Source organism: Empidonax traillii, unplaced genomic scaffold (assembly GCF_003031625.1).
Source record: "Empidonax traillii isolate 1590-97213 ecotype Southwest subspecies unplaced genomic scaffold, ASM303162v1 scaffold160:size908849, whole genome shotgun sequence".
NCBI lineage: Eukaryota > Metazoa > Chordata > Aves > Passeriformes > Tyrannidae > Empidonax > Empidonax traillii.
This window is the reverse complement of record NW_020955353.1, coordinates 332,404-474,739: the sequence shown is the minus strand read 5'-3', so window position 1 is coordinate 474,739 and position 142,336 is coordinate 332,404. Positions and strand designations below refer to the sequence as shown.

Genomic DNA, 142,336 nt, shown 5'->3' with positions numbered 1-142,336 from the left:
AGGGGGATCTTCCTGAACTGTTACTTTAACTGCTCAACTTGCCTTTTCCACTGTGATAGTCAGCAGATGAAGCCCTTCACATTTAAGTGTAATAGTGCCAGAGAGACCAACTGCTCCTAAGAGTTACAACCTATAAATGTCGCTTCTGTGTCAGAATGAGAATGTGCCACTGAAGATGCTGAAGTCTGCAGAGGGTTTGCTTGACAATTCATGCAGGCCATTAAACTTACTCCTCCCCTCATCCCCCCAGCATTGTGTACTCTGGGATTTCTTGCTTGCTTTCACAGCTTTCTGAGCAGTTCTTCCAAAGCTGGCAGCAACTGAGCAATTTATCCCTGGGACAGAGTGTAGTGCACAGCATTTGTTCCAGTTGCTCTTCTCTTCACCTGTCATGGCCAATGAGAGCTCTGGGACAGAATGCCTGTACTTGCCTGCATCAGGTGTGGGTATCCTTACCCAGAGCAGAGGGAAAACTGAGATGGACATCAGGTGATGGATGCCAGGGTGTGACAGGGAGGTGTTGCAGGGGGTATCATGTAGAAGTTTAGATGATACCCTCAGGCACACGGTGTGACTCTCGGGGATGTCCTGGGCAGGGATAAGAGCTGGGCTCGCTGATCCTGGTTGGTCCCTTCCAACTCAGCACATTCTGTGAGTCTGTGAGAAGCCAGAGGCAGCACAGGGGCTGAGGGTGGGGTGAGTGATGGGCCCTCACTGCAGAGCAGGCTGGGCAGGGCTGTGCAGGCAGGCAGGACCACACAGACATTGCAGGAGGAGGGTGGCAGAACCCCTGCACTGAATGGAGGCAGATCACATCAGCAGCTGCCTTCTGGATAGGGAAAGGGAATAGGACAGAGGAATGCTGAGAGGCTGATGGAATGGGCTAACTCCACTTGGGGTGTTATTTGCTTCAGATCAGTTTGAAATCTGGAGGAACAAGCCTAGGACAGCCCCAGCCTGTGAGGAGTCAGACACAGCCATTCCCATTCCCATTCCCATTCCCATTCCCATTCCCATTCCCATTCCCATTCCCATTCCCACCCCATCCCAGCCTGGGGTCCCCACAGCCCTTCCCACTGTGGCTCTCCCCCATCCCCATCACTGCAGGCTGGCATCAGCCTCTCCCACCTCCATCCCCTCTGGAGTGGGGTGGCTCCAGTCCCACCAGCACACAGGGAGGAGGCAGTAGCTGATTCTGCAGCCACTTGACCGGAGCCGCTGGTTGAATCCCCCGAAACGGGGAGGGGAAGAGCTAAGCATCCTTTTGAGCCCGCCACCTGGGACTGCAGGCACTTCCACTAATGCACAGTGAACAGCTAAATCATACATTATTGATTTGTCAGACGTATTTGCATATAAATAAGCATGATCATTCATACAAACCTTAATGTTGTTGTTCTCCCTTTAGTGTTGTGATCACAGATGAATGACTCTAGTTAGACACAATTCAGGAAAGCTTGTACCACTGCAGCAAAGTAAGCTGCTGATTTAAAACTACATTTATTGGAGCATGTAAGTGTGACAGTCTATTGGTGAATTTGGGGATAATTAGTCTAAAAGACAAGATAAATGAATCCTGAAAGTGGTATTGTGATGAAGAAATGATCCCTCCATGCTAGTAAAGCTTTGATGCCAGAAATATTGTAAATGATAATTAACTGGGAAACACAGAGGAATTATATTTCAATTGTGTTTTCAAAAGGACTTAGAATTTTACAGGCAAATTGATTCGGTTCTCCCCCTCCCCCAGCCCTGTGATTATGAAAGATTGTCTAATTTACAACATGAACTATGAAGCATATGACAAATCGCTGCCTTGCTTTTATGCATCTTGTTTGTACATTTTTCCCTGGTAGATATCTGCTTATTGTTTTTAAGCAAACCAAGACATGTATTTTTCAATTAGTCTTTCCCTAGGCCTAATCTAGACAGATCTGCAGGCCAGCACAACACACTGACCCATGAAAATTATATCTGCTGTATTAATTCATTAAGCATTGCAGGATCAAGCTGTAAGATCTCGCTCCCTGATAACATCGGCAGCGTTAGCCGGGTTAGTCTGCATCCCTCCCCTGAAAAGAAAATATTATAGATTGTGCAATGCAGGGGAAACATTGCTTGCTAACACTTCATTTTAATTGTCCTAAATTAGAGCTGAAGACTTACAAAACTGTGCGTGACAGCCAATGAATACTAAATGAATTCCTCGGGATCGGGGCTGTGACAGTGAATAACCAGGGCTCGGTGACAGCGGCTGCATCCTCGGTGCCCCTGCAGGGAGCACCCTGCCCCTCGCTGTGCCCTGCCCCAGCTGCAGCTCCAAGGGTGGCACCTGCACTGCTCAGGGTGAGGGAATGGGGCAGGAGCACGGAGAAGGGGATCAAACAGGGTGCTCCAGGTGAATTTTAGGAGCAGGGCACAACCACCACCCGCTGAGCTCTGGAATGTGCTGCCTGGACTCCATGGGAGCAGGGATGCAGCTTAAGCCACATCCTGCTACTTGTTCCAGGACATCCCAGCACTGCTGCTATTCAATCCTGCCTTCCTGCTGGCATTATCAGGCCTAAGGTGGACTGAAAACCACCCATTGTCACCCATAACTGATGCATCAAGCTCAGCACGTGCACTCTGATCCATCCCAGAGCCTACAAGTGTCCCACGATGGTTTGGACTGGCAGGGTCTTCTGTCTGTGCTCCAGGGAAGGGTGTCCCTGGTGAACACAGAAAGGGGTTGTTAAAGGAGGAAAAAAAGGAAACAGCTTCATCTGCAAGGAGCTTGCACCTTGTGTTCCTCTGGTGGGACTCACCATCACTCACACAAGCTTCAGTGAGTTAAAACTGCCACAGAAGGGGCAAAAGGGGGTTTTTTATTACTATGGAGAGGCTTTACATGGTATTGTCTTCTTTATCAGAGGATCTTAATTTTTGGGTGGATATTCAATGGAAGAAGTTACAAAGGACAACGACTCTGCTAAGTTGCCTCTCAAACCACTGGAGCTGTGTCAGGGAAGGGAACAGAAAGGCATGAAGACCACCCTGCCAGGGAGCACCTGGGGACACGATGGCTGATACCAAACCATCCCCAGGTTCCTACCAACAAGAAAGAGGAAAACACTGTAATAAAGAATTTCTGCTAATTGGATGTTCAAAGAAACACACGGAGAACCAGGGGAATGATTCATTCAGCATTGCTTCATCAATGCTGTTCGTTCCCAAGGGATGCCAAATTCTTCTTCCTCTGGTCAAGGTTCCCATATTTTTTTGCACAGACACAGTGCTTGTGAAAGAGGAGGAAATATTTCTGAGTCAAGGAAAGATTTCCAAGGAGCCCAGAAATTTGCAAAAGGTCTCAAGCTAATAGCATTTGCATAATTTAAAAGGGGTGCTCCACTGCATGGGGATCCTGTCCCAGCATAAGCAGAAGGGTGCTCAGCCTCACTGCCCCTCTGGGCTCTGCAGGGGATGAAACCTGGCAGGTCAGCTCTTGTTCTTGCCTCCAGCTTTCTGCCCCGCTCCCTAAATAATGTTCCTGTCCTCAGAAGGGAACATATTCCTGGCACTGACTCCAACACACCTTCAGCAGCACCTTCCACTTCCCATTCCCAGTGAAGCTGCAGAGGCTGGGAAACAAGTGTCTGATGCTTGGAAGTTGAGCAGGATAAACACCAAGGGGCAACAGCTTCTTAACCTCTCTGCAGCAAAGCTTCCTGAGCCAGCACATTTTGGTCAGTGTTTCCAAGCAATTCTGAAGTCTTGGAACAAAAACCTGGGGTTTGTATGAAAAATTGTCTGGATCGTACAGGAACCCTGGGGAAGGAGTGCTAGACAGGAGACAAGGACAGCTGGGAAAATGGAGGGACAAGGGGTAATCTTCCTCTGAAAACTAGATTGCAGGAGCAGGGCCCCTGTCCTTGCTGATGTGCTTTTGGGAAATGCAGCTCGTCCTGGAAAGTAAAAGCCAAGCCTGTGCAGGGAGCCTCTCTGGTGTGCAGCCTCCACCCCCGTTCAGGCTGTTTGCAAACTCTCTCTATGCTTATCATCATGTAATTGAAATAATGTGTATTGACAGAGACTTGAAAACAACTGCTCAATTTTCCTGAAAATTCAATTAAACTTCGTTTATTCTGGGGATCGATCCAATTAAAAGGGGGGAAATTTCAGATGGTCCGAGCCTTACAATCCATCTTAACACACCATGTCTATCACCGTGATGTAATAATTCCCCCAATCAATGCTTTAAAAGCATTTAGCAGTCTTGATAATGAACTTTTGTCAAAATAGCCTTACAAAGCAATAAATGAGAGCAGATTAATATGTAGTCATAAAGCTATGAATGGTTTAACGCTTTGAAAGGTTTGCTTCATAAATTAGACTCCTTTATTTATTTTTTTTTATCACAATCTCTCTCCCTCTGATACTATTGCCCAAGGTTTTGGTGGGCAAGAAGGACATGGGCCTCTGGGGTGAACCCTTGTTAAGAGGGAAATGGATGGATATGAGCTCAGGGTGTCATATCCTGGGCTGTTTTATCGACTTCACAGACAACCCCCTTGGCCACCACTGGCAAAACCAGAGGAGCTGTGATTAAACTTCTCACAGCAGTGACTTTCACATCTTGAACAAAGGGATCTCTGTCCCAACTTCCAACAAGGCTGATCCCCACCCACTGAACCACCTTAGGACCACCATAACTGTATGAGGGTCCTTCCACCCCCCCGTGCACTGAGGACACTGAGCCCCACTCTGACACTGTGAGGGGCTCTGCAATGGCTCTCAGTTGTGGCTCTTCTTTAGGAAATGGCCAGTTTAAATGTTTGCCTTCCCTGGTACTGATTGAAGATATTAAACCATCTTCCTAATGCCACTGGAGCTTCGGGCTGCCCCCAGCAACTTCCATCCTGCTTTATAACATCTGTGGATGCCACGCCTTTTGATCCTCAGCTAGAACTGGGTCTTGAGTAGTTTTCTGCTTCTTGCACATAACTGTGCTTAGGAGAGTCACCCATCTTCCCCACTGCCCTGTCAGTGGGCTGTTCACAGGGAGGTGTTCTAAAATGTCTGGTACTCACTCGAAGAATCAAGATTAGCAAAGATTCAGCTTAGAAGTGGGAACCTGAGAAGGGTACATTACTGCTGGAGCCAGGAGCAGGGAAAATGCTGCTTTTTCAAAGAAGGGCATGAGGTCCTGGTTTAGAAATGCAGATTTCTATTTTAATATTAATTTTAAGTCCTCTGGCTAAAATTCTCTCCTGGTAAAGTCTAATAGAGAGCAACCTGTGTGCAAGACGCCACTGCTGGAGAGGGCAGATGGTTTCAAATAATCATTTTTGTTCTTCTCCAGTGCCACGAAAAGTTGCTTGCAGTGTGTGTGTGGTGTTGGAGGGTGGCATCTCACAGAGGACAGCTTTGCCCATTCCTCCTTGGGCTCTTTTAGCACATTGTTAATGCACTGGGCAAGCTGCCAACTTCTGGAGAGGAACCCACGAGTCACAGACCTTCAGCTGCACTGGCAGCTTCACCACGCTGGGCTTTACCGTCCTCTGGAGTTGCTAAGACAGTGTAAGGAGAACTGGCCCCCAGGACCTTCACCAAATTCCAACAGCATCCCACAGCTGAAAAGCCTCCAATCTGTGTGAGCAGCTGATCTGCAGTTCAGGGATGCTGCGGCCACCCAGAGCACAAAGGGCAGTTCCCCACCTCCCATGAAAGGTGGGCTCCTTCTCTGCAGGAGCCCAGCAGCCCTTCAGCAGCTCAGAGCAGCAGGCTGATATTATTGAAGACACCAAATGGAGGGAGAAAAACCTTTGCACTGAGTGGGAACTGCAGGGAGAGTGGAGCCCAATTGCACCTCTCCAGTGCTGTCAGTCAAACAGGTTCCATTCCATGACATTAATCCTCGGGACTTGCTAGTTCCTGCACACTGGATGTACACTGAATCCATACACTGCTGATTTACAGACATTTTGCCAGGGCTCAATAACTGTAAAGCACCAGCACTGCATGAAAAATGTTATCTGCAGAAAACCTTTTAGCTCAGCAGAGATGGTAGTAAGTGGCAGCGTTCCCTTTTTGCAAACTTTCAGTGGAAACATTTCATTTGCATATGATATTAATTGCAGAAGGAGCAGGCATGCTCCCTGCCATCTAATCCACACGGGCTTTCATGTGCTGTGTTCCTGGAGGGAAAAGAGCCAGGATGAACGGTGTAAGGGCAGCAATCTGCAGCAATCCCTCAGCAATCTGCAGAGGAGCTGACCTGCTCCAATTGTTGCTTTTCGAAATGATACAATGCTAATTGCACCCTGTGCCCCGCTTTTTGGCTCACTTTGGATGGCAGTTTTTCTTTCTGGATCAGAAAAACGCGTCTTTTCCTCAGCATGACCTGGAGTCACACAGGTACTTTGCAGAACAGTTCCTGAGTACATGCCCAAAATTAATGGGGGGATGTCATAAAGCAGGGAAGATCGTGGCACAGATACGTGGTCTGCTGACCTGGATGGGTCTGAAAAAAGTCCTGCTGTGCCCTTGCTATGTAGAGGATTGACATTAATGAGTTGTTTTGTAATTTTTTCTGATCACCCAAACCTATAGCCAGGCCCTTCATGCAGGAAAAGCTAAAAGATAAATGTCTCCCAATTTTCCTGCCGACCAAGGCAGCCACTTTTCCCCAGGCTTGTGTTCTCTCCAGCCTGGGCACGCCCCGTGTCATCCCCTCAGGACCTGTTTCACAGAATCCCAGAACATTCTGGTGGCTTGGCATTTTCGGGGTGGATAAGGGGGGACTAAAGCATGTTTCAGAAGTAATCTTTTCCTCAGCATTTGGTCCCTCGTGTGTCTTTGGCTGGTCCTTTGAAATATCCAAGCAGAAGAGAAGGAAAGAGAAAAAGAATCCTACTGAATCCCAGATAAACATATGTAAAGAAAATAGTTCCAGGTAGAATCATTACAGGTTAAACTGAAACTTATTTCTTGTGTCACCAAAAAGTATTAAAATACCTACCCTTCTTGCCTCCCCATCTCAAAAAAAATAAAAAAATTTTAAAAAAAAAAAGGGAAAAAAGAAAAAAAAGAGATCATTTTGATACTAAAGGTATTGCAGCAGCTTTAAGGGACTCACAGATCAAACATCATTTGGAAAATTTCAAAGGGTTGTTTCAACAGTATCACTTTCTACCATTCCCCACTCCACATCCCTTCTTCTTATATTTTGGTTCCTGATGAAGTTTCAGCTGCTCCTGAAGTCAGTCCTTGTGTTCTTGGCTATCAAAGAGCATTGCAACATCAACGTCAGAGTTAAACTAAAAAAAAAAAAAAAAAAAAGCTCTAAAAAAAAGCATCCCTTTTCCTTTGGAGATCAGAAAGTCAAATAAAAAGGATGCTGATTTGCGGAATAAAGGGTGGGATTCCCTGCTGAGACGATAGGAATCTTTTGACTTAACTGAGTTAAGATTTGAATACATTTGGCCCAGACAAGGGGAGAAAAAAAATCCATTAGTTTTGAGAAAAGCCTCACACAGTTTCAAAAGGAAATATGTTAATACAAAAATATTTTTTTTTTGAAAGAGGGGAAAAAAAAAAGATTTGTATGTGTGTTTTGGAGGCCAGGAGTTTAATGCTATCAGCCAGAAGCAAAGAGAGAAATTAAATTACATGACTAGCATGAAGTCTTGTCTCCTGCTGCCAGGACACGGGTGAGGGAACAGGGGAGTCCTCGGCAGCCCTGCTGGATCTGGGATCTGTGGCCACTGGAAAAGCTCTCGGGCCACCACGGCCATCCCTGGGGCACTGCTTGGCCTCCCCAGGGAACACTGAGCCCTGGGAGCCTCCCCCAGCCCTGCCTCAGCTCCCCCCTCTCTGCAGGGACCCCAGAGCTGTTCTCTGCTCTACCTTAGCCCTGACCCTGAGCCCAGTGGGAGCTGAGTCCCTCCCAGCACACCAACCCGATTTACCCCACGCTGATGCCACACTGCCCGTCCTTCAGAGCCCCCTGGCAGAAAGAGACCCCAGCTCAGTGCCATGGGGCTTCATGAATCCAAATTTGCTGCTGGTCCAGGCACTTGTCCCTCTGAGCAGGGCAGAGGGCAGTGGATTTGCTACTCCAAGGGGAGCTCTGCATCCCAGAGCTCTGCTGCCACTGCTGCCCAGGGCAGGGCAGGACACCCCCACGGCCATCAGGCTCTCCTGGCTCCAGGAAAAGGCATTTTTCTGCTCTGCATCTGCCCAGGAGAGCAGATGATAACTCATACTGGTTGTGGCTTCCAAGAGCTTGAAGAGTCCCCTGTTACTCAGCAGCCTGGGAAGGGCATGGCATGTGTGCCATGTCCCTTTGTCCCTGCAGAGCTTTCCTGTCCTCCACGCCTGAGCGATGCTGAGACGTGTGAGGACTCACCCCAAAATAATCCCAGCAGCGTGAGATTGCCCTTCCTAATGAGGCCCCAGGAAGAGCTGGGGGCTGGGGAAAGGTTCAGTCCAGCCATGGAGTGGCTGCAGGCTCTAATGTGGGGTTGTTAGAAGAGCAGCTCAGTATTAAATCCTTTTGATGGTTCTCCTGCTGAGAGAAGAGATGATATCTCATCATTAATGGAGTTGAATTAATATAAATTAGCCCAACAGCTCCTCGCCGCTTCCGCTCAGGCAGAGAAAAGGGGTTTATTGGGGAGGCAAAAGCAACGATCCCTTTCACCTCACATTCACTCCACCATCCATAAAGATGCTGCTGACCTCGCAGTCTCATCCCTCCTCCTCCCCTCCCCTGGCAGGACCGAGGAGATGTAAAATAAAATGATTATGTGACATGCCAGGAACGTGGGGACTGTCCACAGCACAGACCTCTGGTGACCTTTACACGAGTGACAGGTGACCTCTGTAAATCAGCCCTGGGGAGGGCTGGGGCTGTCAGGAGGGCTGGAGCCACCACACACCCTGCTCAGCAGCATCACCAGCTGCAGGGCTGTGACTTATGGGCAGCTCAGGCTGGGGAAGAGGGGACACCTCTCTGGAGGGCCAGGCTGGGCTCTGGGGGCTATTTCATTTCCTCCCTGCCGTGTCTCCTCCTCCTCCTTCCATCTGGACTGGGAGCTTCATCCTCTTACACCCTCACACACAGGCAGGAGCAGCCCTGAGTACTTTCTGCAGCTCTGTCCAGATTTACAGGTTCCCAGCCTGTGTGACCAGCAACGAGCTCCAGAGAAACAGCCGTGAGCTGAGGGCAAGGGAACTGCCAAAATCCCGGGAAACAAAGACTACAAAATTATTGCTGCAAAGTTTTAAAGGCGAGAAGGGTTATTTCTTTACTGAGTGGGTGATAATTATTTAAGAGCAAACCTAAACCTTGCAGAGTGTTTCAGCAAGAGCTGGGAGGTGGCAGAGTGTGTGTGCAGCGGGGGAATGGATCCATATGTCAGGGCATACACCTGATTCATTTTTTAAAGCTATAAAAGGCAGACAGGACAGACGATGTATATTATATTATGCACTTTTAAAAGCTACATTAAAAGAACATCATTAAGGTTGCAGAGCCAAGCACTCAGACAGGAGCTGTGTCATGCCCAAGGCTGCCTGCCTGGCTTGATTTGAATCCCTCCAGCCTATAAATGTGTGACACAGACTAAGAATATGTGTCCAGGTGTTTTCTCCTTCTCCTCATGCTGGACATGGGATGGATGACTCGTGCCATCTTGGAGCTTTTCCTGTCCTGTATTGTCTTACTGTTGTAGCCATGGGCTTGTTCAACCTCAGCCTGGCAGCAGCACCTACAATCCCAGCTGGTTTGTGCTACTCTGCTCCTTCACCAGGAGCTCCCACCATGAGCAGTGTCACCACCTGCCCTGCCAGCCCAGGCCTGGGGCCAAGGTCCCCTCAGAGAGCCACACACCACCCCTCACAGCCTCCAGAGGCAGGGATACAAATTCCTGCTGGTACCACAGCCCGGTGCAAACCCACCCGCGGGGTGCCAGAGGAGGGAGCGTGCTGTCCCTGCCTGGCTTGAAGAAGCAGAAGAGAGAGAGAGAATTCAAATAAACTAATTTCTTGTTCTAAGACCTTTTCTCCCCTTTGCAGCTGCTTCTGATCCAAAGGCAGAACCTTATCTCCCTGTAGCACGGATCCAGCAAACAACTGCCTTGTTGTGATGCGCAGAGTGGGAGGCATCTGAGGCAGCTACACAGAGCCAGCCCTGAGCAGGAGCCACGTTCCCTGACAATTTCTGACCAGCTTTTTTTTTATTATTATTCCCCCTCTCTCTTCCCCCTGGAGCCTGCAGCTGGCTGGTTTGCCCCCCAATGAGGCGCAGCCCCACGGTCCGTGGGGGCAGCAGAGGAAGGAGCCTCATCCTTCACTCTGCCAAAGCTCCTCTCATCCCATGCCATGCACGGCAAACAGCCTATTCCAGCCCTGATCCCATCAGGCAGGAGCAGAGGCTCTATTACCCCATCACTGGCCTCAGTTCAGGCAGCGTTGGGGAAGGGGGAAGATGTCGAGGATATAATCCATCCCAAAAACCTGATGCTAATCAAAGATGCTGACAGCTGGAGTCCTTCCCTAGCAGCTCAGATATCCAGATCTCTAGCATTATAAGGTGTCTCTAAGGTGTCAGATTATCATCATCTTTAAAATTTTTAACATGCTTGTATTGAAGTTTCACTTGGAGGCAGGAAACTGCTGGTTTAAAACAGAGGCAAACAGTATTGTCAGCCCCAGATGTTCAAAGCAGAGTCTGAGCCTCTCCATAGCCACTTTTTTCTCTTCAGTTTTTCAGTCTGAGTTTTTGTTTACTATCTATAATGTCCTACAAAACCTATTGCAGTTCTCTGAGCAAATGGAGTACTTTTGTTTCAAATGGGAGGGGAAAAAGAGCCTCGACAAATACAGGAATATTGCTGAGATTTTGCAGGCATGTGCAAGGCCTCACAAGAATGTTTGGAGGAAAGAATAAGTTAATGCTGGAGAAGTATGAACCTAAATGAGAAGTTCAGAGAAATTCAACATGATTTTATGCTGCAGTAAGAAGGAGAGGAAATGTGTTAAAATCTGGATGGATTCCAGGGCTGAGAATAGAGGGAGTTTGTTGTCCATGGAGGAGGGAACTGGGCTCTCAAGCTGGCCCTGCAGTGCAAGGCACAGACTGAATGGGAGCAATTCCCATCAGTGAAAAGCAGGAATGAAAGTCACCTTATGGAGCATTTCAAACCTCATTAGTCACTGCTGTTCAAGAAGAGCAGCTGAAGCTGGGACACGAGCAGAGAAGTTTGCTGGGATGCTGAGGGCCATCAGGAACTTTTCTAGGCCAGCGTGAAGAGGTTTGATTTGCTTAACTGGGATTAAAAAAAAAAAGAGACTGAGCAGTGTTAAGAACAGCCCAGGATCTATCTGCCCAGACAGGAGAAGGATTAATTCAGTTGAAGGGGAAACCTGGCAAAGATCAACTCCATAGGAACTGGACAGGAATACATGTGGAGCTGGCCTCCAGCCAGTGCAGAAGGAATACTTCTGAGGACCTTTCAGACATAAGTAGTGGAAGAGAGTAAACATGATGCTTACACTCAGTTTGGAGCCAAAGACCCTGTAATGCTGGTGCTCAGGCAGAGCATCAGCCCCTGTGGGACCAGCAGTGCTGCAGATCACAGCGCTGGATGGAAGATCCTGGGATCTGCCAACACATGCTCTGGGAATGCCACGGGATTCCAGCTCTCCACGCCTGCTGAAGTGGGAAGCTCTCACCAGCAGGCACCTGAGCAGATCCTCCTGAGGATCCTCCTGTTCCCTGGCACAAGAGGCCTTCAGGGAATTAAACTGGAGGTGGTCACCACCATGTCCACAAACAGCATTGTCAAGCTCCCAGAACTGACAAGCTGGTGATGCTGAGGCAGGAGATGGGAGGCTCTTGTCTCCCCTAAGGGAAGGGAGCGTTTACTTGAGTTCATATATTCCAGGTACCTTGACAAAACTGTTGGTGTTCCTGCCAGAATCACACAGCTACCACAAATATCTTTCATGCCACACAAAATTCCTTCCAAATGCTCCAGGTCTGCAGAGTGTGGGGAGACAGGGAGAGGAGATGGAGACAGTCATTGCTCCATCCCACTCCTCCACGCTGCAGAAGCAGGAGTTTGCTCTCCAACTGGAATGTGGCTGCTTAATAGGGCCACAGAAGCGAAGAGGCTGCATCTGTAATGTTTCTGTCAAAGCAAATGAGGTCATTAACAGACGAGTTCAGTGATGGAATTGTCTCTTGTAGTATTTATTATATGGTCCTTTTCCTGACACCTCCCACTGAGAGAATATTAAATATTTAATGCACACCAAGGCTCTGCTCATTTTTCATTCCCACTTCAGCATTTCAAGTTGGCTCCAATCTGCTGCTAGCTATAAAGTCGACTGGACAATGGACCATAATGAATTAACTCTTTGGAAGCCACAGTAGCATTTACAGGACTGCCAAAAGACTGGGTGCTTTATCATCTCTGACTCATGCATGTGCTCTAGAATTCAATCCTCAATTCATTAAAACAAAGTAGAGGGAGGAGGGTGAAGGTGGAGAATTTGGGAAATAGGTTTCAGGAACCATACATAAATAAATAATGAAGGGGGAGATGGAAATGTTAGCCTGTCAAGGTGACAGGGTTTATTTACTCATTATTTCTGGAGCTGCTATCTCCAAAAATGAAGTTTGTTCCTTTGCAGCATGACAGTCTTCAAAATGCTGAATGAACCACTGATCCTGGGGTAAAGTGGAGAGCAAGACCTTTGAGAAACAGCTCACAGCCCTGGCCATTACAAATCTAGGAGGCATCCCCAAGAAAAGCAGAGCAGGATGTTTCCCACAGTCTGGTGGTTGCTGCCCATACGGCCAAGCAAGGACAAAGTTGGTCCTGCCTGGTAGCTGAACTCTCCCAGGATGTCCATAGCTTTAAATGTTAACCTGAGTGTCCAGACTTCTAATTCTGCCTCCAAAGATCCTTGTCATAACATTTAGTTAGGTGGTGCTTCAAGAGGAGAAGGCCTAAGGACACGCTCCTCTGTGAAGCTTTTGCTAGATAGTTTTGGAATTTACTGAACCTACAGAACTTCTTATCACCACCCTTTTGCCCAAAAAGGGAAAGTCTAAGTACAAAATTATACAAATGTGATGTCTACAGGCTGCTGGAGTGTGGAAGGGACCATCCAGGTGGCATCTGTCGGGGTTTTACCTGACAGATGAGGCTTTAGCATTTTGATTCCCTGCCAGATGAAGGTATTTACAAGCAATATTTTTCCAGGGCAATTACTGCCTTTATTTACTGCTCCTTTTCCATCTTCCTACAGCATCAGCAGATCTGCAGAAACTCTCATGCCTGTGGTACCAGGACCACACTGAGCAGAGAGGGACACAAAATTACAGCCAGACTGTTTTCACCCACGAGGCAGAAATTTCAAGGAAAACTAACTGTCATACATTTTTCCTTGAAAAAAAAAAGACCCCCTGGCAAATGACTGCTGGTTTCAGACTTACAAGCTCCCATTTGCTTATCTGGTTAACACTATCTGGCACTTTTACTGAGACACCAGGAAATCTGATTCCCACTCGTGGTGCAAAAGCAACCTGTATGCGCTTGACCTTTCTAATGTTTTGTAATTTGATTGGGTGGCTATTCCCATATTTCCTTGTCACCAGCCCCGGTAATGTGAGAGGCAGAAGTGGAAAAGACAGCCAGTAAAAACACAAGCAAGCACCAGTGGGAATTGTTTGAAGCCCTGGGATGCCAAAAGTACTCAAAGGTGCATCCTCCCTGAGAGCTCGTCCAGCTCAGCCCTGTGGCCGCACTGACCTTTCCGTGTCACCCCCGTTTCATTCCAGGTTCAGAGCCTCAGTTCAGGCTGGATCTCTCTGAGCTTTTAGAAGTGTGATTTTGAATCCTTTTTTTAGTGTTTGCTCTGCCCAGTGTGAGCAGAGTCACCCCAATACAACCCTGTGTCTCCCCATCTATTTAACGGGAGCAGTGACAAGGAGAGAGTACAACTTTGTATGTACCTGAGGTCACAAATGACAGGTTCATAGGAGAGCAAAGTAAATTGAGAAAGTTTGTTTCTAAACTTTCTTGTGAGCGCTTTCTGTTCTCAGCCTCCCAAAACACAAATTCCCTGTGCTGAATAAATCAGTCCTCCACAATTAACATTCTTTGAGTTCCTGCACCAGGAATCCCAGTGAAATGCCGCACATTTTCTCATAAGCCCTTGTGCCACACAGGCATTTCACTTCTTACAGGGCTCTGGGTGGGTGTTCAGCAGCATCTCCTGCTGCCCCTGACCAAGGAAGGACACAGCCAGTTGTTCACTCTGAGCAGTGTGAACTCAGAAACAAAAGCCCCACTTGTTTTTGTTTCCTTTCAACAAACCCATCCCCACAGATCGATTCCAGCCCAGTAAATAAGCCCGGAGTAGCTGTAGCAGTTGGCATTTTCAAATATTCATCTTTTCAGATGATGCCTTTTTCTCCCCCAGCCCCTTAGCAGAGAGCTTTGCTCTTCCCTGTACCCAGATTGTCTGCCATAGACACTCAGGTTTTGACTTAAAATATCTTCTTTTCACTCCACTGGTTGTATACAGAGAGACAACACCACAGAACCCCCCCCAAATTAGTGTCTGTTAGGGCAGCCATTCAGTTTATTTATTTATGTGCATTTGGCCATTTCTTTTTCCAGTCATTCATAACGTGCAGTGATCTGAACGTGGGCAACTGAAAATGTCTCCTAAATGGAGCTCGTGGAGCAGCTGCTGGGAGTCCAGTGCCTTTCACCCAGTGCTTAGAGTGAAAGAAAGCTCCTCATCTTATGGAAACAGGATGAGAGAGCTGGTATTGTTCAGCCTGGAGGCTCCAGGGAGATGTAGAGCCCCTTCCAGTGCCTAAAGGGGCTCCAAGGCCAGGTTGGAGCAACCTGGGCTGGTGGAAGGTGTCCCTGCCCATGGCAGGGGGTGGAACAAGACGATATTAAGGTCCCTTCCAACCCAAACCATTCTATGACTCTATGGAAAATAACTATTTTCCTTTTCTTCATTTCACCCCAAAACAGCCTTTAGATCAGTCCTGCCAGTGACTGGCAGGGAGGGAGGTGACCTGTTCCCATTCAGATCTGCAGTACATCTTTTCCCCACTCTTTCCCCAACTCCTTTTTTGCCTTTTCTTTCCTCTCTGGCTCTTGAGCACCGATGCAAGGATTTCAGGCAACATCAACCCTGATGTAAGTCCATTTGATTTACTGCAGCTGGAGGCTGCTCCTCACCTGCCATCACACTGAGTGGCAGATGCTCTGAAGGTCCTGTTCCTGCCTCGACAAACCTCAGGTTAAAACACAGAGAGCAGAGACCTTTAGACACAAGAGTGAGTCACAAGGGAGGGAGAATCCGGAAAGCTCCCCTTGAACTGAAGGAGTAGGGACACCAGGCACATTTACCAAGGACTGGATCACAGTAAATAGCTTTGGAGCTGAGAAAATTCTGCTGCATCAGGATGGTGAGAGGTGTTGCTACTCTAGGGGGACCTTTTGGACATCCCATCAGGTTATGTCCCATCACAGGAGTCCTGTAGCAGGTCCATGCTCTGGTTTCTCAGAATCCTAAAGCACTTCATGGAAAGGTGGCAAAGTACAGGACTTATCACATGTGATAAAGTGATTTGTGGCTGCTGAGGAGCCCTTGCAGAACTTGTGGGCTGTGGCTGAAACCTTTGATCAGCTGTATTACTTCTCAGAAAAGAGGGACTGGTGCAGAGGGGGGGAAGGTGGCAGGTCCTGCACTCCCAGCCCCACGGGTCCACTTTGGCCTTGTCTGAGTCAGACCCCAGTTGTGATGGCTGTAAAAGAGTGATAAAACTATTTACTGCAGGATGCTTGAATATGGAAAGTGTCAAGGATCACCCTGATTAACGACAAGGTGATATCAGAGGGGATATCACTGCAGATGATAAAGCAGGTTTTTCCATGTGGGTTCACTGGAGTTACAAACTGCATCTTGGCCAGAGTGTTTTTCGATTTTTTGTGAATGAAAGTGCAATCTGAGCTACTGAATTTCATTGAGCAGGTGCTCAGCCATTGCTGCATTGAAATAGAGCAAAAATATGAGGACATCAGATGTGGCAGGAGGCTGTGCAGGGGTTTGCACACCTAATCCCCCTGATTCCCCCTAGGGCCAGAGAACATCTTCCAGTGACTGAGAGATGAAGTTTTGGGAAACCAGGCAACTAGCTTAGCCTGGCCCAGCAAAGGGAGGGTGGGTATGAGATGGGAGTAAAGTCAAGCAGCATTTACAAAGATCAGCTGTGGTCCAGATGCAAAGCAAGGGGGGTGTTTCTGCTGGGAGCCCAGGCTGGCACTGGCTGCAGTGCAGCTCAGTGGGCCACTTTCTCTGTCAAGATTTGCAGACCTGCTCCCTCCAGCCCCAGTGAGATGGGATGTTGGAACTGACCTTGCCTTGGCTTCCCTGCTGTTTTCACTGTGCAGGCAGAACACCACTGGGGAGGTGCAGCAGCATTTTGCATCCTCTCCACTGAGGACACACAAAGTGTTTTACAATTTCCCTCACCCAGACTCAAACTGGGACTTGTCAGAGGGGACATGGGAGCAGTACTTGGCCAAAGCTGGCAGGAAACCACTGAACACTCCAAATACACAGACCCACGCAGAGCATGAGCCCATAAGGGCAAGGCTTACAGGAAGAAGCAGTGCCTTTTATAAATCAAACTGATATTATTGGAGAAAACTTCCAGGAGTGCAACTGCTTCCTTTGTGCTGGGAGCAGAGAATGGGAGGCTTTGGGCAGTGGAATCAAACCTCATGCTCAGGGCAGGATTGGGCCCCTGAGGACCCTGCTGTGCCCTGAACTGGCTGTGATGCTGTTTCATCCTTTGCCCCCCGGGGATCCCAGTAACTAAGGGAACCATTTTGTTTTGCAGATTGAGAGGGGAATCAAATAGTTGAACCCTTAATAAACATGCAAACACAACTGGTTGTCTTTGATGATTTGTTAGCTTGGCCCTGAGCCAGGAGACCTGGGGATTGCAGTCCAAGTTCCTAGAGCTCCACAGATGACATGCAGAGCAGCAGATCAGAGCTGGAATGAGTGAAGCTTGTTATCAGTTGGAGAGGTGGCCAGTGGTTTTTCCAGGTGGAATCTTCCTAAAATATCTCCTGCCCAGTTCCAATCTGGCAATCTTGGCTGAACTCGAGTCACCTACTTAATAAAAATTCCATATTCAGTCCATAGAAATGCTTCCAGCACAGTTAGATCAATTTCCTCTAAGTAGCAATAAATGTGTTTTCCTTTAAAAGGCCAACACAAGCACATTATCACAGCCTATAATCCCCATTCTCTCTATTAGCTCAAAGTACATCCCAAAGGCCAAGGGTCACAGCTAAAGACTAATCAGTCTCATTAGCCTGTCTAATTTATCTTAACTAGGGGGACACAAACACACTAAAACTGTTAGGGAGACTTTTTGATCAGGATATGGGAGTCATTCATCAGGGTCCTGCAGCTCCCAGAGACAGGAGGGAGAAACAGCCCAGGGACAAAGCCCTTCTCCAAGGAAGCTCTGCACCAAGATGCACCCTGGCAGCCAGGATGGGGCAGGATGGAACGCTCCTGGAGGCTCCTGCTGTCCTACCAGGACACATCCCAGCAGGATAGGGGCAGAGATATGGAAAAGCACCTCCTTGTTCTCACCCACAGCCCATCCAGCAGCTCAGCGTCCTCCTTGCTCAGGCTCTGCTTTGGCACTGCAGGCACTCCCTGGACCAGGAAAGGGTTTGAGTCCATCTGGTTGAAGTTTAACCTTTCCCTGGCTGTGAGGGCCCTGTCAGCCACCACAGAGACCTGGGAACACGAGCTGCTCCTCCTTCTCCCTCGTGCATCACCCTGTTGATGGCTCCCAGCTCATCCCCTCCCTGCGTCACTGCCAGGCTGATGGAGAAGGGGGATAAAGGACACTGTGCTCAAACGCAGCAGCAAGGAGATTGAAAAGGAAAAACAAAGCAAAAAATGGACTCCTCTGGAAATAGTTCTGTCTCTGGTTATCCACATAACACATCCAGGTGCTTTAGACTCTCCAGCCCAACAACCCAGCTCTGCTCCAGACCCTCACACTCACCATTAGCAGGCAACGGAGATGCCCTCCCAAACACTGCCCAGGATTATTGCCCCTGAGCCTTGTTTCCAGCCCCGAGGCTCTAACCCAGGTTTTCATCCTGAAGGTTCCTGGCTGGGAGGAATTTCAGAATTTGCACTACCTGCACATCTTTGTCGGGTGTTAAGACAAGAAGGTTTTCCCCTAATAAAAGAAGGAAACACAGATTATTTAAAGGGTTTCAATAGCAGGAGGCTGGCCAAGCTCTAAATCAAAGTCACCTCTTGAGATTCTCTGGAGAGAAAGGAAAAGGTTATACCTCGGATCCCCATTTCTGTCTCAGAAAAATGTTCCTCCAGGAAAGTTGCGCTTCCAGTGACAATCAGCCACAGAAAGGAAAGCAGAGCTGCTGCAAACCCTTTTCCTGGTGCACAGCCCTTGTTTGGTACCAACCCCGAGTTTCTGACAGGGAAGGTTTAGGTCAGGGAAGGTTTAGGTCAGGGAAGGTTTAGGTCAGTCTCACTCACACAGCTGAGCTCCCTTGGGAGGGATAAACTCACCCCACAGAGCATGTCCAGGCTGGGCACCTTGTCTAAGCTGATAGCCCCAGTTTCTTCTGCAATCAGGAGAGGAGATGGGCACCTTTAAGAAGGATTCATCCTTTCTGTCTGCATTTTAGGGCAGATGAATCAGTTTGTGGAGATCCTTGCCTTTTTCCCAGGGCAGCCAAGGAAGTCTAGACTGTGAGCTTGGATTAGTCACTTCATTTCTCAGCAGCAAAAACCATTGCACTCTCAACATTTTTCAGACCATAAGGTTGGGGGAGATGAACCCAGGTCTCACTCTCAGAGCCACACAAGCCTTGCTGTACAGTGAGTTATTGGTGAGTTATTTCTTGAGAGCAAGGGTGGGAAATGCCCACTCCTGTTCCCAAGCTCTGCTTCCAGCCACCTCCACATCATTCAAGGCACAGCTCTGGAGTTCGAAATACACAGTCAGGTCCTTGTATTCCACACATGCAGAAACCTGCAGGGACAGATTCCCAGCTGAAGATCCTGTCCCCCAGCTCTCAGGCATATTTATTCCAGTGTTAATCAGAAGGTGGGATGGAAGCACTTGCAATGTCCTGGCAATAAGAAGAAGTGGAGGAGATGGAGGGGAGGGAGGGAAATTCATTTCTGGAGATGATGGAGTGACTCCTTCGAACAAAAAATTACTAATGATTAAAACAATACTTGAGACTGTCCATTTACATTTTAAAGGTGTGTTATCCCAACCAAAGGGGTCCAGTGCTCAGCACCTCTTCCTACTGATTACCATCTAACTTTCCATTTTCATATAACCTTGAAATACAATAAAGTCAATGTATGCACAAGGATTCTCTTTTTCTGATGGCTCAAGTGATTTTTTTTTTCCTTTTTGTCATCCTTTACCTGGAATGTATGTCAAAGCCCCATTCTACACCATATCCTTTCAGAGGAAATGAGGGAAGGCTCTGTGTCCACCCTGCCTGCTTCGTGTATCTGGTTGTCAGAGGTAAATCATGGGGTCATAGAATAGTTTGGGTTGGAAGGGGTGTTTAAGGGTTATCTATTCCAACACACCTGCAGTGAGCACCAGCATCTTCAACCAGACCAGGCTGCTCAGATCCCCATCCAACCTGACTGAATGTGCCCAGGGATGGGGCATCCACCACCTCTCTGGGAAATCTGTTCCCATGTTCCACAAAGCTCACTGCAAACATTTCCTTCCTTATATCCAGTCTATCCTGATATCTTCCACCCCACCTTCTGTTATCCTTATATCTAGTCTATCCTATATCTAGTCTCTATCTGGTTTATCTCCAGTCTAAATCTATTGAGTACAGGAAAACATAAAAGAGATTCCTCTTCCTTTGATTTTATATCTGACTCGGTAGTTGGGAATGTGCAAAGCTCTCAACTCCTTCTCTGAATGAAGATGTTTTCTAGCACTGAATTCCCACAGCAGCGAGTGATGGCTTTACCCTGCCCCCTCCTCCTCCTCCTCACAGCACCCATGCTGTTCTTCCTACAGCAGCACCACAGCATTTCCTGTCTGGAGATCACACTGCCCAGGTATTTTGCAATGCAGATAAACCTTCTTTGCATTATTTCCAGGGGAGAGAGGGAGAATAGAAGATCCCCTTTTGGAAATCGGCTGTTTCTTTTTTCCATGCTGCTTTCCACTCACAAAAACAGTGCATCCTTCCATTCCAGATCTTATACCCCACAAGCTTTTGCTGACTGCATAACCTTCACTAACCTGAAATTCCTGAGTAGTCCCAGGAGCTCAGTGCATCTCAGAATAAAATTTTTGTAATGTCATTTAAGGGTATTCCTAATCCAGAATTATTGAGGAGGCCTGGGTCATGGGAATTGAGTTTGACACTTGACAAATACTTGGCTTTGTGTAAATGGACAGGCCACTGAAATAACTGCCTTTGGATGTCACATGAAGAGAAATTAATTCTTTATTAACTTCCGCAATGATAATCTAATAAACTCATTTGGTCTACTAGTTTCAGCACTTAAAGTGCTCAGTCGATTGGATGCAAATAGATTTTTTCTTCCCCTCTGGAGCGGTGCCTCTGTGGTGTGCAAAGGGACATCAGTGTGGACAGTCAGGCCTGGCACGTTGGGATGTGATGTACACGTCCAAATCCTGCTGCTGCTTGGTGTGAGAGAGACAGGCACAGCAGACAGACCAACAGCAGGGGCTGGAAAAAATACTTTATTAAGAAAGAAAAGGTGTTTCTATTAAAAATTCATATTTTAAACAGATTTGCTTTAACTTGAATTCAGATCCCATTTCTTCCTAATCAGGTATTTAAAAATAACGTATAAGAAACCAATATATTAGCTGTTTCTTTTTAGTGTTGTAGCACAAAAAATTAGTCCCAGCTCTATTAGGACTCTTTGCTGGACACTGTGCAAACACAGAGAAAGCCAGAGCTCCCATCCTAAAATTTTAGTGGTAAATGCTAAAAATAAAAATGGAACTATGCGGACCAAGCAAGCCTCTAATTCTAGAAGCCAAGTGTGTGTGTCCAACAAGAAAATAAAGCTGTAATGAGTGACCTGAGTATCCAATCAACCCAACCATCGCCACTTAGAGGTTGAATTTCAAATGTCAAACCACAGGCTGCTGCAGATGGACCAAGAGCCACGTTCAAAATAAACAAACAAAAAGGCTCTACAACACAGAGCGAAACACGACCCCCCCCTGCTCACGTCAGACCTTCCCTTCAAGAGAAGACTGACACAGCTGATCAGCCCAACTCATTTTCAGGGTCATATTTCCGTGTGCCAAAGTGTCCAAGGGTACTGCTGTGCCCATCAATAAGTTCATACAACCGTGATCCTTCTCACGTCAGTGCAAACTGGAGCCACCAACAAACCTGGCTTTGATCAGAACATCTCCACTGCACCACTGCTGCTCGGCCCACAGCACCACAGCACATCCCCACTGGCAGCACAGCCCCACGAGAGCTGGATTAAACAGCCAAGGCATGTTCCCTGCCAGCAGGCATTTCCTACCCTGCCTGTTGGTGCAGCACATAAAAAATGTTTCGTTTGCAAAAGCCAAATATTTATTAGTATTTGCTAACCGAGTTGCTCCACATCGACATGAAAAATTGTGATGTCTAAGCCTGTCAGTTCCTTGTAAATATATAATTTGCACAGGGATGTATAAATATATGTATGCGTATTTACTTCTGATTAGTGGCAATTATCCTATGAAAGAGATGCTGGAAATAGAGCATGGGTTTTCTAGATTGCCTTAGGCATCAGTGTCCTCTCTGCTGCTCTCTTTTCAGAGGCAGTGTGGGGTGGAGGACTTCTCCAGCTCACTGTGACCTCCTCACTGGCTCCCTCGTGGAGCTTCCAGGGAGGTCAGGTCGTGGTCCATCACCAAAAGGGCTGATCTCTATGAGTCCTTGCATAATTAAAGGAAAAACAGATTCAGAGAAATCCAGAGTGCCCAGATGAGCTTCCAGCTCTGAACCAGCCTCGGCTATGCCTTCAGCTTTCCTTCCTGAATATTTGGGAGTCCTCAGTAAGCAGCTGCCTTTGTTTTGGTTGTCATTCACTGGCCCAGTCTGGTGCCCTGGAGGACTTGAGCCTTGCTGACTACAGAAACGGGATTTTGGCTTCTTCATGGAGAAAAGTCTTCTTGTAAAACCTGCATTAGTGAGTGGCGTGCTGGAGATGCTCCCCAGCCATCCTCCCTGCCCTCTGTCCTCACTCTGGTGTGCAGCTTTGCCTCTCAGTCCCTGGGCTGGTCTCTCACCATTTATTCCTCAGACTTTGGCACTGAACCCAATTAATAAGTGCATACTGAATAGACTCCCAGAATCCCAGGAAATACCCTGGGAGGGATCACCAAAGCTCCTGCAGTCCTTCCCTGTGTGCCAGACAGTCAATTCTGCCTCTGCTATTCTGAGCAGACATTTGTCCAGCCTGACACTAATGCTGCCTCTGTTAATGGTCCAGAGGAATGCCCTGCAGCCCACAGCTCATGCTGGGGCTCTGTCAACACCCAGGAGCCAGTGTGTGCTGCTGCCAGGGTGGGACACCAGTGTGTGTGACGTGCTCCATGCTGTGCTGAGGCCTGTCTCGCTGCAGCCTTCACAGAGAGAAAAGCAGCTGTTCTTTACAGGCCACCCTCTGCTCCCTCCCAGGGCTGGATATAGAAGCAATAAAGAGGTAGACACCATCCCCCTGTTTACAATATATTTTCGTGTGTCTTTGCAGCAGCAGCTGATGGGGAGGGACACCTCAGATGGGAGGTGACAATCTGCTCCTCTCACCCACAGACCTGCTATTGCCACTCTCTGAGAGAGAGATTCTTAACATCCTAACTGTGGATGTTGCATCCTGAGCTCCTCAATACCCCACTGGCAGGTTTGGTGGACTGTCTGGTTTTTTATTTCAGGTTGCAGGAGGTTTTTCCTCTTTCAGAAGGAACAGAATGATGATGTTTCCCTCAGCTGTAGAGTTTGCTGCTTGTCTCTCCTGGATGGACACCTGGTTCCAGGGACCATCTGCTGCTTTTCCCAAAGCTGATGGCAGAAATGTCTCTCCAGCTGAGCAGTAGGTGGGTGTCTCAACTCAGCCTGCAGGTAAAGAGCCAGGACATGGACCAGGCACAACTTTGGGTGCAGTGGCATCTTTGGCTGCTGTGCAACAGCACTGTCATGTCCCTTCCCAGAGAACTGAGGACAGTCAACCCTTCTGGGGAATGAGGGCACGACCACAGGCTCGGGAGACCTTCCAAACCAGGCTGGCCCCTGCTGCCATGCAGATCTGCTGCTTTTGTCCTCCAGGAAAGAGGATTTCAAACAAGGTATTCCAGGCAGGGCATCACTTTTCCGAGCTCAGTTCGTTTTGTGATTCCCTAGGAAGCAGTGTCAGAGCAGGAAATCCTTTTTACCAAGGAAATCAGGGCATGGGTGTAGCAACAGCTCAGGTTAACCTGTGGTGTGCCAGGGACAGTGCAGACTTGCAGCACTGCCATGAAAGCACCATCCACCTCCACGAAAGCAGACTGAGTGACACTCTTACATTTGAAGGGGCATCGTCATCCCACCATCATCCCTGCTGGCTGGACAGTGAGACAAACCTGCTTCATAAGGGAACACTCTGGTTGTCACAAGGACAGGGGAGAGCCAAACTCTTTGGCATTAGTAAAACAAACTGCTTCCTCCAGGCCCAGAGAACACTCGTTCATTGCTGGGTCTTGTTTGCAAGGAACTTTTAAGCAAATGTTGGTAATAACAGGACACAGTGGAAAATGATGGTCCTCACACTTTTCATATTGCATTAGTTCAGATCTTCTTGCAATACCTGCTTCATTTCACCTTTCTCCCACTGATATCTCCTGGAGATTTCAGGACTACCTCCCTACATCTATATTTGGGTATAATTTGAGCGTAATTTGATACGTAATTAGGGTAGAATAGAAGACTGAGTATTTAACTACCCATACATCTCTCCCTAATTTAAATAATTCCTAATATATCTAACTAGTTTGCCTCATCCTGCACTGATGTGTATTGAACTGGGGATAATGAAATAAGAAATGTGAGGGGGAAAAAATGTTATTTCAGAGTCGGAAGATCACCAGTTAATGACATGAACAGCCTGGTGGGAATATCTGTACACTTCATGCCCCTCCTGCTTCCATTCTGTGCAGTCCTAGTCCCTGGTCTGAGGGCTCTCAGAATAGTCCTTAGAACAACTTGTGTTTCTGTGAGCTGTCTCAAGGGGATCAAATGTCCCACAGCTTTAGGACAGGACTTAAACACACAGAGGGTAAGAAATAAGATGGATTTCACTCTCAGATGGATTCAGCCACGTCTTAGACAGTGCATTTAAGAGGGGAAGAAAGTGTCTTTTGCAGTTTTACCTCCCTCTTTCCCTCTCCTATGTCTATAGAGAAACCAGACTACTGGCTTGAAAAAGAAGCCTAAATTTGAGATGGTTAAAGACGAGAGTTCAGCTCTTTGGTGTGTGACTGCACATCCCTGATGGCTCGGGGTGCCAAGCCATGCCACACTTGGGGACATGTTTAGCTGCCAAACAGGGGTGACTGGGTTTTATTCTGGCGAAACAGCACTGCTGGATTTTGTCCTGAAACGTGGGAAATATTTTGGCACATTCCTCTTTTTAACAATAAAAGTTGTTCCACTTGAGCTTCAGCAGGGGCAGGTGCTGATGGATGCACATGCAGGCAAATGTCAGATGTGGCTGCTCATCTGAGATTTCAAAATGTCACTCAACCTTCATTGAGGAAGGGGGAAGAAGAAGGAAATCCTGAAGTTTTGAAGACTAAGAAAAGTTTCATTTTGCTCAGGATGAAAAGTTTTATTCTGCTGTTAGCTGTCTTCTTTCACACAGTGTAAAATATAATCATTTAAGTTGCATGACTTTAGTATGTAAAATAATGAAAATACAGTACAACGTAGCCTAAAAACATCTGGTTATTGAAAAAAAAAAACCATGTCTATGGAAGTTGTTAACCATTCCATTGAAAATTTAAATGAATTCCACTCTTTGCAATGGAATGTTTTAATTTAGATGGATCATTACTCTTAGCAGAAAATTATTTTTTCAGGACATTTTCCATCCACACAAGAGTAAGGCAAAAAGCAGCTCGTGCACAGGATCCCAGCCAGCCTGGGCTCCCACCTGCCTTGAGCTGCTGTGGAACCAGCACCTTTCCCCAGCACAAACCCTGGGAGAAAAGAGTATCTTGGCTGCATATTGTTGGGGTATGCTTTTATGGCTTTTTCCTCAGCACAGTCTCTCCTGTTCCTTCCAAACAATTCTTAGGGCTGCCAACAACGCCTCTCTCTGTGTCCTGCACCCCAGCACTGTGCTCTCCCCTTCCCCCCCACCCTCCACTGCTGCCCACCCACCCTGCACACCCCAAAACATCAGGTCCCCTCTCTGTCCCGCCCGGGAGCATTTCTGCACCAACTGCCGGGCTGCTGAGGCAGCCAGGGTGGCGGGGAGATCCTCCCTGCTCATCTGCAGCATCTCCCGGGGGGCAGCTCCCAGCCGTGTCCCCTTCCAGCGCCGCATTCCCGAGCGGGGCGGGCATCCGGAGAGCCCCCGGCCCGCTGGCTCACACGCTCCCTCCCTCCCCCTGCCCTGTCAGGGCTTCTTTCTGTGCAGAACAGATGGGCACAAGCTGTTTGGGAAGCACCTCCCTTCCCTCCCCCAGCCCCGGGAACGATGCATCACCGGCGCAGGGAGCGGTCCCCTCCCGGCGGTGGCACAGCATCCTTTTCAGAGGGGCAGGTAAAAGTTTAACCAGGCTGTCTTTCAGCGCTGGAGGCAGAGCCGCCTTTCATAGCCGTGATAAATAGCTCCTGTCAAAACTACATGAATGCTCATATTGAAAAGCTCTTCTTTCTTTCTTTTTAACTTTCCCCCCTCGCCAGTCTCACGGCGTCTCTCGGTTGTTAGCCAACATTTAATGCCCGCTTAGTCAAAGGGCACTTCCACTCCTCGTCTCTCTGTCCTGTCCCCTGGGGCTGCTGGGGCTGAGTTGTCACAGAAATACTGATGGTGAATAAAATAAAAAACAACAACAACAACAAAAAAGACAGGGAGGGGAAGTAATCCTTTAATGTTTTTAGGATTTTGATTTCAGTTAGGTCCTTCTACCACTAGTTCCTAACCAAAGCAGTTGTAGGATGGAGGTGGGCAGACAGACAGACATCTTCCAAGGAAGTTTCCAATTGTTATGTTCTAAGTTAATAGACTGGCTATAGTTTGTAATATTTTCCAAAGGTGATAATGAATGCATAGCACAAAACGATCCACTCCACCTCCTCTCCAGCAGCTGAGCAGCAAGGCCAAAGCACGCTGTAGATGTTCCAGGGAGGTAAAGCCTGCACAGCTCTTAACACAGTCCTAAGGTGCTTCCCCCATGGCAGCAGATGCCTTTGCTCCATGGGTGCCCCAGAGCAGGAGCCACAGCTGCTGCAATCAGGGGGGGTGCCTTGGCCATGGAATTGTCCCTGCTTCATCCCGAACTGGGATTGTCTCACCTCACAGGGAGGCAGTAAAGTCCTAGATAAGGAAAGTTGACCTGAACACATCTGCACGTTACAGCCCTGAACTCCCCTTCTCCTGACAACCTCACTGTCAGGGCTGACAGGACACAGGGCAGCTGTCCCCAGCTGTGCTGCTCTCATGCCCACCCCTGGTCAAGGGGTCCGAGGGGATGGTGGCACTCACAGCACACCCTGGGCACTGCATTTCACCTGACCTGGCTGTGGGAAATACCCAAACCCTGGAGTGCTGCTGCCGTTTCAGAACATCTCTCCCTCCTCCGCAGCACCTGCATGGTAAAAGCTACCCACAAATCAGCTCCAGGCTTTCAGCACACATCTCCTAAGGAGAGATTTCAGACCTGTTCCCACACTCCTCTCTAATTCCTTCCTCTCCTGTTTTTCTGTCCCTGCTGATATCTAGCCACCACCCAGCACTCCCAATATATCCTCCAGACTGTAAATATCTGTGCTGCTGCCCTGCTCCAGCAGTCAGTGACAGGAATCTCTGGCACACACACAGCTCCCCTGGATGCATCTTCCCTGTGACAAATATTTCTGCTACAGTCCTCGTAAACAGTCATAGTGTCACTGCCCTTATCACTATCAGCCACCCATGGGGTTCAGCACTATCCACATCTAAATATGTATTTTGGGATATTAATACCATCAAGACACTCTTGTTATCCCAGCTGCTTGCTCATTAACCCTTGTTATACCCATGTGCACAGAGGATATGGGCAGTGAAGACTGCACAGCTCTAACTGTTCCCACTTGTCTGTATTCCCAGATATTTATTACAGCTACATGGGTGAAGAAGCCTGGAATTTGCCCATATGTGCACTCTCATTTTAAGGCCTGCATTTCTTCTGACTGCAGTGGAGTCACTGGAAAATATTTACCCTCTGATGAGGAAAAGAAAAGGGATGTTTAAAGAACAAACTGAGTAATCTCCAGAGGCTCCTGCTGAAGAGCCACATAAGCACAGGCTGATGAAGGTCAGGCCTGATCCTTCCTCCCATCAGCTGCCATCCATTTCCCTGGCTCTGGAAGTGGTCTGCTGACATTTCACAAATCATTTTCTCTCTCTATGCCTCAGTTTCCCCTATCCATCTGCTGGGAAGCTTGCTGACGATCCTCCCTTGGAAAGTGCTTTCCAATCCACCGTCAGGAGCGTTGCAGGGACTAAGTACTCGTGATACAGCTTAGCTGGTGATGTGTGTGCTGGTCCCTGCTTGGGCAGAGCCTCAGAACTCCCTGGGGCCCTTGCACTGCTGCAGTTTGTGAGGGCCAAGCCCAGCAGCTTTGCTGCCATCGCCTCCCCTCCCCTCCATGTACCGCTTCAAATCAGCCACGTTGCACCACAGTTATTAACTGGTTTTGACTGACTTCTTAAGTTAATTATAATTTCACAGTGTAATATCAAGCATGATTAAAACAATTAGGTTTTCCACCCCCTTGCAATGCTTCCCTCCCTTTGCTTTCCCTTCTTCTCCCCCTCCTTCCCCTGCCTCCCTTCACCCTGGAAGTTTTTAGATACGCTTCTGCACCACTGCAACAAATTGTATGGTAGGATCTAAAATTATTACCCTCTTAAATGCATTAAACTGTTCATAAAGCAATTTGCAATGCCAGTTACCAAACTACAGTGAGCCTCCCAGCCTGACACCTCCCAAATGCAGAAGGATTCTTGGCAGCCATACCCTGCTGCAATGCTCTCACTCACCAGAGTCAATGCCTGAAACTTAGGAGAAATCAATGCAATTATAGATATGAAGGTCCAATTACTGCGAAATGTGATCAGTCTTTATCTCTGAGTCCCCTCAAGAAAACCAGGGCGGCCTTTTCTTTTTTTCCCTTGTGAGAGGAGTTGCAATATAATACAAAGTGATCTTTTAACAGAGGACCAAAAGCGAGGGATGCCTGTCAGTCAGCAGGCCAGTTCAGATACTGTTGCCCGGTACTGATTTCCCTTTCAGCCTGGTGAGATTATTGCTGATTTACACCTCGGTGCATCCATTGTGCCTGATGAAATCAGGGCCTGTTGATGCTGCTTTGGGGTTCCCAGCCCAGCACTGTGCACATGGCCACCTCCTGCTCCACTCCAGATTCCTTGGGGCGTTTTGGCTGTTTGGAATTTTGGAAATCGTGGCCGCTCCCCCTGGCACAGCCAGGCTGTGGGTCTGAGAGGTGGGCTCGTGCCTCAGCATGGACAATTGACCTGGCTGCTACAGGGATTGAAACACCTTCCTGGGAGAAAGATCTGCAATCCCTCCTGGGCCAGACTCGATCCTTGTACCTGCCTAGCTGGGCTGATACACCCCTGGAGGGGCCAGCCCCAGAGAATCCTCATTTTCCTGGCACAGACAGGCTGGTTTCAACATCCCCAGTAAGCAGAGAGGATGGTCTGCAGTCATCACGTCTGGGCTAGTGGAGGGTGTCCCTGTCCATGGCAAGGAGCTGGGTGAGCTTTGAGGTCCCTTCCAACCCAAACCATTCTGGAACCCCATGCATGCAAAAAGGGCGGGTTCTGCTCAGTTGTACACAACCCAGTAAGGTGATTTTAACAGAAAAATGATCCCTCCAAAGCATTGGATTCTGTGCACAGGAGATCAGTGAGAGGGACTCTGTGCTTTACCTTTTACCCAACAGAGAAGGGTCCAGGTCACAGCCAGGACATGACTGCAATTATGCAAGTAGAAGTAAGTAACTCTCTGCACTAATAATGAACACAGTCCTTTATCTGTGTTAATTAGAAATAAATTAGAGAGAGAGAAAAAGATACATAAAATAGCTAATGGTTAATTACTGGAACTATATTGAGGAATATATGTATATATAAAGTACAAAATCCATTCCAGATTAACAAAATATTGAGGTTTATTTCTAGAACTGCAGAACAGGAACGTGTTTGCCACCACAGCCCAGTGTGAGGAAGGCCATTTATCACAACCCTCAGAGCACCTTGTTCAAGGATCCCAAAGCACTCAGCAAACACTGATAAATAGGCCCTGATGTATTCCCAAAGGGAACCATTATCATCATAATATAGCAGTGCCAGGCAGCAGCTCACGAGTCCCCTTCTCCATTCCTGCCTGAACAGCTCCAGTGTGATTCCCACTCCTCTTCTGGAGAGCACTCATCCACTCCCCCAAACCTCAAGCCAAAAGCTGTAGGAGCCAGGTTGTCACCAAGGTGTGGGGACAGCAGTGCTACCATAGAGTTGCAGCATCCTTTAGGGTGGAAAAGAACTCTGAGATCATTGAGTTCATCTGGGCTGGCTTCCAGCTGTTCAGCAGAGTTGACACTTAGTCCCTTGAGTCGTGGCCTCTGCCCCCTGATGTCCCCCAGCTCTCAGCACCCAGGCACAGGCAGGCTGCCCAGGACAGCACCAAAAGGAGGAGACAATGGGGGGAAGGTGGTTCCTGGGATGCCACTGCCCTCTCCCTGCTCTGTCATTTGAAGTGAGGGGAAGGTCCCTGGTCCCTGCAGGGGCAGAGCAGGGCTGGTCACAGCGTGGAGCCACTTCCCGGTGTCACACTGGGGTGTGTGTCCCCCTCCAGCTGCCCCACTTCAACAGGGAAGGTTAACTGGGCTCTGTCATCTTTCAAACACAATTCTGGGAAGGGGAGGGGAAGAAGACAGTGTGAAGCTGAGCAGCAGTTTGAAATGTGCTGGTGTAGGGGGGAGGAATCCCCGTGCCCACTGCATCGTGGTGGGGACAGAGGTGGCAGAACACGTGCTTCCTGACACGTGCTGCCTGTCAGCACTCACTGCTGCTGGCCCAGCGCTGCTCCTCACAGCCTAGTCCATGTGAAAAAATTACAGGAATGTTCTCCACACACCAGGACATGGACTTGAGAGGCCTGAGAAAATAAATAATCACAATATATCTGGGGGTGGCTTTATTTTCCTTCCCTATTCTGGACCCAGCTTCACATTTTCAAGGGTCTCCAAGCACAGCAACATCTATTTCCTCCTCCTACCTTTGGTTTTCCCCTTGAATTTCACACGTATTTTCTTTTCTCACCCCACCACAAGAATTACAATACGTAATTTGCTTATCTGGGGGTACAAAAATTGTGTTACTGTACAGACTGGTTTTGCAACACAGAATGAGTGTTGCCTGTTAGGGGTGTGGAGCCAATCCTGCTTTTCACGGCCTGCACTTTCCCTGTACTTGTTTATTCCACATTTTGTGTCCACCCCAGGATGGATCAAACTGTTTAACCTTTAACTGCAAAGTCAGAAGAATGACTCACTTGGAAGCTAAAATGTAAATAAATATATGCATTGCTAAATAAATCAACCACTAATACCCCAATCCAAGGCTGATAAATATCCTGATTTAAATTATACTTAAATAAATGGGGCAAATTATCAGACAGTGGGTTTAAAAGTAATAATTTCAGAGCATAGCTCAACGCAGCAGCAGTCATAATAAGTAAATTGTTTTAATCTTTGATTTTTTTTTTTCACTATATGGAGTGAAATCTTTCCTCCTGCAGCTATTAAGTGAACCCTGGTTTTATCACAAATGCTGCAAAAGGAGACAGAATAGGGTAGATCTGTTGATAAATGAACAAATCTTTTCTTGCTTACATTGACTGAAAAATGCTCCCAAGCTCTTAAACCTTCCAGTACAGCACAGAAAAGTGGGGAACTGGTAAGTGATGCCCCCCTTTGCCAATACTCCTGCCATAACTCTGCGTGCCCATAGGAAAAGTTCATCTCCCATGCAGGTTCCTTCCCCCTCTGGCACTGAATTAGCGGGCACTACCCCCAGCTGCAGCCTCTAAAACCATTAGCAGTTAAGAGAAAATAATCCCTGCAATCTGTGCAGCAGTGAGCATTATGTAGGAAGGAGGAACAGGCAGAGAGGAGCGCGGCCAGAGGACGAGCCTCGGCTCAGGAGTGCCACCTCCCTGCTCTCAGCAATTGTTCCACTGGGCTGGTTATGTGCTGTTCCTCCTGCCTTGTCCTTACAGAACCGTCTCAGCAGGGCCAGCCCTGTCTGCAGGCACTCTCGGGATAGCTCCTGCCATTCCTTGGGGCTCCCTGAAGGAGCAGGCAGTGTTTGCCTCCCCGCTGGACCGAGCCCTCTGAGCCCGGTGTTCCCACACCCCTGCTCGCCCTGCGGTGTGTGAGTCGCATTCCAGCTAAGGAGTCCTTTACATCACCTTCCTAGCTCCATTCCCCCCCTCCCCATGCTGATTGAAAAGCAAATGAAAGACTTTTTCCAACACCAATTTCCTTTCTTCGTGTACCTGCCTGCGCTTATCATTTCTGAAGAATCTTGTCAAAGGAGCAGCAGGTTCCTGAGGTGGTGGTTTGGCCCCCAGATGATGCACTGGGCCATAATTTGTTAAGGGCCGTCTGTTAGAGCAAGTTTGCTCCCCAGTGCTTTGAGCTGAGCACCCTTGAGGGGATGTAATGGAGAGCATCCTCCCCTGCCAGCCCAGCCCACGCTGACCCCAACCCGGGCACGGCTCAGAGGAGCAGGATGTTCTGTAACCCGCCAGGAAAACTCTGACCTTCTCAGATGAGTTATTCAGCTCTCAGTGCTTGTCACACTGGGATTCTCCAGATAGCAGCTCTGGGGCAGTGTGTTCTTCCAGCAATGAAGCTCCTGGGTAAAGCAGTTCCTGTGTTTCAGGCACGTTGTCCTCACCCATCTCACATCCATCCTCCAGACTCTGAGAGATGAGGACTGAAACCAAAAAACCAGAGTCCTACAATGCAGCTTGGATCAGTCATGGAGTCACACCAGTGATAGAAAAGAGGATCTGTAACTCCCCAAAAATTGCAAAGGGAAGGCCAGGTTTCAGGCATGTATTTGAGTTTTAGCAGAGTGGGAGTTCTGGTGCAATCCTGGATCAAAATGCATTCTCAAGAGGAGGCCTAAATAACTCCAGCTGCAGATAAACCCTTCCCCTCACTGCCCTTGTACATGCAGGACGTGATCAAGGCAGCTTCCAAGATTGCAAAAGGGCTTTTGGGATTAAATCCCAAACCACACTGATATTTTTCCCAGTGAGGATACTGAGGGTTGGCATAAGAGTTTTGCTGAGTTTCCACATCCCAAATCTTGCCTTTTCGAGTGCACACGAGCTGATACTGATACCTGACCATGGCAAGAGAGAACCTCCTTCTGGAGATCTTCTGCTTCATCTGCTGCCACCAACCCCTGGAGTGGAGATGATCCTTGAGCAGAGCAACTCCATAGTACACAAATGGGTTTCTTCTTGCCAGCACAGTTAGCTAGAAAGCTTTGCATTCCCTGTTGGTGCTATCTAGATAGAATAGGCTGTGTTGCCTGTGCAATGTTAGCACCTCCCAACCAAAGCTGGTCACCCACACCCTCCCTGAAGTTGAAAATGAAGTTTCCCCACTGTCCTCTCAGCCTCCAAAACTTTGATCACAATCCCAGCAGATGCAAAATATTTGCAGTAAGAGGTGCCAGTGCTGTCAGCTCCCCACAGTAGCTCCCAGTCAAAATGTTTGCACGCACACTTCAGAGCATCATTTATCTTGAGGGATGTCAGCTCTAAAAATGTTAGCGTGTGTCACTGTCAAAGCAAATGCCAGAAATTAGCTTTCTTTCATCTCAAAGAAGAATAATTAACTTTGCAACTGTTTCCAAAAGTGCTAATTAATGGGTTTCACCAACTTGACTTGTCAGGATACATCTTGATTGGAACAACAGCTTGCTCTTCCCCTTGAGGATTATGGCTCTTCTTTTGGACTCTTTTCCTCATCCACCAATTTAGGGAGTTGTGGAAAATGGATGTCATTTATAACACAAAAATAAACACATGAAAAGGGGAAAGCTTCGGGGACAATAACCATTTATTAATTATTGGTATGCTTTATTAGCAATAATGTAAAAACATTCTGTTTAAACTGACTAATCTTTTAAAAAGACGGGATTTTGTTGGCTGTTTAGCTTCCTGAAAAACCAGGAAAGGTCTTCACCTGAGATGAGGATGGCTTGGACTGAGCTGGAGAGAGGATCTCCCTCTCTTGCCATGAAAGTTTCCTTCTGGACCCAAGTCCAGCACAGCCTGGAGATTCACCCTCTCTCCAGTGCCTGAGGCATTTAAATTCCTCCAGCAGTTTACATGATGTGTTGTCTTCTCTCAGCTTTCTGCAGGGCAATAAGTTGCCTGACTTTGGATACTGAGCTCCTTCCCAGTTCCACCATGTCACTGTTTGGATGCATTCCCTCCTCCCACCGGGATGGGATCTGCACTTTAGCTGCCCATGGTGAGAGACACTGGCCTGGAGAACCAGTGAGGGGGCATGGTCAGACTTGATGTAAACAGTCTGATGAACTCTCAGACCCTTACATGTGTTCCTGGAAATATAAAGCAAATCAGGAAATCAAGTGGAAAATCCAGGAGGTTATTATTAAAAATCCACAGCTCCATTACCATTATAATAAACCTCACACCAGAGGTCATTTATGTTCATGGCAATTAGGGAGGAAGGTTATGGTTTGAGAGAAGGGTAGGGCTACTGAAGAAGGGGTTTCCTGAGGAAACCTGTCCCTGACACTGCTGCCTCCATTGGCCATGCCAGGCTGGCACCCTGGAATTGTGCTCACCTGGGATGCAGGGGGCTCCTGCAGACACCCACCCTGCAGCAGCTGCTCCCAGTTCCCCCAGGATGGCAGGTCTGGGGACACCTGAGCCAGTCCCTGACCCTTCCAGGTGGAGGAAGGAGTGGGATGACATATAAAGGAGTTAAGGGAGCACAGAGGGCTGGTTTGCCTTGGGGAGGGGCTGCAGGAAGGACAGATCTTCAGGAGAGGTACAGTGTTTGGGGAATCTGCCCTCTGGAAGGCTGAACTGTGGGAGGGTTGGGTGTCCTCTCTGCTTTCTCTGGGGGGAGGTGGGTTCTCCTCTTGCCTGGAAGGAGAAAAAAGGGAAAAGGTGGGAACATTTGAGTAAGAACCGTGGTCATGTTGGCTGTTTGCTACCCCAGAGACTTGTGCCAGGCTTCTGGGGTCAGAGGAGAGTCCAGGGTTGGGTGCCTTCTGAGATGAGGCTCTGAGGGAGAACTGTGAGGTCTGGCTCAAACAGTGGTCCCTGGATGGGGTTTATGCAGGGCTTGGTGGTGGCAGCTCTTCTAAAATTGCACTGTGACAGTTGGGGGAAGATGACCTGAATTCAGTGAGGAATTGTGGACCTCCTGCATGGGCTGGTGGCCTCTCTAGGTTGGTTTTTGCTGAGCTGTGCCTTATGTTCAAACTCTGGCACTGCAGGGTTAATAAACTGCTGCCTGTAGTTAAAAGAACCTTGGGACATGAGGGTAAAGTGGTTATCTGTGCACACCCAGGAGCAGGTGAGGTGGCTGTGAGACATGTGTTAGTGTTTTAGGTTCCTGACAACTGATGGATTGGTAAATTTTAAGCACATCCATGTTTTTGAGCTGTTTATAATTTCTCTGTTGCTGTGTCTGTAGCCTGAGCAGGGTTTTGCTCAATGTTTTCATGGTAATGAACCCCAGGAAAATTTCAGTCTGGCATTTTTGTTGTGGGGAGCTGGGAGGGGGAGGAAAAACAGCGTCACAAGATGGGACCAGCAACCTGGAGGGGATCCTTTGGAATGGTTAAACCAAGTCTTCCTGACATCTGGTCACAGACCAGCCTGCAAGAGTTAAACCTGAAGCAACTTCACCTTCAGGGATGTCAACATTATTCACTAGATGTTTCTGCTTAATTTGTTTCTATATTTACACTTACGGTAGAGGCTAAAATCCTGTGTTGCTACATGTTTAAGTGGCATCTATTTTTATCCATGGAGGAAGGGAAGAATTTTGACATTTACTGGAAGGTGTGGGGTTGTCATAGCTCTGGAAGAAGAAATATTCTGAAAAAATGCATCTCTTACCCACTTATTGCCACTTTTTGAATTTCACCTGTAGAGCCCAAGCAATCCACTAGATTAAACTTTCCCCTGGTGCTGAATACACAGGAATCTCTACAGAAGTTGGCTGAAACACTAGTAGGAAGAATAGTTGTGTAATTAAAATGAGGTCCAAAAAGTCCTTTACACAGACATCAGTACTGTGTTCAGGTACATGCCAGGATGATTCAGGTGTCAGGGGAAGGACTGGAAATGGCAGAGAGCACTGAGGTCAAAGGAGTCCTTGAAGAAAGCCTGTGGTGGTTTGTAAATGTGGGGGGAGCTTTGACAAGTCCCTGAGGTCCCCACAGTCCATCAAACCTGGGCTGTATCTACAGCTGTCAGTGGTACCTAAAATCCCCAGCACTGGCTCTGGCAAAGGATGTTCTCAAGGGCTTACTGTCCCCAGAAATCCAGGGGAAGGGAGAAGCCCTCAGTGTTCAGAAGGAGGAGGGTGGACAGAAATGGTGCTGCACTGCATCCTTGCCAGGGGAGATGGGACCTGGGGTTTGGGCACATGCTGGGGCTCTCTGCTGTCCTCCAGAGAGGGTGGGTGAGCACGAGGGAGACTGATGAGCAGCTGGGGAAAGAAGGGACTTCTGCCCAGGGAGGACTGGGATAACTGTCTAGCTCTGAGCCAGCAGGATCTGAGTGCAGTGCAGGACTCTCTCGGCAGTGCCAGTCCCCACCTGGGCATGTACATGTTGGTGTGACAGGGCATGGACACCCTGTGCTGCAGGTGGCACAGGCTGTGTGCTGCAAGTCCTTCAGCTCCTCTATCCCATTTTCAGCCCCCCCAGCAAATGGCATGGCAGCAGTGAGGGAGAAATGTGTGCTGTTAGCAGGCAGAGCCTTGGCCTCCCCACCCAGCACTGGCTGGTGAGGGTCCCTGGGCTCCCCTCTGCCTGTCCCCAGCAGTGCTGCCCCTGCCTGTCCCCTCCAGCTCCAGAGCAGGGGACACCAGCCCTGTGGGGTGCACACTCGCTCCTGTGCAGCTGCCAACAGCTGGGCTGGCAGTGTGGGCTGTGCTGAGGGGCTGATATGCAGATGATGGCTTTGTCTCTGTTTACTGGAGTGCATCTGTAACCAGAGTCCTTCCCAGTGCATCTCCCCCTTCCCACCCCCTGCTGACAACCCCTCTGGATTGGGCTCCTCTGCTAAAAATTGGTTGGGAATGAAGGAGGGGGGGTGGGGAGAAACTTTATTAGTGTTATACATTATTTTCCTTCTCTCCCTGCTCCCCCTCCCCTTCCTGCATGATGAATTGCCTGGTAGTGAGATGGTAGCTCCAGCCCAGGCACTCTGCAATCTCCTCCTGGTCCCCTGCACAGACAGATGGGACGGCCCATGTCTTGACCGTGATTGATTAGCTGGAGAAAGCCTGTTGAGTGGAGTTCCATGAAGATTGATGCTTTCTCCTTCTAACAGCATTTCCAAAAAGTTTCTATTACATTTTGATTATGTTTATAGAATCTCACTGGTCTCCAGGAAGATTCAATCTTCTTTTTCCCCCTCTCCCCTCTGTGCAATGTGTGTAACTTCCCTCCTGTGCATATGCTGTTCATCCATCTCTTACCTTTATTCTTTTAGGGGTGCCCCCAGAGGCCTCTTAGGACAGTTCCCTTCCCATGTCCCTGTTGTCCCCCTGCACAGGTACCTCCTTGCTAGTTATTGCCCTCTGACTTGTAGAGGCCACAAAGCAGGAGCTCCTCAGCACGAGCCCTCTGAAAGCTGCAGGGCAGGAGGAAGGAGCATTATCTGTGATAGCTTCTTGTAGGACTGAAAGGTGGGACCACCAAGGTGGTGTCTGGATGAAGAACCTGTTTCCCAGTGCAGGAGGCACATCCCACATGTCTGCTTTGCTCTACCTGGACTTCCTGCAGCTGGAGGGCTCTGCTCAGCTCATATCAACTCAGATGAAAATCCTTGAAAGCTGCAGGACCTTTTGATCCTGGGGGTTTGTGTGTTTGGCTGGGGAGGGGGTCAGAAATGTGAGCTATTTCAAGCTGCCCTCTTGCAGCCAGGTGAAGGGAGAGAGCAGAGCATGTCCCAGTGCTGCCTGGACCTCAGCATCACTGCAGGAGGAGAATTTTGTTTTATGGGGAGGCTCAAGTCCTGACAGTGTGGTCTGGGGTTACCCATCTAGGAAGGCTAATGCATTTTTCCATTAGCCCCATAACATGTAGCTATGTGGTGATTTTTAGGTAACAACTTCACTATAGTGCTGAAAAATGTGCTCACTGCTGCACAGAAGCAAAGACAAAGTTGGTCCCTGACATGAGAGAAATCAGCTTTAAAATGCTGGCCTTCTCCAAAGTGGTAGAAGGGAACACTTTCATTTGGTTCCTAATTGTAGCAAATAATTATGTTCCAAGATCTTATTAAGAAACTGGCTCTTCTGGTCTTTCCCTCTTATTTAATTAAACGGTGGCCTGACCTATTTATTTATTTATTTGGTGGAAGAAGAGTCCCAGGCCACCTTGCCTTCCCTCTGGTGTCTCCTCTAGGAAGCAGAGCCACTTGCCCTGTGCCCCTCAGTGACTGAGCAGGGGCTGCAGGTCCCGAGCCTGGGAACAGCCCCACGAGCAGCCCCGGGGCTGTGCTCCATCCCTGCGTGGGCTGGCACAGCTGCAGCCCCTGTGGGAAGCTGCTTGTGGCTGCCTGTCCATGGGGAGGAGGAGGTGATCTGGTGTTTGCTGTTCTCCCTTCTCTCCTGAGCTGAGAGACTGCGGGTCTGTGCCCCAAAACCTGGGGTTTGTGGCTGAGGTAAATGGGAGCATCTCCCAGGAGTTGTCCAAGGAGGCTGTGACCATCTCTGCTAACAGGGACCCCCTTCCCCAGCTGGCAGAGGGCAGTTCCCTGAGTTTGTCCTGTGCTGAGTGGTAAACACAGAGGGAACACCAAGCCGGGGTGTGGGATAACCTGGGAGAGGGCAGTTGCTCACTGAAGACCTGTGAGGGAGGGAGGGATGAAGGGATGCAAGGAGCTGGTGCTGCCTAAGGCTCTGCCAGCCTTTGTGGCTGCTGAGATGGCAGGAATCACTAGCACAGGTGTTGATTTGTGCCCTGGTGTGCTTCTCAGTGCTGGTTGAGAACCATGGCCTGTGCTCCTCGGGGCACAGGCACAGCCAGCCTGGCTCCTGCAGAGGGGCTGTGGTGCCCCAGCACCAGGGGGAGAGCACAGGGTGTGCAAGGCTTGAGCTGGGCTGTGTCCCTGCCCTGGCTACAGACACACAACCCATCTGTCTGATGGTGGAAACTGCTGGTCACTCTTAGTACAAGCCATGCAAGGATTTCTATTGCAATTTTTTGTGCCCTTTCTCCTCGTGTAAAATCAGGGTGGGCAGGAAGCCCATGATTGGTGTGGGAGACGTGTGTGTGTGTGAATTCCCCCTCCCTGTGGTGCTCTGGGACACAGTCCTCAAACCCCTGAGGTCTCTCCCCTCCATCAGCCTGTCCCTGCCATACCAGGCTATTCTTTAAAATATGGACCCCATTTTTTATTTCTGCATTTATTACAAAGGCAAATTACAGATGAAAGCATCAGCTACACAAACCATTACTCAGAGGAGCATCTTTCCAACTGCTGGACTTGGACTGAACAGCTTGTGGTTAATTTGCTATATAATCACTGCCTGCAACAGGAAAGCAAGTGCTTCAACTGTGCTAATATTATGAAAGGGGAAGTTAACCATAGAGATAAATTCTGAGGAGCTGCAGCTGGGATGAAAGAGGGAAATAAATGTAGCTGGAGTCCAGGCTTCAGGCTTGCAAAAGTGGCTGCTTGGATATTTAAAGGGATAAAAGATAAGAGTTCAGGTTAAACATGTGTTTTTTGAAGTTGCTTTCAGCCTGAATATATTTTCCCAGTGGCAGAGGATCCCTGCAGCTCCCACTGACCTGTGATTCGAGCAGTGCCCTGGGCTGTACCCAGGCATTGCAGAGGAACACCCTGCCTGGCTGCCCCAGTGCTGGGAGGGTTCCTGGGGCAGCTGCTGTTGGGAGGCAGACACAGACCCCACGACACAAAGGAGGGGAGCACATGGCAGTTTGACTGGCAGAGATTTTTACTGGGGGGAGGAGGTTCTTCCCCATCCCTCAGGTCTGTAATGTCTTGCACAGGAGACAGGGTCTGTGTCCCTGGGCTGTTCAGGTGTGTCCCCACTGTGTGGTGCTGTGGAAAGGCATCAGTGGTACCTCCAGGAACAACCTGCAGTAGCTTACAGGTCCACTTACCCCTGGCAGAGGAGATGCTGAGCACTCAGGAGCAGAGCCCTGGCTGAAGGAGCTGCTCTGCCCTGGGGCTGAGGTGTTGTGTGCTCTGTGCCCTCTGCACTGGCTTCTCCAGAGCTGGCTTAACACCCCATGCACGAGACTGAAATAATATTTAGATCTTTCCAAGTGCCCAAACCTCCTTATTCTTTCATTCCTGTGCCTCCAGTGTAATCGCAGTACAACACTCATGCTGTTTTGCAAAGTGCTCCAGGGATTAAAAATGTTCCTGGAGATTATCTCTGGGGCCAAATCTGAAGTGCTGTCTAACTTTTCTCTGCAGGCTGAGAGAGGCAATAGCTCCAGATTAGCAGAGATAGGAGTGGGAGAGTGAATCAGCTCAGGATGGGTGAGCTGGTTCTTATGAAGCAAGAGAGCTCCAGCAACTCTGCAGATTTATGTCCTCTGCAGACACCTTCTCTGATCTGAAATGTTTGTTTCATTGCTTTTTGTTCTTTCCTAGGTCTGGAACTAAATCCTGGGGCTGGGGACAGCGCATGAAGTGTCAGGGCATGATTTGTACATGGGAAAAGTTGGCTGAAGTTACTGCTGGGGGAGCTGAGGGTGCCCTGCAGCAGATCCTGGGGCACAGGGGTGCTGGAGGGGTGCTCAAGCCCCCATTCAGCCCCACCACCAGGAATAAATGATGCTGGCAGTGCAATGTACTTGCAAGAGCCTGCCCTTGCCAGAAATTTGGCTCAGCAGCAGCAGAAGGTGCCACTTAGCTTCCCAGTGCTGGGAATTGGTTCTCATGGGACTTTCAGACCATGAGGGCATGTACCAAAGGCACAATGCTCAGTGTAGGTGGTGTTAGCTAACAGGGCTTTTTGGCTCTTCCAGAGCTGAGTTTGACTCCTGGACCTTCCTAATCTTAGGGAAATATCCCTCAGTCTTTTGGTTTTTTTTTTAAGTTGACCACATTTTGTTCAGTCTTGAGGTGTGAGCATCTCTCTGAAGCTGATGGGTAAAGGCACCTTCATCACCTCCTGGTATTTCCTGTGGGACGGGGGCAGCTCTCAGCTCTAACAACTCCAGAAGTTAATAATTGAGCAGGCAGGATGGAGATGCTGGGGGGGCTGTGTGAGGAACAGCAGGGCCAGAGGCTGTGTGTGGGCAGGGGGTGGGCAGGGGGTGTCTGGACAATGGCGGGACTGTTGCGTCAGTGCTGGCCTTGCAGTTTGGCTGCCCAGACAAAACAGATGAGCCACCAGGCTTTGTGCTCAGCCAGGAGAGGATGCTGGGGGGATATCACAGCGGGGATCACCAAGGCTCAGTCTAGCAGAGACTGTTCTGAGACGTGGTGTGGTGTGTGGTGTTCAGTGGTGTTACCTGCTGGGGTTTGGTTGTGCCAGCTCAGCCTGACACAGCAAAAATCAGAGGGGAAAGGCACTCACAGCTGGGGGTCATCAATGAAGCTCATTTCCCCCTGGTATCACCACTCTTCATGGAGAGAGCAAGAATGGGGTGCATTCTATGATGGGAGCATTCCTAGGATTGCTTATTAGTCTGGTATTCAAACAGCTACAGCTGGAGAGAACAGGGGTTGGACTCACCTCCCTCTGCTCTGACCCAACAGCCTGCTTCCTTCCCTTGCCATGGCTGGAAAATCACCTGGCTGGTGCCCCTCCCTGTGGGCATCTGTGTGCAGGAGGCAGTTGGTGTGCACAGGGGGTGCAGCTTGGCTCGGGGTGTGGGGTGGCTCTGACAAGCAGGAGCAAGAAGCCTGAAGCTGTCTGTTCAGGCAGCTGACTGAGACTTTCCAGGCAGGAGATGGGGATGGGAGAAGCAATGCTCTGAGGAAGCTGCTGGAGCAGCCACGTGTTGGTAACTTCTGCAAAGAGCTACAAGTGAGGAAATTCCCTGTGCAGCCATCAGCAAACCACAGCTTTGCACAGGCTGAGCCCTGGGCAGGGGGAGTGAGGGGAAGGGAAAGAGCTTCTGACAAAGCAAAGCAGCTGAGAGAGCCTGCTGGCAATGCCAGGGCCTCCTGAGCTGTTGGTGTGACCTGGGGAACAGCAGGGTGGTGGTCTGGATTTGCAGTGCTGCTTTTTGGGGTGCAGATCTCCAAACAGCTTCAGAGAACCTTCAGTACAGAGCAAAGATGCTCTGGGCTACCCTTGCACTACCACAACCTGGGGATATCTGCCCTCTTCAGCGTGGGAAGCACGTGCAGAGGCACCCACAACACAGATCTCCTCCTTGCAGTATGAATTAGAAGTGCTGCCAAGCTTAAAGCTCCTGTTCCTTCAGCCCTTGCGGAGCTAAAACCCATCAGAACAACCAGAAAAAGGCTGCAAATGCCATAAAGATTGGGAAAGCCAGGAAGATGGGAAGAGAGGAATCATTTACTCAAAACTAGTTGTTTCTGTAGTCCTATAATGAGCAACTCCCCACGTGACTATCTTGTATATCAAGTTTTTGGTGGCTTTAAGTGTTTGGTTTGCCCTAGCCCCTTAGAGGTACTAATTTGCTTTGTCACCAGGCCTTTGCTGGAAGCAGCTTGATGCTCTAAGGTCACCTGCCAGAAGTGCCTTCCAGGAGGAGAAATGAGGTTTGGGCATGGGCTCTGTCTGTGTGCAGCTCCAAGTACTCAGGTGCTGGCACTGGAATATTCAATGGTGTTCTACTAATAAAAGGGAAAATACAATAAGCCACTGGATAACTTGCTAATATTTCAAAGCAGAAGGAAAGCCCAGTGTTCACAAGGTTCCTCCAACATCTTTTCATGTAAGTGAATTCAAAATCAAACTCCAAAAAAGGGATGGATTAGTCGAGTGTCTGTGTACATACCCACATTCACATGGGGTGATTTCTGAGAGCATTTCAAACCTCCTGGCATTTTTGCATGTAAAAATTGCTTTTCCTGGTGCAGACAAAAGGCAAGGCTTATTCAGGCTATGAACTGCTGAAGCAAAAATCGTGACTATAAATTGAGAAGCTGCTTTTGGTACCTTTGCCCAAAGACTAAATGCTTCAGGGCAAAATCACAATAAGTGATTTAGAGAATAATCAATAACATAAAAATCAACTGGCAAAGAAAAGACCCTGCATCTATAATGTATTGTCTAGATATTATTAAATAATACATCACAAGCAAACTCCTGAGTGATGAATTTGGCAATTTTGCAAAAAGTGGCAATCCCAGGTACTGTCCTTCCTCTGCCCTCCTCCTGGGGATGGGATTAGCACCCCTGTGGGATAAGTCTTTCACATAAATAAGTTTTCCTTGTGGAAAAGGGTTATTAGGTGTGCTGATGCCAAAGGCACAACTTTGAGATGTGACTAAGCTTTCAGGGCCATGCTGGTCTGCAGGACCAAAAAGGATCATTCCAAGTTGTCTCCCAGAAGCTGGTGTAGTGGTTTCCAGCCAGCCAGAGCTCTGCTAAATCAGTCTGGCAGAGAGGGAAAGGCATTTCTAGTCTAGTTATCCACTTCTATCTGCTTACAATCCACCTCTTAAAGTAAAGCCTTTGAACATAAAATTCAGCAGTGTCTTACAATTTTCTGGCTTTGTTTTAAAACTGAGGCAATTTTTTCTAGCCCAGGGATATAACTGATCTTTTACCTTTGGTTGGGCTGTTTGTTAAAGGACAGATAAAACATGCTGTCCATTGATCTGTCCTCACCCTGGACTGCACAGTTAGTGAGGAGGGCAGGATTAACTGTTGGAGAGCAACACTTCCAACCCCAGCCAGTGTCATGTTCTCATCCAGGCACCACACTGCCCTGGCAAAGCACTTCAGCTGCCAGACCTGGCAGCTCTGGCATCCCCTTGAGCTCCAGTCACTGGACTGAAGGTGCCAGCCGTGTCCCCAGGCCCTGCATGTCGAGGAGATGGTGTGTGGGGTGCTGAGGGACTGAGCTGAGGCTGGTGGAGCTCAAACCAGCTCAGCTCCTGAACCACAACGGCCACTTAAGAGGCTTCCAAATGCAATTACCCAAATGCATGGGAGAACTATCCAGAGCCATGTCCATTAAACAAAATGATCCCTTCTGGGCTGCAGAGCTGGAGTCTGGAAGGATTGTTAGCTTTATATTCTATAAGCAGCTTCTGCTTGCCGCTGTTGGAAAAGGGTGTTGGTGAGATGGTAGGTACAAGGCTCTGTAAATTGTCACAAACCACATCCAGCCTTACTCAGAGAAATTATTTCATTCTGGTTTTGAGTGAGCTGCATTAACAGAGTGCAGTTTGGATTTGGTAGGTGCTTGTGTGGTTGAAATCTGGCTGACAAGCTTGCTCAAATTTAACTGCAAGAGCTCTCTGCAGCTCAGCCTCCCTTTCCAGCACACCTGGAGAGGAGTCAGCAAAATGGAGATGCTGGCAGAGGTGGGATGAAAGCCAGGCTGTGTTTAAGGAGAGAAAAATTGCAAATAAAGAGGTGAAGCTACACACCAACTTCCTTTTAACAGAGGAAAGCACATGAGTGTCCTGATGGGCTGTCAGGATCCAGCCACTGCTGTACTATTGAGAAACTCCTGTATCTGCACTTAAGACCAGACATATTTGAAATAACTGTGAAATGTTGCATGATATCATCAGTGTCCTATCTGAATAATGACTGATCACCATTTCAATCATTCCTGCCTCGATATGAAATATCCTGCATATACAGGCAGCAGGAAAAGCCCAAGACCCATTTCAGTTTCTGCACTTGAGGATACCTTGGATACCACAGTACCACCACCTTTTTCATGCTTAAAAACTGTGCAATTCTGTCACCCCTAAATTTTAAGACTTTGCTTTACTGTTCATTTTAGCAGCTTTTTTGCTGCCTTCTTTCAGCTTTCAATTTCTTGCTCTTTCACAGTAGAATCTGAGATCAAAACTAGACTCCATGGGAGTGACAAATCCAGGTGATGGGTAAAGCATGACTCGCCTGCCTCACACGTGTTCCTGCAGAAGGACAACATCAGCAAGAACTCCATGTAGAACTGTCGTTGCAACAGCTCAGGGTGCTCTTTGAAGTCTGAGCAGGCTGCATGCCCAGAGACCATGCATCAATCTGACAGATCCTGCACGTAGAACAGGCCTGACTCTCTCTCCTCAGGGTACTCGTGGAACAGAGGCTGAAGTGCTCCTCAGTGTGGTCACTCTAGCCCCTGCATTGCACAGTCTCATGATTTATGTTGAGGGCCTGGTGTTCAGCTCTGCAATAAATTTGTGGGTAGAGAGGGTAGAGACACAGTGGACACTCTGGGAACTGGTTAAATTTCACTGGTGACAAGTTTTATATCACACCCAGAACTTGACTTAGCTTATAGGAAAGGAATGACAATTGGTGGCTGTAGGGTCAGGACTTGCTAACAAGAGAATTGCTCTCTCCTGAGCTGGGACTATCCTGAAAGCTGCTTCATGTGTGGTCACCTTGGTTTTCTAATATTTCAGAGAGAAAGATGGTTAAGTGGCAGCAGCAGCTGGTGAGGGAGCAGATGGTGCCACCTGCATCATCAGATGTTTTATCACATTCTCTGTTATATCCCACAAAGAGTGGCTGGGAAGTAGAGGAGAGCGTGGGAGCTGGTGTAGGTTGTGAAGGTGTGAAAAATCACAGGTAGCAGCATTGCTTCCCTGCCAGGCTGCTGCTTCACTCAACGCTGGCTTAAGAAAGTGCTTGTGCTGCTGAGAGGGTCTGTGCCCACCTGTGCTTCAGCTGCAGTGCTGCACTGGGGAAGCACAAGGCTTCGGAGCAAGCTGGCTGTCCCTGCTGCCAGCCAGGGCTCAGGATCCACTGCAAACCTCCAGGCAGGTTAAGGTGAGCTGTCTGGATCACAGACAAACCCTCTGCCACAACCAGCCTGGACACCACTTCCTAATCATTTCCCAAAGAAGGTTGAGACCTGTGATAAAATTGGCTAAAGGGTCCAACTTCAGCACGTGTGAGTTCTGAAACCACTGAGAGGCTCCTGATTTTCCTGGGCTGCTACTTGAGGTTTATGAAAACTTAGGAGCTGCACAAGGGCTGAATCTGGGGTACAAAGGAGGCAGAGGGTTTATTTTCCCAGCATCTCACCACACAGTCCCAAAGAGCAAACCAGTCCAAGAGAGCAGGTTTTATTGTCCTTTCTGTGAAGGACCTGTAGCAGAGTTCAGCAGCAGCAATGCTGATTAGAATGAATACCAGAGTGTAACACCCCCCAAGTGATGTGCTCAGGGGGGCAGTGGTTTGCAGGACACACAGGAAGGTGAGCTGATATTGAGGTTTCTTGCAGCAAAACCAGCAGAGCAGTGAGTGCAGCAGCAGGGGTTGCTGCTGGAGACGCTGCCCATGGCAGCTGCCTCTCCTCATCTTCCTCAGCAGCTCTGTCCACCCATTCTCCTGCTGTCCCAGCACTTGCTGAGGGGGGGTAGCAGTGAGATGTGAAGGGGGCTGGTGCTGTGGCAGAGCAGCAGCTCCATGGCAGCTGTTGATGTACCAGTCAGCAGAGCCATTCAGGGCTGCGGGTTAATGTTCCAGCGGGGCAGATGGACGGGCTGGGAGGGCAGCACAGGGGGTGAGCAGGGTGGCACTTGTCAAGCCCGAGAGGAAGAGGAACGTGTGTGGCTACAAAAGGGGAGGAAGCCCATTGTGTCAGAAACAAGATGGAAGGTGCTGCCCGGCGGAGCTGGTTAACCGGTGATTAATTAGAGGCACGCTTTGAATTCTGCACCCAGTTCAGCATTAACAGCGTTTCCCTGGCGTGCAGGGAGTCGTCTTGCTTGGTGGTTTCATTGTCTGGGCTTAGGGGGTTTTCTAAAAAAAAAATCTTCTGGAATTGAGAGAGTATGTGCAAATCTCAGCTTCTGACTGAGGGGAAAGAATAAGGAAAAATCCCGAAAAGCAGAAGAAGATCAGGGGTCTCAGAGATGAACAGGAGAGGAATTGATAATAAGCTTGAGGTGTTGGAGGTAGTGAGGAGAGTCATGGTTTTGAATACTGTACTAGTTGTACTGCATTAGCCTGGGCTCTCTGAGCCCAGCCCAGCCCTGGCAGTGGCTGGGAGGTGTGGGTTGTATTCCAGGCATGTCTGCAGGTCTGTGGCTCTGTATTAGTGTTTATAGGAAGTCAATGAGATGGAACTCAATAGAGAAAAGGAAGACTTAAGAGTCACTGGAAGACAAATGTGAAGGCCTGGCACTCAATAACTTTACTGAATCATATCTTTTGCTGCTGTATGTTTCTGGGTAACAGGAATACAAGAAGGGAGGGCAGACCCGTGTGTTTCAATAGGCTGTTCACCTGCCCCTTTGCAGAGAGGGGATGTTTTATTTCTCCTGATAAAAAGATATCCATCCTCTGCTTGATGTCAAGTCAAGCAGCACCATGAATCAGGAGGAAAGTGCCAGTGGAGATGGAGGCTGGACTGCTGGAGGCAGTGGAGGGAAAGCAGGACACCCCAAATTGTGTGAGCTGTGAGAGCACAGGTGTGTGTTTGTGCACAGCTCCAGCTGGGATGCTGGAGCAGAGGCTAAAGAGTTTAGTCCATCTTGCAGTTGTGGTCCATGGAGCAAAAGGTGTTCTGAATGGCATGAGAGTGTTCTTGGCAGGTACAGACCAGGCAGGGCTTGGGCAGGTTCTGCAGGGCAGGGACAGTGCAGTCTGAGCTTCCATCTGAACCTGAGAAACCTTCCCCACCTCTTCTGTCCTGGGAACAGGGGGATAAGGTGGAGACACATTTTTGGATACTAACACTGTGGATTAAGCAAACACTTCTGAACAACAAAGCACCAAGTCTCTTGGAAGTGAATGATGCAAGGCACGTCAGCAAAGAGGATTTGGGGACATCTGGGTGTCACAGCTGTTTGGGGAGGACAGCAAAGCCCGTGGCTCACTCCCTGGGGATCTGGGCTGCCACGTGCTGAGGGGAGGGTGGATGTCCACTCTTCTCTGCATCCAGCAGCCTTCTCCAACAGAGGATGGGTGAGTGCTCTGGTCTCTTGTAGATGCTCTGAAGAGCAAGAACTCTGTGCTTGGGAAAGCCCAGATTGCAGCACCAATGGAGCACTCTCCCAAAAACTTCCTCCCAGCCGGCTTTGACAGGGACATGGGAAGTTTTGCCACTGAATTGCCAGGCCAGGAAAGCCTTGGCTGGTCTCCCTCCTGCCAGAGGAAGCGTGAGCTGCATCCTTCCTGCTGCAGACTGGCTCTGTGCCAGCTCAGAGCCCTGCCCTGCCTCACAGGCACTGCTGGGCTCAGTCAGGAGGGGATCAGATCAGTCCCTCAGGGAGTGGGGTTTGCTGAATTCTGCCTCTTACACCAGACCTGGTCGTGGTCACACTGCAAGTTGGAATATGGTGAAATTCCAGCTGATGTGACTGAAGCCCTGGGGCAGGAGGACTCATCCCATGCTCCCACAGGGGCTGTAACACCAGCCCCAAGCCCTGGACCTACACCCCAATGGTCCCACGGGACCCTCTCAGTGCACATCCCTGCAAGGTTCTGAGCTGGCACTAATTACAATCTTGCTAATTGCCCCAAGTTCCACTGCCTTGCTGCTTTCCACAGGCAATGTTTGGCCATGGCTTTCTGCTGAAGCAGGGGCTCTGCTTGGAAGCTTGGTAAAATCTGCAGGGAGACACCTGCCAATCTTCATACACAACATCTTTATTTTAATTTATTGGCAGGATTTAGAGAAATTGGCTTCTATGCTGCATCAGTTGGACTTCATTAAAATAATCAGAGAGCTAAGTTAGTGAAAACAAACCTGGCCAGTTGGCAACCTCAGACTTTTGTCAGGACTGATCTATGCTGGAAGACACAGATTTAGTGCATCTACAGTAATAAAGGCCCACGATCCTATGGTTAAAATGTCTTTTTCCCTGCTAGCTGATGCAATTCATTAATTATATGACATTTCCACAATGATTTCTCCAGAAGAAGGCCCTGAATGCCAAGGTTTACATTACATTTTCAATTACAAAGATATCCATATGGTGAGTCTGCAGTATGTACAACTGCTCAACGTGCATCCAAGCCCTGCTGCAGTGCTGGGCTTGGACATGCTGCAGAATCCCTTTCTGGAGAGGGTTTGCTGGCTTCCCACACAGGGTGTGGGGTGGGGATGGCAGTTCGGTGTTTCTTTTAGGCCACCAGACTTTTTTAACAGCCTCTTGAGCAGTGAGGATGAGTTTAAATCAGCCCTGGAGCCCCTCAGAGGCTCCATAACCAGCAGTGATGTGGGATTTTAGGCTAAGACAAAAGGGTATGGAATTCCCAGGCAGGCTCCAAGGAGCTGGTGAAGGGTCAGAGCCCATCTCCTGGTGGCACCAGTGTGTTCCCACTGTGACATCCCTGCAGCAGGCTCAGCCATGCAGGCACCCAGAGGAGGGGCAGAGCTGTGGATGAGGTGCTGCCAGGACACAGAGCTGGGCACAGGAGATGGGTCCTTGTGTTGCAAAGTGCAGTACTGGCCACAATGGCATCTTTTCATATCAGGACTGGTCCTGCCCACACAGGATCAGCTGCTGCTCCAGAAACTGCTTCATTAACCACCAGTATGAAGGGTACAAGTTGTGATTCAGGGACTACAAGGTCTGAAGAAATGTGTTGATTTGGATGGAGCCCTCATTTGCAGTTCTCAGGTGGTTTGCAGCAGTTTGGAACTCAGCCAGCACCACATGACCCCTCCTTGGTCCTCCCCAGCAGCTCCTGCTGCCCCAGACTCTGGTTATACAGGTGGGCCCAGCAAGGAGAGCACAGGTTTTATCTGACAGCACTGGGGTGTACCTGGAAAGTGAGTCCTGGGGTTTTTTTTTCCCAGCTCTGGCCAGGGGACACATCCATGGCTTGTCCCTTGCCTGCCCCAGGGGTAGGACCTCCCTGCAGCTCCAGAGCCAGGAGTCACTGCTGTTTGCACAGCTCACTCTGCTCTGCAGTGCCTGTAACCTTAGAGCAGTAAACCAGTGGCATATATATAGTTGAACAATTATATGTATTGTGACTAAATTTCCCCCTGAAGATCTCATTCACGATGTTGGAGTGAAAGGATCATAAAATGAATTAATAGCTGATTCACTGTATAATTTCCTAGTTCAATATACTTTAGTGTACCAGCTAAATGAGCCATACACAGCATTCAGCTCAGCCAGTTAACAGCTTTATCATTGAGATCTCAGGCTTAGAAATAAAAGCAATTCTTCTGAAGTAATTGCGTCTAATTAAAAGAAACATTTAAAAAGTGTAACCAAAAGGAATTCATTTCAAATGGAAAATTAATGCTGAAAAATAGCCCTGAGCTCTCTTGTCTTTGCTAATAGCTAAGCATTCTCGGAATAATTAAACTGTTTTGAGATGGTGATACCTTCCCCCGTTGGAAATGGCCTGGCACAGAGCAAACCCTCAGCGTGGCATGGCTGGGTAGAGGTGTGGGGTTTGGGTGGGCAGGGCAGGAGGGTTCCCAGCCTGGTGCTGCTTCCATGAAGCAGGGGCTTTGCAGGTTCTCTTGGAAAAGCAGGGTTGCCCAGCCAGAGGAGCTGAAGTCAGCATGGCAGGGGGCTGGGAGGCTCTGCCAGATGCTGGGACTCCCCATAAAAGCAGAGGAATTGACTGAAAATAGCTCTCTTTAAAAGTGTGATTGGGGTTGACTAAGGGATTTTAAGATATTTGTTCACTTCTGCAGCACCCAGTTAGCTGAAAGGTCAGGGTGCATCCCCAGGTGAAGCCTCTTCACTGCTTTTCTGCTGCTTTTCTTCCATGAGCAAAAAGTGCAGCACTTCAACTGTACCCAAAAAGGTGCCACAGCAAACATCCAGCATTAGCATTCCAGGCTGGTGTTTGTGCTGTGGGTGTGCACCAGCCTGGCTGTTCTGACAGAGAGGATCCCAACTCCTAAAGGGGTTCTCACCTGCTCCTCCATCCCTTGCTCCTTTCCCTTTGCTCACTTTTCTTTTTTCCTTGAGATGTGAATGTGAAGGGAGAAAAGAGTTTTGAAAATGAAAATGTCAGTGTTTGTTTTCAGCACTTTTGTTAGTGTTTGATTCTCATACTGGAGCAACTTCCATTGGGAAGCAAAGGCTAAGTGGATTTCTTTAAAGTGTTAAAGAGATCAAACCCAAACACTTCTGACCCAAGTGACTCTTTTTTTGCTGGATAACCAGGACATAAGTGCTTTTGAGACTTGTACTTTATACTAGTTGAGGGAGGGAATTTGTTCTCTCAAAACCCTAGTGGGATGGGAATGTAGTTCCTCGTGCTGCTGCAAGTGGGAAGCTCAGGGAATCTTTGGGGGCTGTTTCTCGTTATTGCCAGTACCAGCTGAATTTGCTTTTATTACGTTATTTGGTAACTATGACAGAACTGGGCATATTTGGTATCTGAGGCTTCTTTAAAATATTCCCCATGTACAATAATGGGGTGTGTAAATGCACATTTGTAGCATTGACCCTACAAAATAACCTTTGTCTCTGCCTTGTTTCCCTTTCCACAACGTTGTGCTGTTTCATGTGTTCCCTTGATGTTCCTCTTCAGATTGCAGAAAACCAAATTTTCTCCCTTTTATTCTGGAGGCAGAGCAGAAGGGCAATGTCTTAAGATAGGACTCTGTGACATGTATTGCCACAATTTTTTTTTTCCTTTTACAAAAAATACTGAGAACATCACAACTTCTCAGAGAATAGGTAAAATTGGTCCCTGGTCTTGGCAGCAGGTCAGTGCAGGCCCCTTCCTGGTTCACTTGCTCAAAATTCTGCCTCTATTTTTTTGTATGATCCAGAAATTTCTTTTTTTTCCCCTTTTTTTTTTTTTTTTTAAATTCCTGAGTGTTTCTAATTGAGCTAACATTATTAGAAGGTTTAAAAAAAAAAAAAAAGAACCTTTCCCAAATTCCCTTTGCGTTTCAGTAGCTCTTTAATATGCAAGGCAGCAAGAGATGAACTGGGTCTAATTACGAGTCCCTGGAGTAGCCAGTCAGAAAATGAATTGATGCCTTTTTCCTTATGAACAATGCATGTACCACAAATTAGAGGCGCCATCACCAGAGATTTAATTACAAAATATCATTACTTTCACACATCATTTCAGATTTGGCCTGATCAAATCAAAGTTGGGGGAGAGAGAGAAGGGGGGGGGCGGGTGAAGGGAAAAACTGCACCACTAGCAGGGTCATTCGTTCAGGGGTACTCGAATGCAGGAGGGAATTGGTGTTATTGAAGCTTCCCAAAAGGCAGTTCTGCAGAGCAGATTCATTTCCTTTTCCAGGGGAGGCTCCAGGCAGTTCAGCTGCCCAGGGAAAACACGGCATGGCCAGGGCTGGGGGGGCTGCCCTGGGAGGTGCTGCCCGAGGACCACGGGCATGTCCAGCCCCAGGGCACGCCTGACCCTGCTTGTGGAGAGGGGCATTTCTTGTCAAGGAGGGGAAATGTGATGAAAAGAGCATTTAGTCTGCTATCACCCGGCTTTAGCTGGGCTTCCTCTGCTCCTGGCAGCAGAAGCTGTGTATGGAAAAATAAGGGATTTAATCCCAAGATGCATCTGAGTGTTCTCCAGGCACACACAGTGTCCATTATCCGGTGTCATTCCTGACAAGCCTCCCCTAAACCAACTGCTGAAGCTGGCTGCTCGTGCCAAAGCACATGATGAATTTTGTCAGGGGGAATGGCTGCCAAGGGAGGCCTGGAAACTCCTTTGCTGGAGCGTTCAGCCCACTGCTGTGGTTTAAAGGTCATGGTGGTTACCAGAGAAAGGGTCTGGTGTGTGCTGGGAGGGGGGGACTGGCTGCTTTTGCTTCCCTGATCTCTATTCAGACAGTTGAGGGCAGTTAAAATGGTCAGTGGTCCCTGTTGGGTGAGTAAATGGAAGTCCTTCTTCAAGTTGAGCATCCCAAGTAAGAGGTCCTCCCTTTTGGTCCATGACCAGTGAAAAGGATAGCACAGTTTTTACCTTGGAGTTTGACTCTTGGCTGCAGGAAGGTCTCTGGGCTCAGTGGTCTCATGACAAAATGGAAAACCTGGTGAGCATTCAGAAGGTGAATGCCTTCAGTACTGGGTACTCACCACTGCAGAAGTGGAAGCGTTAGAAATATCCCAGTAAAATAGCAACAATAAAATGTCTAATGTGTGCCTGAGTGCTGATTTTTGTTAGTGAATGAAGGCTACACCGTCAGAAATATCTTCTTTTTCCATACCAAGGAAAAAGTGAGGCTCTTCTCTGAGTGACAGCTGCCTGGTGCTGATTTAAGGGCTGGCTGTGCAGTAGGGTCACTCACACTGAGCTGATCCATAAAGCCAGTCAGCAGCGATCAGGGGTGCTGGGGAGGGCAGGGCAGGAGGGCTGCTGAGCCCTGGGCTGATTTACAGCCCTGCAGCCAGCCCAGGCTGGGATTATTTCCCGGCTGGACGCACAAGCCCAGCGTTTCAAGAAGGCAAAATGCTCCTCAAAATTTATGAGGAAAATGATGGCTTGTTGAATACATGATGTAGAGAGATGTGGTTTTACATTAACTTAAGAGGCATTTATGGGGCAATATTCATCTTCCCTGTATTATGGCCAGTGTAATATGAGAGGATGGTGTGTCAGGGGATACGAGAGCTGATAGACACACTGTACACACAGGAGAGACCACGAGGAAACAGAAGAAGGCAGGAATAGCCATTCACAGGCTGAATGTGGATTGGGCAGGAGAAGGGGCTATTGTGAGAGTGGGAGATGCCACCCATGTCCTCCACCTGTGGAAGCTGAAGTTGCTCCACCACTCCCATGGAGCCGCCAGCTGAGGACATGATCTAGTGATCACACTCCTGGAGATCCACTCCCCACCAGCTCACTGTGAGAGCTGCTCAGCTTTAGTTCAGTGGACAAGTGAAATCCAGGGCACTGATGTGCCTGGTGCTTCTGGTGGATGTGTTGTACAAGTGGCATCAAGGTTTTCGACCACCATGAGCTGTGAGTGTATGGCCAGGTCACCCAGAGAAAAATGAGTTCTTCCAGTAATATCCTGCCTGAGGGCTGGACCCTGCCACACAAGCACATGTGCTGTGGAAGGTGCAGTGGTCTCACAGAGGAATATCAGAGTCTCCTGGGAGCAGGGCAGAAAGGCACGTTCATCACTGTTGGCTAAATATAGCTGGTACTGGCAGAGCTGGCTCCAGCTGGCACAACACACAGCTCCTTCTGCTGCACATCTGACTCCTCGGAACCTGCAGCGCAGGCCAAGCTCTCAGCTGCTCCAAGTAAGCTTCCCCGTTGTAGTTTGGCAAAATTGTAGCTGAAAGTAATTCCTAAGCACTTTTTTCCCCCCTCTGCATTTAGCTGCAGGCAGGACTTTGCACTAGAAACTGTCTGACTTGGTAACAGAGATCAACCTGCTGTCAGACTGGAGATTAAAGCAGCATCCTGGGTGCAAGCCCTGCCCCTGTGGTGTGTGAGCCCAGGCACCCAGGGAAGGTCTCCTGGTCCCCCTTCCTGTGTCTGAGCAGAGCTGTAGCAGGGCAGGTGAGGTGCTGGTGTGGCCAAGGACGCAGCAGGGGATGCAGAGAAGGCCCTTTCTGTGGCACCAGGGGTGCATGGCTGTGTGTGCCTGCTCCTGCCCACCCCGTGGGGTTGGGTTACTGCTGGGCTCGTGGTCCACGAGGAATCCAGAGGCTGTGGGTCAAGCATCCAGCTGGTGGCTCACATGCAGTTTAACCACTGTGTAAAATAACTGCAGGGGGGTCTTGATGTCTGTGGATATTCTGCCTGGGCATCACGTGCAGGGAGTGGGGGTAAATTCTGGTTCTTTTTCCTTTGGTAAAACACTGAGCAGAGTTGTGAGCCCTGCCTTAAGGAACCAGTGATTAACTTGGCTAATCATCAGGAGACCAAAGAGCTGCTTGTGCAAAGCCAAGGGTCTCACTGCATCTCTGATTCAGCTGCAGTGCTTCCCCCCTGTGCCTGACCTGCCTGTTCCTTGGCAGGAAGGGCTCTTGCTCCCTTATTACCAATTTCCCACCTTATTACAGAACACAGATCAAAGCTTCTAGACTTTGAGTCAACCTGGAGTGATTGTCTGGATGGATGTCAGGACCCGCCTTAATCTGCTCACATCTGCTGCTCCCCAGCCTCTGCCCTTTGAAGATTTAACCAGCCTTTCTTAGTGAGGCTTGTAGCTCTGACACAGCGATGTTATTAGCAAAACTAAAACCAGAAGGTTGTATGGTGGCTGTGTTGCCCTTTTTTTTTTTTTAATATCAGGTGGGAGCAGAGCCTAAAAACCCAAGAGCAATGCAGGGTTAGTCAAAGGCTGAAAGGCTTTGCAGGAGCTGCAGCAGCCAGGCAAGGGCAGATGCCTGAAGAGGTGTCTGGGTGTGAAGGAAAGGTTGCAGAAGCCATGCTGAAGAGGCAGGAGAGCAGGATGATGTATAACACCCATTACATTGGAGAGAAATTAAAAGGATTGATTGATATCAATTATCAGGTACAATTTGTTGCTCCGCAATTGACACGTTAATCACCTCCCTGCTGCATTTCGGCATGGCAAGATTTTTGACCAATTTGAAAGGTTTACAGCAACAATATGATGCTGATTTATCTCTCCTTAATAAAAAAGTGATCAACTGAAACCTGCATCCATCATTCTGTTTATCACTCATGGTGATTTATTAACTAATTATACTTACAGTGGGTCTTTTTCTATAAGTATGGATAACAGAGTGATGCGGTGTCAGTGCAAGCCATAAATAATGCCACAGTACAGTATGTTTAATACTTACTCCCAGGACCAGCCCATAACAAGATGCCTTGATTAAGGTAAGCAGATGGCTTCGTTTGTCAGGAACGGTCCTGGAATTGCACACAGAGGAAACGAGTCCATCTCTCACGTTTCCAGCACTGGGCATCACACAAATGTCTCCACCACGTAACCCAGATCTGGTGAAACGCTCCCAGCTTGGCTGTTTTTATAGGCATTTGCAAGCCCTCACCAGTCCTCGCAGCCCCCTGAGGCTGGACAGCAGCGTGGTGTTCAGTGTCAGGGTCTGCAGGGTAAGCAGCAGCCACAAAAGCAAGAAAAAGGGGCTTCACTGTGGATTTTAGCAGAGGTGGGGAGCTGACAAAAATCAGACCTTCTCCAGCCATCATAAAAGGGAAAGTTTTGGTTGTTTGTTTTTAAGTGACAAGTTATCAGGCCTCTAAATCGGCTTCATCCATCAAAAGTGCCTTTTGCAACACTCGTAGGTTGTGGTAATTGGCTAATGCAGACTCCCAGGATTTCTGCCTTGACAAGGAGATGTGGTCAGTTCCCTTGCCTCGCACCAGAGGACGATGGTGGGGCTCTATTAAACAATTACACCTGGTAATTGTGTAATCTCAAGGAGAAAGCAGAGTCTCAAATGACACATGGGACAGCTCTGGGCTGTCTTGCCAGGCTGTGCAGCTGGGAAGGTCTGTATGATCCCCTCTCCCTCCAGAGAAGGGATGCTGGGAAATGTCACTGAGGTGATGGTGCTGCCAGGGCAGCTTTGCAGTGACTGGACTGGCTGTGTATTTTGGGGTCTTGCCCTCAGAAACCCTGCAGAGCCCCCTTGCATTTTCACATTGGAGAGCCATACAAGACTCCAAGTGTCCAGGGCTCAGTTTCAATGTCATCTGTCTCTTTTTAAAATCAACTGGGAAAGTACTCTGCAAAATTCCAACCTGAAACTCCTTGTTTGGATTCTGCTTGGAAAACAGCTACAAAAAAAAAGGCAGAGACTCCCCAAAGCACCCCAGCTGAACCTGATGCTCCCTGTGCTGAACAGTTACAGGTTCAGCAGGAATTCCTGCTTTCCCCTTTTTCTCTTGCACGTGCTTATTTTTCTGCTGGGCATCAGAGCTGCCCTGACAGCCTGCAGCTCTGCTCTGCCTCACTTCAGGCACAGGCTGTTCCAGTTCTTTGCTTTAGAGAGGATGGGGTGAAGTGCCAATTGCCTCCCACTGCAGGTTGAGGGCACCACAGGACAACCTGGCCAAAGCTGGGGTGCTCTGGGTGCAGGTGGTCCTTCTGTCACTTTGCAGTAGACCCAAATATAATCCAGTTTTCAGCCTTCTGGGCTTGGAATAGAACCATCCTCAACTCCTTCACCCTAATATCTGCTCACCAATACATTTGAAGAGTCCATTCTTTCTTATGATCTTTTACTGAAAATATGATTTATCCTAGCAGGAACAATGTTCCATTACCTTCTAGTAGCTTTTTTCATCTTTATCCATCACTGGCCTAGGTCAGTGAATGTTCTAGGTCTGCACTCCCTTGTCTTTTGGTTTTACGTAGGTATAGATCATATGAGATTTTATTTTTTAGTATTGATTGATCTCTGTAATTAAGAGCCTCGTGTAAATGCAGTATATAATGGCTATTTTCCCATCATGCTGGTACTTTTCTCCCAGCCCTCTTATTGACTTTACTGACTTGTTCAAGTCTCATTGCTCTACTACTCTGAAAATATCAGGTGTAGCACAAATGTCCTTCGGGACAGTATCATCTTCTGTCTCACACTGTCTGTGAGATCTCAAACTAAACCTCTCTTCCCCCAATAACACACCTCTGCTTTGTGCTTCCATCTTGCACTTTGGCACAGAGCAGCAGTGGCTGAGCACCATGCTGGAGTACAGGAGGTCAAACAGTAACACCCTCCTGGATTACAAGAGTGGAGGGAAGTGAGGGGATCTAGGTGTGATTAACACATCAATAACAGGATCCATAACCAAGAGGGAACGCTCAAACCAGCAGCAAGTAATTGTTAAATTATTACACAGTTAACAGTTGTTTAGAAAATTAAAAAAAAACAGTAATGATGAAAAAAAAAATCCCCTTCAGAGAATGCTTTAGCAGGGCTGATGGGCACAGGCACTGCTCTGTGAGCAGGAGTGCAGCTGCAGAGACACCACAAAAATCACCCAGCTCCTCCTGGGGGAGCACACAGTGACAGAACCATAATTTATAGGGGGCAGTCAGTGCTCAGTAATTAGGACATAATTTACACTGAGTGGGTTTTGATGGTGGGAGGAGAGAGGCAGTTTTGTTTGTTCCCCTGTTCCTTTCCTGAGTGTCTGTCCCAGAGCTCAGAGGATGCTCCTGCAGGCAGAGCTGCCCTGACCCAGCATGGCAGGGCTGGGCACATCCCTCCCATCTCCCCCTTAAGGGCACGAGCTCATAATGCCCAGTTTGCAGGTTTTTTCAGATAGAGAGTTCAGTTTTTCCTGCTCTGATCCTCGGCACAGCTCTTTCCCTCTTGATGATTAATCCACACCATCCCTCCTACACCAGAAGCTCCGAGCATCCTCCGAGCCTGTGCTCCAGCCCAGCTCATGCATTGTGACAGCCTGTCCTGGTGGCTTGAGCACATCTGTGCCCTGTGAGGGGCTTGGCACCTCGTACCTGTCATCATCCTCGAGGCCTGGAGCAGGGGGAATTATAATGGATGGGATCTCAGGAGGAAAGGTCTCAGTGTAATACAACAGGAGCTAAAGAAATCTTGGGGTTTTGGGGTAGGTGCCTCCCTGATGTGTAGGAGGAGGGAGATCACCCTGTGGACTTCTCAGTAAATCTGTGCCTAAGCTGTCAGGGGGAGGGAGAACAGGAGGCCAGTATTTATGCTTAAACTTCGAACTAAAGTGTGTCTTTAGAGCTGATGTGTAAACCAGACTAAGGACCTGCAGATCCAAAATGGAGAGGGAAGGGGGATGGTAATCACCCCTTCCTTCCTAAATTAGTCCTTCCCTAATCACAGAATCGTTAAGGTCGGAAAAGACCCCTAAGATCGAGTCCAGACACTAACCCAGCACTGCCAGGTCCGACACTAAATGTGCTTTTTGAACACCTTCAGGGATGCTGATTCCACCACTTCCCTGGGCAGTCTGTTCCACCCGGCCACCCTTTCAGTGTGGAAGTTTTTCTGAACATCCAGTGTAAATGGTGGCAGGGATGGCTTTGCTGCTGCAGTGTCATTCAGCTGTGCCCTGGGGACAGCAGCAGGAGGGTGCTCAGCACCCCGTGTCCCTCTGGTCACATCACCCAGCAGGGTGACAGAGTCCCATGCACAGTGGCAGGATCCATCCCCACCAAAGGCCCCCTGGACCCTGCTGGGGCAGCGGCAAATGAGTTACATCTGATTTCCTCGTGGGGAAGAGGTTTGCAAGGGAAGCAGGAAAAAAATGGCTTGGCTTCATCTTTCTCCCATTTTAGAAAAATTAATTTTTGAGAAACCTCCACAGTTTCGCTATTTCTGGTGCTTAAATCAGGCAGCCTGACAGCCTGTCCAGGGCTATTTATGGGTTCCCTCTCCGGAGCCATCTTCAGAGATCGGGACTCCATCTGCAGACCACGAGTGCCATCTTCTGGGAGCCCGCGGCCGCATCCCACTCTCCTCGGCAGCTGTGCCGTGAATCTCCATTCCACAGGAGGAAGTTTCAGAGCGCTGAGCCTCACCCTTGGGTTCCACCGCTGGGTACCAAAGCATCCCCAGCTCAGGGGCAGCACGGGGCTCCTCGCTGTCCGGGGGGAAACTGAGGCAGAGACACGAACCAAAGCAGCCTCTCTGCACTCCCTCGGATGCACAGAGGGATCTGGGATGTTCAGTGGCCTCTGGAACACCCAAGAGGCTCAGAATCAGCAGGAGCAGTTGCGCCCCAGGCTTGCTCTCAATTTGGGGGTCTTTTCTAGCACGAAGTCATGAACAGGAACCTTCTTTCTCTTTTCTCTGTTGATTTTATATTGAGGAAAAATAATTTTCTCTTGGCACGAAGACTTAACTCCAGAAGTGTGCACTTTAGATACCCCTGGAGTACCACCAACACCTGGACAAATCCCAGTGGAGGGCAAACTGGAATGAAACTGTTTACTTAAAACCAGAACTTTCCTGAGCTGGAGCCCGGGGAGTGAGGCTGCAGACAGAGGGTGGTCAAAGCATCACAGGAAAGGAGGAAGAGGCCATAATGTGGGGACAGTGCCCCTCTTGCAGACTTCACCAAGGCTTTACTTTCTTTTTCTGTAAACCTCACCAGAGCATTTTGCTGGGGTCTGATTTGTGGCAGTGGAAGGGACCAGGTGCCTGTGCCAGGCCTGCCAGAGCCAGCGGGGTTGGTGGCACGGGGGTGCTGCCAGGCTGGCCCAGAGCCCCCCCGTGCCTGTGAGAGCCCAAAGGATGGCCTTTCCAGAGGGTGTGGATCTGCTTGGCTACTGCACAGTGACTCCCATGGTTAAACTCTCCCCTGGTGCCTGGCACTGCTGTGGGGTGAGGGGGTGTCAAAAAATACAGCCCCCGGGCACTGCAGCCCCTCCAGCAGCACAGGCTCAGCCTGGGGGGTGGCTGCAGCCCCCACAGCACGGTGTGTGGGTACCACAGGGCGGTCTGGGCAGTGTTCAGGGCAGGACACAGAACGTCCAGCAGCCCAGGGGCTGTTTTTCCCGGCAGTGCCCAGTGTGTAGAGCCCCGTGCAGGACGGGCAGCACACATGTGTGTGATGATCCGAGCACACACGGCACGGGCGGTGCCACACGAGGGTGCTCCGAGCTCTCTGCTTTCCCCACAGGCCAGCGCTGTCGGGGCTCTCTCTCTGCCTGCTCAGCTGCAGTACAAGCTGGGGGGGATCCCCACACCTTCAAACAGCACCTGCATCCCTTCATTCTGTAACAGGGACAGAGCTCTATTCATCACCTTGCTCCAGGAATGAACCCTGTGGATTCAAAGGAATCTGGGTGAAAACAAGGCTGGAGATGTTCTCTGGAGGTTGTGTGGCTCATCCACCCCTGCAGGATCATCCCTCTGTGCAGGGTGCAGACCAGGTCATTATCCAGCTTGACAGTGAAGTCCCCACAGCACTGCTACTGCCCAGCCCCCCTCGGCATCAGTTCTGCCACTCCACTGGCTTTATCAGTAGGATAAATCTTTGGACTGTGTGGATTCCCCAGGTTGTAGTGTTGGAGTAAGAGGGCAGGCAGCTGACCAGTGAGAGGTGGAGATGGGGAGTGGTGCAGCCCCACACTAAGGATGTTCAGGAGCACCATCCAAAGAATATGTGGGAAATTACAGCCCAGGGTTTGGGTTTTTTTTCTTCGAGTAGAGAGTTTTCCTTGTCAGAGGGTCAGTCAGCACTGAGCTCTGGTACTGAAAGGGGCTGGAGGCAGAAAGCTTGAGCTCCTGCTGCCTCTGATTTAAGCTGTGTTTGACAAATCAAGTGTGTGCAGTCAGAGCTGAGTGGCTCTGCCCTGCACCCAGGCCATTCCAGCCTGAGCTGGGGTGTATTTCAGATGGATGTGTGTGTAATGATGTGGCTCGTGGCTGCAGGGGCTGGGGGATTCCAGCAGTGCTGTAACAGAGCGGGGGCAGTTCGGGCAGACCTTAGGGGAGGGTTTTCAAAGGGAAAAGAAAGAGTCAGGTATTCAGAGCCCCTCGCATCAGATTGCAACAGCTGATTTCATTAAACTCTATTGTGATGAAAACCCATTATTTCTGAGGCTGAACCTCACCCCCTCTCAACACACAGCTCTGTGCTGGGGTGAGGGAGAAGCACGTGAAAAAAATCGTACTGTGCTGTATCTCTGCTGGCTTTTGATCCAGGCAGCTGAACTTCAGGTGGGCTTGGAGTGAAACCAGAATCCCTGTCCTATCTCTGCTGGAGAAAAGGGGAAATGGCATCTCCCCACCTCTGGTGGCCCAAACCCTGCAGGGCCCTCTGCAAAACGGTGACTCCAGGGATGTCTGTGAGTTCAGAGCGAGCTGGTGAGGTTTTCAGAAGAATGATCACCACCAATAACACCATAGGCAGGATTCAGAACAAAGGCTTTTTCTCATGAGTTAGCAGAAGCAATGCTGGCTATTGGCAATTTACGCTTCCCTCGTAAATTACATTTAAGGCTAGGATTCTGTGTCATCAGAAAAGATACATTTTATTTTTCTACAGCATATTTAACACACACTTGAGGAGAATGATGGTGTTGTCAGGAGCTTGGGGTGAGAGGGAGGGCACTTATATTTTTTTTTAACCCAAAGGGGTTTCAGCCTGTGCAGGGCAGTCATGGCAGTCACCAGCTGGCAGATTTAGGGGAGGAAGCAGAGATCAAAGCAGGGGGCAGGGTACACAGAATGTGCAGCAAGAGGCTCCCATGGGAAAGCCGTGGCAGATCTGGCCCCTGGAGATGTTGGGTCCCACATATAGACCCAAAGAGTCCTCTCCATGGTTTCTACACTCTGCTCCCTGCCCAGCCCCTCACCCACCTGTAGTTGGACAGAGCTCCAGAGTTCAGGCCATGTTTGGGTGACCCTGGCTGTATTATCTCACCCTGTCATCCAGGACTCTGGTCCATCCCTGGGGTGTCTCTCTGAGCTCTCCACATCAGTTGTGCAGGAACTGCAGCTTCCATGGGTTTAGGGATTCTTCCTAAAACTTTGATCATCGCCAGGGTGCATCCATCAGAAACTGGGAAGCAATAGGCCAGGCATGTTTAAAAACAAGAGTGCTCTGATGCTGCAATGCTAGCTCAAAATTTGATCACTGGGAATCTGTGCCAACATAGTCCAAGCCTTTTTCTTTCCCAGAGTTTCCAAAGTGACTTGAAAAAGTGAGGAATTCATGGAGTAAAGGATCAAAATATCTGTTTTTTCTCATTCTTCTCATATTTTGTCCTCATGACCCAGTACCTGGCCTATTCTAACCATGAGAGGGATTGGTCCCCATTTATCAGCCCCTCAGCAGATGTAGCCATGAGGCCAAGGTATGGAGCCCTCTGGGATCATTCCTTTTCAGTCCAGACCCTACAGGGAAGCAGCTGGGACAGGCAGTGACATGTGTCAAGGAAAACGGATGCAGGTCACCCTGTGGCTTCCCTGGGACACCTCAAGAAGAAGACAAGCCTTTCCCTTCCTTCCAAGGGGCTGAACTGCCTCCATAGCACTGCTTTCCCACTCTGTGGCAAGGCAGAGTGCAGCCCTGGCTGCAGCCTGAGCCCTGCATCTCCCTTCCCAAAAGAACTTCTGCAAGCTGGATTTGCAGAGATTTGTTGTCATAAACTTTGCCTGCCCGTGCAGCAGGTTAAAGAGCTCTGGAAGAGAAGGAGGGGAGAACTGGCAGATTGGGTCATTTCCATGGGAACGTGGTGGGAAGATTGATATGTGCCCCGAGAGGCGGGTGCGCTCATTAGCATGTTCCAGATCCCTTCCTGCAGCCTTTTTTCTTTTCCCCTGCTGAGGAGGAAGAACTGGAGTGTTTTTGAGGAAGAAAGAATGCGAGTGACTGAAATAAAAGCACCACTCAGATCCCAGCCCTGTGTAGTAGTGGGTCCCTGGTGCCTGTCCCAGCACAGCTGGGAGAGTTCCAGCAGCATCAGATCCTGAGGGAGCCGGGTGGGTTTGCCCAGGAGAGGACAACCCTGCTGGCATGGTGAGACACATGGTACCACCACCACCAGCTGGATGCAGAGCAGTGGTGCTTGGCAAGGCCTGGGGAAGGGGAGTGGACAGAGCAGCTCCTTGTGTGGTGGTCACAACCACCTGGTGCAATGGGTTCTTCTCTGCTTGTGGACCCACCAGCCCTCGTCTTTCCACATCACAGCGCCATCCAGGACAGGGAGATGGGCTCCAGCTCAGTTTGGTGAGCTCAGCACGGATCAGAGCACACCACATCACCTCCATGTGCCTCAGTTTCCTCCTAAAGCCCTGTGCTCCCTGCCCAGCGCTGGGGGCTGCCAAGAGCCCTCACATATGCAAACCATTTCCAGGAGTGACGGTGGGCTGAGACAAACCCTTCAGCCTTGCTGAAGCCAAGAATGAGAGGCCAGATGGTGCATGACCCGATAAAGCCCCCTGTGATCTTCTGTTTGTTATTCTCCTACAAGCACATTGTCCTGGGAAAAAGTCCAAGGGTTCATTTCCAGGACCCAGACTCTTTTCACGTGAAATAACAACTGCACCTACTCTGGCCACACGCGCTGCTCTGCGAGACCCTCTGGCTGCTGCAATAAGGTTTTTGGGTGCAGGGGGGCTGCTGAGATCTCCAAGAAGACCAGACTGTAGCTGCAATTATCCTCCCATCCCGTGTTTGTAGAGCACCTAATGAGAGAGAGTCCCAGCTGTGACAGCCCTCCCATGGGTGTTACTCCAAAATTACTAGCAACAAGAATTTAAAATAGAAACCTCTGCTCTGGGCTATGTAGGAATTAATCACTAATAAATCATAACACTCGGGAGGAACCTTAGTGTTGCAAAGCTGATTTTAAGAGCTTGCCAAAGTGTACACGAGTGCAGAAGAGGATCTGTAACGTGCTCTTCAGGTGAAGAGTGTTTGCTTCCCTCCCACCCCAATTAGTTTCTGTTGAGCAGTGAAATTTGGATGGTTGGTCTCTGCAGGGCAAGATCTCAGTCTCAGTATCCGTGTGTGTAACGTGGCCAGGACTGGAAAAGATCAAGGCACACATTTGCAATAACAATAATAGTAATGTCCCTAGAGCGACATCTCAAATGCAAATGAAAAGAATAAAAATATCAGTTCCTGCTATGACTTTGTTGCTGCTGTAACCAAATCCAAGTGAAGACCTGAAGCCATCCCCTCTCCCTGACTGGCAGCAGAGCTGTGATTCCCTGTTTCCATTCCCAGCCCGAGTGGATGAGGACTCGGCCATGAGCTGATAAACAGGGTGAGGAGCTGGGGCTGAGCAGAGTCCTGTGGTGGCACTTGCCAGATGTTAATCTTGTCTCAGGCATGTAAAGTGAAGGGTGACAGCAGCTCTGTATGGTGTGACTAATAACTAACTCAGCACCCTGAGAGCTCAGCCCAGCCCTGCAGTGAGCCCTGAACCCGCCCTGGCCCGGACTGGGGGCTTTGGTTTCCAGGAGTAATGAATGCACTCCAGCCCTGGGATGGGAAATGCTTTGGAGTGGGCCCAGCAGGGAAGATTTCTTACAGTTTGGATTTCAGTCAGTCCTCACAGTTGCTGCTCCCCTCCACTATCAGATTGCATCCCTTCCCTGCCTGCACTGACTGACACAGCTGCATTACTTTCCCCTCCAAGGCACCACAGGGCTGGTGTTTGGGGTGTGTTGTGGCCCCTGCACAAACGCACGTGGGTATATGCATTTGAATCTGAAATCACAACTCCATTCAGTTTAATTCTTCCAGACAGACACTTTGTGCAGTCTGAGTGTGTCCTTGGAAGAGGTGGGGACTGGGTGCAGTGGTTTGAGCCCACAGCCCCCGGGCTGCCTCCATCCTGCACACAACACAACATCCCCCGTGCACAGCCCCGCTCCCTGGCCCCCTGGAGAGGTTTCTGGAAATTCACAAGCACAACTGCCAACCCATTTATTAATTGTAAAAACAAGCCCTTTGATATTGATCACTCAGGATGACTTTGTCTACCTGTGGGAGACCTTGGCAGCCAGGGAGCACAGGCAGGATTTATGGTCACAGGGTGCATGGGGGTAGCACTTATTCGGGCCATTCTCCCAGCAGCTTTTAAACCAAGACAGAGCTCTTTATCTGAAGACACCTTTTTTGTTCTCTTGTTTATTTTTTTTCCCAACAAGGAGATTGTCTGAGAATGAAACGGATGGATTAAAAAACAAAGAACAAAAAAAGGAACTGAAACTGCGTAGGCTATTTTCAGTGCCCAGGATAAATGAAACATTAAAAAAAGAAAAAAAAAATAGGTTGCAAGTTTTGAAATCTAAAAAAGACCAGTCTGAAACATGAAAATCCAAGCAGGTGCTTTCAGCTGCAAGCACTGACAAGGCAGGCTCTTCTGCTGGCAAGCAGTGGAAGATTTCAGCAGACACACGTGGGACAACACAAACCTGCTCATCTGTGGAGCTCTTTAATTGCCCTAAAAACTCTAATGTGTAGTGCCAGCATGGGATGTGGGTGGGTAGATGGAGGACAGAGGGCAGGATCTGGGAGTTCTGGATGCTCCATCTGGTGGCTGAGCCAGCTTGTGGTGGCATCCCTGGCCAGAAGGAGCTGCTCCAGCGCCGGTGGTGGAGGGGCAGTGGAGACAGCCAGGCTCAGGGGCCTCCCTTGGGCAGCAGCACTAGGACCCAGCAAAGCCCTTCCAGCACAAAGCCCATGCTAATCAGAGACTGGAGGCCCCAGGGGTCATGGAACTGAGGGCTGAGGAGATTTCCAACCCGCTGCACTTGCAATTGGGGCATCTCCTGCCTTTGACGGTGACTGTGACCATCAGCTGCTCCCAGGGCCAGGTCTCCATCCCTGCCTAAGGACAGGGCTGTGAAGGGACAGTCCTGCTGACACTGGTACGTGAAACAGGAATAGACTGAACAAAGAAGGGTAAAAGCACCTTCTCACCCACAGATCTGGGTTCATGCTCAGAGCCAGCAGAGATCCTTCTCTGGCTGAAGCAGAAAAACCCTTCTGGTCTCCTGCTTACAGCAATTTGGTGCTGTTCAGCTGCATTATATCGGACTTACCTGTCAAGCAATTGCAGTGCACAGCCTTCAGCAGTATCACCACCTCCCAGGGTCCCAGGGGTGCTGTGTGGGGCTGGATGTGCTGACAGTACTGATGCTTCCTGCCCCAGTGACCATGCAGACAAGCAAACAGGGCACTGGGGCTTCCAGAGGCTTTGCTGAAGTTTATTAGCTTTTATAACAGTCATGAAAATGATTGGATCTTAGACATGCGCCGGCAATTTGGTACAAAGGGGAAAAAAAAAATGAGGCCAGGCGAGGTGTAAATCAGGAGTGACTCCAGAGCTGCTGGTGCAGGGTGAGCAGAGCAGGGGCTGCAGTCTCTGGGGTTTGTCCTGTGTGCTGCCATAAGGGAGTTTGAACTGTTCCTTGCTGTGAGCCCTCGTGCCAGGCCTGCTCCGGGAGGGACAGGGGAGAGGGGCTGCTGGGGTGTGCTGACCCCAGGCAGGGGCTCTGGGTGCTGCTGGGAGCTGTGGGTGGGCTGAGCCATGCCAGGAGCTGTGCCAGGAGCAGCTGACTGGGAGCTCTCAACCACAAAGCCAGCGGTGCTCTTGCCCCGGCTCCGTCCTTGCACTCACGCTCTCCACGCCAGCGCCGTCCCAACAAAGCAGTCCCTGTTCCCTGCTGCATTCCCAGCTCCTCCCCGAGCCCCATCCCAGCCACTGCTGGATTTATGAATGAGTGCCCTGCCCTGGTGACAGCAGGCCCAGCCAGCCCGGATGGCTCGCTCCAGGGAGGAGGCACAGCGGGATTTCAGTGATGTCAGGAGCAGCACATGACAGGGAGGGCAGAGCTTGGAGTGCACACCCTGTGGAGGGCACGGTGTGTGCCCCTCGCAGCCCCAGCCTGGCCCCACGCCCACTGGCTGGGGACTGTTTGGGATTATAACCTGTGAGCTGCCTGTGCCAGGCTGCCAGCTGGCACCACTGCACGGGAAACAGTCCTGAGGCCTCCTGTCCTGGCACAGCCCCTGCTGGTGCCGCTTCCTTTTGCTACTCTGGGCTGGCAGCTCCAGCCACGGAGGGATTTCCCGGAGAAAGGCATCCCCAGTGATTTCCTGGAGAAAGGCATCCCCAGTGATTTCCTGGAGAAAGGCATCCCCAGTGCAGCACTGGGAGCTCGGGCAGGGCAGTGGGAGCAGCTGCCCATGCCCTTCTGCACAGGTATGCTCAGCCCGCTGTGTTTGCACCGTGAGGTAACACAGCTCAGAGGGAGGGTGGCTGATTTCAACACACCTCGTGCAGAAGGAAGATGTGGGGCCGGCAAAGCACTCGGCAGCATCACACGCTCAAGGCAAACCATGGTAACGTGCCAGTGACAGCCTGTTGGCTTGTCCAACACCTTGTGTGCCCAGGAGCTCTGCCTCTGCTCCTGGCAAAACCCTTCCAGCACCTCTGTGAGCCAGGTCAGGGCTCAGCAGCATCCAGTCATCCAGGCACTGAGCTCTCATATCTCAAACGTTTTCTGCTGGAGTTGATGCCTGGCACCCACAGCCTCCCAGGAGCCAGGATTTCACCCTCTGCTCCCAGGCCACGCTGTTCCCTTTAGCTGAGCTGAAGGTCTCACGACACATGGCACATGAAGGTCTCGTGTGTCCCCTCCCCTCTGCGTGCCTGGCTTGGGACCCTCCCTGGAGCCCTGTGAACCAGAACAAACCTTTCCTGCTGCTTTCCAGTGCCTTTGGATCAGCACTGTGCTAGAGGCTGGCCCAGGGTGTTTGCATTCATTTCTTCTGCACCTTGATTGCTCTAAGTACGATCATCAAAAGCCACTTCCCAGCACTGCAGGGGCTGTGGTCTTTGTGGGCAGCATGAAGGGAAATTGCTGCTCTCTGGCACTTCATGGCTGTGCAGCCCCATCCCCAGCTCTGATCCTTCTGCTGCATCTGGGAGGTCCTGGAAAATGGAAAGGGGGCAGGCAGCGACTGGAGCTGAGGCTCAGCTGGGAGGTGAGGAAGGAGCTGGTCCCACCTGGATGGGTTCTCACTGGTGCCTGGAAGCAGACAGCAGTTGCCATGCATCTCCATCCTCTCCTAAACCTTTTTTCTTTCTTGTATCTCCCCCCCAACTCTCCCTGCAGGCTGCTCCTGACTGCAGCTGCTGCAATGGGCCCACGGGGCCTCTCCCATGTCCCTGGAGGGAAATATGAGCCCCAGTCCATGGCAGCAGGAACTCAGGGACACCCAGAGTTGGACAAAAACCCTTTTGCTGTCTTCCCACACCAGTTCCAGGCTCCAGAGGGACACTTTCCCATGGGCTTCTTGTATCTTATATATATCTTTTAAGGCTGCTTCACATCCTCGTGGTTGGGCTGTGATATGAGCTCTGCTGTGTTTTGCTTTGCCACCAGGCTGCTTTCCTATAAACACCCTGTTTATGTTCACTGTATGGAAAGATATTTAAACCTATATTTCAAACCACCTACTCAGGGCTGGCTAAGCCTCTCTTTATAAGTGCATCTGCACAGCCTTGTGTTATTACCTGGAGTTAATATTCACACATCTCCGTGATGGATTCAGAGGTGCACAATCCTGATAAAGGCCTTAGGAAGTAATCTGTTTTCTGTGTCACAGGCTGCTGCCAGGAGATCTCAGAGCTGCATGGGAGAAACCCTCAGGCATACCAGGAGAGGATCCCTGACGTGAGAGGAGAAGGGCTGCTCCTGCTCCTGGCTGCCTGTGTGTGTGCCCAGAGCAGCTGTACCCCCTTTTCCAAGCAGGCACCAGGGGCTGCTTGCACAGAGCTTCTGCAAGTGATGGAACAGTAGCAAAAAAACAAGCATGCTCATCAGCAGGCCTTGGGTTAAGTTAAATATCCCTTGAGAGAGCTGGTTACCCACATTTCTGTGCTGACTCCACGTCATCTGAGCTCTCTAAAGCTGTGATGATTTATCTCTATAGACACAGATGTTGATGTAGACATAAGTGATACAGACCCAAGACTAGATCTGTTGGACAATCCTGTTGCTAGTTATGGTTTACATGTTCTGCCTTGCTCCATCTTGCCCAGCCAGACCTGGACATGCTTTTGATCAGAGCCTAGAGGTTACCACCATAAAAAGTTTATCCCACCACCTTTTCTTGGCCATCTTGTCACAGGGGGTAACTGCACTTTCCCTTCTCACCGCTTGCCTGCTCCATTCTCTGGCTTCATCCAGAAGAATATCAGTGTTAAAGGAAAAACCTTTTTATTATTATTAATTTAAAGCCAGCAGTTTGTTCCTGTGGCTGAAAGATGTAATTCCCCAGCAGTGCAAGCCCCCCTTAGCATGGAGGAGTGCTCACATAAGGTCTAATCACTGATCTAATTAAACTGATTTGCTACTGTGTTAAATCAGTGCAGCTATATTGAGCAGATCAGGCCGAAGTTTCTATTGCACCTCACCATAAAAAAAAAGGTAATAAAAAGCACCTTCAAGACATCAGTGCTAAGAATTCCAACAGAAAGTTACATTTATTATTTTAAATTCCATCTCATTAATTCTGGGATGGGGAGTTTTGAAGGGGAAATGAAATCCTTGGCATTGACAATATTCATCTGACATTTCATGCAGACCTCTATAGGACATGCAAATATTTATTAATGTTCCAGAAGGGTTTAGGGAGTTTAAAATTCTGAAGCCCATTGAAGATGACAACTCTCTTTTAAAAATAAATAAAGAAAAGGCAAGCCAAAAAGAACCTCATTATTTTAAAAATCAGTTTCATGATAACTTTTATTCATTATTTGAGATTGATTATTGTTTCCCTATGAAGTGTCTTTCATTACTTCCTCCCTGACAAAATTACTTTAAAGCAGTTATTTCCACTTGAGGTTTTGGTGGATTTCCTGATCAAGGGTTCACGCTCTGGCTTTTGTAGCTCTGTTACAATACCAACATTACAAGTTATTTTAGGAAAGATTTATGTTCCAGCAGAAACCATGATAAATAAATTTAAAACCAGCGATAGGGACATTTTTATACAGAGCTATCCAGTGCACAAATTTGATCACTGGACTTTCAGAGCCAGCAGCCTTAGCCTGACAGCGAGCCAGGCTTAGACACAAGCATCCCCCCAAAACCTCTGCAGCCCGGGGTGATGTGCCTGGGGTGACACTGCATCCCACTGTGACATCACATTTGGGTTTGCTCTGCTGGGTGTCCCACGGCAGTCCTGCCCCGAATGAACAGCCCCAAAATGTTCTGCACCCGCCTCTGCCAATGGTTTGCTGCATCCTGGTATTAAGCCAAGGGTTTGCAGCCAGGCTGGACTCAGGCATGGTCTGATGGACTGGCAGGGGGTGTCACAGTCTAACCCACCCCCAGGGAGAGGGTGGCCCTTAAAGACCCAGCCTTAAGCTACTTCTGCTCAGTAAGGGTATTAATCACGCTGATGAGCTTAGATCTGAAAATGCCGCCTCTCCTTTGAATGGCTCTCACCTGATCAGCAGGGGACCCCCCACCTGCATTTCACACCCCACGGCCTGTGCTGGAGGGAGGGGTCTCCTTTGCCAGGTGATGTGTTGAGGCACAGAGACCTGAAGAACAGGATAACCTCCAGCAGACCCTTCTCAGTGTTGGGGGTTTGCAGCTCCAAAAGCAGGGTTGGTCTCTATCTCAACTTTACCGAGTGTCAACTTGCAGAAGAGCACCTATTTTATTTTGTTCTTGTGCCGACAGGGGACCAGGTCTACCAGAGCCTGGGAAGAGCCACAGAAGGGCCACAGAAGAGGCTGTACCTGCCTGGCAGGAATCCTTGGAGTCCCTGCTGGGAGCTAAGGCACCCGGTAAGAGCTGCCAGTGCCAGTATGGCTATCCAAGGGCTGTGCTGAAAGGGGTGCAGGATGAGATCCCCCAGACAGGCTGTTCTCCAAGCAGGGTGCAGCACTGCTGTGGCCATCCCTGCTGGCCCATCCAGGTGGTGTGGAGGCAGCAGGTCCACGAGCACAGGCACCAAGGCCAGCCTGTGCCAGGGCAGGGACTGAGCAGCCCTCCAAGCCCTGAGAGCACAGGGCTTTCCTTCCAGCTGCATGGGGCCACCAAAGCTAATAAAGCCATTAATGGGGCCACATGTCACCTCCTGACTGAGGTGGGAGCAATTCACACCCCGCTCAGGCTCTGCAGTCAATGCACCCGCCTTGGCCTGACCGCCCTCCAGCCAAAGGGCAGTTCCCCACGCTCTGGGGACTCATTTCCACTGAGTTTTCCAGGCTAGGCTGAGCTTAGGCTGTCTGAAAGCCCTCGGGCTGCAGTGGGTTGTGGCAGGGGGCAGGAGTGTGGTGGCAGACTGGCACGTGGGAAGGAAGCCGTGCCAGGAGTCTGTGCTGGATTTTCAGCGCTTGCCACTGACTCGAGCAGAGTTTTCACAGGCTCAGTTTCTGAAGTGCTCTTGGGTTCAGCAGGGACAGTGTCTGGGATCCGTCTGGCCTGGTGCTTGGAGTGACAAGTATCAGAGCTCCCATGGATTTTGGATGGGTTTAGGCTCCTCAGATCTCCTGGAGTTGGGCCCAGCATTCTTCCCGTGGCGCAACTCCAGAAATGGAAACACTCCAAGTGAGCAGTTTCTTTCCCAAAATGGGGATTCTTCTCTCCTTTTGATGGAAAACACTGGAGACAGGGGAAATATTGTTTCATTGTACGGTGAAGGAGACCCATTTATTAACTGTGGGTACCAAATTTAACTCGGGGTATTTTTTTAATAGCAGTTCTGATGTGAAATGTTTGGACCCTTTCCTTGCAATGTCAGGAATCTGCTTCACAGAATTATGTCACTTTGTGAGAAACAGCAACTGAAATCAACTACAGGAGGAAAAAAAAAAAAAGAGAAACCAGATAGGCTAAATTCATGAGAAATTCATAGCAGGGGCACAGATGATACGAAATGGCTCCTTAACTGCATTTGCAACACGTGAATGCTCAGCAAGAGCCATCCTATTGCCTCCTACGCCTGCCACGTTATGCAAGGGTGGCTTTTCTCACGTGCTCCGGGGCTCCCGAGGCACCCACACTGCTGGGAGCCCCAGGATGGGGTAACTCCAAACATTGCTGGCTGCTCTGCACGGGACAATTAGCAGGCCAGGCTGGAGCAAGGTGCTGTTTGTGATTGCTCCCTGCTTTCCCAAGCAGGACAGTCTCTTTTAAATGCTGGGAGCAGGGAGGCAGTGTGGAACAGTGGGATGTGTATCCCTGGCTGTGCTCAGCGTGGTGCAGTGGCCGTGGAGCAGCCACAGACGTTGCAGCAGACGCAGATGGGCTCGTGTGTGTTGGGTGGCTCCACGAGAAAGTGCAGTTTTGTGCTCTTTAGGTCTCGATCCAAATGTTCTTTCCATTATACCACCCATGGCTCCCTTAACCATGGCAAATGAGGACATAATAAAGTCCAAGTGATATCAGCTATTGTTTTCTAACTAATAATTTCCCAGGACTTCAGCAAGCTTCTCCCATCCCAGGTGAAACTCGGTAATTAAGACTGACCTTTGAAAGCTCCCACTTACGAGGGTATCTGCTGGTTCTGCTTAATGTGCTCCCCTGTCCTACATATAAAGCTGTGAATAATTGCTGCAGTTTATTAAAGTGGAAAATAAAGAGCTTTCAAAGCACTGAGATCGTTTAGTCTCAACACATCTGACAGTAGGAATAGGTATGAGTGTTCTGAGCAGGTCGTGCTAATGAAAAATGAGTGGGGAGTCGTGTATCTGACTGTTCCTATTTTGTACCAGTGTCACTTTGTTATGGAGACAGCAGGTTTACAGGATTACACCAGCTGGGAATCCTGCACATCAGGTGGGTCTCTGGCTGTGCAAAGAAATGTGGACTAGTGATGTAAGTATCCAAACCATAGCTCTTACAAATGAGCTGAGACTCAAAAATCATGACAGGCTTTTAGAAATTAGATTTTTGGGTTTAAGTCTGGTTTGTAGCTGGTCCTCTGGTATCTCTTCACTAGCAGAATACCCTTGTTTTATATTCAGATGGGGGGGGTTGTTGGTTTGAGGTTTTTTTCTCCTAAAACATAAGTACTAGAAACTGGCTGCTGTCTCTGACAAAAGTAGATTTTTACAAAATGCTATAAAGGAAAACAAAACAAGTGAACTTGAAGCTGTGGGACTGCTAATAAAATTTAATGAGTTTGCAATGTTGTGTTCTTCCTCCTGCACTCTGAAAGAGGGTCAAAGGCCTGAACTTTTGACACAGTAATCAAAAATATCAAGATACGTGTGTGTTTAATTACCAAATCTGTTTCACTTTCAAACTTGAAATGCATCATATAATGAAGTTAAATATCGAAGAGAATTAACTGGAGGAACGTACAGAGGTAGATGGCTTTGCCTGAGGCTAAAAGCGAGGCAGTGGCTTGGGAAGAGAGCTGGGGGGGACTTGGCTTTGGGTGTAGAGGTTTCCTACCTTGTGCTGGTCTGTGCACCGGAGTGGGAGCTCAGGTTGCAGCCCCGTGTGTAGGATCCCCCCCTGCCACAGCATCCCCCTCCCTCCCAAAACAGCGTGCAGCCCCAATCGCACCAGATAAATCAAATCTCACAATTCACAGGATCGAGAACTGGAGGGGTTTCTCCTGGTTTTATACCCGGACGATTTATGATTTAATTTAAACACGTAGTTTCCAGCCGTTTCTTTGTGCAGGCAATCACCTAGGCTACATTAACCCGCCGGTGATGGACTGCAGTCCTGGGGAACCCAGAGAGAGCCCTCGGCACTCAGGGGTGTGAATTCCCCCATTTATCTCGCTGGGGTGTGCAGGGCCTTGCCAGGGCAGCAGGTCCAAGCACATTAACCTCTTCACTGCCAGCCTGTGCTGCGGACAGGGCTGCTTAGAATCACAGAGTCTCCTGAGTCGGAAGGGACCCACGAGGATCATCGAGTTCAGCTCCTGTGCAGGACAACCCCAGGGTCCCACCATGTGCCTGAGAGCCTTGTCCCAACGCTTCTGGAACTCTGTGAGGCTTGGTGCTGTGACCACTTCCCTGGGTGGTACTGGACCTTCCCCTTCCTTCGGCAGAGCGCCCCGTGTCCCAGGGGATGCCAGCGTGGGAGGGTGGTGGTGCAGGTTATGGGTTTGGAGATCAGAAGGTCTTTCATCACACAACAGGCTCGTTGCAACAGATGGGGCCAGGCAGGTGTTACAGTTTAATGTGCTTTTGAACAAGCTGCGTTTCCCTGCCCCTTTGCTTCCAGCAGCAGAGCAGAGGCTTCCTGCAGGCCCCAGGATAACCCTACGGGAGACTGGAGACAACAGGGATCGCACAGAACGGCCGGCTTTGGGAGGGACCTCTGGAGATCACCCAGTCCAGCCCCCTGCTGAGGCAGGTTCACCTGCAGCAGGTTGCACAGGTTTGTGTCCAGGTGGGTTTTGAGTATCTCCAGAGGCTCTGTGTAGCAGATGGGAATGGATTGCTGGGAGACAGCTCACCCTGAGCTCGGCTGCCTCAGCTGGACCTTTCCTCCCTGGTGTTTGACAGCAATGGCACAAGGTTTTCCTTGTCCCTGATGGACCTGGCACTGCTGCCACAGCAGTGGTCCTTGTTAGCCCCGAGACACCAGAGCAGGCTCCCTGTCCCTGCAGAGCTGTCCCAGACAGCTGTCAGCAGGCTCCTGCAGGCAGCACTGCTCTGAGCTCTCCTGGGCCGCTTCTGGGGGCTCTGTTTTGCCACCAGGCACATTTGCAGATGCCTGTGAGGATGGCAGGGGCTGCCCTCCCTTCCCCTGGGCAGGGCTGGCTGCAGCGTGGTGGGGAGGGTCGTGTCGGGTCCCTTCCTTGTGGCACAGTCACCTGAGCGGGGCTTCTTGGGGACACAGAGATGGGAGGCTTAAAGTGACAATGCTGTTTCAAATAAAGAGCTTACAGGAATTTCCAATGCTGGAGGCGCCAGACCACTTCCAGGCTGTCCCACTACAGGCACAGCCTCTGCATCCCTGGATGGCAGAAAGGAGGGGCTCAGACCCAGAGCAAAGCCCCCTTTCATCTCATTCTTGTGAGCCAGGGGCACACACCTCTTGCTGGTGTCTGAAACAGCCTTTCCATTATGTTTATATTTAAAAATCTAACAGTGACTAAAGCAGTTTGCATAATAAACAGCTCTAGAGCCAGAAATATTTGCCTGCTCTTGGTAAAAAAAGGAAGTCCTCAGATCCTCTTCTGAAGACTGTAAGAAAGTGACAGAGTTTTCCCTTTGCAGGATATAAATATGCAGTGCAAATAGGTGGCTGCTGTCGCTGCTTACATTTTGATGTATCTCTTCAGATAGCCTGGCAGCGCCAGGTTATTTTAGTGTCAAATCAAAGCTCTGGTTGTGTAAAGGAGCTGAGGAAAGGTACAGTCTGTGTTGCAGCAGAGGATGGAAGCTCCAAGAAGACTGGAGGCAGTCCTGTGAGACATGTACCAGCCATGCATACTAAACCTGCCATTTAGCACAACGTGAAGCAAACCCATTTATAAGAGCTGCTGCAGAACAGAAATAAATGTCTCCAGATTTCAGCTGGGGCAGGGGTGTGTTTTTCTACCGGGCTATGTGATTCATTATCACCTTTGCTAAAAGAAAATAAACCTTTCGTTCCTTTCTACCCTCCATTTCCTTGCAAGAGAAAGAAAATTAAAGGCCCTGTTCAGGCCAGAAGGAAAACCTTGCAGGCCGATCTGCTTTTTGAAGCTCTTTTATGCAATGCACCACTGCTGTCCTTGACTTGAAGAAGCCGAGTGAGCCCAAAGCTGCCTGATCTGCATCCCCCCCGAGCATCACCCTGAGCTGGGTGCAGGGCAGGGTCATCTCCTCGTGGTCCCCGTGGGCTCTGTGCTCCCGTCGGGTGCAGGGGCTGTAACGAGGGCTCAGCCACACACGGAACGGACTGATTGGAGGGGTCTGTGGCACAGGTCCCACAGCCTGCACGCTCCTCTCCTGCCCCGGGAGCATCCTGCATCCCCTGGGAACTGCCCATCCGCTGGTGCCTATGGGAGCCTGGAGGAGCGGCCTGAGGGGGAAGCCTGAGGGGGCCTTCCCAGGGGGCCCCGCGGGGTGCGGGCTGTCCCGGGCACGGATCGGGATCGCATCCCGCACATGGATCGGGATCGCATCCCGCACAGCCGCCCCTCCCCCCGCCATGCGGCCCGGGGGCGGGGCCTGAGCGGGGGGCGGGGTCTGCATGCAAATGCAGGGTGACGCATGCGCGGTGCTCGCACAGCGGGGCACGGGCCTTACACAATGCACCGGGCCCGGCGGCGCACGGCGGAGGGGGGCGGGGCCTCACATGTAAATATGGGCCGAGTTCTTCCTCGCCATTGGAGGGCAGAGAGGAAGAGGCGTGGCCGGATATGTAAAACAGCGCGCCGGGGGTGCCGGTGGGAGCGAGCACGCGGGAGGGGCGTGGTCCGTATGCAAATATCGCCGGCTCCGCGGGGGGCGTGGCTCGCATGTAAATCCACGCTCGGCCACTTCCCCCCCTCCCTCCGGCCGGCCCCGCCCCGCCGATATAAAAAGCAGCGCGCCTGCGCAGAGCGGCGAAAGCGGGACTTAGTCTGTTACACAAGCGCGCCGCGCTCCCGGCCCCGCTGCCCCTCTGCCCCCGTGCCCGCCGCTCCGCCCGCTCCCGCCGCCCCCCGGCTCCCGCGCCTCCGGCATGAGCGGCGACCAGCTACACAACGACTCCCAGGTGAGCACCGCCAGCCCGCCCGCGGGGCGCGCTCCCGCGGGACCCCCACGCCGTGCTCGCGTCCCCCCGCGCCGGCCCCGGCCCGGCCCCGGCCCCGGCCCCGGCCCCGGTCCCGGCCGGACACCCCCCTAACCCCGGCGAGGGCGCCGTGCCCTGCCCGGCGTGTCCCTGCGGGCAGCCCTGCCGGCGCGGTGTCCCCGCCGCGGTGGGGGCGGTGGGAGCGCTGTGACCCCTGCCCGGGCGGACACGGGGAGGGGGCGGCTGCTTCGCTCCCCGGGCTCGCTCGCTCCCCTTCGGGGGGTCCCCCCGTGGGCTGTGCGGGCGCCGGGGGAGCGATTCCCCCACCCCCCATCACCTTCCGCATCGCGCCGGGCCGTTCCCGTTTGGCGTTTAATTGCCGTGAAAGCGGGGATGGGGCGGGCGGGGGGCGGCGGGCCCCCATGCCCGCGGGCCGGCCGTGCTGACCGTGTGTCCCTGTGTTGCTCTCCCCGCAGATCGAGGCGGATTTCCGAGCGAACGGTGAGTGCGGCCCCGGCGCGCCCCTCGCAGCAGACATGGCGTCCCAGAGACTAAGTCCCGGCTCCGCGCTCACCGGCCCCATTGTTCCCATCGAGCCGCCCCCCGCGCCCCTTTCCCGCCGGGATCGGGCCCCCCCGGCCCCCGCCGCCCCGAGTGGGGGCACCGCAGGCTCCCGATCCGGGGGCAGCGGCCCTGCCCGGGTCGCCTTTGGGCCCCGATTCCTCCCTGGAAAGTCGCCTTGTCGACGGTCGGGACTTAGTCTCTGCGCCATTTTCTTTTTCTCTCCTCTCTCTGTGGCTTTTCTCTCCTTCTCCTCCTCCCCGAGCAGCCGCCGAGCCGCCTCTGCAGAGGCGCCGGGGCCGCCATCCCCGCCACCAGCCCCTTCCAGCCGAAGGGAAAGCGAAGTTTTTAGCTAAAAAAAAAAAAATAAAAATCCCTCGTCTTTTTTTTTTTTTTTTTTTTTTTTTTTTTACTCCCCGCCTCCCCCCCCCCCCCCACTGCTCCCCGTCTCTGTTCCTTCCAGGGAATCCCTCCCTTCCCCTAAAATGAAGGGTGATTGCAACATGTTGCTCTTTAAAGGAATCTGTTGTATCCGTTTTAAGATCAGCCTTATTCCTTTCTTTGCTGTTTAATTGATGTGACTTCACCTTGTTGGGTGGGGGGTTTTTTAATTATAATGAAAATCCGCTTTAAAAATAAAAAGACACCACAGCATCACTTCAGGGAGTTTACAAGCTAATTTCATTTTACTCAGAAATATTTATGGCACTCCTGTAATTTTATATATGAATTTCATGTGTATATATTTATATATGAATATGTATGCTTCTATGTCTATTTATATTTATATATATACATATGAGATTATCTTTTCTAGTCAGCCTGATGGCTGCTAACTTTTTCTGATTGTTTATTCGTTTTTCTAGGTAGCAAGCTAATTGCAAGCCCCCCTCATCTGATAGGTGTCAAATCGAAGGGCTTAAGCAGGGCGAAGGGGAGTTGAGGACGTACAACCAACCTTTGTGTGTGTGTGTTACTGTCACTGTTTGGGATGTGTAAGGAGCTCTGAGCTGTCCTTTGACTGCTGAGGTGGTGGAGGACAAAAGTGATTGCAAATATCTGCTGGGCTTAGTTACACTGATTTTTAGAATGCTTTTCTGTGTGATGTCCACGTGCCCGGGTGCTGTGTAGGCTACTGCGTGTAAATATTTACAGATCTACATTTGTGAGCACCTTTCTTTCTGTCAGTTCGTTGGAGTGAGACTCTGTGTGTACAGTAGGAGCAGGCAGTAGCAAATAAGCAGTTTCTGAACTTTTATTTCCATTCTGAATCTATAGCAGAGCTCTATGAATAATTCTTAACAGGAAAAAAGGATGCAGTAGATTTCCCAAGAAGTACAGGAGTCACTCTCAAAGCAGCATAAATATAAGCATATAATTGAATACTTGTAGCCTTTCTTATACTTGGAGATACTTTTTTTCTTATTCTGGGATCATCTTTTTTTAGGGAGAAGCTCTCCCTGGTCAGCTTTAGTTGTACAGTGATTTACTTAGGGGAAGTGATGTATATTTGACCTTTCCACTCCAGCTCCCAGTGAACCCTTTAGAGGGATTTTTCTCCTCTGTTGTGACCATGTGCTGTTTTATTCTTCTAAGAGTTTTAGACATACAGCACTTTAAACTCCTGCGGTTTTTATTTCTACCATGTGTTGGAGGAATTCAGTACAGAAATTCAAAGACACCTTGATGGAAAAACTGAATTCCTGGTAAATCAAGCACACCCAACAACTCCATACCAGTGTAGGTATCAGCACCCCTTCCCTCCTGTTGTAATTATTTATGACAGTCACATCATTGGGACTGATCAGAGGCCTAAAACTCGAAATCCTTCTTGGCGCTGAAAGGTGCGAGTGACCCTGTTGGTCTTGTTAAGGGAATAATGCTGAATAGACAGTGTCCACTCTGACCTTGTGACCACCACTGATCTCCCTGAAAATCTGTCACCTCTGCTCCCTCCCAGTCTTGCTCCCTCCTCGCAGGAGTTCTGTGCAGTTGTGTGTTGGGAATTGTCACGGATCCGGGATCAGCGGTTCTCCTTTAGCAGAGCGGGGAGGCTTGAGCTCATATTTTTTTGGTTTGATCCCATTTGGTGGCAAAGATTAGGAGTGGGTGGTAGGAATCTCAAGTACTTTTTGTGTCCCACCTCGATGTTTAGAATTGTACTTTGATTATTGTCAGGCAGCGCTCAACAGTAAAGCCAAAGTGGTCTTTTGGACCTGCTGTACTTTACATTTGGGGAAGGGAAGTTTTTCTGGGGGCTGGTACTGACTCATTCTAAATATTGAGTGTACCAAGAGTAAACATTTTTGTTAATAAGGAATGTTTTATGTGACTCCTGGATAGTGTATCAGTATTAGAGCAGCTTAAGCACTTTGAAGCTTCCTGTTGTTATTAATGTTCCTATCTGGGTCAGTGGACACACCACCTCAGGTTGTGGTCACACAAGTTGTTGCAGCTGCAATAAGGTGGGTGGATCTGCCCGTGGCAGGTCACCACGGAGCACCCTGGTTGTAAGTGGGAGCTTGGATCTGGTTACACGCCCGTTTCATTGATAGCAGGGCAGTGTTAGGTATGAGAGAGGGTGCCAGCAGTAAATATGTGTTCCTGGCTATTTCTTGTCATTAAATAGCCAGATCACTCTAAGCAAGAGTGTCCTGGGCAAATTCCAGCTTGGGTAATTGCATTCTGTGTCAGTATCCAGGTTCTCCCTCCTGTTTGGCCGTAGTGGGTATTTTTTTCTCCTTAGCTGTATTTTTAGTATCCGTACGCATTGCAAAGAATCTTCCCTGTTCGGTCCTAGCAGTGCCTGTTCTCAAACCATCCTGAGAACAATACTGGGCTGAAACAGCGAGCCTTTTCTACAGGTGACATCTTCACAGTCTTCAGTGTTGTAGAAGGGCGGTGGAGTCCAAAGCTGTCAATTCCAAGTGCAGCTTGGACGTTGAAAATGACCCTTTCTCCACAGGTTTGGATTCTGTTGAGTTTCGCCTTTTAAGAGCTTTGTTGTTAAGGTTGGATGTAACAACCTCTTACTACTGAGGACAATGTTGAGACTAAAAGCAATTTATCTTGACTTTCGGCTCTCCCATTGTGTTTGCAGAGCTCAGTAGATAAAAATGACTTTTGTTTGCAAAATAATCAAATTGCATTCCAAAGCTACTAAATTCCACTAACAGCTATTAGTGTCTTGGCTGTTCAGCAGCCTGTGTTCAGAACTTGTGTAGAATCCAGAATTGCTCTGGGTGGAAGCTGAGGACATCACCCCAAGCAGTGCTTTTTGCCTCTGTTTGATTTGACCAGTAATGTTAAAATGCAATTTGAGGTCAGTGTCACTGCAGGAACCATTACAGTGTATTAACAGGAGTCAAGTGTGAATTTGTCCAGTGTCACAGAGGTGGCTTCTGGGGTTCAGACGTGCTTGAAGGAGGGCCTTCTGTAACAGTGACTATTTTTTGGGGGAGGAAAAAGAAGCCTTTGCAGCTGCAGCATCTTATCAGGAACTGGCAGGTGTTTTATGTTGGCCTGAGCACTCATGTGGCACCTCTGTATTTATCAGGGTGACAACACGAAGGGGAACGAACAAGCGGGAAATTAAAATTAAACAACAGGAGTGCCGAACCAAATGCCTTACAAGTTGAGGAATTTCAGCACGTTTTGTGGCTTGCATTAAATTCGTGTTTCACGTGTGCCAGAGCCATGCAGTGAGAGGTGTGGGTGATTTAAATGCTAACAAACCCAAAAGCAGCATAACGGAAAGCGAGCCTCAGGATTTCTCAGTGGTTGGGAAACAGTCTGTTGGGGACCAGATTTGTGCTTCCTTTGCTGGTGCCTTCTGGGTGGGTGGGAGTTTTTTGAAGGAGAGCAGGGCCACTTCTGGCACAGGGCTGTGTGTACCTCAGTGCTGCTGTTAGAGCCCCTGCGCTAAACAAACTGCAGGGCCTGAGGAAGCTCCAGGCGCTGCCTGTGCAGGCACTGCCTGTGCTCGCCGTGTGTCACACGGCAGGGAGAGCTGGCTGAAGTTCCTTGGGAGCACGTCTCACCAGCGCTTTAAATGTCAAGTGCTTGGCAAGGGATCCAAAATACAAAAGGTAGTTGATGGTGTTTAGGTGCAGATTGATATCTCTGCTGAAAATGTCCTTTGCCTTGTTCTGCGGTGCTTGGAGATGTGAATCCTGAAGAATGGAGCTCTTTCCGTTCCTTGCTTTGCTCCAGACTGCAGCTCTGGTGATGAGCCTGCATTGTGGGAAGTGCTGCCCACAGCCCCAGAACAATACTCGGGTAGTTTGAAGTCTGCAACCACTTAGCTTTTTTTTTTTTTTTTATTTTAGAAGTGTTTCACGTCAGACGCCAATCTCTGTAAAATTTCTTAGTTTTGTTTTTTTTGCATTGATTTTCAATGTGTTCACAGTAATCTCTCGCAGGGCTTGTAGGACATAACAGATAATCTTCAGATTGTTACAGGTGAGAGTAAATTGATCGCTTCTCGGAAATGTAAATAAACTTATTGTTGGTAAACTGCTCCAAACTGTCATATGCTACATAAGTTGGTTGCCTCTGTTTTCCCAGCAGAAGCCTCAGAAGGGCTTTGCTAGAGACCTTGAGGTCCGTTGTGTTAATTGTTCTGACACATTCAGCAATCGGGTTAAAACCTGATGGGTGTCTTGTGGGAGTGGGGAGTTGAGTGAGCTTCTGTGAGCTGCGGCCAACTTGTGTTCTTGTTAAAACTCAGCAGAATTACTTAAATGTGCTGGAAGATGTGTTTTGGGGGTTAATGGCCCGTGTGCTTCCTTCTTCTAGCAGGTTTGCTTAAGATGTTTTTCCTTTTGCTACAGTGTTAATCACTCTATTGTTATTAGAGTGTTATCAGGACTATTTTGTTTACTTTGTAAAACACACCGGGAGACCAATGTAAAAGTGTGCTTTTTTTTGCATGGCTTCACATAAATTAGATGCACAGCTCATAAACGTGATTGAGCACAATTCAGATTTAATTTCATTTACAAGTGTGACTTCAGATATTCGTTAGATAGTTCATTGAATTCCAACCTCCTGAAGGTTTCTGCAACTGTCAGCAGAAACTGCAATAATATGTAATTATAGCAAGTACTTAACATCTCATTGACTCAAATTCCTCTGTTAATGATTTCACTGGATTCCTGTTAAAGTAATACCTGCTGAAATAGCACAAGCCACTGCCCTATTAGAGGGAGGCTCCAGGTCAGATTGTTCCTGGTGTTGTAAGTTGCTGTAGTTCTGCTAAAATCAGCGGAGCGCTGACAGTGTATCTTTTTTGTTATGGGACTGCAGGGATGGGCTTTAATGTCACAGTGACTATTTAAGAAAAATACAATTTAACCTAGGAAATCAGTGCAGATTTTTTTTTTTCCTGTGGCCTTTCAAGATTGGACAGTTCTCTTTTGAGTCTGCTTGAGCTGGTTATGCTGATGTAATTTCTCAGTTCCTTGTAAGACATGCAGTCATTCACAAATATTTATTGGCTTATTAAACTGAATTGGCTTTGCAGCTGCCAATTTTATAGAAACTGCCCCACATTTTACAGAGATCCTCACACTCTGAAACATGGGAGCAAAATCTGTGTAGGGTTATGTGTTGTGTCCTGCCTGATCTCCTGCAGAGATCAGTGTTTATCAGCTTGCTCTCCTGGGCCTGTCCCTTCTGACAGAGCAGATGACAGATCTGCCCTGCTGTACCTGCTCCCTGCAGGACTCTCTGTTCGGAGCCAGCATTTCAATAGGGATCATCAAAATGTGGATCAGCCTTGGGTTCCACAATGTTCCTCCTGTTAACACAACAGGAGAAGGCTGTGGCCTTGCTGTCGCTTCAGCAGGGAGTGTGCTGCTGTCCTGGTCTTCTGAAAAAAAAAAGCAGTAGAAAACCAGTTCCAACCCCACTTTGTGGCCGCAGTGGGATTATTCCGTTTAAACCCTATTCCCAGTTACTGCTGTCCCTACTCTGCCATTAACTGCCTGCTCCAGGGAGCTCCCTCCACGTGTGCTCTGGCTTCCACTGTCCATCATTGCTGCACTCTGGAATTCCTGCAGTGTGGAAGTGCTGTTTGTTCTGGGCAGAGCAGAGAGAGCCTTTTCTGCTGCAGGCTCCTGCTATTCCCTAGCTCAGCTGAACACACTGTAGTAGTGGTTTCCCGGTGTGTATGAGACTACAGTATTTTTAGCACAGCATTTGTTCAAAATGTCCTGGCTGACATAAATACTAAATAGTTCCAGTGGATTTAATGAGGTTTATAGTTAGAAATATTTTTGTCTTGAGTGTTTGCTTTTTAAACCAATGCTCTTAGTCAGCTGCAGTGATACCTGCTGGTGTCACAGAGAGAGTTAAGACATTTGGAAGGTGACATGAAAAGAAAGGGTGAAGTTAATTTTGGATTCTTGTGACCTGCAAGGTATAAAGAGTGGTAGAGAATTGCTGCTGGCTTTAGAAATACGAGCATACATGCGTGTTTTCAAGTGGAAATTTGGGTTCTAATTTTGACTTCTGTAGTTGCTCAACTGATGAACGAGCGAGCGCTCCAGACGTGGGAATGACAGAGGAGAATATGGAGCTGCAGGCAGTCCTCCTGGATCCTGTTCTTTTGTAGCACATACTTGTCTCAAAGAAGTCTGAGAATTGTTGGTATTAAAAGTAGGATTTTGTTAAACCTCAGTGTCTGTCAGCAGGAGCAGTGATAGGAAACACGGTTTTGTGGCAGTCCTTGCAACAAACAGTATTCTGGGAGATCCTCCAGCACAACTGGTGGAGATCAGACTTGATGCCTGTGGGGAAGTGGGAGACCTTGGCAATTAGTTCCCTGTTAATAGAGATGGAGTCCTGTAATGAGGAAGGATGAGTAGAAGAGGGACAGTGGTTCAAACAAGAGTTGCCTCACAGATTTGCTGGTGTTATCACAGAGCTCTGGTGATGTTTTCCATCATCTCAGGGGCTGTCTCTCCTAAAGAATAAAATACTCTGCACAGAAAGCTCCTCTTCAAGAGTGGTCGCAGTATAGTTCAGTCTGGACGATTGACTTGCAGTGGCAGCTGCTCTGTTTTGAATGTGCCAGTTTCCAGAGTGAAGGAGTCCCAAGGATGGGCAGCGCGGATCATTCCTTACTCCTTCCTGTCTTGGGAAGCTTTGGAGGCGGGGGCTGGCAAAAGTCTGAAGTGCTTATCTCGATGGGATGGGGGCAGTGCAGGCTCACGGGAGGCACAGCAGGAGAGTTAGTGTAGGTGCTTGTCATTCAGCCCCGGCAGACAATGCCTCCCCGAGAACAACAACCTGTGTCTCCACCTGAAGGACTGAAACCCCTGAAATTCCTTTTTAAGTTTGAAGGCAGTAACTTCTGAAATTGGGATAAGAGCAGGGTAAAGAGGGACAGCATCAGGCTGCTAGGAAATGGTTTTATTAGGAGGCTTCTGTCAGTCTTAGAGAGACAAAAGTTGCTTCCCACAAAGCTTCCGATCGGTAGATCTTTTTGAATTCCTTATCGATATCTTTGACGTGAGTTATTTGTTCACGTTCACCGTCTTGCCATATGCTTTGTGCAGTTGTGAGCTGTGTGGGTGTCCCTGTATGTATTTTTATCTCATACCTTCGTCAGCGAAGGAGCTTTTTAGGGAGTGTTATCAAGACAATGGCTCCCTTCTCTCTCAGTACTGCAGAGTGCTGAGCTTCGTGGTGCCCACTGAAAGGTGAAGGTTTGTCTTGGTGGCTCTGCCCAGCACAGACCATTCCATGTATAGGACAGATGGACATTCATGGAATTCAGTGCTGCAGCAGTGTAATTCTACAGCTGGCTGCATCTTTCCGTGGCTGGGGAGAGACCAATTTCTGTCTGCCTCAGGAGAGCTTGGAGTGTACTTGTAGCTTCCCTACAGTATTTTGATGGGTCTGTGTGACCCATGTTGGGCAGTGTCCATTAAACACACGCTCTGTGCTGGTGTCCTGGTTTCTGCTGGGGTAGAGTTTAGTGTCTTTGTAGTAGCTGGTACAGTGCTGTGTTTTGGAGTTGGGATGAGAATAATGTTGGTAAGACACTGATGTTTTAGTTGTTTAGACAACTAGCTAAGTGCCTGTTGGGTCTCATCAGCTGCACTGTACAGCTGACAGTCTCTTACACACACGGAGTATTCAGCAGATAGTGCAGCTTTATTTGGGGAAGAAACACTCCTAGATTCTCAATGAAGGCATAGTTCTGATCCTTCAAAATGTCCATTTTCCTCCCGTAATGCTATTTTTCATTGATTTTCTAAAAATAAGACCCTGGTGACTTTTGCTACTTGCTGCTCATTTTGTAATCCCAGGCATTGATTTGCACGGTCCTATTAATTTTGGCAGCAAGCATCTAGGATCTCAGTAATGAGTGTTTTGCTGTGCTTGGGAATAAATGATAAGAACAAATGAAACATGAGTTCTCATGTTGAAATGGATAGGGCTGCATACATTTTGTCCTGTCTGAAACCCGCTGCTTGAGCACTGTTTTTATGTGGAATGAGTTTTACCAAGTGCTTTGTGATTTTTGAAGTGTTGTCTTGTCAGCTTGCTGCACCCAGATAACTTTTTAATTTTTTCCTGGCCTTTGTCGCTTGTGCTCTATTGCCTAACACTGCTTCTGACACACAAGAGCATGAACTCGTGTTCTGCAGAAGTTTTTTTCTTTGATTTGTCTCTTCCCTTCCCTACACGTTTCCAATGGAACGGCAGCACGGTGGCTTTTCCTGGGCACGGAGCGTGGAATGGATGACCTGGGTTTCAGGGCCAGGGCAGTGTACTTCAGTTGAACTCTTTATTGATGGCAATGGATTGCTACTCCAGGCTTATTTCAGTCCTTGAACAGAGGCCAGACTCGTCAATACAGCTGCTGCTCTTCCTCGGAGGCTGCACTTTCTTGTTTTGGAGAGGTGGCCTATAAAGACCTTTTAGGAGAGAAGGCTCTTGACTTTTGTGGGGTGTTCCATTTGAACTACACTAAGTGTCTGTTGTAGTTGAGAAACATGTAGTGATCTTCTGACTGAAATGCAGGGATTTCTGCAGTCAGGTAGCACAACTGAAAACTTGTATTTTTGTGGTCTGTAAGCAGAGTTTTGGGAGTGGGGAAGTACAGCTGGTGGCAGGGGACAAGACAGCCTGTTACAGAGCTTTTGGCATGAGGTGGTTTGGAGACCTGATAACCAAGTGGGAGGGCTGTCTTCCTTCCTCTGCTCTGCAGTGGTGGCAAGTGGATGTCCTTTGGGAGATTTGTAGCTGGAAAGTTGGCAATTCCTATTCTAGCTTCTGGTTCTGTGCAGAATCATCTGTAGTGCCTGGCGCTGTGGGGATGAAGGGCTGGATGTGAAGAGAGCCTTTGGAAGCTGAAGGCAGGGAGCACTGGGGACATTCTGTTACTCATGGGTGCTGTGTCTGTGCTTAAGGTCCTTTGTGCTATACATTGTTATCCTGTCCTGAGACTGGACTGTTTAAATAGGCAACACAGTGGGAGAAGAGGGAGTGCTGTGTTCTTCTCGAGCTGGAGAAACCAGAACGTGGTGGGAATGATTTCTTCCAGCACAGAAATAGATACAAAGCTGTCTGGCTAGGACTGAGATTCAGTTCCATCTTGGACATTGCTTCTGATTTTTAATTCCCTCTCCAGCTGAAGGCTGAGGTGCTTAGCAAAGGGCAACACAAAAAAACAGGAGCTTCTGCAGTTCTATCGTATATTGTAATTTTTCCATATATGCAGATCTCATCTCAGGAGCTGAGGTGTTCATTATTTTACAAATACGTATGGTACAATACAAATTACAAATGTTGCATGCTGGGTTTTGCAATTAATGAAATCACTGGATTTGCAGTAGGGAGACAGTGGTTTCCTGGTCTGTGTGCAGGGTTCTGGTATCAGGTACTTCAGCCTCTTGCACCATACCTTGGTATGAGTGTCTCCTAAATGGGCCTGGAGCAAGAGGAAGAGCAAATTATGCCTTCTGCCAGTTTGTGAATGCTGGCAAATGTGTGAGTAAGATCAGTTTTTGGAGAGATAAAATAGCTGGGATGGGCAGGAACTGGTTTAAACTTGCCTTAGGAAGGCACCTTACAAGTTAGACGAGCACTCTCCAGTTTAGTGTAGCCGTTTGGGAAACTGGGAGCTGGAGCCCTTTGGAGATCCATGTGAGGGGATGATTCATTGCAACACCAGCAGCATGTACAAAATGGAGGGATGGAGTAGCACTAGTGACGTACTCTGAGGTTTGTTCTCTAGACTTAATGACCACCAGATGGGGAATAAAAGGCTGCCTGCTTTTCTTTTGAGGACCAGGAATGTCACTGAGGCCGTTAAAATGTGCTGTATCTGTGGCAGTGCTGCTTGTGCACAGCAAAGCCCCTGATATGTGGATCAGGTTAGGTTTCCTTCCTGGCATTTCCCCTCTACTCTTAGCTTTTAGCACAGGTTGGAGCTGAGGATGAGATTCCTTCAGTGTGGTAACAGTGCACCTCAGGGATAAAGAGCTTTCTGCAGTAGAAAAACTGAGGTGCAAGTTGTGTTCCAGGGTAAGTGGCCATATCCAGAGGCAGTAGGTTCATGTGAACTCAAATGCAGTGCAGGAGATGAACTCATAACAACAGTGACCTTGATTAACTTCTGTGGCGTTGCCCAATGCTGTTGTAGGTGTCATTTTCATCCATCTTGTTAGTAAGCAAACACTGGCACAAATCAGAGTCTGGGTGTCAGTGCTGTTAACTCTGATACTTGCAAGTTGTCATCCTGGAGCCGTGTGGGTGTTTGGGCAACTTTGTCTTGCTCCATCAGATCAACATCTCTCCATCTGTCCAGGATACCTTTGGAAGTGAATGTGGAGAACATGCATTTTTTTCAAAAGCCTTTTACACTTTTGCTTTCTAATGTCCTCCTGTCTCCTTCCTACTCCAAAATCAAGAAGGCTCCCAGAAGAGCCAGCATCTTGTCTGAGTCACGTTGTCATAGCTGTGTATGTCACCTGCACTTCATTAGGGAACACAAGTGAGCTGTCCTTGAAATACCTGTTTTTATGAGTCGATACAGTCCTCTAATTGAAAATATGCTGCTCTCTGGAGTTTGGTAGCTGTCATGAACAATGTTTTTCTTTTATCATCAAGTAGGCTTATTCAGCATCACCTGTGTCTAAAGGAAGCTGCTTTCTGGGTTTAGACTGTTCCTTTTATATAAAAGACTGTACCTCTTATATAAAGTCCAGCTTGGCCCTTGGTGCTCTGTGCCTGGCAGCTTTAGTTGTCAGCATGTCAGTCCTGGGAGAGCCCAGCACGGTGGAGTTTTTTTTGCCCCAGTCTGTAGCTTGTCTTGCAGGGGATGGAGGCAGCAGCTAGCAATAAACTGGCTATCCCAGTAATTTAATTCTGGAATTGCATCAACGGGCAAAAGGCAGAAGCAGTTGAATTTGTGAGTCTGTTGTTTTTTGGTGTCCCAAATGAAGGTGTAAAGCTGTTGTTCTTGAAGCACTGCCTTGTGTCTGACACGTTTGCCCCTTCCCTGGTGCCCAGCCCTGTTGTTGAGACTCCTGTGCCCTGATGCATGATACTCACTTGATGGTTCTGCTCTGCCTCGCCGTCAAAGCATGAGCTTGTTGTGTACAGGAGAAAGTGATTTTACTGCTGAACCATAGCCTGAGCTAAAATATTCCTTCTCTGTGCCCGTGGGCCTCTCTTGCAGCCCTCTATTTGCCTCTTTGGGGAATCTGATAGAATTTTCTTTAAAACTGCCAGTGTTGTCTCTGCTCACCAACTGAATCTGGTCAGGGTAAGCTGGTGCTGACAGCAGGGAGAGGAGTTCAGGAGGGGGATTGGATCTCTTAGGATCTCCTGGGAGCTGATCTGTGCTTGGGCTTTGCCCCCCACTCCTCAGTGCACTTGGTGAGGGTGGGAAGGGATGCTGACACCGTGGCCACATTTCGGAGGGATCAGGAGGTTTGCTGAGTCTTTGTGTGCTGAACTTAGTGTGTATTTTTAAATGGTTTCCTTTGTAGGGAATGAAGCTGTGGAGCATTGTTTTGTGAAATAAATCCCCTGTAGCTGTATTTCACAATAACATGAAACAGTGCTCAAAACAGATGGGAACCTCATTTATTAACGGCAGAATTAGTTTGGTTTTAATTTAAGTTTTTGTGTTTTTTCTCTGTTTTTGTAAATACCCCATCCATTCACTCAGGCACAGGAGCCTCATGCTCAGACTCTAATCCAGAATAAGAAACTTGAATCCCAGAGGGAATTTGTTAGTGTGTGATTTTTTTTTTCTAAGATGAGTTTTTATACTGTCTTTTTCTGTATATTAACAGTTTAATCTCGTAAGAACTCTGGATTTAGTCATTGACAATTAGCTCTGTAGGTGGCCAGAGTCAAACAAGCCCTCTCTTTAGTTGTTTTTCCTCAGTACTTGAAAAAGTATTTCAAAAATATTGTAGTATGTGGACTACAAACAAGTAGAATGGTAATTTTTATCATAGTAGCTTCAGAGGCTGGAAAAGTACGTTTTCCCCTGGTTTTCAGTTCTGGAAAGATCTGATGTTGAAGGACTTTCTTCTAAGCATCCGTGGAGCATTTGAAGGCTTAAAACTTCATGCAGATTTGTGTCATTTCTGAGTTTCTCCTGGGTTTGTTATTTCCATGTTCTGAAGTTGGTGTCATTTGGTCAGGAGGTGTCAGTGGCACTTGCTCGGTCCCTCACCCCATAAGCTCTTTCTTAAACCTTAACTGCCTCCTGCCCATCACTCCCAGGTGTCCACGTCCTACACCTGCACTGCTCCACGGTGTGGTGAGTGCTCTGCGAACTGCAGGATGTGATTTCCCAAAGCCTGTCATCCCACTGGGTTTATTTACCTACAGATTTAGATTCAGATCAAATTACCGGAGGAGATTGGTACTCCAAAAAGGCCTCAGACTTAATGTTGTCGAGTGTCTTTGTACACCCAGAGTCAGGTGATGTTTCCTCCCCTGGGTCGCTGCAGTTTTCCCATGTGCTTAATCCAGCCGGAATTACCCTTGTACATCAGACGTGCACGCGGTTCATAAAGCACCTTCTGATGGAACAAATGCTGCACTTGACCTTAACTGCACACTTCTCACTGTAGGGAAGGTAGATTTTTATTTCTTAACATATAATGCTCGGTATTTAGCAAATTATCTCCTTGTTTTGCTTGTCTGTGCTTGTGGCTTTCACTGCAAAAGGAAAATGGCAGTTGCTGTATCAGGGTAGCTGTCTCACTGTGAAGTGCTGGCAGACAGGGTTCCAGGACTTGTCTCAGAGACTGTAGTGACAGAAAGTGTCTTGTTTTATATTTTAATCTCAAGTAACTCATACTCAGTCTCCTGTTGTGAAAACCTATGCTGAACTGTTTCTCTGGTCCTTAGGAAGGAGGCAGACAGGTGTCCTTAGGGAACCAGCTTGAACTTACTCCAGGTTAGTTGGAGACGAAGTATTTAGTGCACCATCATTAGAATAAAAGTATTCCTGTTACAAGCTGTTGCTTAATTTTTCATTTTATTAAACCTCTTTCTCCAGGAGTATCTTGATCTGTCCGTGGGGCTGCTTAGTTTTGGGAAGAGCATTTGAAATAAAGTATATAATTTGCTTTTTTTTCGGAGTAGGTTATTCATATTAACTTTTTCTGGTGGTATTAGGGCTACTCCTCATGTAGTTTTCCTGCTTACAGGCTTTGCTTAGTACTGCCACAATCATAAATGAAAGCTTAAGGCTCTGGGGTTTGACTCTTGGTGCCTTTTTGCGTCTGGTGGGAACAAGGAAAAGGTGACCACAGGAAAAAGAGGGAGTTTTTCCTGGTCTGCTAGGGACTGGAGTACAGGAAGTAAAGTAATTGCTAGTCCAAAAATAACTTTAAAACTTGCAAAACAACGTCATTGAGGTGCATGAAACCCAAGTGCATTTAAGCTGTTGGAGTTACTGCGGTTTCAGGAACTGCTGGGGCTGCTGAGCACTCCTGGGGACGGCTGAACTTGCTCTGAGGAGAGCGAGCCTTGCTCTGCTGGGTACCTGGATGGTGCTTCCACTCCCAGGAGTGGTTTTGTCAGGCACAGGCTTGAATTACTTGGAAGATGAGGATAGGAGGGAACTGCACAGCTGCTGCTCCGGGCTCTTTGTGCAGCAGCAAACTGCTAAATCAGCTGGAGTGGCTGCAGCTTTCAGGGTGGTGTTAGTCCTTCATGTAAAATTGATAATAAATTGTAACAGATGCATTGACTCTAGTGAGAATCGTAATCACTTTTAAAATATTTGTCTCAATGTATATAAAACTGGCAGCCAAGAAACTTAAAATATTTCCTAGCCTCATAGCTGAATCACTCAGGAATAAATGATGAGATCGTAAATAGTCTTAGATGTTCATCTTGTTTCCTTTGCCTGTTTCTGCTGTCAAGTAATCAAGTGGATATAATAAATATTTCTTAATTTTTTTCATTGGAATACCCCGGAAATCAAGCTTTATAACTTGGTTTTCTTACTTTGGGCTGTAATAAAGAGGAATAACAGAGTCTCTGTGGTTGCTTCTGTAGCTCTCATAGTTTAAACATTTAAACATTTTCAACATGTTTCAAACATGTTTCTAACCCTGTCACCAATCAACCTTTTAAAATTATTTAAATAATACTAGGTTTCATGTTCAGAAACTTGAAAAGTAGAGAATGTGATTGTGTTGCAGTAGCTGTAAAGCAGAACCTCTGATATGATGGGAGTCATTAGTTAAGCACTTGGAGTTTGAAGTGCAGTGATAAATGAACTTTGATGACACTCTGCACTGGCAGCTTATTTCCTTTGGTTCAAACAGCTCTTTAGTGACTGGGGTAGGGAGGACATTTGAGAGCTGAAAAGGGAAAGCTGTTTTCACACATAGTCATTTCTGCATAGGTAAAGAAAGGAGTATTCTTAAAATGGAGGAACGAGGTAACCAGAAGCAATTGATTCAGTTCCATTTTTAAGGACTATGCTTGATTTCTTTTAATAGACTTTAGATGTGAAATAAAATGTTACCTTTTACTATTAGATGTGAAATAAAATGTTATAAAACATAAATGTTTTCTCCCCTTCACGTCACATTCAAGGCAGATTTGATTTCTGTGTGAGGTGGAATCTGGAAATGTTGGCTCTGCATTCCATCCAAAGATTCCAGCCACTAGTTTAAAAAACAAACAAACAAAACCCAAACCCACACAAACAAACAGAACCCGGCAAAGAGCCTCACCAAACTGGTAATATATTGCATGGAGTTTTTTAATTGGAAAAACTAGGAGGGTATTGTGCATAAAAAGGTAACCACAGCCTTTTATCCTCAGTCAATAGGTTACATTTTGTATTCAGGTAGCTATTGGTATGATTTAACAGTTGCCAGCTAGTGAGATTTGACCTGGATTTAACAAAATAAACAGATTACAGCTGCATGAAGAGATTAAAATCAGTGACTGGAAGTAACATTTTGTGTCTGCTGGTGTAAATTGAAGACTTCCAGTGGAATTTAGTGCACTGTAGCTAGGAGCTGTACTTACTAAAGTATTGCAATCGTAGTCTTATTTTAAAGCTACTGTGTCCTACCCTACTGTGCTGATGCTTCTTTCTAGTCCTCTTTCCCTTCATTTCAGAAGACTCACGAGTACGGTTGTAAGTGCAAAAATCTCGACTGTCCTTAAACATTTCCCTTGTGTTTTAGCTGGATTCTTCTCCTCTGCTACCTGTGGTAATGTCCCCTTCAGGCAGGGGAATTGCATCTGGTGAGGAGGTGCTTGCAGACACTGCTGGGATGGGCCTGTTGTGGGTGAGCGATCCCTTAACTCACCCACAGTGGGGGCAGAGGTGAAATCGGGCTGTATCCATCCAGTGCAGCCCTATACTTGAAAGAAATGACTGTAATTAGGAAGAAAAAATAAACAAACAAAACCCAACCAAAAACCCAGCTGGGATCAGTGTGGGAGTTGCTCCTACCGTGAGGAACCAGCTTGAGTGTGTTTAAAAACAGGTGCTTGGTCTTCTGAAACAAACTTTTTCTAGGACTTTGTCCATGATTACCCCATAAGTTCAACTTAATAGGAATGGTATTAAACAGGGAGTAGGAGAATTGTCTGACTTCAGCGTGTAAAGCTTGGCAGAGGTGATTTAAAGCTTCTACCAACCACTTTTTTGTGTTGCAGCTTCAGTTTACACTCTAAACCCACTGCAGAGGCCCTTGTTCCCAAGGGTACTGCCTCTTAAGTCTTTCCTCCCTGCAACAAGCAGGAGACCAGCTCTGGCCAAAGCCACACCATGGTGTCGAGGGATGGTTAATAAAAGGCTTTGAGCAAATGCCATTAGAGCCTCTCCCCCGAGGCCGCTGAGCACCACTCCCATGTGTCTGAAGTGTGTGATCCTGGCTGCTGACAGAGGCTGGGCATCCACTGCTGCAAGACAGGCACTTCAGTGCAACTGCCTCTTTTTTGATCTGGGATGAAATTTTTGCTTGGGGGGGGAGCCCTTGTGGGTCAAACCCAGGACAGTCAAACACAACAGCCCTGTCCTCGTGTGGTGTTGGTGTGAATACAGGCTCCATGTGAGCCTCTGCTGGCTCATCATTCTTGTGCTGAGGAATTGTTGGGATTTCGGGTAGTCGCTACAAAAACCTTCTTTTCGGTGAATCCAAGAGCAGTGGTGGTTTACACAGCCAGCAAGGGAGAATGTTTTTATAGTTGACATCATCGCAGTGTAATTACTCCTGACAGCACAGCAGTTTTCCTGTTTAGCGCAGGTTTTAAAATCATTAAAACTTAAAATCTCACGCCCCAAAATATCAACCTATTTTTTAACATGGCTACAGTTTCTCTCATCCTCCCTAAGGACTAAGAATTACGGTTGTTTGCCCCTATTTTCTGCTGGTTCACCTTGTAAGTTTGCATTCAGTAATCAGCTGTTGACTGTACATCACAAACTGTGCTGTTTGCACCTCTCTAGTCTAATGATGGCATAAAGAGCATTTGGAGGCGGAAGGAGCTTGTGCTGGGGGCACTGACTCAGTCTGGGGATGGAGAACGGAACATGAAGTTCTCTGCAGTGTGAAGTTGTGACAGATTGCACCAAAGGATTCTCTTTGCTCTTGACCCACTGTGCTGAAGTAACTCTTCAGAGCTGTTCCTGGGGCAGATCTCAGGGAGGTGACTCAGCCACCTGCCTGTGCTGGTGATGCAGCCCCTGCACGGCTCGCTTGAGAGCTGGGCTTGATTGCTGTGCTGCAGCTGAGCACAGGCTGAGCTTCTCAGAGCCCAGGAGCAACCAAGGAGCTGAGGGGTCTCTGGTGAACATTCACTTGGTGCTCCAGTCCACCCTGGCTTGCACATCCTTCGTGAGAGGGGATTGATGAAGAGCAGTGTGTTGTCCCCAAAATTCTGGGGCCCGTCTGTTAGCCAGAAGGAAAAGGATTCCTGCAGACCAGAAAAGGAAGGGTTAAGTGAACCATTTTACTTTAGATAACGATGAAGTAAAGGATAGGTTATCTCCTGCAGTCCCAAGTCTAAACAGGGCTGTAAATGCCGGGCTTGCCCTGTTTGCCTTCTGCCCTGGTTCCCCAGAGGTGAGCACCCCTGGTTCTTTCTGCTGGGCGACTCGTGGGTGACCCTGAGCAGTTCTTTCTGTCTCTGTCTCCAGCACATACACCCCTCAATGCAGTGGGTACATCCCTCCCTTTGTCTCTTCCCGGGAAAAGGTTTTGTGTGACAGCACCGCGTGACAGTTTCTGTGCTAAGCCGTGGATCTGTGCTAAAGGTTGGTTTCTTTCTAACTCTGAAAATAGGATTAGTCCCCCTTGCATTATCTATTTGAATGCCCTAAAGTTTTACCTTCTTTCATAATTTTAAACTAGTTTTGCACCCCTGGATGCCAGACTGGTTTGTGAACCATTGTCCAGCCTTCCCAGCGAGTCTGTCCGTCCTGCCGTGCTGGCTGTTTGCAATAGGGAAGAAATGGGTGAGAATTTGGAAAAGCCTGAGGTGAGATGGTGGAGTAGAAGTTTTTTTTAGTATTAGTAGATCTAAAATCCATAAGGAACCTGGCTGTTACTATTATCAAAACTGTTTTCTGTGAGTTGATTTGTAACAGCCACATTCACTGCAGGTCCTTACACATACCTGTCAGTCCTCCAGCATCTCAGTCCTCTGTACACGTTTATTAACAAATGCAAATACAGCTGGAGCTGCAGTAAGTGTTTTGGAACCTAAGAGGTAACTATGATCAAGCTCATTTTTCCTGGATCCCGCTCTCTGCCTCCTCCTGGCCTCCTGATGTGCAGAAGTGATGGGCCATGGCTGTTAAAACTGGAGGCTAAAGTGTATCTTCAGTTTTGCTACTTCTTTAAAAATGGACATGCAGCTCAGACCTTTGTTTATTCTCGTGGGTGTAGACTCATAAAGCAATAGGAAAAAAATTGTTGAAACTATTTCTACCCGAGTAAGGGAAGGCAAGGAATTCAATTTCTGAATGGTGGAGGCGATGGAAAATAAGCACTTCTGCTCATGAAAGTGTAGCCTTATAAGAATAAATATCACTTGGGACAGGAGTGGGTTTGCTCTTGTTTCCTTAGGAGGCTACTCTGGCCTCTCCTCTCTCTCATGCCAGCACAGCAGCATTTTAAGCTGTTCACTGACGCCGGTCATTTCCCTGAAGTTTTAATTTGCTGTTCTGTTTTATTCTACTTTGTTAGTGGAAACATACTAATGGGTTTCAGTCTTATTTATACAATTACAGGAGAATGTTTTACATCTTGGGAATCCCTGGAAACACATGTTTTTGTTCACATGGAACTTTTTTGGTTTTGAATGCAAATAATGGATTGAAACTTCATTGTTGCCTCTCGGTTGGGAGCCCTTTGGCATGTGTAAGAAGCAGCTATTAATTTAGCCTCTCTGTGCTGATCAAACATGTATTTTCATGCTTTATAAGGCTTCCTTGGACTTGTCATTTGTGTAATATTGTCTACTGCAATTTTACTCGCAGTGATTTTATGCATTTGTTACACAGCAAATAAGATCTGTGGGCCAGGCGTATGTGAACGTGCCACCTCTTGGAGAAGAGGCTGTGTAAAAGGTGCTGACAAGTCATTAAACTTGCTGCTGCTGTCTACACCATTTGTTGTTCTGCTGCAAAATGCTCGGAGTGTAGCAGTTTCTTAAGGTCAGCATCGCTTTGTACCACCCAGCTATCTCAATTACTTGAGCATTAATTACCCATGGAATATTAGCTACTTCCCCATCAGGTGAAAAAATGAGGTGCACAGAAAATAAGCAATTAATCCAGTGTGTCTGAAAAAAATTCGAAGAATGGCTCATCAAAACATGTGCACTCAGAGTGTCAGTCCTCTTTCTGAAGAGGCTGATGCAGCACATCTTGCCTTACCCCCCCAGCTTCTGCAGGCTGGGTGAGATTGATGAAATGCCAGCAGTGACATTTGCTTCAGGTTAACTTCATATCCCAAAGGCTTCGAGATAGGAGTGATCAGTCAGGGGTTTTTCTGGCCTCCTCAACCTCCCCATGGTAAGGTTTTAGCGTTTGGGGTGGATGAAGCAGTTGTGTGCCCAGCCTGCCTTGGTCCTGTGCCCAGCACGCTCTCTCCCTGTTGGCAGAGCCATCATGTTGTTTCACCTTCCTTCCTTACACTGCAGGGGTTTCAGTGGAGCAAAAGGTGCATTGATCCTGTTTTGCAAACTTCATGATTTTAAAAAGCAGTGCAATATCCCTGCTTGATACTAAAACTTTACCGGAGCACAAGTGGAACTCCTTGGGAAGTTGGTGGAGCTGTTGGAAAGGACAGAGCGTGGCTGGAGACAGTTCTGTTCTCTGTCCATCTATTCTCCTATCAGGATTCATCACCAAGTCATCCCACAGGTTTCTCTCTGTTCAAAAGCAAGGAATACTGGGCCTTCAACTTACAAAATTAACGAAGAATGCAGTAACCAAGGGGTCTGTCTTGTTCTGTAGCCAAGTTTCCCAGAACAGTCCTTTTAAGGAAAAAGACATAATATGTCTGGCCCTGTAGTATCTTTTGCCTCAAGTAACTGCTGAAGTGTGGAGAGGGGCTGTAAGGTCATTGGTTTGACTCAGTTTCTATCAGAAGTACCAAGTTTTCAGGCTTTGGCAGAATTGGTTACCGTGTGGTGTGGTCGATTCTGGCTCAGCCCAGAACAAGTTTTCTCTCAAAGTCAATATGGAAAATAAATGGACTCAAATCTATTCAGTTGTGCTGTATTTCTTCATTTGAGTTCTTAGAAAAAGGAAGAATGCACTCTGGTGGAGTTTTACTTTTAGTAATAAAGTTCCTGCCTTAGAAAGGAAAAGCTGTTTGGTTGCTCTGCTGTACTTCCCCAGGCTCCCTTTTTGAGCTTTCACGCCTTTTCCCCTCCATTTCTTCCCTTGTGTGATTAGAAAATGAATGACTGCAGATCTAAGCTTCACAACCAAGAGCTGCTTTGTGTGTTCTTCCCCTTGTTTTTAGACTAAGTTAATTTAGCTGTTTTTCATTAAATATAAAACTCAGATTTTATCTGGTTTGTGGATGGAAACAGTGGGCGCTGCTGAAGTGTCTGAACTGCTGCACCTGACCCAGCAAGGCACCTGAAGTGAAATAAGCTTGTGATAGCACAGTAATTTATTTCATTTGAATTTCACTTCAAGAAGGATTTTAAGGACTTAGATTTCTGTAGCGATGTTGATTGTGGAGCTATCTAAAGAGACACTGATAAAGGGGTTTGTGTCAAGTTGCTTTTGAAATGTATATGTGTGCCATTATTAAATGAGGAAGCAGAAGCCAGACAGTCTTGCTTCAGTTTCATTGTACTTTCTTTCCCTTCTTGACTGAAAACCGAGATCCCTCTTCTGCTATTGAATGTCAGGCTTGGGTTATGGGGCACTCAAATCATGGCCTCGCTGTTTCAGTCTCTCTCATTTCAGGAACCCAAATGTTTTGCAGGGAGTTATTGTGGAAATAAACCAGCACAGCAAACAGACCTGCAGTCCCTTTCCAGGGTAAATGTTTTGTGTGTATTCTGTAGTTGTGTAAATAGGGCCAGTAAGTGACACATCCCGTGTCACATGAGAAGTTTATTTTAGATTATGGTTTTCTGCTCCAGTGTATCATCCCCAATGCCATCATCTCTCCTAACAATGCCTTCTGGCTATGGCTTTCTGCTTTTGACACTTGAAGGTGCCTAGAGAGGTTTTTCAGTTTCTGTGGCTTTCATACCTACAGTTCTGTTTTCTTTGTCTGCCCTGCTGTAAAGGGAGAGGTGTTGTCTCCTATACCTGGATGCAGCTCTGTTTTCTGTCCAGTAGCTTTTCCTCCCCCTTTTCTGGGCTACAGCAATGTCAGTCTTTAAATAAATAAAATGCTTAAATAAATTCCAGAAATGTTGTGTAATCAATTGCTGGAACACCATGATCATAATGTGACTTCCTCTAACTGGAATACAAGTATTTCAGAAAGGTTTAAACCTCTTGCAGACTAGTTAGGTGGGATTTATTGTTCATCCTTTTAAAATTGCCAAATCAAAACATGTAAAGTCAGATGGCTCACCCAGAGTTATCACCTAACAGTGAGGGTCCTGGTCCCCTGTGCCATGTACCCCATATAGTGGTTGCTCTGAGCCATATGGGGTCTGCAAATGGGCTTTCTTGTCTCAGCACAGTGGTTGCTTTCTCAGGTGAGATTTATAAATTGACCAGAACCTCGTAGAGTGACCTTTTCACACGGGATTACTGTTGCCAGTTTAGGTAATCTGCTGTAACCCTGTCACTATCTGTGTTAAAGATCTTGGATAAGGACTCAATGTTACGCTCCTGCTAGCTGGTATCTGCAGATTGTAAAAGTTAGCACAACACTAAACCATTCTGATCAGTTGCCAGGGGCAAAAGTACGTGTTCTTTGCCAGGAACATGAATAATATTTTAGACACCTTGGACTACATTCACTTGTTTGAACATTTGTAGCCCTCCCTGGCATCATTTCAGCAACTGAACCGCGATAATTTTAATAGTAGTCTTTATTTATATCCAACATATAAGAAGTTAAAACTCTAAAAATAATATGATTTGGCAAAGCAGTAAAGAAATCATAAGATTTAAGTAACTTGAAAGTAGGAAGCCTTTTCCAGATAATCTGAATTTTAAGATGACTGCTTATGAGGAGAGCCTGTGGGGGAGGAAAAAAATCACTAAAATTGTTTCATTTGGGCCATACAGTGGCTTTTTCCATTGCTTACTCTTGCATCGCAACGGGTGAGAAGGAAATCAGCCTAAATAGTAAAAAGGCTCTTGTGGAGTACGTGGTACAAGAAGGAGATGGTGGTTCAGCTGAGAAGGGACTGACAGGAGTTTTTGAACTTGACCAGCTTTTGAACCTAATCCAGTGGGACAGAGTTACCTCCCTTCCAGCTGCATAATTTAGCAGTGGAACTGGAGAAGTCTTTTTTAAGACTCTCTCCTCCTTTCCGAAGGAGAGGCTGAAAAGACCCTGCTGGTTTCATCATTCACGTCCCCTGTGCTGGTAGCAAAGGGCTTTCTTGCTCGTACTTTGAGTAGTAGAGAGAATGCAATGCTGGTACACACCAACGTGCCTGAAAGCCTTGAGAGCTGCTGTGCTTCTCATGTAACACATAACACTGAGGCACTGGGCTTAGGGCACACATTTCAGCCACCCATCTGAAGCAGAAATGTTACTGGAGCAACAAGAAGTTAAAAATGTTTTCCTTAGTTGGTAATGGGATGAATTTTTCATGCTGTGCCCGCAGATTTGGCCACAGATTTTGTTCCCAAGAATCCAGAAAGCTTAAAGAGCCTTTTTGGACATCAGTGTAGAGAAGTATTGAGATTGAAGCTTCAAACAGATAAAATACCAGCATACACAGCAGTAAGGTATTTCTAGGCTGCTTAATGAGAGGAAAAGAAATTGGGATGTTGCTGAAACCAGAAGGAAAATACAAGAAGTACTCGTCCCCAGAATGTAGTAAAACATTTCAGAAGAACAAAGAAACCTCTCTGTAAGCAGGTTAATGAGCTATTCAAATTGTGCCCATTAAAACTTAGAAGCTGAACCAAAAGGCAGCAAATCTGGAAGGCTAATATTTACCTGGAAAAGCTACTGTTGACCAGACATTGGGGTTACCAGGTGTTAATTTGCCAGCTATCTCGCTTAATTTAGGAGAAATGAGAAGGAACCAGATTGTGCTCACATCCTTCTTTTCCCCCAGTGCAAAATGATGGAGTGGGATAAAAGTGGGCTAAAATGGCATCTGTAGCATCCTTTATCATGTGCCAGCGATACTCTCTTGACAGCTGTACTGATTGGACATGAAAGAACTTAAACCCCTCTCTGATTTCAGTATTTTATTAGAAAAGTTGCTGTCAAAACTGGAATATAACTGTAGGAAGTAGCCCGACTTCCCTTGACTGTGACATGTAAATGGTATTTTGGGAGGTGTGCAGAGACGGGTGTTCAAAAGTGTTTTTAAAGCAGATGAATTTGGCTCATGAATAAAACAGCACAGTCCCACATAATTGTTTAGTCACCAGACTAATTAAGCCAGGGGTTGTTCTCGTTAGGAAAGGGGACCCGCTCGCCTTTGCTGTCCCTTGGGACTCTTCCTCTCCAGGTGACAACTCCCTGCTGGAAAAGGCTTCCTTTGATTTCATCCCTGTTCTTGCCATGCTGCAGTTAGAGCTGCCTGACCTTTTAGAGCTCCGTTCCTGGGTAAAGAGTAAAACTGCCCTGCTCAGTCCTACGTGTACACAAGTATTGCAAATAGGGCTGTGAGTCAGCCTTTCCCCGGGGGAACAGCACAGAGCCACAGACCAGCAGTGCTTACAATTTCCCATCCTTAAATCAGCGCCCTTCTAATCTAACAGAGTCAAAAGATGAATCAACGTACAAAAATGCAGAGCTGCTCGTGATTGTTGGAGGTGCAGGGAATGGCAGGAATAGTCCAGGGACTGCGGTAATCTTTTGGAGACGTACCAGGCTCAGCATTAGCAGACAGAGATCCAGTGCCAGAGACATCAAGCTTTCTAGAACAGAGGAGATGCCAAAAGCTCTGTTTGGGTTAGAGGATGCTGAAGGGAAAGCCTCAGGGGTGATGGATCCTTGCCCAGTGAGCATAACCCCTGTCCCCGCTGTAACCTTGGTGCTGAAGAGAGACTTTGCATTTTCTGAAATGTTTAAATGTCACACGAGCTTTGGAGGGGTTGAACTTTGCTCACAGTAGGCAGTGGATTTTGCTAACCTTCTTGGAGAAGGAGTAGTATTTATCTCCTTGTTTAGTGTTAAAGGGAACAGACGTGCTTAATGGAAGACATAAAAGGCAGGAAACAAGTCTGAATGTGTGATAATGTCAGAGCTCTTTCTGTAGCTGATGTGAGGCTGGACTTAGTCAACTGCTAATCAGCTGCAAGCTGGGAGAGAGTTACTGGAGGCTGGAAGATTCTTCTAGGAATCAATATGCTAAATATATCAAGGGAGATACATTACAGACAGGAGCACTTCCTGCTGATTGCCTCTGTGCTGATGAGGCCTGGCGTGAGGTGGCCCCGTTCCCAGGGCAGGCTGTTGTAGTTCACTGCGAGGTGATGCTGCATCAGTTCCTGGGAAGTGGATACACAAATGGGAGTGAAATGGCTAAACTTGTTTCTTGTCAGCCACCAAGTAACCATCAGCTTGGACTCCTAGATAAAGCCAGTCTGACAAAGCATTTTTGTGTAGAATGCCAAAAAAAAAAAAAAAAAAAATTCTGTCCTTTTTAATGAGCCTGTCTCCTGAGCTTCATCCAGCTCAACCCTCAGTAAAAAAAGAAAGAACAGGAGCTGTAATGCCTTCTGAGGACATGCATATGTCAGTTCAAGACTATTTAATAAAGTCTTTTGAAGTCTTCATTCTTAACCTACCTCATGGCATTGTGTCAGAAAGCAACACCATTGCTGAGTCTGAATTCTAGGCAAATGTTTCAGAATAATTTAATCCTTAGGAGACGTGCCTGGGAGGTAGACCTCCACGGAAGTACCAAATTTAAAGTGTTGTCCCGTATGAGAAACACCAGATACCTCTCCCTTGACATCTTTTCCCTTCTTCTTTTGAGACCATGTGCACAACCTGCTGTTCCCCAGGCACCGTGGCCGTCTCTGAGCCAGAACACCTCTGTGCTAGAAACACTTGCCTGCTAGAAATCCTGTGGTAGGCAGCAAAGGAAAGCTGTCCCATGACAAATCCCAGCATGCAGAGCTAGTTTAACTGGTCAGGCACTTCTTTTTGCTGCTTCATTTGTCTGAAAATACCAAATCACTGTAAGCATGGGCAAGGATTGAGGAAAGAGATGTCTGACTGCAGCACTTCCAGGGTACAGCCCTGGAGCCGCTTTGCGAGAGCAAATATTAATTTCAGCTGTAAAGCACAACTCAGCTGGAAGGGAATATGGTGATCAAGGTAAACTGTTCTGTTTTCTGCTCCTTTTTTTGTGAAAAGTCATCACGTGGCTCTGAGCTCTAAAAGAACAGCATTGAGCACAGTCACACACGTTTTCCATCGATTGGTTGGTAGAAAAAAATTGATTCTGTGTTGGTATGTGCCTCCCTGAAAAGCGAGTGTGTTATACAGGGACTGTACCTAGTTCTATGTATAGCATCACCGTGATTTCTCTCGCAATTTACCTATTCATCAAGTGTAAATAGCTGGCTGTTCGCTGCAGGAATCAGTGAGTAAACTCTCTGTGGAATAAACCCCAGGCAGTTTGCAAACAGCCAGAGCTTCCAGCTACTGGCTGAACTGAAGAATCACAAGTGTGAAATGCACTGCAGAAACATTTTTTGCCAGTGAAATGTGTGTTGTCCTGGTGGGAAGAAGGGTTTGGGGAAATTGCTGCTTGGCAGTTCAGAGCCCGTGGGTGTGGGGTCCCCACACAGTTTGCCAGAGATGCCTGCAAACCCTGCCTGCCGTGGAGGAGATTCGGCTTTTTAGGTGCTTGAAACCTCTGAGGTGCTTCATGCTCTGGAACACCAAATGTTTCACATAACCTGCCACGTGCCTGTATATCAAAATACAGCAAACTAAACCTCGTGCTTCAAATGTCCCCGCTGTGTGCCCCAAAGCAGTGGCAGTGTCACTGAGTTCAGGAGGGTGGAGGAAAGGTGCACAAAGCACCTTGGAGGCTGCAGTGCCAGCACCCCCCTGGAGGTTGGAGTTGTCTTGCTGCAGGTGTCTGAAAGCAATTCCCTGAAGTTACAGAAAGCCATAGGCTGAAACCGTGTGCTGTGGGAATGGGACCGTTGGGTATGTTTCCACGAAATCCATGGGAATGCTTAGAGGTTACAAGAGCTGGTGTCAGTTAAGGAGAAAAATGGATTTGTGGCGAAAGGCTTGCAGTCAGGAGGATGAGGCTCGTTCCTGGCTCTGCGGTGCATTTCCCATGGGCCTTGAAAGTCACAAAATCCTTTTGTTGCCGTTTCCTATTCTTAGTGCAGGTATAGGAGCTTTTTTAGAGGCACGACATCTTTACAATTAATTAAGCATTACTGCCCCACATCCAAGGTATCTGGTGGAAATTCTGGTGTAGTATCTGAAAACAGATGCCAAAGCCAGCACAGCCTTTCTGAGCAGCTTACTTAATTTTGGTTGCTTTGAGAAGCATGTTCAAAACAAAACCTGGGGTGAGTCTTTGGGTGTGCACAGGTTACCCCCAGCATCACACTGACCTTGATTGTAAATGGCAGTGCCCCTTGAGGTGGGTTTGAGGTGCTCCTGTAGCCTCATCTGCCTTTTAATCTGCTTATGAAGAACATGTAAGGGCCTAAAAATGCCTGTAAATGAGTTTATTTACAATTCAACTGCGTTTCTCTTTCTGTCCTGAATCCATTTCCTTGGTGCTTTAAAGGGCTTTATTGTGCAGTGCGGTTGTCATTGAGGATGGGAAGTGTCACTCAGAGTAGAAACTGATAGCAATGAAATGACTGTGTTCAGGCAGATTGACTTGAGTGCCAACTCCCATTTCTGACCTGTCCCATGGTTGGGACCAGCCCTACCCTGTGTGCGTGGGTGACCACCAACACAGCTCATGACTGCTGCCAGGTTGGGTTTTGTTGGTGGGGATGTTTCCAGAGGGAGGTGTCTCCTGCAGAAGAGGAGGAGAGAAATCCTAGTGCTCTTTTCTTTTCGCCCTTTCTTTTCATCTTCCCCCGTTACTCCCTGCTTTCCTCGCTGTCTGCCTGTCATGTCATGTGCTCTTGGGGATAAGAATAAAATGGTTTTAATTCAGAGGGGGGAGAGGGGAGGGATGCTTTGTCTAGACTAAATACTTGTGGAAGTAGCAGTCTGAATTCTGGGATTCAGCAGGCCTAACACTTCATCTTTATGCTTTGTTTTTCTGTCCTTATCATGTTTTTGAGGTGAAATACTTAAAGGCATAGGAGGCCAGGCTGCCCATCTGGCAAATAAGGTTGAACTTGCTGTAGCCACACATACCCACTGAATGGAAGGGTTGCATTTCTTCAGGTCTGCAAAGCATTTAAAGGTCGTTGAACTAAAGACCATGCAAGTGCAGCTGTTGCCAAGATGAATTAACTTGTGCTGCAGGAACAATGAATCCATTTAGGACCTCTGAAACTGAGATTTTTTGTTGCAAAATTTTGAATCACGGCAATGCTAGTGTAGGGTGGGGAAAAATCTAGATGTTCACAGGGGAGGTGTGGAGCTTTCCCCCAGTTTAATTTCTTTTGTTTTGTCTCTCTGCTTACAGATTCTCACAAACACAAAGATAAACACAAAGACCGAGAACACCGGCATAAAGAGCACAAGAAGGACAAGGACAAAGACCGGGAAAAGTCCAAGCACAGTAATAGGTGAGGAAAAAGTTGATGAAGTCCTCATAGGCTAAGAAACAGCATTGCTCATGCAGTCTTACAAGAAGAATTCTGGTGATGTGTACAGAATTTGGAGTGGGGTTGATACGAGTGTAGGTGCTTTCAGCCTGATTTTTGTCATTGCCTGCATTTTCATACTGGTGACTGAAGCAGTGTATCTGTAAATGTGAGCTGATGCTAATGTATGAAAGATTACTGTAGCTTAGTGTTGTCAAAAGTGGTGAAAACTAGTTAAACCCCACCTTCCTGCAGTGATCAGTTCTGTGTGTGGTTCCAGTTGTTTGTCAGAAGTGTGCAGGTCGTTACATGTTGGTATAAACCCCACTGCTTTAGCACAGTGAACCCCAGGTGGCTGCTCAGTCTTCTCATAATTAGAAGTGTGTGGAAAGACGGTCCCCCAGAAGGATGGTGATGTCCTTAGCCTGCCACCACAGTGGCTGATTATCTCAGCTCTGAGAGGCAGTGCTGTGAGCGTGTGCTGGGCTAGAGATGAGTTTGAAGGGATTGTGTTGTCCTGTGTGATCCATGCAGTGCCCTGCCCCTGTGGCGGGGTGGTGTTTGATGCCAGTCCCTCGCCAGGTCACCCACACTGAAGGTGAACACTCAGGTGCTCTGTGATGGCCCACAGCTCTTGAGTTGGTGAATTCCATGGCCCAGCTGCTGCCCTAGCCCGGGCTGTGGGCTGCAGGAACCAGGAGGTGCAGGTCTGTCCGGGATGGTTTGGTGTGATGGAGCACGAGGCAGCTCCGTCACAAACAGGATGTTACTCAGAGAGGTTTTCCTCCTTGTAACTCCCGACACACCAGTGTCACAGAGCCTCCACTGCCACCAGAACTTGAAAAACGGTCCCCAGAGGGTAAGTGTCTGCTGTGACACTTGGTGAATGACTTGAGAGTGTTTATGCTGTGGGCAAGCAAGTGTATTAACCAATTACTGAGCAACTGTGATAACACAGTCCAAAAAGGAACAAAAAAGCTTGTGTTAACAATGGTTTCTATTAAAGAGAAACTTGGAAAGGAGGAGAGAGTCTGTGCTGAGCAGTGGGTTTGTTTTGTTGGGGTCACACTTGATTTGAATTTTCTGTGACCTTTTGAGAAGTTACACAAGCCTACTGTTCCATAATGTGTCTTCTCTTTTTTTTTTTTTTTTTTAAAGTAAATGATTGATGGGGGGGGGAATCTAGGCCAAATAACTTGCATTTACTGGCTTACACAAGAAGGATGAAGTTCTTCGGACACATTCTTTGCTCTCTTCTTTGCTCACACATCTATGTTACGTTGATTTCTGATTTTCATTTTTGTGATTGTCAGGCGTGCACCCCAAAACCAACTGCCTGGCATTTCCACAGGTTCATTGCTTCACTGAAAAACCACTCTGCTGCAGTCTTAGCAGAGTGCATTCTTTTGTAAGGAGTAATGTAAGCACTGTCTTTAAATTTCCAAATTCATTAATGATTTGCCTTCATTTGTGTAGGAGTGGGAAATGGACAGTGTGCTTTTAACTGGAAGAACTAATTATAGGTCATAACACGAAGCTGATTTTGTAAACAGTAGATACCAACACAGTGGAAAGAAGATAGGAAGGCTGTCATGTTTTGTGAGGTGTAGCTCAGGAGGTGATCCACAATCTTGCTTTATCTTGAAGCGCTTCCTTCCTCCCCACGGTGTTGTCTTGCAATCCCTGCGAGACAGACTTGGGTGTTTGCTGGGCGCTGTGCCTGATGCTCCCAGTTGATGTCGTGTCTCCACTAAGTGCTCATTTCTCCTGTGAGCACAGTATATGCTGCCCCCTTGGCCCCCAAAGCAGGGTCCCCCTCAGAGGGGGCATGACTGAGTGCATTCACGGGCAGGGGTTTTGTTCAAGGCGTGGTTTTGGGGACAGATCACACAATAATGCTTTGCCCCTCCGGCCCCTACACAAGGTGGGACTTCACCCCCCAGCCCCCAGCTGAGCACGCCCTCCTCGTGGTTTTCTGTGGTGTGTTTTCTGCCTTTCAAAACTGCCACCTTAAAGTGAATGTGTGATAGTTCTGAATCAGTAGCTCTTGAGGTGGTTCTCAGGGAAGGCAAAGTACATGGACACACAGGTGGTCTCTGTTTGGATGCTCTGAAGTCTTCACTGCCTCCTTCATGCTCAGTCGTGCACAGGTCATACGCAGCTGCTTGCTGTGCAAAACCAGCTGACTTTTAACAGAAAATCTGTATAAATAATTGAAATGTAAACATTTCTTCACTGAATCCTTTGGTTCATCCTGTAATGTCATTCTGTAATGCCGTAAATGTAAGTAATTTCTAAGGATCAGATTTTTAAGTGATCGTTGTGTGGAGGGAAAAAACCTGCCTGTTTGTACTGAAGTTTCTCCTTTGACAGTGAAAAACAAGTGGAAAAATAGCCATTTATCTGTTAGAAACTGAAGAAAAAATTCTCAAGGTAACAAGAATGTGGGTTTTTACAATGGTTTTTACCTGTATGGGAAATTTTGAAAGCACTTGATAAAAGGCTGTGAATTAATCCTTTAGAAAAGTTTATCTTGGATTTAAAGAATTGCATGTAAATCTTCAGAAAACCCATTCCGTATTTCAGGAAAGCTACTGTCTTACTGCAAAAGCTGTGCTGTACCTTTGGTAGTTCTCAAAGAGACTGAGTGGTGCTTTAGCAGAAATCCAAGCCATTGTTTTCTGGGAGGCTTGAATTTGTACCTCTGTGCCATTTCATGTGTGGTGTGGGAAGAGTCCCTGATTGCAGCACAGTGCAGCCTGTGCACAAAGAAGAGCAGTGTGTGGTTGTGTTTGAAGCAGATAATTTCTGTGTCTGTCTGTAATACTTTGACAGCTTCGTTTCCTGTCCTGTACTTTAAAAAGGCTTTTAAAATAAAACCTGCATCAAGGAGGCAGGACGACTCCAATGCAGGAGAATAAATGTTTCCTGTATCCAGTCTTTGAGGGATCTAAACTGCCAAGATAAGTCCCCAAAATACCTAAAATAGACAATTTTGATTTCACATGACAGAAGTGTGTGGAGTGGTATGTAGAGCTTCTTAATTTTGGTTCTTGCTTTCCTCTTCTCCCACTCACAAGATGACATTTCTGTGTCTTAACCACTCATTTACAGCTGTAGTAAACTGGGAGAGAACATTTGTGTGCCTCAGATCTTCCCTGTCACCCCTCAAGGAAAGAAAATGCAAAGACCACTTAAGAAAAATCCCTATCAAAGAATAAACCCCCTTTGCTCAACTGAGATTGCTTGATAGCAAAGTGGGTGGTTTTGCTCCTTTTCTCAGCCCTATACTTCCCAATCTCATAACAAATCTAACACTCGTCCATGAAATATAAATGTCAGTGGTTAAAAAAATAAACTGAAACAAATCCCATGTGGCAGTAGGTTCCTGATCGGTGAGAGTGGAGTGTTCCAGACAAGTAGACCATGTCAGATAATGGAATAATGGCCAGGCTTGTTAGGGATGGGGTCAGGAGTGCTGGCAGGAACGGGTGTGTGTCTGCCAGGTGTCCTGGGCTCTGAGCAGGGAGGGTGGGCTGCCAGGAGCCCGGGGAGAGCAGGGATGGCTGGGACAGGGGATGGCAGCACTGATCCCTGCTGTCAGCAGGACAGGCTTCCGAGCTGCAGGAAGAAAATCTTATGTCAGATTGCATATTTCCTCCATTTACTAAATCTCTTGTGATCACAGCTTGAGATGAACCGAGGCATGGGGCACATAAGGGATTCACAGACTCAATCGTCACTGGCATCTTGCAAGATCTATGGTTTCGCTAGGAAAAATACAGATTTCAGGCATTTGCTAGCCGTGGATGAAGATAAATTTCAGTTCAGACTTCTTGCACACCTCCTCTGGTTATTATGTGATGCTGAATTCCACTGCTTGGAATGGTGTGTGTTGGGGGCAGGAAGAGGCAGGGATACCTGACGTAGGAAAAGAGGCAATTTTATAAAAAGACTTGAGCACCTGCTGTTCTCTAGCGTGGGTGGGTTTGTTTTTGTACCCTATCTGAGTGCACAGTTCATCTTGATCAGCTTTCTAATGTGACACTGCTTTCCAGTAGTAAAAATTTTTATTTAGTAGTGTCCTTGATTATCACACGTCCATAGAAAGCATGTGCTAAGCATGTTCCTCGTCTCAATGTACAAAAAAATTCAACTTTCTAGAATTTTCGTCTGTTGTTTAGTCCAGCTTTTTATCTTGTTCCTCTTGCTGAAGGCTTGCTCTGTGAACACTGGTGAAAAGCCTCCTTTCTGCAGTGGGGAGGAATGGTTTCAGGTTGTTCACGGCAGAACCACTGGTGTTCGCATCTTGGTTCCCTGCGGTACCAGATGATAACCCTCTAATAACATCAAACCCTGCAAGGCAGCTGAAAGCACGTCCTTTCCTGGGCTGCTCGTGCCTGGGAGACGCTCCCTGCGCAGGCAGCCCTGCCTTGGCCTGGACGTGATCCCGGCTTTCCATTAATATGGATGACGTCAAACGAGGCACGGGCTGCGTCGCCGGTGCTCTGTCCCCGTGGTGTTTTTGGGTTCCACTGGAATCACAGCCCCGTTGTTTCACGCCTGAGCTGCGCTGCAGCAGCCCCCGGGAGGGCTCAGTGCGCTCGCAGCCGGCTCTGGCGCTCGCTGGTGGCAGATTCCCAGTCACGAGCTAATTACAGCCTGGAGAGGAAACAGGAGACACTTCAGATAAAGCATCCTTCCCAGCTTGTGGTTTTGAAGCTGCAATGGAAAGGGCCTGGGAAGGGATTATTAACATGCATAAATGGCACCTGAAGAATGCAGTGTTAAATTACTGCGAAGCCGTTGCAGTCGGGAGGAGGAAGCTGTGATCTGCACATCTGCCATTCCTTGGAAACACTTTCCACTTGTGACTTTCCCATGTGACCGCGGCCTGAGCAGCTGCTGCCAGGTGCCTGGGCTCCCTTCCTGTCCCTCTCCTCCCTCCTGCAGGCTCCCTCATTGGAAAATAGATCCGTGCTTACAAGGGAAAGAGCTGCTTCTGATGTGCTGCTGCTTCACGAGTTCAGCCTCAGCTCCTCACAGCGCTTGGGTGTCCCTGTTCACACCAAACCTCTAAATGGAGGGCAGTAAGGAAGCTGGCTGGAAGGAGGGAGTGCTTCAGGAGATGGTTTCTACTCACCTGCCCTTTGTTTGAACTGAGCCATTACTACAATCCCTCTGTAGATGATGTAATCCCTGGTTCTGCCTGTGTTAATGGGATCTCCTGCTATACTTTGTTACCTTAGAAAAACCCAAACGAGGCAGGTTTGTCAGCATTAAACACCTTCAAGAGGTACAAAACCCTTGAGTGCTGTTGCTGTGGTTCAAGTGCAGTAGTCTGGGGGACAAGGAAGATATTTTGTCAGCAGGGCTAGGAGTGAGCAGTTGCCATGATCCAGTTGTCCTCTCTTCAGGCATCAGCTCCCCCTGAAGCTTCCCTCTATCTTGTGGGGGTTTTGCTGTCCTACTTCCATGACTCCAAGCTGGCTTGTTGGCAGAGAGGTATGTGCAGGAAAGGTAACAAAGGATCCCCAGTGCCCTGAGAAATGAATGAAGATAAAATCAGCAGTGTGCATGGAGCCTTGAGACCGTTTTGCTTGGTTTCTTAAAAGGGATTTTTTTCCCCAGTTTTGAATTGACCAGGAAGACAGACTTGTGATCTTTAAATTGTTCCCAGCCCCTCCTAATAATAGCTTTGGAGTTGTCTGGAAATAGCTTTCTGATAGAAGGCTGAAACTCCTTCTTCAGGGTAAGGGTGGCATCCTGTTGCCTTCTCTTTTCTTTTGAGATTAGTGTGGTGGTTAAATTGCGTTCCTGGAGGCTCACATACGCATCTGAGCCAAATGAAAGACCAAAGCAGCTCAGCTTGACTGAAGTCAATATCTGAGCAACTTGCTGTGGGAGAAAAAAGAAGTTACTGTTCTCAGGATTGTTGCTCGGGGCCTTTATCAGCTCATTTCCAAGTGAGCTTTTCTGGGAGATGCAGATTTCCACCCCTCCAAGGGAAGAGGAGCACAAGCCTTCCTTGATGCACAGTGTGTGAGTTTGGGACTGAGTTGCTGGAGTCACAGCTGTGGTCCAGTGTCTCAAAACGTGTAGGACTGACATGCCAGGCTACTTACAAATAAGGGAGGGAAATTTGTGCTCTTTCATAACATTGGAGCTAGTAGTACACAAAATCAGATTTTTATCTAGGGAATTTCTTCCAGTCACCAGGAGCAGCAGCAGCAGGACCTCAGGGCCAAGCCACCAGTGCTGATCTTTGGAAAATGAAGCTGCAGAGCGAAACTGGAGACAGAGTTTCCTTGGGTTATCTGAGCCCACATTGCTTGGGTGAGAAATTTACTGCTCACTGCAGAGCAGAGGGGAAGGATAGTCTTGTGATAAAAAAATGAAACCAAAATGAAGCCAACAGCTAAGGGCGAGTCAGGAATCCAGACCTCTTGATTCTGGCTCTGATGCTGAAAAATCTGAGCTTTGGATTGGATTACGTGACAGCTTCAATGGTGGCCACTTACTCGCTCTCAAGAGGGATGTTATTTGAGCATCTGCTTAAGCAACCCTAAGTTTTTGAAGGTTTTAGTGCTTTTTTATTCCAGCTGTAGTCTGTAAGCATTCAGCACACATAAAAATTGTCTCTACTTCCGTAGGCCAGTGTGATTTTCTTTTTGTTTCAGTCTTAGCTTTGCAGATATACATTGTCATCTATTAATTTGCTTTTAATCGTGCTTTCTGTACATCCCAGGGCTCACATACTGAAAGGCAGAGCTTTCGGCTGCTATTGAGAATAAGTACAGTGCTTTGGAAAACCTAAATGTTTGTCTGTCTTATTTTATTTAATTTTATTTTTTACTCTTCTGAACTTCCAAGCAGCAGCCAGTGGCATGAACTTTACCTTAAAGCACCAGCTCCAGTGATTGCAGTGTGTACCTGTACCGTGCTTTGAAGATGCAGATTAGTGTCTGAGTAAAACATGTTATTTCAGGTAGGAGAACAAGAAAGAGTCAGAAAATAAACACAAGCAGACTTACAAAGAACAAAATGGGTCTGAACCTTGTGTGTGTTTGCTGTGATTTTTCATGTACGTTAGAACCATAGAACAGTTTGGGTTGGAAGGGACTTAAAGCTCATCTCCTTCCACCCCCTGCCATAAGCAGGGATACCTTCCACCAGACCAGGTTGCTCAAAACCCTGTCCAACCTGGCCTTGGACACTCCCAGGGCTGGGGCAGCCACAGCTTAGATGGATACATGAAGGCTGATTGATTATTGGCATCGATTATTATTATTATTGTTATGAATATTGATTGATATATGTGAAGGTTGAGATATCTCTTTGGTTAAACTGAAATCTTTGGCAAATGAGGTACCTAATGCAGAGATACAAGTGCTAGATACCAGCTCAGCATTTCCAGACCTTCCTGAGTTTAAAAATTATTAGTAGCCCGTGAGGTTTGTGCTTCCAGACAGTCAGTAAATCTGCTTGGAGCAAAGGAAAATTAAATAGGTGTCTTGAGCTTGAAATACCGATGAATAAACAGGATCCAGAAACCGGGATGACAAATCTGGGCAGGAGCAGCAGGCTCGGTGTGGATTTCCGAGCTCAGTGTCAGGATGTTCTGTGTCCGTCCCCACGTGTCCTGAGCACACTGTGCACACAGCACGATCTGCTGGGCAAGAATAGTCTGCAGTTGTTGAGTCTTTGCTCACAGGCAACATGTGGTGCTGTGTGTCTATCTGCAAGAATTTCTGGAGTGTCAGTTGCCTTTTGATGTTTAGATATTTTTTCACAGTCCTGTGTGAAGAGAGTGCTAGAGAGTTAAAATGAAACTGATTTCTCTTGCTGCTGATCTCTTAATGTGATACAGTGTGTGAATGTACTGATTTCCTTCAGAGATGGATTTTCGTGCTCCAGCTGCTTGGCCTTGGAAGGCCTGTGTGTATTTATTGGAGTGGGTTTATTCAATTTATTCTGTGTATATTTATTGGAGTGTTATTATTCAAGCTACTCTGGGCTTGAATTATTTAAACCTTTGGCAGGTCCATTCATCCACACAGGAGTTCACTCTGCAGATGCACAGCTGGGTGTGGGTCGGTGATTCCCTCCATCTTAATCGCACTCAGGCTTTACAGGAACAGTTTAATGTGCTATTTGCTCTCTGTAGCCATTGAACATCCCACCCATTGCGGTCTGTTTTTTATGAGAGAACAAAGTCTCAAAGACTATATTTTTTTAAATCATGCTCTTACTCGGTGTTCCAGGCTTGCTGTTTTTTAGGGCTGTGCTCACCCAGATTGCTTTGGACTTGCACTTGAGTGTTGAAATAACTGAAACAAGGAAACGTTTTCTAGTAAATGTTTGTACAGCTTGGTGTGGTCCTGAGGAGAAGCAGAGCATCCCAGGGAGCAGCAGTGATGGCAGTCAGGTGCTGAGGAGGGAGGCTGTGAGCTCGCTTGGTGCCTGTCCATGCTGATTGACACCGTGCCTTTGGCTTCCTAAAGCCCAGGGTGACCTCAGGGAGTCCACACAACCTTATAAGTGTGTATTGAAGGCCTGTAGAATTGCCAGGCTTGCTGTTTGGCATCCACACCACTGCTGATAATCCTTGTGGCCAGTTCTTGACGTCTCTATCCGGAGTCTCCTGAGAGTGTTTCCTCACTTTCTGGCTTCAAGGGTCAGGTCATTCTGTGAGAAACCTCACTTTTATTTGAAAACAGCCACATGGTTGATAAGAAAAGCTTGGAAAGGTGATGCAGATTTACCCCAGTGTCTCAAAAATCAGAAGGGGGTAGAAGCAAAATAATAATGGTTGATTTTTCTTCTTCTTGGGGGTGTTTTCTCCTTTGTTCTGACTAAAAAATTTTAGGCATTTAAACTCTCAGTGCTGTTATCCATAGCACCAGTGTGGCAGCAGACCAGTTCTCCCTCGGAAACCCCTTTGCTGGGCTCTTGCCATGAGGATGGGGCTGTCTGAGCCAGGCAGAGCTGGGCTGGCCGTGGTGGTGAGCACAGCTGATGGAAGAGCTCCGACTGAGGACTGCAGCATTATTCCTGCCTTTTCTGTTTGACTTTGCATAAACACAAGGACATCACATATCCTGTTTGCTCTGGTTTTCCCATCTGTTTGGGAATAATAGAGATCAGCGGTTTTCTCTTCAAGTTCCAGAGATGAGAGCTGCTACAATGACAAACTGTTGTCTGAGCAAAAGCTGACACGGGCACTGACGGGGCTGGCGGCTCTGATCCAGTGACCTTTCACATGGAGCAGGAGGCAGGGGGAAAGCAGAGGCACTGGGAATTCAACCTAAAGTGCTGGGCTGTAAGTGCTGCAGCTGTGGATTTCCTCAGCAGCCCAGGCTGCTGGGGGTTTTCCTGAACAGAGGCTTGGCAGCTGTGGGTTTGTGGTACATTCCTCTCCTGTCCCCCTTCTCCCGAGGAGAGTGGATGATGGGCGACAGGAGACTGTGCTGGATCTTCCTGTTAAGGCGATCCTTTGTTTTCTAGGGTTTGCAATCATCAAAACCCGTGACTCTTTACCGCTGGAAATTGCCTGTATTAGTCAAATCTCCTTGTGTTCCCCTCTGCAAACATGCTCTCTTGTCTTGCAGTGAGCACAAAGATTCCTCGGAAAAGAAACACAAAGACAAGGAGAAAACCAAACACAAAGATGGCAGCTCAGAGAAACACAAAGACAAACACAAAGATAAAGACAAGGAGAAGAGAAAGGAAGAGAAGGTGGGTGTCTCCTGTGGGAGAGACAAGAGGATGGGTCTGGCTTAAGCTGCTGAGTGGTACAAACTCAGTGGGTTAGATGTAGTTTATCCTTCCAAGCTTTTATCAACCTGGAGAGAATTATCCCAGTGCTAACCCAGACCCTTGTTTTGTGGAGTGCTAGATATGAACTGGCAAGGGTTTCACTGCAGGTATTGTGAATGGAAACAGTTCCACAGTGTCTGCTGGCTCCACATTTTCCCCCTCTTTTCGCTTTTCCAAGCTTTGGTTCAGAGACAAGGGAGAAAAGTCTTAGATCACATTCAGTCCATGCAAGGACAAACTATATGCTTCACTCCAATCTGCTGTAGAAACTGGAGGGCCAAAAAATACTGAATTGACTAAAACTTGCAAAAAATGTTGCCTTTTTGGTCTGTCCATGTAGGTCACTAAGTACTACAGGGGATGAACACAGCCACAGTGCCCTTTGGTTCCTTCTGCAAATTAAATACCCTGCCTGTGTTGTGTGTTGGAAAAACATAAAAGTCCTCTGGGCAATGCTAATCAGCTTCTACTTTTTATGTTTTTCAGATGAAATCATCTTCAGGTGATATAAAAATAAAGAAGGAAAAGGAAAATGGTTTCTCCAGGTAAGAAATCGGGTCTATGACCTGAAGAAAGCTGCAGTTTGACTTTTTTTAGGTGCTCAGTGTTTGACTCCTCTCTCACTTGGTCCTGGGAAGAAATTGGAACACTTTTGACCCAGATTGCCTCTCTGCTGCAGGGGGCTGTGTTGTAAAGGCCCTGCAGAGGAGTGAGGACTGATGTGTACAACCAGAAGGACCTCGGGAAATGTACAGGTGTCCTTCTCTAGTACTGAGTTCCTCCAAAAGTCTCCTGGACTTTGGGGTTCTATCAATTATTACTAAGTAGTCTTGTTAAAAACCTGATGTAAGTAATTGATAGAAGAGTACTTTTTTCTTAATATTTGACCTTTTTTTTTTTTTTTAAGGTGCTAAATCCAGTCCACTGACTTATTGAAGGTCAGTGGTATGGTGGATGCAGACATCCAGATCTGCTAGTCAGGAAGAGCTTTCTAGTTTGATTAATCACTTTTTAAAAATTCCAAACAAACAAAATCCTTCCAGTCTTAGCGTGTTCGTGGCTGCAGAGAGGTCGAGAGAAGGCACCTGTCTGGTTAACCAGGCCTGTTAGTTATTCCTTGTGTTTTGAACGTGCCCTTTTGACATGAGATGCTCCGTCTGTTTCGTTTCCCGGCTCCTGTTTGAAAATGCAGGGGAAGCAGCTGGGCTTGGCACAGGGAAGAGGCGCCATCTCCAGGCCCTTGGGGGGATACTCGGGAAGGAGCATGGGATGGCATTTAGGTGTTTCATGGTGTAGCAGACAGTTAATGGCTTTCTAGCCTTTGCTATTCAGCAGAATTGCACAATTGTGCCAGTATCACCGGGGACATTGGATGTTCCCTTATCAAGGTAACTGAAGCCTCTTTAGGTCCAAGAGGAGTTTTTCATGTGTTTGAGAAAAGCCTGGAGGAGCCATCACAATTGTGCCTTCTTCAGGGCCAAATGCTGGCTAAGATTGAAGTATTTATTTTCTTTTTTTTCCTTCTCAAATGTTCTTTTACAAGTTCTCCAGAAAAAAAAAAGGTCCTCACTCAGATGGTTTTGATTTTCTTCCTTAGGACTTGGTGTGATGAGCAATGTTACAGTCTTGGAAACAATGCAAGCCAAGGTTCAGCTGGGTCATACAGCTCCTTTCTTTTCATAGAACTTTATTTTCCCCCCTTACAGAGTGTTGCAAAATATTCCAAAATAGACTAGATAAAATTCCTGGCAACTTTACACACAGTAGTTCTACATTTCTGCCTGGAAGGGAGAATACATGAAATGGGACAAACACCTCTTTTTCCATGGGTGTTTTGCAGCTGCCTGTGTGCTGCAGACCTGTGTCTTAGCTCGTTACAGGCGATGCAGCAGAAACAGTTTCTGAGAGCAGCTTGTGTCTGCCTCCCTGAGCTGCAGCCCCAGCACTGCAGTGGCTTTAGAGCTCTGCAGGAGCAAACTGCCTTGTTCTGCTTCATGGACACATTGCCAGCTGACATGGAACTCCAGAATGCCTCTTGCTGGCTGTGGTCTGTGAAGCTGAATGCTGCTGCTTTTTTCTCCCACTCCATCCAGTTGCAAAATCCACGTGTTGACTTGGAAGCCGAGTGGATTTGATATAGAAATTGCTGATGGAACATGAGTAAGGCAGCCCAAGATGGCACTAAGTGCTTCACAATGTAATTTTGGACTCTATGAGATGTCTCTTTTTTTTAATGAAGATCAGTGAAATGCTTCTGTGACATTTAGGAATAATGAGTTTGTCTAAAGGAGTAGTCTCTCTTGCATTCATACTCTGTTTTTTTTTTCTTATTTTACTAATGTCTTGGGACATTATGGCTGAAAACATTGAGCCTAACTTTGTGGTCTGTTGAAAGGGACAAGATTGTTTGCTTCCCACAGTTTGCACAGTAAAAAGAGGCTGATCAATTTAACTTTGCCAAATCTTTTGTTTCCTTTTCTGGTTTTCATATGCCTCAACATTTAGTTGCCAAAATATTCCAGGGGATAGCTTTCAAGTCTTTGTTTAGTATTTTTCTCTCTTAAAAGGCTCAGTAAAGATACTGAGTTGAAACTAAGTAATGTCCTATGTGTGACTGCACACATGCATTTCAGTTTGAAGTATGTTTGAAGCTACAGTTGCTTTTACTCAAAACCTCAAAGAAACAAACTGAGCTGTGGAAGTCGATCTTGATGTTGCTTGAGAAATGACAATTCAGTAGGTATGGAATGAGTCTTTACAGTGTCTGTGAGTATTCAGGGAATGACACCTCCCAGGTCCTCGGGGTCTTAGGATGGCAGCACATTCCATGGGAGACATGCCTCTGTTGCAGAAGATTATTTCTTAAAACTGAGTAGCTGCTGGTTTCCAAGAAACATCCTCTCTGAAGTTAGAGCCGTGTTTGTTTGCCTCTCTCCGTAGTCCCCCGCGCATTAAAGATGAACCAGATGACGATGGGTTTTATGCATCTCCTAAAGAGGACTCCAAACCTCTGAAGAGGCCTCGAGAAGATGATGAGTAAGTCATGGGTGCTGGTGACTTGGATGTTTGCCTTTCATTTCCAAAAGTGAACGCTGAGGGAGCAGGTGGGATTTCAGGTCAGCAGCACAAACCTGGGCAGTTGTGGGGCTGGGGGTCTGAGACCAGACCCCTGTGCTGTTACAAGTTATCTGAGTGGGGCAGCCATAGTATTTGTGGTGTGAGAGGCAAAATGCCATTACCTGCTTCTGCAGATGGTGCTGTGAAATGTTGCAGAACTAGTAAATAAAAATAAAAAGCCCAGAAGGCAGATAAGGACACCGATGAAGATTGTAAAACAGAAATGTGAGCAAGTGAGGTATTAGTGTAGCTAAGTGGCTGCAGTGGTTTCTGTTGGGAGAGGAAATGACTGCACAAGAGGCAGAAAATGCACTGTCAGCCTGTTTGGAGGTGGGGGGAGGTTTGCCTGCACTGCTTGGCGTGGTTTGCCTGGAGTCTGAACGTGTCATGGGTTATGCTGAGGATTGTTGTCTCTAAATCAAAAGAAACATCAAAACATGACATTTGCCTGATACAGGAACCTACCCAGTGAAATGCAGGCCCATTTACATCTGGCTGTGATCTGTCACTGTGTCCAGCCAGCTCTTTAGACAGTTTGACTTTATTAGCAGTCAGGGGTTAAAGGGTGGGAAGGGTTTAACCCTGGTGGCATTCTGTCCCTATGTGGTGTGTCTCAGTTTCCAAGACAGATGGGTGGGACATCTTTTCTTTTGTGTAATCATTTGATGCCTTCTGTTTAGTTTTGTGTGTCCTCCCATCTCATGTCTGCAGTGGACAGATTAAGAACTGGGGTGGCTCTGTGCATTAGGGACTGTTTTGACTGTGCAGAGCTCATGGACAGTGACAGGAAGGTCCAGTGCCCCTGGAAAGGGGGGAAGGCTTGTAAGGCAGATATCCCAGGGGGAGTCTGTTATAGGCCTCCCAACCAGCATGAAGGGGTGGATGAACTGTTCCATAAGCAGCTGGCTGATGTTTCATTAGCCCTTGTTCTTGTGGAAGACTTTAAGCTGCTGGATATCTGCTGGAAACACAACACAGCGGAGGGGAGCCAGTCTAGGAGGTTCCTGGAGTGCAGTTTTGCTGTTGTTTGAACTAGTGGGGGATGCAAAAGGTGAGCCTTGTGGGCAGATCCCACGCTGATGACTGGAAAAAGAATTGGGATAGAGCGTGCCACTAAGGTTTTACCCATTTATCCCAACCCATGTAATCACTGAGTGGCTGATAATGCTTTTGAGTTGATTCTTCATCAAGGAAGGTGTTTGCTTCAGCATCAGAAACTTGTGGAGAGGTATTGACAGTAGCAGCTTATGGATTTTAGGGTTTGTAGGCTGTTGTACTGGATGGGGATTATTGAGTCTTCTGAGAGAGTGGGACATAAAATGATTTTCTTTGGAAATTATGCATGCCAGAAATACTGCGAACTTGTGCACACAAACTTTGTATATGTATGACTTCTCTTTATTATTTGTACTGGGAAATGGATTGCTTTTATCAGCAAGTCTTTTTGTTCTTAGTGCTGACTACAAACCCAAGAAAATCAAAACAGAAGACATCAAGAAAGCAAAGAAAAGGAAACAAGAGGAAGAAGAGGTAATATGAAAGATGAGTTTATGATCAAGAAAAGCCAGGCTATTTGGTGTAGAATTATACAGAGCAGGGGGAATTCCATCTGGGACAGCTGCATGTGGTAGATCCCCACCTATGGTGCAGGTGAACTTCTCTGAGCCATAATGTACAGAAAGTTAGGGAAACTTTCTTTCCTGCTCTTCAAACAAGGGATGGAGAAGATGCCTCCAGGGTATGAACTTCCAGCCTGTTGCAGGCCATTCACAGTCCTGTCAAGGAGCTGTCAGGACAGAGGAGCCTCACTAACACCGTGGTGATTGCACAGAGGCTGTGGCACCTTCAGAGGCACAGGAGATGAAACAGAGATCAGAAGGATGCACAGGGAAATGTCTTTGGAGAGGGACTTGCAGAAGGCAGGTTAGCCCTGATTTGAGACTGACAAGCTGCACTCCACGTCTGGCAAAGACACGAGGCACGTGGTGCAGGCACCTCCTGGCACCCTCCCTTCCAAGGAGGTGTCTCTGCACTGAGCACACACCACTGTAATCCCAGAAGCACCTCTCGGTGGTGCCTGGCATTTGCCAGGCCAGACACACCAGTGCAGGCCGGGGAGGGAGGTTCTGTAACTAAGCAATCGTGTTACCATGGCCCAGACTTGCCCCTTATCAGGTGAGACAGAAAAACTGGCTATGTGCACTTAGCACGTCCCAAGTGTAAACTGAAAGAATTTGGCTTACAGCTGAAGTGGGACCATCAGCACGCTGACTTAATGGGATGATCTAAGAGTGCATTTATGCAGTGAAGCCACAGGAATTCAGTACATATGTAGCCCAAGAGACAGTCTTTTAGTTTTAAGACATCTTTTCAGGGAGTGGGGGAAGACAGTAGCTTGTACTAACAGATTCTTACTCGTTTTGCAGGACAGCAAAGCAAAGAAAGTTAAAAGCAAAGATAAGAAAGTCCCTGAAGCGGACAAGAGAAAGAAGCCGAAAAAAGAAGAGGAGCAGAAATGGAAATGGTAACTATATGTCAGTGCTGTAGGCTCCCCCTGCACCTCCCTGTACCTCCCATGCTGGCTGAGCAAGCACATCTGGCTTTCTCTTCTCTTGATTCATGAGGATTTGTTCTGAATAATTGGCTTACTTTCTGGTAAGCTCTAAATAAATATCTCATTCACTATGTTCATCCTCTGTAGTAGAAGTGAAATAACTTTTTTGATATCCCTAGAAGAGGAAGTCAGTTTTCTGTGGGGTTGTTCATGTAGAGGCTGCCTGGAATGATCAGATACCAATATTCTTGTGCCCGGAACCTGCTGCATGCTGACACTCTTCAGAGCAGTATGAAAGCTTGTAGGCTTGGGGGTGTCAGCAGGAATATATTAATAGGTGCAGATGTATTAACTAGTATTCTAGTAGAATTTTTCTGTGTTATACAGAGGTACAACATGAGTGGGTGTCCACCTTTTCATTCTAGCTTGGTGTCAGCTGTGCCCCTCAAAACTGCTCCTGATGCTGGCACAAAAATGAAGTCAGTCAAGTGACCAGTTAAGCTCAGGCTGTTTGGCAAATGAATTCTGAAAATAATTTTTGAGTGGAAAACACTTCCTGTCTCGGCCAGTATACTAAAGTAACATCACAGAAATTGTGCTTTCACCTCCTTTTAAATTTTTTCTTTAGAAACTTTTTAAAATAAATCTAAACTTTGTGGCTCATTTGGAGGACAGACCTGTGCTGCATCAGTAGTGCTCTGTGTAAGAAACCTCCTGGAATTTTTTAACACTCCATAGTCATTTAAGCTGTTATTGCTAGATCTGAGGAGCTATTACTTGTGTATTTTGAAGTTTCAGCTTTAGTACTTCCTTCAGTTTAATGCATATGTAGTTCCCAAAAGCATATGTGCTTTCTGCACTCGTGTATTGTATTTTTATGACCTTTTAGGGATGATGTTTTCTTGAGCATTTTCTTTTCTCAGATCATTTGGCTGTTTTTAACAGATCTATAGTGTTGGGAAATGTCTTTACAATCTTCTTCAACCCTTTCAGGTTCAGTCTTTTACCCCTTTATTGTCACTCTTATCGCTGCATCTTTAAAAAGAAAAGGACCTTCTATGGTTTCTGTAGTTTTACATATTTCTCTTTTGTTGTCACAGCTTCCTCAGAACATCAGTACTTGCGTCTTTTTCATATTTGTATACTCCGTTAGAAATTTGGGTTCAACCCCTCCCCAAAAGTTCCCTGTTTGTTTTTTTTTTTTCTGTTTGTTTTTTTTTTCCCCAGTCCCTTTGACAGCATATTTTTAATGTGCTTTAACATTAACAAACGACAGGCACGTGAAGCAATGAGAAGCTACAGAAGGTCTCTTTGAGCCTTAATGATCCGTTGTCTTTTTGGCTTTGTCTCAGCTGCCCTTGCTGGTTCTGTCTAACTTAACATTCTGTTATCACAGCTCTGCCTCCTTGAGCAGCAGCCCTTTACTGGAAAGCTGTGCTGTTCCCCCCTCACCTGCCTGGGAGCTGTGTTCAGCTCTGCAGTTTGTGCTTTCTGCTGAGGAAAACTGCCTTGGAAAGCATGTTTTGCAAAATTTGGCACTAGGTAGCTGCATCCTTCTGCTGATGCTCCTGTCATCCATCTGCAGCTTTGTATAGCGTGTCTTCTCTGGACAGGGTTTCATCTGCACTTCAGTTGCGTCTCTTAAGGGCATTTTATGTTCCGTCTGAGCCGATTTTCTGAACACCTGATACCTTTTTTTGGCTGCTTCCTCAAGTGCTTGCTGCCTTGAGCACTCTCCTCCTCCCCTCTGTGCATCCTAGATGCCAGGCGTGCCCCAGGCCTTGCCCTCACGTGGAGCTCCTTCAGGGGGGGTTTTCACGCCCTGTCAGTGTGTGGAGGGTGTGTGATCCAGGAGTGCACCTCGTGCACTTCTCCCACCTCGTGCTTCAGCAAGTGCTTTTCCTTGAAATAACACATCCCTGAGGTACATTCTGGTTCTGCCTAAGAATCTTCGCTCTTTTCATTTCACTTGAAAAATCTTCCCCAGCTCTTCCTCCCTGAGCCACCCTGGCATTTTTAGGCAGGTTGGATTTGGGATTTAATCAGGGAACCTCCATGACTGATTAGCACAGTTGTTGCTGAATTCAGCAGTAAGGCAGCTTTCCTAATAAGCAGCATTCTTCTTGCTCCCACAGAATCATTTGTGGAATGTTGCTCTAGGAGCTGATGAGGGCAGTGGTGCTGTAATGCTTCTGCTGTTTGAAACCAAATGAGGATGAAAAATTGGCTGAACTCTGGAGGATCACTTTTACCTTTTGTCTTAATGCTTATATATGGGCTTAGGAAGGTGGAGTTGGGAATGGCAGTGGTTGGTTGCCTTTTTGTGGCACACTTTTTGGTAGTTTTGGGCTTAGAAGCCACCCCATTTGTACACTTTTATTTAAACTGCTACCTTTCTAGTACTCCTTTGGCACGTGTCCTTCATAATAGAACAGGAAGGGATAGAGGTACAGAATTTCTCATCAAGTACCAGAGGAATAAATTTTAGAAAGCAAGGATGACAAACCTGACCTGAGAAGTACTAACTACTGTGAATGATCCCCTTACTTTGTTCCTACTGCAATAAAATTACTCATTGTCGCAGAGGATAAACTTATGCTGACTAGGAGGAGAGGTGGATGGTTTAGATTTATTTTGCTGAAAGGAGCTGCTGGGTGGGAGAACTTAGGTCTTTGTTTGACAAAACATTTGGATTTGTAGCTTCTAATTAATAAAAAGAAGAAAATAAAAAAAAAAAAACCAAACACAACAATCATTAGGAATGTAAATATTTGGAGTCTGTGTCAGTACTGGTTTCTTATATCAACATAGTTTACTCAAGCCTTCTTTCCAGCCAGGGAGTGAAGTCTGCCGTGCAGTTCAGTGCTGATAGCTGGGTTGGGGCACTTTACTGATGAAGATGTTTCTGTGCTTCTCATCAGAAAACATCATGTCCAGTGCTGTGGTCACAGATGGTACCTTTCTAACTGTAACCCACTGCCGTGTGCCACACAATTGCAGTTCCTAAATCATTGATGTACAGACACCAGTGAAGCATTTTGAGTGCCTTCTAGCAGAAACTCTTGTCCCTGTACAGCGTTCATCTTCTCTGCAGTGACTTTTATCTCAGTAGGGATGAAGCAATCTGTGTTTGTGCATCACAGCTCCTGGGAGGCAGGTGGTACATGCACATCCTTCCTCATCTGCTGTGGCACCTGAAATGGGGCTGCTGCTCCGTGGGGCTGACATCAGATGGAAGCTTCAGCTCTTCTTTTTTTTTTTATTGTCATGGCTGCTCAACAAAGTTGTCTGGGCAATTCAGAGACTGAAAGCTGTGACAGGTTAATGGTCTTCCAGCTGATTGATCACTGAGGTGAAATGGCCTTTCCCAGCAGGGGCTCCTGTGCCAGCAGCACGGAGCTGTAATGGTGAGGTAATCACGGAAGGAGCAGTCAGTGGCTCAGGCACAGGGAACTGGGAGCCAGGGGGAGGATGCTGGCCTAGTGGGACCCTTTTCTCTGCAGGGGAACTGCTGACCCTGGTCAGCTGGAATGGGGGATTGGTGGTGCCCACCTTGCTGTGTTGTGACACCAAAAGCATCATTTGCAAAGTGTTTTGTAGAGGTTCTTGAAGGCAAGCATGCAGTTTTCTGTGCTGTTCTGTTCAAGTGTGCTTTTCTTACCCAGAGAACTGGAGTGAATTTAAAATAACAGAGCAGGTTTTAGTCTTTCTTGTCCAAGCAGCTTTGTTCTCATCTAGGTCATAAATGAACATCTGTTTCTTTATCTCTGCCCTTAATGGCATATTGTCCACATCTGAAAGCAGCTGCACAATATACCACAATTGTTTGACTTTGCTGAGCAGGCATCCTGGAGCTGATGTTAGACCACAGCTGACTCTAATTTGGCATCATCCCAGCTGCTTTACAGGGCCCAATTCTTCATTTTCTTAAGATCTCTGCATTTTCAGCTGTGTGATTTTGCAAGAAGAGGAGCAAGTGGGAGGTGAGGGGTATGGTGTCATCAGATAACCTGTGACCCAAGGTGTTCTTTCTGTTCATGGGCATGACTGTGCTTCTAAAAAAAAAACCAGGAGGAATTAAATGGTGACATTGCATTGAGTGTGTGTTCTTGGTCTGTACCTGGCAAAGCACTGGTTGCCTGCTGATTTTCTTTAGCATACTCTCATACCCACACAGTAATAAAATGAAGATTAGGAGCTTAAAATTGTATCGGTTCATCTTTCTCTCTTGAAGGTGGGAAGAAGAGCGCTACCCTGAAGGCATTAAATGGAAGTTCCTAGAGCACAAAGGTCCTGTATTTGCTCCGCCATACGAACCTCTGCCTGAAAATGTCAAGTTTTATTATGATGGTGAGTTAATCTGTGTTTCTACTTGCTGAGGAATAGAAGCAAACATCTCGGGGTATTGTGATGTTCTTCCGGGGACTGAAGTGCTGAGGAGGTGGTTTTGTTTGAGTGCTTTGCTTAAAAGCAGCTCCCTCAGCAGCAAAGCCAAGTGAGCCTGCTGAATTCTGCTCACTGGGGTGACACAGGGATGAACTTGTTCTCACTGCCTCATGGTGGGGAATCTCTCAGGTCACTTTCCAGAGTGTCTGATGCCTCAGAGTAGCAGTGTCTGACCAGTGGAGTATGTAATTGTAGCTGCCTCCTCACTGGTCACCTTTAGGCTTGCTCAGTTTTCTTTAACCTTAAGAATTGCAACTGCCATCATCTGTGATGAAATTCCTGATCGTTTGGTGGCATGAGCGGAATAAAAGACAATTGAATTGTGATACAGATGATTAGGATCTTGTAGGAGTGAACAGGATAACCCTGGCATCAAGGACATGGCCCTCTGGTGTAAGTCATGGTCCTACTCCCTGACCACTGCGTGTGGTACAACTAATTGATGTGGGATTCTAATATCCTGGGCTGGCTGGTTGTTGGAGGCTCATGTGGAAGGGATTATAGGATGTGGTGCCTGCTGCAGTCTGGGCTTGATGACCCGTGTGTTTCCTTTGAGTCCTGTGAGCATGTTAAATGAAGGATCAAATTAACCCAGGATTGAATTAAGTGGGAGGTATTTGAATGGATGAAAATGTGATTTTTGGTGAAGGGGACGTCTGCACGTGGAACTCTTCCAGGAGCAACGTTCTGTTTTCATGTGACGTGACACGGTGTTTTGAAATACGGAGGAATAGGTGACATCACTGTAGGGAGATAAACATGCTGCAGCCTGTTAAAGACCAGCTCCAAGCAAGTAGCACAGTGATCAAGGAAGCCTGCAGACTTCTTTCTTAGGGTTTGATAACTTAATACAAAGTTGGAAGTTGTTTTCCTCTGTTGAAAAATGCATGATCTCTCTCCTGCTGTCTAGAGAAGGGGAGGGGCAGATTGCACTGTGGCTGTCCCTTGGTGCAGACAGCAATAAGCTCCTCTAGCCATCTATTTCGTGGAACCTCTGCAGGGATTTGTGGAACCTCTGCCTCTGTCACCGCAGAAATTCATCAATAAGCTCAACACTCGTGGGGTGGGCAGGGGATGTCTGGCAAATAAAGACATCACATAAGTCTTCCTCGAGAAACTAGGCAAGAAATCAGAAGCCTTGATTTACACAGCAGCTGCTGAGAGCTGCTGCCCGTGCTCACAAGGCATTGTCTAATTTCAGGATGATCCCAGGATGATTTGCAGAGCCCAGTAATGAGGCTGTGGCTGTGGGCTCACACTGGAGGAATGTGTCCCTGGCCCGGGAGGCACTGCCTGTTTCCATCTCACATCAGGGCTGTTGGTAGTGCCTACAATAAGCCATCCTTTTTGAGTGCTGTGAGTTAACAAGCTCATAGCCCAGAGGTGGCTCAAACTTGCATATTTTTCTGTAGATGGGGCAAGATAAGAGTGTAGGTGGTGGCAGTTGCATTTCAGTCACGGCCATTTGGTCTCTCCTGCTCATTATGACCCCTGATTGCTCTCTGGTTTGCAGTTTTTTAGATATTCATGCCTCTGGAATAAAGCCTTTTTTTCTTCAAATATCCAGCTGTGTTACTGAGAGTCTTTTCAAACCTTTGTAAAAAGGAGGCAATTGAGTCCAGTGAAATATATTCTGAAGTGATTAGATAAAGGTGACTGAGCCTTCAGCTATTTGGGAAAAATACCGTTCATTTTAGCCCCGTAACATGTTGCTAACTCGATAGCTTCTTTCAAGCTAAAATTTCAGCCTGGAAAAACAGCTTCCCTTGCTGTCTCTCCCTTCCCCCATTTCCTGTTATAAGCAAACAAATGCGGTATTTTAGGTTACAGCTTAAAAATTGGCAGAGTTACTGTTGGTTTAATTTAATTGTGGAATATTCTCAGATCATTGGGAGGACCTTTTGCTAAGTCCTGTTTTACGAGGGTTTATAGATCTTAAGGCTTTATAGCTGACTCCCATGCTTTAATTTTGGAGATGATGCAACTCTTGAAAATATGTAGTAAATCAAAAGCGTGGTGGGGTTTTTTTTTCCAGGAGCATAGACTGAACATTTTCTTGTGCTCACTTTTATGCAGTAAAATGGTTGTTAAAAAAATCCCCAGGTATTGACTGCCTGCCAGCCCATTGGAACTTTAAATATTTCTTGCAACTAGCTGGAGATGTGAGCTGCATGCAAAACCCTTCCCAGGGATCCCTGGCACCCCGTGTTTCATCAGGAATGAAATGTGGACAAAAAGATGCTCAGCAGGAAGGTTCGATGTCGAAGCCGCAGCCTGGATGTTGCAGCAGCCTCTTCTCCCCTGTGTTTTGCTCTTGCCTTGCAGCACTTTCATTTTGTGCTGCAGTCGTGCAGAGGAGCTGGAATGTGACCCCTCCATTCCCCGACAGCTCCGTCTTCGTAAAAAATGCCTGGCTTTTGAGCCTGCTCTGGAGATGCAGGAGTGCATTCCCACAGCTGGGGGAACAGTCAGCAGCATCCTGACAGAGTTCAATATTTGGCATTGCTTTCCAGCCTATTTGTGGTGTATCCATAGGAAGGGCTCTTCCTGCCTAGAAATAGCTGAAGGCTGGAAGGGGTGTTCCAAGGCAGAGACTCTCCATGGGCTGAAGAGGAGTAAAGGGACTGTATTGCCCGTCTGCCTGAGTGCTGCAATAGGAAATTTAATAAAATCCCTTGCCTGTTTAACTTCAAACAGCAGCGTCTCCCCAGGAGCGTACCCAGCACAGGGGTGGCTCAGCGGAGGGTTTCCTGCAGCAGGCCTTTTCCCCTTCCTGCCCTGCACCTCAGACCTGTCTCACATCAGACTGCTGCTGCTTTTTTTAATGTTTAAATTCCAGAGGAAACTTTTTTCAGAATGTTTATGATGAGAGTCAAGCAACTGTGCTCCTCTGTTTCCTTCATCCATTCAATTTGCTGTATTATGTAATATTTTAAAGAAAACTTCTCTGTGGTAAAAATATAATCCTTCAAGTTAGTTACTGTGGCCTCTTTCTGGCTTTGATTCCTGTTTACCATTTTCTTTAAAAAGAAAACCTTTCTTTGTAGGTAAAGTCATGAAGCTGAGTACCAAAGCAGAAGAAGTTGCCACATTCTTTGCAAAAATGCTTGATCATGAGTACACTACAAAGGAGATCTTCAGGAAAAACTTTTTCAAGGACTGGAGGAAGGTATGCGTGTTCTGGGTGCAGTGACTGTGGGCACAGCCAGTGCCTCCTCAGCACTGGGCACTGAACAGAGGCTGCTGTTCCATGCACACAGAAGTTGTCTTGAGGCAACTAAAAGCTGCTTCAGATCTTACCTGTGAAGTTTCCCATTTGTCCTTGTAGTTTCACCTATCATAAATACCTCCCTAAACCAACAAAGTCAGCTTCTCCCAACCACACATGTCTGTTGTAGCATGATGGAGTGTGCATGATCTGGCTGTTCCGTGCCTTGTGGAAGAGCCAGCTTAATTATTAGAAGGAAATGCCTTCCAAAGACCTAGAACTCAGAACTCCAGCTCAGTCATCTGCCATAAGAGCAAACCTGTGGGTCAGTTTGATGCTGTTTTCCTGGCTGGGTTTCTGGATTTCTCCCTCTGACCTCAGCTGGGGTGAGCCTGTGCAAGAATCCAGGGTTTCTGGGGGGGTTATTGTGAGAACCTGTCTGTTGGTCCTGTCTGAGCTGCCTGGGGCAGGGTGAGCTGTGCATGAGAACTCACTGTGGATGAAAACTTACAGCACTGCTTTCTTTCTGCAAGGAAATGACCTCTGAAGAGAAGAGCACTATCACCAGCCTCAGCAAGTGTGATTTCACCCACATGAGCCAGTATTTCAAAGCTCAGTCAGAAGCTAGGAAACAGATGTCCAAGGAGGAGAAACAGGTACCAGAGGGAATTCTAGGAGACTTCGTGATTCTTAGCTGGCTTGTAAACATCTTTGTGTAATCATTCCTCTGCCTTACTGTTCAGTGTTCTCACTTGGCTTTCAGATTATTACTTTCATGTTAACTGTAGGAGTCTGTACTGTGCACCTCAGGTGGAGCAGAGCACTGTGTTTACAGCTGAGTCTTCATCCTGACTTGAAATGATATACTGATAGGGCTGATCCTGCTTAGGTAAATAAAGTTAAGTAAGTAACTGCTTAAGTAAATGATGAGAATCAGAGCTGCTGCCTCTGTGGGTTCATTGGTCCCTGGACAATAATGAGCAGGGGAGACTCAGTTAAGGACAGATAAGGATGGTGGAAGAGATGCAGTAATGCCACTAGTGAATAAAATGAGAAGAAATCTTAAACATCAGTTATTGCTAGACTTTTTAATAAAAAATGAACTTTGTTATCCAGTAGCATGGCTATAGTGGCTTGTAGGGAGAGGATTATTATCTTTTGCAATGCTCCAGTACTTTTCCTTTGAATGAGGGCCCTGGTAGCTTGGAATTATGGCCTTTGGGGTTGGAGGGGTCCCACCAGAATAGAGAGCCCATGTCTTACTGCTTTCTCTGTTGGATAAATGTGGGTTAGCCCTCTTACAATGGAGCAGACGTGGCTTTTTCTGTTGGTTCCTTAGCTGGCGCAGCAGTGCTGTCTACGGGTCAGATGTTTTATTTTGAGCTGTAATGTTTTTATTTTTCCTTCTATATAATTAGAGTTCAGGCACAGAAGTATGCAGTGAAATCTCAGCACATTCTTTCTTAGGAGACTGTGTTCTGCTTATGAGACCATTTGCTGACACAGGCTTGACATGCAGCAGCCTGGAGACATTCCTTTGCCTGCTTCCCGATGCACAGTTCAAACACAGAAGTCTTTTATACACAGAGTTTTTATACATAAACAACAAGATGTGAAGTCTGGTGGATGCCAAATGCTCAGTATAGAATATAAAGCAACAGTACAGTGCTGGGGCTGCCCCTGTAGCTGTGCTATGTGGGTAGAGGTACATGCCCTCTGGTGTGGCAGAATTCTTGTTGCCTTCACCAGCACTCATCTGTTTCCCTTAAATACAAGTTTTCAGCGAGTTTTCACATCTTCTTTTTCTAGTTTTTTTGTGCCACTTGCATTTTATTAATGCTTTCCTGGCCAATCTGTTGCTCTGTGGCCAGTCTGGTACACTTGCCGTGATGGGGATCTGGTTTTGGGTTGGGTCTCCAGCACTACTGTGGTGCAGCTGTAGAAATTATTTCAGTAAGGGTGTGTGTGGTGCTGTGTGTGCCTTACCTTCGCTCTTGGCTTTTTGCAGAAAATCAAAGAGGAGAACGAGCGGCTATTGAAGGAGTATGGGTACTGTGTGATGGATAACCACAAGGAGAGGATTGCCAACTTCAAGATTGAACCTCCAGGTCTCTTCCGAGGTCGTGGGAACCATCCCAAGATGGGCATGCTGAAGAGACGCATCATGCCAGAGGACATCATCATCAACTGCAGCAAGTGAGCCCTGGGTGCTTCACACCCTGGCTGTGCTTCCTACACAGGAGAGCTTATGTTTAAAACCCTATCTAGGCTGATACTCAAGCCTGCAGAAATAGGGATGCTGCTTATTCTTATATGGATAAGAAACTGAGTGGTACAAGCAAAGACTGAGCAAGGCAATCATGGGTTTCATGTAGAACTTTGTCAACATATTTTCCTCCTCACGCCCACAGCCTACATCTGCTTAAACTGTCTTTCTTGCCAGTATTTCCAGAAATTAATTTTCTTCTAGATAGGGTGCCCTACTTTGTCTTCCTTGATGTTGGAGGCTAAGGTTTGGTGGGCTTCTCTTCAGTCTCTAGTCCTGATGAGCGTCCACACGATGTGTGCACAAATCAAAGCTGGTCCTAGCAAAGTGTGTCCCACCTCTAGCATCATTCTTCAGCAGGCACATGTTGGTGGCAGTTACATTCCTGATCTTTGATTGTTCATTTTGATTCACTTGGTTTCCTGGTGGTGGAGATATGTGCTTATGTTGCCTCAGTTTCTTCCCCTGCACTTTCTTTGTGTGATGCTATTCTTTTTCTGTTTTGATGCTGGTGGGAGTTTCTTTAAAAAGTTTTTATTTTCTGTTTTCTGATTCTCTGCAGGGATTCCAAGATCCCAGCCCCTCCACCAGGACACAAATGGAAGGAGGTCCGGCATGATAACAAGGTTACCTGGCTGGTGTCGTGGACTGAGAACATCCAAGGCTCTATCAAATACATCATGTTGAACCCTAGCTCAAGAATTAAGGTAAAAGATTCAGTTAAAAATAAAAAGCCAAAACAGTCTTCTTGGCCATGTCTCCAAGAAGCAAATGTAGCTCTGGGTTAGGAGAAAGATGGGAGGTAAAGCTGCCTTGCTGTGTAGCAAAAAAACAGAAGGAAAGCTTCTGTGCTTCTGTTCCTTCCTGCAAAGAGAAATACAGTTACTACCCAACAGAGCAGGTGAAATCTGGAAAATGTCTCTTGCAAAGCATCATTGTCTCATTCCTAGAAGGAATCCTTTAACCAGTGTAAACCTAAAAGGAAGCAATTTATCCAAGAACAGACTTGCTCTGGTGGATATTTTACCTACTTTTGGCCTTAACGTCCCCTGCTGGTTCACATAGCGAAGTTATAACCATGGGTTGTTAATTGGTTGGTTGTAAAATTAAAAACCTGGCCAGGCTCCTGGCTGAGAAGGTTGGTAAGGAGCTCCTGACTGAAGGAAAATAAACCCTGCTGTGGGAGCAAATAACCAGCCCATAATGCATAACAAGTCCATAAAAGCAAGGATTTTAAGCTCTTCTCATCGAGTCTTTTTCAAGAGATTTTTTTTCCTAGATTGGAAACAAGGACTTTGTCCTACAAATGCGTGTGTGTGGGAAATCTCTGTTCCTTATGAATTCCTGCCCTCTTTTTGCCACGGCTTGAATATATAATAATGATGCTGAACTGTTGATGTTGCTTTTGCCTTTTATGGGTGTTTAATTACACAGCTGAAAGAACATAAGTGTCATCTGAATAAAGCAGAGGAAGCCATTTATGTGTCGAGAGGCAGGGAAGACGTATCTTTTGTGTGTCTGCAGTTGCTTCCGGGGAAGCATTTAATATCATGGCAGTCTGAATGACCTACAGCTGTGTGGCAGCACAGTGTGAGGCTGAGCTATCAGCAGCACCAGCTCCCTGCCTTTGTGCACACACGGGCCTGCACAGCCTGGGGGTGCAGACTGGGACTGCTCCCTGGCCTGCCCTCCCATGCTGATGCCGCCCCAACCGTCCCTGCAGGGTGAGAAGGACTGGCAGAAGTACGAGACAGCCCGGAGGTTGAAGAAGTGCGTAGATAAAATCCGAAATCAGTACCGGGAGGACTGGAAATCCAAAGAGATGAAAGTGCGGCAGAGGGCAGTGGCACTGTACTTCATTGACAAGGTGAGGCTTCCCCAGCACAGCCCTACCCGTCCTGCCCTGCTGGGGCTGCCTGGGAATGCCGTGTGCTTGTCTCCAGGGCAGAACTGAGCCCAGTTGCCAAGGTATCCTGAGACTTCCTGGAGGGCAGGCTCCCGTCTCCTTTTCCTTCCCAATACCTGGAATCCAGAGCAACAACCTATTGTACTGAGCGTGGCTATTTCAGGCAGCATTGTTTAGTTCAGGCAAAATTCACAGCCCGCTTCCAGAATCGCCCGGTTGGATTACTGGGAAGTTTGTGTGGGCCTTTTGTCTCCAGCTGTTTCAGTTTTCCTCCTGGGAATTTCTGCTGGTTTGTCACCTCTTTAGTGTGAGGTTGCAGTTGTGAGGTTTTGTAATTACGCTGATTTTTTCACCACAGCGTAAAGAAAACTGCAGTTGTGTTGATGCATTTAAAGCAACATGAAACCAGTTCCCAGAGAGCTGTTCCCTGGTAGCATATGGTGGCTTGGACAACTAAATTAGCAGGTTTTGTTCAAAATGTAAACCAGGGAGCTCTGATGTGAATAGTTGTGGTTTTGTATGAACACTGAAGATTTTTTTTTCCAAAAATCAGAAAATTAGACAGTCCTGTGTAAAATGTGTGTTTTTACACAGCCAAGTGTAGCCTCTAGATAACTTACATAACCTCTATGCTGTCTGAAGTGTATTTAGTGTGCATTAAGTAGGCTCATATAGAAGATGAGGAACTGAACTGTATGATTTGTCTCAAGCAGAGTTCACATGGAAGTCAATTTGATTTTTAAAAAACACCATACTTATTGAAATGAATTTCCATCAGTCAGAACTGTTTCACGGTTTGAATTCCTTAAATGAGCGAAAGTTGGTAAAACATCTTGGCTTGAACCCTTTAAAAAAGGAGATCTTTTCCTCTGGACACTGCTGATTCTAGGCCAGAGTCTGAGGGTTTGCAGCATCTGTGTTCTGGGGATGGTTTGAATTCCTTAACCTCTCTTGTCTTGACATCAATGTAGCTTGCCCTGAGAGCTGGTAATGAAAAAGAAGAAGGAGAGACAGCTGACACTGTGGGCTGCTGCTCTCTGAGAGTAGAGCACATCAAGCTGCATCCTGAACTGGATGGCCAGGAATACGTGGTTGAGTTCGACTTCCTCGGGAAAGATTCCATCCGATACTACAACAAAGTCCCTGTGGAGAAGAGGGTGAGGCATCTCCACAAGCACCTACACAGCCTGAGCTGCACACAAGTGTGGCCAACACGGTTTTCATCCCATTACTGCAGTGAGCACAGTGTGCTAGATGCCCCCTGTGTAATGCTGTGGTGATTGTAACAACAGTCAACAGTAAATGTGGGGCTCTTGAGGAGCAAAACAACTGAAAAAAATCAAACTACAGCTCCTCTAGAAAGTAACGTGCTGGAATTCTCACTGCCTTGTTTAAAGAGAAAACACGTCTTTCCATTTGAATTTATTGGTGTTGGCATCTCTTGGTGTCTCTTCAGTGCTTACAATGGGGAATTGATTATTGTGGAACTAGAAATCTTTGTATATTGAGTGTCTATAGAAGAGCGTGTGTTGTTGGGAAGCTGGGGATTTGGAGCATGCAGAGCTGGAATTTGTGGTCTCTGTTACAATCAGAGATGCTTTGATTATTCTCCCTACCCCAGTGAGATGCTTGTTTGGGATGCAGCTGTGTGAGCCCATGCAGCAGGGAGAGGGGTTGGTTTCTGATAGCTGGACTCCGTGGGAAATGGCCGTGGGGTCTCTTAGGCTGGAGTAAAGATGGAGAGTAAGGAAAGGGCAGGAGCTTTTCTTTGGGGATCTCTCTCTGTTAGGCAGCTAAAGCCAGAGCAGGGTCAGATCTCCTGCAGTTCTGATCTAAAGGATGAGGATAAGGGCACTGAATGCTCAGGACTCCTGTTGCTGGGGAGGAACCTGTGACACAAGCATTGCATTGAGAGGTGGGTCTCTGCCTGCTGGGAGGTCACATCCAGCATCATCACTGTTCCCTGAAAACAGTTTGACTGGCTCCATGGCAGTATTGCTTCCATCCATCTTACTGCTGCCCAGCACTGTCTGCTCTGTGTGCCTGATGTTCTTGGTTTTCTTTTCCTGCAGGTGTTTAAGAATCTCCAGCTGTTCATGGAGAACAAGCAGCCTGAGGACGACCTCTTTGACCGCCTCAATGTAAGCACAGTTCACATGAGGGTGCTGGAGCACCATGAGCAGGCTCACTCTGCCCCAGGCAGTAACAGCTGCTCTGTTCCAGCAATGGGTTCAGTGGAAGTTTTCTTCCAGAGCAACCTACAAGCAGTGAGAGACTGTCTCAGTCTATTGTCCACTGTGCCCGCAGGTTCCCAAAGCAATGGGCCTTGGTCCTGGTGAGCCTGGCTCGGACCTGGGGAGCTTTTTCAGAGTTCAGAGATGATGAATGTGTAAGGTGACAGATTTTCAGATGCCATCCCCATCTGTACACTTGGCTCTCTGGGAGCACTGTGGTGGCTCAGGCACATTTAGAGTTGCTGGAAACCAAGCTTTCCACACCAAAGAAATCTTTTTTGGCCACTTGTAGTACTTGTTACCAATCTAATACTTGTTGGTTCTTTGTTCACTTTTCCTGTGGTTTCAGTAATGTTGTGGCTATTGTGTTGTGGTCAGGTCTGAGCAGAGAAGCTCCAGCCGTGAGCTGTGGGTCCAGAGACTTTGCAAATGCTGTGGTCAATTCTGGTGCTGACTGTCATCTCCTTCTGCTTCTTTAGACCAGTATCTTAAATAAACACCTTCAAGACCTTATGGAGGGACTGACAGCCAAGGTATTCCGTACTTACAATGCCTCCATCACGCTACAGCAGCAGCTCAAGGAGCTCACTAACCGTAAGTGTTGTCCCTGAAACTGCGAGGGGAGCAGATCTTACCCTGGCTTCCTTGGCTGGGCCACAAGTCATATATCTGTTCACCACTTCCTCATTGCATTTCTCCCAGAGCAGCTGGCACCCAGCTGAGGTCTGATCAAAAATCTGCTACCACGCAGTCTTTTGGGGCAGTTGAGCAGCCCATGACTGGGGCAGGGAAGAGCTGACTGGTGAGCACACCAGGGTGTTCCTGCTAGGTTATGCCTGCCCCTTACCAAATGTTTGCTTTCTGTGAGTTGTAAGGGGCTGTGGATGACAGGCAAGGCAGGTGCATCTGTAACAGCCCCATGTTTTTTGGCTGCTCTTTCACAACCTCTGTAAGCACTGCTGGCTTGCACTTTGCAGCTCTACAAAGTGGGCACGTTGGATCTGTGAAGGCCAGTGGTGTCCTGGGCAGTATGGGCCTGCTGTCCTCTGCTCTGAGCATGGCTGTGCTTCCCCTTTCTTGAGCTGACAACTGTGGTGATGAATAAAAAACCTGCCAGAAGGAGTTTGGGCCCGGGCTGGATGGTCGGGCTCCTGGGACTGAGACTCGATGCAGTGTTGAGGTGGCCCATGGCAGGGGAGGGGGGGGTCGGTTCTGCAGGCACTTGGGCACAGGCTGGGGCTGCCCCCACATCCACCACCTTGCTGTCCTTCCCAGCCGACGACAACATCCCAGCGAAGATCCTGTCCTACAACCGTGCCAACAGAGCGGTGGCCATCCTGTGTAACCACCAGAGAGCTCCACCCAAAACCTTCGAGAAGTCCATGATGAACCTGCAGAGCAAGGTACCTCCCCCTGCCAGCTCTGGGGTCAGGGCAGGGCTCCACATCCTGTGTCCTGGGAGTCAGCACTCCTTTCACTTGGGGTGAAGTGGAAGCAGAGCCTGCTTTTCCCTGTCAGGATTCAGGTAGTGCTGCATCAGAGATGGGCCTGCTTGGAGAGGAGCAGTGAGCTGGAAGGGACTGTGTGAGTTGTCTTTTATTTGTAAAGAACAAGACCAGACCCTTTGTCTGCCCTTCATCCCATAGCTGTGTGTTCTGCTGCCACTGAAACCCCAAAGCAGCAGTCTCTAGCTCTGATCTGTGTCCCCTAAAGAACCTGGAGTGGGCATCCACCCGTGTTGTGTGACTCTCAGGCCCCTGTCAGTGTGCACATAGTAAATTATGCCCCTCTGACTCGACCTCTTCCTTTGCAGATTGTTTCTGGTGAAGGCCATGAGGTCCAGAGGGGTTAGGTCTGTTCCTGGTCTGGCTTTAGAATAACCTTCACAATAAGGAGTTCTGGTTTGGCACTGCAGTGTCCCCCTGCTTCCATAACACCTAACATGGCTGCCTCCACCCTAGATCCTAGAGCTTGGGGAACGGTTGAGCAGGGGCTGCAAAATGCTAAATCTCCCTGAATCCTAAACTTACTGGGGAAGAACTGCCTGAAACCTTAACACCTTTCAGCGTGTAGGATTTGGGGCTGATTCCTGCCCAGGGATCAGGGATCATCCTTCTGTGTTGCCATGAGAGGTACTGGCAGGATACAGAGAAGGCAGACGAGCTGCCTGGAGGGGCTGTTGGCCAGGCCAGACCAAGCCAGTTCCTTTGCCTGCCTGGTTGTAGCTGCATTAGAGAGCTCCCAGCACACCTTGTCTTGGGCAGCGAGGGGGCCCTGGGGCATCTCTCCCCGCGCTGGGCTGGGCAGCAGTGAAGGGCCAGCGGCCTCACTGGTCTGCAGGACTGGCTCTGACCCCTGGTAGAGTCTGGACCTGGTCACAAACTTCACTCCCTGGTCATGCTGCCCAGGGGTGTCCGCCACAGCCGTCAGCAGCTTGTTCACAGTGCTGCTGTCTGGTTTTGCCTCTCCCAGATTGATGCCAAGAAGGAGCAATTAGCTGATGCCAGGAGGGAACTGAAAAGCGCCAAAGCTGATGCCAAGGTCCGGAGGGATGAGAAATCTAAAAAGTAAGGCTGGTGTTGCTGGGCTTTTGCAATGCTCCCAGAAGGGGTCCTCCTCCCTGTATTCCATTTTCCTCACCTGTGATTTGGGAAGGCCATCCTTTCCCCTCTTCCTTCTGTGCACGAAGAAATGGCCACCCCAGGGCTGGTCTGACGCTGCGGGTCCTGACTGGTCCCTCGTGCCCAGCCCTCGGAGCTGAGCCCACCAGAGCTCATCCCCCCAGTGCTGCCCGTGAGCCAGTGTGCAGCTCTGCTGCCTGGCTGGGGAGCAGCAGGCACACAGTTAATGCCCAGGCCCCTCCCTGAGTCCTGCTCTCCCCGTGGGAAGCCCACGATGTGCTGGGGCTCCGTGTGGGCTCTGCAGAGCAGCCCCAGGGGTGCTGAGTTCTGGGAGCTCTGAGAGCAGGATCACAGCGTGACTGTTCCTGAGGGATGGATGGGCTGCTTTGGGAGTGGGTGTAGCATCAGAACGGTTCAGGCTGTTGCTTCCAACCTTTTGAAACAAAACTGCTGCTTAAGATTCCTGCTCTACCTCTTCGAAAATGTCGGTTCTTAATTGCATGTGCTGAGTGTTTTGTGTCACCATCTGTGCTGACACAGCTGCCCTGTGTGGTTGGTGGCATTGCTTACCTTGAGCAGAGTCCCTTTGAGTTCCCATAGTGCTGGCAGGGCTTTGGGAGTCCAATGATTTGTTCCTTCCCACCCCAGGACGGTGGAGAGCAAGAAGAAAGCAGTGCAGAGGATTGAGGAGCAACTGATGAAGCTGGAGGTTCAGGCTACAGATAGGGAGGAGAACAAGCAGATCGCTTTGGGCACCTCCAAACTCAACTATCTGGATCCCAGGATCTCTGTTGCTTGGTAAGCACCTGCCTGGGCTGTGCTGGGGTGATCCCCTCCACCCCCTCCCTTCTGTCGTGTCCCCCCATGTAGCAGGTGAGGGCTGTGGCCAAGGGCAGTGTCTCTGGCCTTCCCTTTCATCTCCAGCTCTAACAGCATCTCCTCTCCTGCAGGTGTAAGAAGTGGGGAATTCCTATAGAGAAGATTTATAACAAAACCCAACGAGAGAAATTTGCCTGGGCTATCGACATGGCAGAGGAAGACTATGAGTTTTAACCTGTTTTTATTGAGCTGAATTTTATGGGAAAAGGGAGTAGCCTGGTTTTTAGGGAGATTGATAAACTGTGAGCCTTACTTGTCCTTGGATGCTGGGGAAGGGGGAGGAAAGGGGCAAGTGAGCATCAGATAAAACAGCCAACATCTTGCAGAAAGCATAACCTGGAAATATCCTAAAGGAGCTGAGCCAGTTGTCCTATGGACAACTTATTTAAAAATGTTTCAGAGATCCAAATTCTAGCTGTCTGGTTTGTGTGGTTTTTCTCTTGAGGCAGGGCAAGTGGATGGGGGATTTGTCAACCTTCCGCCAGGCAAATTCACCATCACACTGAGAGCGTGGGAATCTTTAGCTACTGTATACAAAATCCAATTATATTGGTGCGTTTTTACAGTTAGGGTTTTGCAATAACTTCTATATTTTAATAGAAAATGGACTCCTTAACCCCTGCCCTTCCCCTCCCCCTCCCGCCCCATTTCAGAATTTAACAAATAAACAAAATTTAAGGAACCCAACGCACCTGTTACAGCTGTCACTATAGTCATGGAAATACCCAAATCTTTTTCAATTTGTCACTTGAAACAGTCGTGGCATTGGAACACGAATTACAAATATCCACCACATTTGTTCAGAGCAAATTCTGATGGGAAATCGGCCTCCTGACTTGAGTGTTCCTTTTTTTAAATGTGAATTTTTATTTCTTTTAATTATTTTAAAATATTTAAACAGTTTTCTTTCTTTCTTGATCTTAAAGATCGTGTAGATTTGGGGAGTGGGTGGGGGGAGGGGGCCGTGTGATGGGGAGACGTGTGTGGAATTTGAGGACAAGTGAAATTGGAAACAAATGACATTCCCATCACCCTTTGTTCTGAACACGCTCTGTACACTTCCAGAATTATCTACTTTTTAGGTTTGTCAGACTGTTTTACCTTTTTCCCCCTTTTTTTCTAAGCCCCACTCCTCTCTTTTACTTGAAAGATTTTATTGTGTAAAAAGAAGTTTCACAGGTCAATGAATTTCGAGGGAAATGAGCATTGGTCCAAAAAGGAAAATAATCAAGATTTTAGGGCTTTTATTTTTTTCTTTTGTAATTGTGTAAAAAAATTTTAAAAAATTAAAAAGCAGAATTTTAATGTGAAACCTTTTTTTGCTATAATCATTAGTCTTAGAGGCATTGTTAGCTTAGTGTGTGTGCAAGACCATTTCCTGCAGCCTTTCCTCAACAAGTATCTTCTATTTTTATCATGAATTCCCTTTTAATCAACTGTAGGTTATTTAAAATAAATTCCTACAACTTAACTGAGCGTTGGTGTCTGTGTGTTCTTTCACCTCCAGCCCCGGGCTGTGAGGTCCCCGTGGTTGCTGTGGCGGGGCAGAGGGTGGGCTGAGCACTGTGTTTCCAGCAGAGGATGCTGAGGCCAGGGCAAGGGCCAGCTGGGTTGGGATCGACCCAGCAGTTGTGTCTTCGTCGGGGTTTTGTTGAGAACAGTGTGGGTTGATGATGCCAGGGGTCTGAAATGCATCCTGTGGCCGTGGCTCTGGGAAGGGGTGACGCTTTCCACAGCTCCTAAAGCTGCTCTTGCTTCTCAGGTGGCTCTCACTGCTGCTCGTGTGGAGTCACGGGGGCTCTGGGGCAGGTTGTGTAGCCAGATCCTCAGTGAGACGCTGAGGGAAGGGCAGGGGGCTGGGCAAGGACGTGGACGATGAGGCTGATGGATGCCTCCATCTCCTTGGCACTGAGAGCAGCCCAGGCCTGGTGGATTTTAGGATCTGGGGCAGACATGGGCCCTGGCTCCTCCACCGGGACCTCCCAGTGACCCCAGTGCTGGGGGTGGGCTCCCAAACCCCCGAGGGTGGCCGAGGCAGCTGAGGAGCGTCTGGGCAGCCAGCCCCGAGCGGGGCTTCCTGCTGCCCGCTGCGAGCTTTGAGGAGCTTTGTTGTGGCTGCACAGACTCGCAGCTTGGCAGCAGGCGCCGTTTACTCTCTGGGGCCTTTCCAAGGTGCAGCCAAGAAAATGCCAGCAGAGAGGGAAAGGGGCTCATTGTGCTCCCGACCTGCCCGTGCCTGGAACAATGCAGCCTGTAAAAATATCCTTTCTATTTATACAGCCTCAGACCTGGCCGAAGTAAATTCCCATACCCTGCACCGCTGAGCAGGGGGATGTTGAGTGGAGTGGGAAGGGATGTGCCCCCACAGAAGGATCTCCCACCCCAGCGTCGCTGCTGGCAGATTGTCTCTCTCCCTGGGCACAGCACAGTGCCCTGGCCAGGCCTGGGGCTGGGAGGCCAGGCTGATGTCCCGGGCTGGAGTGTGCTGTGCCTCTCCCTGTCAGCAAGGAAATACCCCCCTGGCTCTGTCCTGAGCAGGGACCTGGGGAGGGGTTAATCTGTGGTTTTGTCTGTGGCACAGCAGGGTGAGGACCACACAGCCCACACTTTCATGGACGATTCCCAGACCTCATTGACTCACTGTGCAAACAGGGAACTGGCCACGAATGTGCCACATCCCGTTTTGTGCCCGTCCTCACTGCCCCAGGGCCACCACCACAGTCCTGTTTTCCTGCCCCACGGCAAAGCTTGTCTGGCAGCCAGGGAATCTAAGGCAGTGGTGACGTGGCCAGTGGAGGGGGCAAAATGTAGGTTGAAACTGGATCTTGTGCACTGTGAGCCCGTGGACAGGGCCTGACAGCCAGGGGGAGGCTGCAAACCCTGCAGGATGCAGCCCCATCCCCCTTGACGTCTTTCAGGATTCCAGGGTTGGAAATTGAAACCAGGTGAACCCAGGATATTAAAAAAGCCTGTGCTCCCTGTGCAGCACGAGGGAGCGGGAACAGGGAACCTGGAGCTGCCGTGGCTTTCCCGTCAGGTGCGGGTTGTAACCCAGAGGGATCTGGCAGTGCCTGTGAGGGGCAGGAGGGTGTGTGGGGAGGCAGCCCTGCCCGCGGGCACAGCTTTGCCCAGCTCCTCAGCGAGCGTGCGGCACGGGCGGGCACCGCGCCAGCCTCCGCAGCAGCTCCACAGCCCCGGGCGGGTCTGCTTTCCATCGCCGGCAAAACACTGCTCTGCGTCTGCCAACACCAGCCCGGGCAGGAGGGGACTGCAGGAGTCCCTGCTGCTTTTCCAGATCCTGCTGCCTGCAGCACCAGGGAAGCTCATCCCTCATGGTGGTTTTTCTCAGCCCACGGGCTGATGTCACGTTTACCCACCCCAGGCAGTGCAGAGCGGGCAGGAAGGGATAACCTTGAGAGGGGCACCTCTCCCAGGGGTCGCAAGATGCCAAGCACCCCTTGCTCGGGTGAGGATTGGGCTCCTTCTCTCAATGAATGGTCCCCAGGGCAGGACAGAGATGTGTCCATGCCCACACAGTGGTGTCAGAGGGATACTGGGCTGCAAGGGCCCCCACACTTGCCTGTGGGGTGGCCTCAGTGTGCTCTTGCCCTGGATTTTGCTCCCCAGCCCTTGAGCATGGCCAGGGCTTGTCCTTAAGTCAGAGGTCACCTGGCTGTTAGCCTGTTCCTGGTGGGAGGATGCAGCTGCTCCATGAATCCTGCAGGATATGGGGGATGGCATCCCGTGATTTGGAACTGTGAAGGGGGAAGGTGCTGGGGCCGCTCAGAGGGGAAAATCCCCTTTTCCCCAAAGGTGTTTGCAAAGGGGAGATTGCAGAACCCCCGGCCCTTCACAGCCACATGATGAACACGATCCAGGGAATCAAAAACAGGAATGTAATGGAAGTTTTTGCTGCCTTGAGGGGTGGAGGATGATTGCCCACAGCCTGGAAGAGCTGGGACCATCAAACAG

At 48.0% G+C, this 142,336-nt stretch overlaps 1 protein-coding gene across 1 annotated transcript; it reads left to right on the top strand.

The window, feature by feature from the left end:
* Positions 1-76,743: 76,743 nt before the first annotated feature.
* On the top strand, positions 76,744-139,840 carry TOP1 (DNA topoisomerase I). The gene is made up of 21 exons (XM_027885092.1): positions 76,744-76,840; positions 77,335-77,359; positions 105,194-105,296; positions 114,926-115,052; positions 115,620-115,678; positions 118,074-118,169; positions 119,705-119,780; positions 120,677-120,774; positions 125,039-125,154; positions 128,298-128,419; positions 128,992-129,114; positions 130,467-130,654; positions 131,287-131,431; positions 132,448-132,591; positions 133,602-133,787; positions 134,703-134,771; positions 135,344-135,458; positions 136,140-136,267; positions 137,337-137,431; positions 138,134-138,283; positions 138,436-139,840. Exons 1-21 carry the CDS (start codon positions 76,808-76,810, stop codon positions 138,536-138,538), a joined length of 2,301 nt encoding a protein of 766 aa, XP_027740893.1. The 5' UTR covers positions 76,744-76,807; the 3' UTR covers positions 138,539-139,840.
* The last annotated feature ends 2,496 nt before the right edge of the window (positions 139,841-142,336 follow it).

Coding starts and splice junctions, on each gene's coding strand:
- TOP1 (XM_027885092.1), top strand. CDS start 76,808: ATGAGCGGCGACCAGCTACACAACGACTCCCAG. Junction 76,841..77,334: donor AGCTACACAACGACTCCCAG/GTGAGCACCGCC, acceptor CTCTCCCCGCAG/ATCGAGGCGGATTTCCGAGC. Junction 128,420..128,991: donor TTTTCAAGGACTGGAGGAAG/GTATGCGTGTTC, acceptor TCTTTCTGCAAG/GAAATGACCTCTGAAGAGAA.